We start from the raw sequence: 142,939 nt of genomic DNA on the forward strand, positions 1-142,939 counted from the left end.
ATGAACAACCCAAAGGGCGGCGGCGGCGGCGGCGGCGGCGAAACAACAATGAATTTCGCGGAGCAAGTAGTAAAGGGAAGATGGTTCACAGTATTCGCATCCCTTTTGATAATGGCAGGAGCAGGTGCTACATATCTATTTGGTGTATACTCAAAAGAGATTAAATCATCCTTAGGATATGATCAATCAACCCTTAATCTTTTGGGGTTTTTCAAAGATTTGGGTGCAAATGTAGGTGTATTTTCCGGCCTAATTGCCGAAGTAATTCCTACTTGGGCCGTCCTATTAATCGGATCATCCATGAATTTTGTGGGTTATTTCATGATTTGGCTTGCGGTTACCTATAAAATCGCACGGCCTAAAGTTTGGCATATGTGTTTGTACATTATGATTGGTGCAAATTCTCAAAACTTTGCTAACACTGGTGCGTTGGTTACTTGTGTTAAGAATTTTCCCGAAAGTAGGGGGATTATGCTCGGACTATTGAAGGGTTATGTTGGGTTAAGTGGTGCGATTATGACCCAAATTTACTTAGCCATTTATGGGAACGACTCGAAGTCATTGATTCTGTTGATCGGGTGGTTACCGGCCGCGATTTCGGTTGTATTTGTGTATACCATTAGAACCATGAAAGTAAACCGCCAACCTAACAATGAGGTAAAGGTTTTTTACCATTTCTTGTATGTTTCGATTGGGTTAGCATTGTTTCTTATGGCTATGACTATTTTGCAAAAATTGGTTACTTTTAGTAGGGCTGCTTATGCTGGTAGTGTTAGTGTTGTTTGTGTTATGTTGTTTTTGCCCCTTTTGATTGCGGTTAGGGAGGAGTTTTATATTCGAACTCGAGCCGAGTCTCGGACTTGTGGTGGTGGTGGTGGTGGTGGTGATGGTTCATGTCCTTTGCCTTCCAATAATAGTAATGTTGGTGGTTTTGTTGTGCCAAAATATATTGATGATAATGAGAAGGAGCTTTTGGAGTTTGTTGATGGTAAAAAGAAGGAAAGGTCTTGTTTTCTTACTATATGTAACAAGCCTGAAAGAGGGGAGGATTATACAATTTTACAAGCACTTTTGAGTTTGGATATGGGTATTTTGTTCCTAGCTACATTGTTTGGGTTAGGTTCTAGTTTGACGGCTGTGGATAATTTGGGTCAAATTGGTGAATCATTGGGCTACCCGACTAAGACGATTAGCACATTCGTGTCTTTGGTGAGCATATGGAACTACTTTGGGAGAGTATTCGCCGGGTTTGTGTCCGAAGCACTATTAGCCAAGTGGAAGATCCCACGGCCGCTAATGTTGACACTTGTCCTACTACTCGCGTGTGTGGGCCATCTACTCATCGCGTTCCCCATCCCAGGATCCGTCTACATTGCATCAGTAATCATCGGGTTCTCCTTTGGGGCGCAACTGCCCTTATTATTTGCCATCATATCAGAGTTGTTCGGGCTCAAGTACTACTCCACATTGTTCAATTGTGGGCAATTGGCTAGCCCACTCGGGTCGTACCTACTCAACGTTAAGGTGACCGGGATGTTATATGATAAGCAAGCTATAAAAGAGTTGGCTAAGAAAGGTCTATCAAGGAAAGATGTTAAGGAATTAACATGTCTAGGGTCACGTTGTTATAGACTATCTTTTCTTATTTTGGCAGGCGTTACATTTTTTGGTGCATTGGTTTCATTTATATTGGTGTTAAGAACTAGGGAATTTTATAAAGGAGACATCTATGAGAAGTTTAGGGAGCAAGCAGAGAATGCGGACAAAGAGAAGGGTTTGGTGCTGAGCAAGCCTGCTGCACAAAAAGAAGCTGAATAATTAGTAGTAATTAGTGTTTGTTTTCAAGTATTAACAAATGGTACAAGTGGTTGATTCACTAAATTGTTCCTCAGCTACACTATTATTGCAATACAGTTGAGATTCAATCACGGTTGTAAATTGATTAATTCGGTTGCTATATTACAAAGTAGTATATTTTATATCTAGTGGAAAATATGACTGCATTATGCATGGATTGGTAAAAAAATAAGAATTGTGACTAGTTAACTGCATATGTACTTGTTTTGTTTCTTTTTAATTGACAAGTTTTATTTTAGCCTTATTGCTTGTCGTGTTAGAATTGTTTGGTTATAGAGTTCATGATATCACATGTTGATGATTTATACTTACTCGTACTAGTCATTAAAAATGTTAATAGTCGAATTTGTACATTAATAAATATAATTTAAATTCGTGTTGAACTAAATGAAAATGGAGGAAACATCACCAAAAGATATTGAACAACAACCATAATTGGCGATTTGAATTTGAATTACAAAATTTTAACTAAAATACATTATTAGGATAAAATCATTATATTAAGTCTAATATAGTAATCGTGATTTTAGGACGTTAGGTAGGTAGGGAACGTGGTGGTCAAATCTAATGTAAGCTCATGCATTTGCATATACAATTTCAATTGGTTGTTGGTCCCACGATTAATAATAAATTTAGTGGAGAAAGATATTCAATTCTAAGTTTGTTGACTTGAAAGAATTTCTAATGGATCAGTATAGTATAGTAGGCCGGTTGAGTACAGAGTAGTTAGTCGTGGTAGACCCAAAACTAAAGTAGTCTGGCTTTCTCTTTACGAAATGTACATTTCAAGCTACATTATAAATTGGAGTATTTGTTCAATGTTTTAGTACAGTCCTTTTATTATTTCTCTGTTGCTGCCATAAACAATTCCTAGAGTCACGGCTTCACGGGTGGATTGATTTGTTTTTGGTATCCAAAGAGCCAAAGAGGACAATTATCCCGTACCGGTGTCTCATACAGGTATAAAGTATATCTATTTTGGATGTCTTGTAAATGGTAAAAGACGCAAGTCATACTATACTGATTTCACTCTCAAATATGAAGTATGTTATTTTGGCCTCACTAATTTTGTCTTTCATCAACTTATCTGATTCAATCGATATGAGGAACTGCTTATCTATCAATTAATGAGTACTACGTAAATTACATTGACTTCTTAATTCACAGTAAACGCGCCTCACGCGAGACAACAAACCCCCAAAACCTTGCAGCTTGTGCCCTTAAAGTCCGGGATTTCGAACAAATTAAGAAGCTCTACTCGTTAGTCATTATGCTTGATGGTAACTGTTTAGGGTAAAAATACCCCAACAAGTGGTCCAATCCCATAGTGACACGTGGCCCAACCAAAGGACGACACGTGTCAAAAACGTAAAAGCACCTGAAAGCCGCAAAACGGAGCCCCAATTGGACACGTGCCTTCTCCTGATTGCGTCGCCAATCAGAGCACGAAATTCTAGGGTATTAACCCTAAAGGGGTACACTTTCCCACCCTTATAAATACCCCAATCATTTATGATGGGATGGGGGAAAAAAGACATAATTCTAAGAGTATTGACAACTCCAACTTCTCTCTACTTTCTCTCTCTACATTTATCTCACTTTCCAGTCACTAACTTGATTGTCGGAGGCGAATATTCCGTTAATCGAAATATTCTTTATTTTGCAGGCGTCAAAGACCGTCCGGCTATATTCACGACTAGTATCTCGAGGGTATCTAAAAAACCTCGAACCTCTTAGCGTCGTCTGTGAGGATACTCGTCTGAAATGGCTAAAAATGGTCAGACACCCGATCCTGAATCCCTCGAGATACTGGTCGTGAATATAGTCGGATGATTTCTCAAACCATACCTTCTCTAAGCATACCAGCTCGCCCAGGATCAGCAGAAGTCAAACTCACCGTACTCCAACTCCAGTTCCTTTAACTCAACCATTTCAATACCAAATGCCCCAAAATTATGGCACAATTCTGCCGCCTGCTCCCCCAGTCTTTGGACAGTACGGGCAGTATGGCCACCGTACGACCAGACAGCTTACCTGGGCGGACCGGCCGCATAACCTCAGCCCATTGATTGGCAAAGGCGCTTGTTGAACCTTGGTGACAAGTTGCATTCGTTTTCTCAAGAAATTCTCAACTCTCTCCAACCAGCAAAAGTGAAGAGTGTACTTGTGGGTGCCTATGATGGTACGGGCAACCCAGAAGAGCACGTCACCTCGTACAGAAACCTGATGTACCTACAAAGTGTGGATGATGCCACATGGTGTAAATGCTTCCCGGTCACCGTAAAGGGTGTGGCACAAGGCTGGCTCAATAGTATGCCGGCAGGGTGCATCACTTGTTTTATAACTCTCAGTTTGTTATTTGTTGGAAACTTCTCCTATAATATTCCACCCCGCAAAACTAGTCTTAACTTGGCGACCATTGTCCTAGGAAAGAAAGAGGGGTTGCGCTCGTACGTCCAGAGTTTCAATCAGGAGAAAGCTCAAATTCAGAATCTGCCGGATGAGATGGCCTACTCAGAGTTCCTTCGAGGTTTAAGGCATAATGGTTTCAAGTTTTATTTGGTCAGGAAAAAGATTCAGACATGCACAGTTGATTTGCGGGAGGCCGAATCATATATAGAGGCAGCTGATTTTTGTTCACTTACGAAATCAGAAGAGCCATCCAAGGGGGCCAAGAAGAAACAACCTTCTCGACAAAACTCAACCGGCAAAAAGAAGGAAGGAAGCAACAAAAGAAAAGAAGTGTGGGTGGCCGGCTGCCAACAGACGAAATCAAAGAAAGCCAAGACGTAAGAGCCCCAGTATGAGTACAACAAGGATTGCTATTCAATCTTGATGGAGATCAAAGACAAGTTTGAGTTCGAGAAGCCTCAGCCCTTGAGAGGGCCGGCCCAGTACAGAAACAAGAACAAGTACTGTCATTACCACAAAGACGTAGGGCATGACATGAACGACTGTAACCATTTGAAGAGATTGCTGGATAAGTTGGTCAAGAAGGGCATGCTCAACTCGTACTTTCTAAAGTCTAAGTTCACCTACTCTCGGACGGACAACAAATCCGAGAAGATGAAAAACAAAGAAAAAGAAGATGATGGAAACAACACTGACTCAGGATTCGTGGTCGTTATATCAGGCGGCTTTGCTGCAGGTGGCCTGACCATGAAAGGAATTAAGCAAGATGCTTGGAATTTGAAAATGTAATGCACACTAAAGGAATTAAGCAAGTTTCTAGATGGAAAAAGAATGCAATTAGTTGGCCGTGAAGCCAACAACTCGTGGACGAGGAAAAGCATCCAAGCAAAATTCTGAAGAAGGGTCACTCCAAGCATATTAGGTTGGCCAGAAGCGCAAGTCGATTAAGAAAGAGCAAGCATAGCAGCTAATGACCGTCGGTCGGCCAGAAGAGTTAAGGCCACAGCCTGCCGACGATCATACGGACATAGTGCTCGACCCAGACCAGCTTGATCGGATGGTCAAGGTGGTCACTATGGCCATGAGCTTGCTTGGGGATGACTTGGTGAATTCAAAGAATTCAGAGATGTGTTTGCTTTCGAAGCTCATGATATGCCGGGTATCAGCCCAGACTTGGCTGTTCACAAGCTGGCTATGAATCTAGCTGTGAAGCCTATTTGACAGAAAAAGAGAAACCATGGTGAAGAAAGGAATAAGGCGGCCGCAACTGAAGTCAAAAGCTATTGGACGTCGGCTTCATTCGGCAATGTCACTATCCTGATTGGGTAGCAAATGTAGTTCTTGTGAAGAAGCTGAATGGAACTTGGAGAATGTGCATAGACTACACCGACCTCAACAAGACATGCCCTAAGGATAGTTTTCCCTTGCCTAAAATTGACCATCTGGTTGATTCAACGGCCGGGCATGCCCTGATGAGTTTTATGGACACATACTCCGGATTTCACCAGATTCCTTTGTGGGAAGAAGATCAAGAGAAAACAACATTTGTGACCGAGCAGGGGCTATATTGCTACATGGTTATGCCATTCGGCCTGAAGAATGCCCCTGCCACATTTCAAAGACTTGTGAATACGGTCTTCAGAGATCAGATCGGCCGGAACATGGAAGCTTATATTAATGATATGATTATTAAATCAAGGAGGTCAGCGGACCATTTGAAGGACCTTCGAGAAACGTTTACCGAACTCAGGCGACATAAGATGATGTTAAATCCTTGGTGTTGAGTCCGGAAAATTTCTTGGATTTTTAATTGATTAGCATGACATTGAGGCTAACCCTGAGAAGATCCAAGCGATCTTAGACATGAAATCGCCCAAAACCATAAAAGAAGTTCAAAGGCTGACCGGCTGTTTAGTTGCGCTCGGATGATTTCTCTCAAGATTAGGGGATAAGTGCCGTTATTTTTTCCAGATTATCAAGAAGAAAGCAATGTTTGAGTGGATAGAGGAGGCCGAGGAAGCCTTTGTACAGGTGAAAAATCATTTGCATACCCTTCCTCGGCTCGTCAGTCCACTAAGATGAGAAGCTATATATGTATCTTGCAATTTCAGATCATTCCTTAAGTGTCGTCCTGCTTGCTGAAAGGGACAACCATCAGATCCTTGTGTATTTCATCAGCTATGTTCTGCATAATGCCGAGCTTAGGTATCCACCCATTGGAAAATTTGGCTTAGTATTGTTCATGGCATCAAAGAAGCTAAGGCCCTATTTTCTTGCTCACTCGATTGTGGTCTACACGGACCAACAGTTGAAGAAGTCGTTCACAACATTGGAGGCTAGTGGCCGAATGCTTAAATGGACCTTAGAATTGAGAGGTGATATCACATTCAAACCCAGAAAAGCAATCAAGGGCCAAGATTTTGCAGATTTCTTGGCCGAAATGACAAGACCGGACTTACAGCCGGCAGGGGATCAGATTTGGAAAGTTTTTGTGGTGGAAGTGCAACAACGACCGGATGTGGCGCTGGTATCATATGTCAATCTCCAAAAGGAGACAATTTTGAATATGCGTTGAGATTCTAGTTTCAAGCCTCTAATAACGAGGCTGAGTATGAAGCCCTCTTCGCCGGCCTTAGAATAAGTAAGGTGGTCGGAGCAACAAAAATTGATGCAAGCTTAGACTCTCAGCTGATAGTCAGCTAAGTGAATGGTGACTATGAGGCCAGGGAGCCAACCATGATGAAGTATCTTCAGATGGTGAGGGATGAGGCCAAGAGCCTAGAGCACTTCACGTTGCAACAAGTTTTTCGGTCCGAGAATCATCAGGTGGACGCCCTCTCCAAGCTAGCTTCCTCGGCATCATGTGATACTCCAAGATCTGTGTTCTAGGAATTCAAGGAAAAGAGGAGTATCAATGCCGAGCCTGTGCAAATCATCGACAAAAGCTCCACATGGATGAACGGGATTATCTCCTATCTCAAGGATGGAGTTCTTCCGGACGACCCTAAAGAGAGCTGGCTGATGAAAAAGAAGGTGACATGGTTTGAGATGAAGGGGGAGGACTTGTTCAAAAAAGCCTTGGATGGCCGTCCTATTCCTCGTACGTGGAATACGGACAATCTGAAAAAATATTATGTATAAATTTTTGTACTTAGCCAAAAGTTGTATATACAACTAGGCCTAAACGGCCGAGCAATGTAATTAAAGCCATACAGCCAAAAACAATGTAATTTTGACAATATTAATGAAAAGGTCAAACATTGTTATATTTGTTATTTACTTTGTATGTTTACTTGTTGTTAAGCACAAATGCCGACTAAAAACAAAAACAAGAGTGGCTTGCAAGATAGCAGCTCGGCCCTTGAAAAGAGCAGAGCTGAATAAGTAATATTGCACAATGTAAGCCGCCCAAAAAGAGAATCGAAGCTACTTGCAACATAGCAGCTCGGCTACTGAAGGGGCATGCTCAGATGGCTGAGTAAAATGCCTAGCAAAGGGCATCCCACAGTTAGGATACTCGGCCATAAAAGCCAAAATGGCTAATCACTCCATCCGGCCCTAGAACTGTCGGACGGATGAAACATAAGATAACCTGAAAATTGCCTAAGGTATTTTTACCCAAAAGGCAAGGGCATACGTAGGCGTCTGAGCCCAATAAATACTTAAAAATAATCAATTTCAAAAAAATACTTGAGACATCATGAGTGCGTCCGAGAGATAGCATCAAAGGACGACTATAAAATTGATTCGGTATTCACCTAGTCCAAGCGCAATCATTATTATGATTTGATTAACTTACAAGTTGGCATACCATTTAAGGTATAAAATCTACAAAGTTAATCAAACCTTCTTGAGTATGGACTAGGAAAAATGCCGAATAAAGGGGCATACCCCCAGTAAAGCATTCGTACGCAAAATCATGAAAAATTTCCCAAAAATGCTAAGTATGAATGAAAGAAGAAAGCTTCATAAATTAAAGCCGTTCAAAATAGACGGCAAAAATAAAAAGAGAGTATATTACAAGACCGCTCAAAATAGGCGGCCAAAGATGAGATTGCTCAAAGACAAGGAAATAAAATTAAAGTACAAAAAGCTTTAAAATAGCTGTTGGAGGACCTGAGCTCTTCACTCAGCCGACTTATCATCTTTGGCAGGCTCCTCCTCGACCGCCTTCCCATTGCCAGACGCAGCGTCAGTGGGCTTCCCTTTGGCCGGCTCCTCCTCACCAGTCGGCTCCTGCTCCTCCTCATCATCGTCTACCTCGACTTCAAAGTTAGAGGAAGTCTCATCAAGAACGGGAGGAGGTTGCCCGACAACCTCGGCCTACTCCTTGAGGCAGACATAGTTGAGGCGCTTAGTGAAGCGCTCCTCATAACAGGCCGTCGTGCCCTTTTCGACTATCAAGGAGAAGGCCTCGTAGAAGCGGCTTTTCATCTTTTCCTCGGCCCTATGCTCTATACGGATGACCTCCATGGGATCTATCGGCCCAGGGGCCTTCAACTACTCGGACAAGTCCGCAATGGACTTGTTCAAGTTCTTAACCTCAAATTTGAGGGAGTCCACTTGATCTAGGGCCGTCTGAAGAGCTTCCTGGGACAAGGCCAACTCATTTTTCAGTTTCTCGGAGGCTTCAAAGCCTTCTTCCCACTGAGAGGCATTAGCAACCGCCTCGTCCCGCTCCAGCTGAAGCGCTTGCCTAGCCAGCTGCTCTTTTCGGAGTGCATCGTCAATCTTGACGATGTCCTCAGTTTGCCGAGCCGACTTCTCGGAGAGAGCCTTAAGGGTCGTTTCATAATGGATCTTCTTTAGGGCTAGGTTTCTAGTGTTCTCGTCTTGTAGCCGGTTGATGGTGGCCCAGGCCGCCTTGATCTTCTCATTATCCTTATCCTTCCACTCTAGGAAGGTGCTAAGCCTGAGGAAGATCTGCATTCGGACGGAAACGCATCAACAAAAACAAACTAGGAAAACAATGTAAGTATGAAAGGAAAATAAGCCATGGGAAGTTAGGAAATGCTACCTCGGCACTGCAGTTGATCATTGGGCCAAGGAAGCCCTCATTATTCAGCAGAATTTTCCCGCTGCTCCTTAGGGACGGCCCGTTGGATGGCCTCCCTAATAGCTTTCCGTCAGCGCCTATGAGCGACTGGCCGGGTAGCTTCATCTGCATCTCCTCGGCAATGTCTGCACAAAACCAAGAAAATTGTTAGAATGAACAAGCAAGTTTTTGAAAACACAAGTCAACATCTGTACGAAGATTCAGCTTACCGTCCGAGAAAGATGGAGGAGATGGAAGGTTGAATGAAGGAGGGGGTATTCGCTCATCCCTTACCACTTGTGTGCGGCCGCGTTGTCCTTCGGCCGACCGAGAAGCAGCTTTCTGCCACTCATATTTATCTACTACCACGACATGCGAAGTCAAGGCCGAGTTGCCGATCGTTTTTGCCGGGGACGACTTACCCCCATCATCCGCATGGATGGACTCATAGTGGACCGCCTTAGTTTGCGGATCCACAGGATTGGAGATCCCAGTAGGTGACAACTGGGGTGGCTCTCCTTCAGACTGCTTCGAATCAGTCTGCGCCGTGACCTTGGACGCTTTGGTGGAAGACTTGGCCCTTGAGGCCGTTGTCTTCTTGGCTTTGGACGACTGGTCGTCCTTGGAAGCAGAAGCCGGCTGCTTTCTCTTCGACCGGGGAGTAGGAGTGGCTGCCTGAAGAAACAAGATATAGTCAGATGAAATGAACAAGTGTTCGAGTAAAGTTAAGAAGGAACATCTTCCCAACCAATCAACTCGGCAAACATAGGCAAAAGACAGCGTCCGAGTAAAACCTGATAGGATATCTTTCCTAACATATCAGCTCGGCACCAAAACAAGTTGAATTGCGTTCGAGTAAAATGGGGAAGGACTCTTCCTCTCGGCACACAAAAAAAAAAAAAAAAAAAAAGAGGTAGAGAGAAAAGAGAACAAATTGTGTCAACCTCCCCCTTCTACTCCAGATTCAGCATTTCGAGAGCTACGACTGAGGAAGAAAAAAGAGGAAAAAGTGTTAGAATATTTCTATGTTGTAAATAGCATTTGAATGGCTAAGTCACAAGGTTCCACCTTGAGGGTAGTTCTGGTATAGGCCACAGGTTGACATGAAAATTGGGTTCCAAAGCCACACGGCCAGAGGAATCCAATTGAGCGCATCGTCACCGTCCTCCATCCCTGACTACCTTTTTGACTCCGAAGTAGTCCAGTTGGTGCATGTAGTCAGGGTGTATGGGCGTCTTGCTAGGTCTATGCTGCCCGCGGCCGAGCTGAATTGGATCACCATTAAACCGATTCATCCGCAAGTTAAACCGTTCATCCTTTGTCTTAATGTGGTAGAATCGGTGCTTCCAGTTTTGCACTTGGACGGCCTATCCATCACCACCATATAATCTCTCTAGGTGCTCAAAATAAACCACCCGTCCGTGCCAGCATCCAGGTGGACCATGGAATGCATATCACAAAAAACTGGGACGTCTGGCTTGAAGCCTTGCTGAAGACACGTCACCAGATAGCTTAAAAATATTTAACCAGCTGTTCGGCACCAGCTGGAAGATAACAATGTTGTATTCGTCCAGAAGCTCCTCGACGAACGGAAGAAGAGGGAAACGAAGGCCCACTTCCAAAGCAGCGCGGTAGACGCTGAAGCATTTCTTCCGCTGTCGCTTGCTCTCCCAGGCGGCCACCGAGTAAGAGCAAGTGGGCGCTACGATTTCGTAGCCTTCTCCCAGGTGGAGGAACTTCTTGAACTCTTCAAACTTCAAGTGCAAAAAGGTCAAGGCAGTGTTGCCAATCGTACAAGCGTACAGGTCCTTGAAGTTATCAGCATTTGGTTCTTCGACCGCCTGATCGGCATCCAGGTTCTCAGCCTCTCCTTCAGCAACTTGAGGAGCGGCCCCAAATTCAGAGGACAACACTATGTCCAGCTCAGCAGCTTTGGCCGAGCTCCCTCCCCTGGAGCCCTTGCCGCCTCTAGAAACAATGATGCCTTTAGGCACCAAGGGCCTCTTGCCCTTATCTTTCCTTCCCCCAGCGTCCGCCTAGTTTCTAGAAGGAGGGGCGCTGCGAGGGGGCATGTCGGCCGGTTCAACAATATGGATGCCAGTTCTAGGCCTGGCCGACCTAGTAGTTTGGATTGGGGGTTGTTCGGGGATTTTGGACGGACGCCCTAGTGTCCACCCGAAAATAGGAAGGATTCCTTCCAGAAGATGGCAGCTCGGACGGCATCATGACCGAGCTTACGAATTGAGGGCAGCGTAGTTTCGGAATTTGCCCGGACGCATCCATGGTAGAAGAAGTGCCTGGCTGATTTTGGCGCTCTTCAAGGGACGTGGTCACTTCGACCATGGAGCATTCACTACCGTTAACAGCGGTTGTATTTGTGGTCTCCCCGTTCATGTTACTTGGATTGTAGGGGACTAAGGGGTCCACCATACTCCCATCAGGGTTTCTGGGGACGTCTCGTTCGTACGTTTGCCTCGTACGCGTCATGTTCGACTGCACGGACAGAAAAGAATAGGTGGGGGTGAGTTGGTACGCACTGGAAGTGGACCTACTCCATAGAGAGGAGGACTCGTCCCCGTTTACTATAGACTCCTCAGTCCCAAGCGAACGGCCAGCCTCATGAGGAGAAACGAATGAAGCCGAGTGTTGAGCCAGTTCGTATTAAAAAAAAAAAAACAAGTAAAAGATAAAGGGAAGAAGTAAGAAGAGCAAGTGGTTACCTCCGTACGTGTAGAAAACATTGAAAGTCTTTTAAAGTCTTGAAGGTTGATCGGAAAACTCAAAAATCTAACCGGAAACCTCAAACGCACGGTTGTGCTCTCGAAGATTTGAAGGAAAACTACTTTCTCTCTCTAAAAAGCTCTGACTTCTCTCTAAAATTCTCAAATTTCCAAAGTGCCAAAATGAAGTTAAACACCTTCTATTTATAAGCCGAATTTATGAGGGAAAAATGGTAAAACTATCTTTTCCGCCTAAGAATTCGAACGGTAATTTTTCGAAAAAGTTTAACCTAGAAGTTGAACGGATAAAAAACCGCTCCGTCATCTAAGACGGGAAGAGACATGGAAACTCTAACAACGCGTCAAACACTCCGAAAGATACGGATGACTGGTGTTCCCTCTCAAGCTAGTTGGCACAACCCGTCCGCTCAATTTTAAGACTTAAAAGTCCTCTAAGGAAATCAGGCGGACCAAACAAGGCGTCCAGCCCAAAGGAGAGATCCCTCTAATAGACGGACGTAACTGTCCGCCCTCTATAAATGAAGAATGCTAAACCCTAAGTACTTAGACGTATTAGGACAAGTAGAAGATCAGAGGAGGCGGCCCGTATGGTACAGGTCACCCCCTCTGAGGGGCAAATGTTTAAGGTAAAAATACCCCAACAGGTGGTCCAATCCCATAGTGACATGTGGCCCAATTAAAGGGCGACACTTGTCCCTATAGGAAGATGACATGTGTCAAAAATGTAAAGAGAACCTGAAATGATAGCAAAGAGTCTCCTTACATCAGGAGGCCCAAATCCCGAGAAAGCCGCAAAACGGTGCCCCCATTGGACACGTGCCTTCTCCTGATTGCGCCGCCAATCAGAGCACGAAATTCTGGGGTATTAACCGTAAAGGGGCACACTTTCCCACCCTTATAAATACCCCAATCATTTATGATGGGAAGGGGGAAAAAAGACATCATTCTAAGAGCATTGAAAGCTCCAACTTCTCTCTACTTTCCCTCTCTACATTTATTTCGCTTTCCGGTCAGTAATTTGATCGTCGGAGGCGAATATTCCTTTAACCTGAATATTCGTTATTTTGCAGGCATCGAAGACCATCCGGCTATATTCACGACCAGTATCCCGAGGGATTCCAAAAAACCCTGAAACAGTAACAATACTAAAGCCCTTTACAAAAGGGCTTTAGCCGAAATCAAGCTTTATCAACTTGAAGAGACCCATGAAGACCTTGACAAACCAGCTAAGGGTGAGACCAATAACCTGAACATCCTTTGTGAGATGAAGAAGTTGGAGGGGTTGAGAAGCAAAGCTAGCAAGATCAAGGGCAAGAGGGGCACTAAGGATCTCGACTTGTCCCACTCCATCTTCAACAAAAAGGGGAAGATCAGTGACCCCTCTGTCAGTTTAGATTCTAACAGGTTGCCTTGTAGGGGACGATGATGCTACTAGCCCTTCAAACAACCAGAATCCTAGATAGGTTAAGGACAAGGGACCGAGGACATTTCATATGTTCCTCAATGGTGTGAGAAGTAATCAGTCCCTTAAGATTTCCGAATTGTCTTATTCAGATTTTATTAGTCAACGGAAAACCTTGAGTTTCTTCAAACATTCTGCTGTTTCATGGATGACTGTACGAGTGAAGGAAAAGACCGCCTATGATGGGCTTTCTGATTCTCACAAAGCAAAGGAATCCAAAATTCCTGAAACCTTGTTCAAGCCCACTATGATGGTGGATCCAAAAAAGAAGAGGCACGACAGAAAGGGCCAAAAGAAAAAGGTCAAGCGACCCCTAGATGTCGTCGTAGTCAACCACGTTGTTGGGCTTTCCAAACCTAACACTGCTGCCGATGAGAAATTGGATGATCATACTACTACTAGCCTAACTTCTAGCAGCAATGAGGGTTCAAACTTCGAGGGGGGGAGCGAGATACCCGAGAGAGATTTAACTACCACTGACACCAACAAAGTGGAATCCATAGGTTCTAATGACGAATACCCCATGACAGTTGAACTCGACCATGTGCAGTCATCTCTACCACTTTCTACCTATACGTTCTCTGCCACACCAAGAAAACATGGAAGTCCTATCAGGCCAAGGGTGAAGAACAAGAAAGCTAAAAGGTATTCCAGTTTTGGTTTTTGCAGGAACAAAAAACGCAAGGGAACAAGTTTGGATCAGCTTATGTTCACCCCCGACGATGGATCTCCTTAACCCCCTTATTTGCATTGTCAAGCATTTCACAGCGTTTGTAACCCCAATCCCCTTTTTAGCTCTTGTATTAGTTTGATTAAGAGAGTCAAATTTTCTTGTTGGAATCTTGAGTTAGTTGGGAGCTAGCCTCCTTTTAGACCGTTGTAAGGAAAAAAAAAAAAACAACGTTGATTAGATTGGAATATAAGAGGTGATTATTGTGCTACTCAGCGTTCGAGGCAGGGTAGGTTGGGGAATCAAATTGAAATGCCCCTTTTGTTCGGTATAATCCTATTCTATTATATATATATATATCATGTGAGAACCAAGCCCTATAATTGGAACTAGGAACTCATCGTGACTGTTGATCGCTCTTAATCCAACGGCTCATGCTTCACCAACCTTTTTCAATTTCATTAAGGGTATTTTCGTAATTTTGGCAGTTTAATGACCTCCCTTGTTTTTCTAGGCGCCGCTTCATTTTCTCTCTCTCTTCTTCCGCATTTTCTCTCTCTACCTTCGAATTCTCTTAAAGGCGATTTTTCGAGATCTGCACTCTTCGCTTGCGCTAATTGATTTGTCAAATTCTTCGATTTTGATCTTCAATTACTTCGTATTCTTCTATGTTTGTCATTCATTGAGGTAATTTTCTTGTGTTTTTGATTTTATTTTTATTTTCGTTGTTTATTTTGATTTAATTGTTTATTTCATTACGATTTTCGTGATTTAGGGTTTTTTATTGTAATTTTTATCAATTAGTTTATTTTTACTTATTAATTGTTCTCTAATTTATTCTCTACGATTTAGTGTTTGATTTAGGGCTTTAATTTTACGACTTTGGGTTTTTTTTATTTCTGATTTAGGGCTTTTACACTTACTTACCCAATTCATGGTAGTGGTTATGTATAGAGTTGCTATATGGCTGGCTGGTCTTAATCAAGTAGTAGAACTTGTTGTGATTTTAAATTTACTTTTAGCATTGAGTCATTTACTTTTCATTATTAAATTTTCTTTATCCTTATAACTTCATTTTTTTAGTTTGTTTAACTTTTTGAGCTTTTTTATTTACTTTTTTGTTTTTAGTCATTTACTTTTTGGTATACCTCTAATAGTTTTTATTAGTATACTTTTTTTTTTGAATGGTTTACTTTTTGTTATTGTTTATTTACTTTTTTCTTTGATTCATTTACTTTTCAGGAAGATGATTGAAAGTGTAGAGCATTGTTCTGTTGTTGTCACTGATGAAGATATGAATGTAAGAATTTTCAAAACACCTACTCAGCCTATGCTTCCTAGGATATATTATAATTCTAGAGGTGATAAAGAGTATATCCCAGGTTGTTCTTTGGAAAACAAACCTATTCTTGGAATGAAATTTGTTAGCCTTGGAGATGGTATTGCCTTTTATTACAAATATGCTAATGAGTGTGGATTTAAAGTTCGTTCTAGTACTACTAAAGTAGATAAGAATAAGGTTGGTTCTAGTAATGGTAAAGGAGTTGATTAGGGGATTTTGCTCCCACCAATCGGAATGCGCCACGTGGGCTAATCAAGTCCTGCCAAGTGTCCCCCAGTTGGAACTGTCAGGGCTTACCACGTGGCACACGCCTATTCGTCCACCCTGGACCTATTATGTCAGGACACGTGGCATACTCCATGCCTAATGGAGAAACCGGCCACCTAAGCCCAATCAGCCCAAGGTTAACCTAAACCTAGGATTGGCACGTTTACCAAGGTTATAAATACCTCCCTTAAACCTCATTAAGGGGGATTACGCACATTAAACACTCTCACCTAGGGAGACCCAATCACTTTAATTTCCGCATTAATTACTCCTTAATCAAGTACTAACTTGACCGTCGGAGGCGGATCTCCAATCATCCGGAGCATCCGTTTGTTTTGCAGGTACAGGCGTCCGGTTCCAGTCTCGGAATTGTAACTCTCCCGCAGGACATCAGAAAACCCCGAAACAGGAGTTACTGTAATTAAATACTTATTATGTTAGCAAAGAAGGGTGTGTGACAAATAACAAGAAAGATGGTAAACAAGTTGAAGGTGCATGTTTAAGGAAAAAGACTGTGAAGAGAGTTTGATGTCCTGCTAATATTAAATTTAGGTTTTGTAATGGTGGGCAGTATATGGTTTACTCTTTTTATGAGTCTCATTCTCACTCTTTTTCTACACTTATTATTAGGAAGGTTACTTAATATGAAGTTGGTTTAAATTATGCTCATAAGAATTATATTTTTGACAACTCAAAGTTAAATATAGGGGCTATTATGCCTAATAGGATCATGTAAGAACTTTGTGGTGGATTTAAAATGTCAGGGGCAGTAAAAATGACTTCAAAAAATTTTCTAGGGACTTGAAAGTTTATATCTCTAATGCTGATGGTGCAATGTTTGTTCAGAACCTTGAACAAAAAGTGAAAAGCAATAAAGGGGGTTATTATTTTGATAACTGTGTTGATGAAAGCAGGCACTTGACACGTGTTTTTGGGGCTGATGCTATTGGTAGAAGAGATTAACAATTGTTTGGCTACTCTTTATCTTTTGATTCTACCTATGATACAAATAAATAGTCATTGGTTTTCTGCCCTTTTCTTGGAGTTGATAATTATAAGAGATGTGTTACATTTTGTGCTGCTTTATTATCTAAAGAAGATGTAGAATGTTTTGTGTGGCTATTTCAAACTTTTTTGAAGTGTATGGGAAGAGAACCCTCTTGCATAATCACTGATCAAGACCCTGTAATGGGTATTTCCATACAAAAGGTTTTTACCAAGACTAAACACATGTTATGTATGTGGCACATAATGAGGAAGGTACCTGAAAAGGTTGGAACTCAGTTTTGTAATGAAACTGAGTTCTTGAAAAAGCTAAGTGCAGTAGTTTGGGATAGAGAAATTGATCTCCATGTATTTGTTGAATGCTGGAACAGTGTTATGGAGGAATTTGACCTTGTAGATCATGAGTGGTTTGCATACATGTTCAAGACTAGGCATCTTTGTATCCCTACATATTTCTGGGACTTGTTTATTGGTGGGTTACTGTGTTATACTTCTAGGTCTAAAGGTGAAAACAGTTTCTTTTGTAATTTTATAAACCCCCATGTGACCTGTGTTGAATTCTTTGTCCGTTATGAAACTGCTCTTGATGCTCAAAGGCATGAACAGGATGAGTTGAACATGCTTAATAAATCTGAGCCTCAATTGCTTACTTATTTACACTTGGAAAAGCACGCTGCTGTTGTTTACAGTCGTGCCATCTTTTATGATTTTCATGAAGAATGCCAGGCAGCCTGTTTGTCATGCGGTGTTGAAAGTTGTAGTTCTCTGTATGGAGATGGTGTGGAGTTTTCTGTGATTGTTGATCATGATAAAAGGAAAAACTTTAATGTAAATTTTGACTTGGCCACATATGAGTGCAGTTGTACTTGTAAAATGTTTGAGAGTCAAGGCATCTTATGTAGACACATTCTGTTTATTATGAAAGACAAGTCTATACGTGAAATTCCTGATCTTTATATCATGAATCATTGGAGAAAAGACATTCTCAAGAAAGCTTTAGCCATAAATGTTGTTCTGGATGATGCTTCTAAGTATGATAAGAAGAAGCAATTGGTGAGTGATGTGTGGTCCAAGATTTTTAGTTGTGTGAGTTTATCTGAGCAATCTGAGGATGATTTATCTGAGCTTATTAGGACATTATCTTCATTTGAGGAGCAGATGCTGACAAAGAATAATCCTGAAAATGAAACTAGTTCAAAAGAGGTGAAAGATGCTGATATTCAGGTTTTATTTGGGTCAAATGTAGTAGATGTAAACATCTTGCCTCCAAATCGGTGTCTTAATAATGGTTCTGCCAGAAGTTCAAAGCGGTTGAAGAGTGCAAAAGAAATAGCTTCTGAAGAAAAATCCAAAAAGGGGCAGAACCTGTAGAGCTTGTGGGCAATCTGGTGTTTCACATGACAGTAGAAACTGTCCAAACAAGTAGTTCTTCAGGTATTTTACTTTTACATGTGTTCCATTTACTTTAATCTGTTATTTATTTACTTTAACATTTAACTTGATTTACTTTTTATTTTTGTGCAGGTGTTATTATACTTGTACTTTCTTTTTAAGTATTTTACCTTTCTACTTTTCTCATTTACTTTAAGTTGAAATTTATTTACTTTACATTGTAATTTATTTATTTTAATTTTTCACTGATTTTCTGATGTTTATTTTTGTGCAGCTATTATAATACTTGGAAATTTAAAGATGTTTTGGAAGATCGAGATCAAGATATACTGAAGAAATATTAATGTGTTTTTTTTTATTGTAATATTTTTACATTTACTCTAAGTAATTGTACTGCGGAAATAAAGTTCAGTTTATTCACTTTTACCTATTATACTTTAACTTTATGAAATATTTCATTTACTTTATGATATTGTTTTTTCCTGCCTTTCACAATGAATTATATATCATATGAGTTGTATTATCATGTAATGTCCTTCTTATTTACAAAATTGAAGATAATATCCTATATTACTCCCCTTGTCCTAGAATACTTGGCACGATTTCCATTTTCATCCGTCCCAAAATACTTGACACATTTCTAAAAATAGCATGGGACCACATTTATAACATTATTTTTTAATACTCCCCCATGGTCCCATGGTAACAAAACTTGTTAATATACGGGGCTCTTTTATAACCAAAACATTCTTTTTTCTCTCCCTTATCTCCATTGCACAACCACCTACACCACCTTCTACCACCGCACAACCATCGTTTGGCCACTAACACTATCACACGGCCAATAGTTTCAATAATATGGTGCACGACCTTCCAACCAACAATCTTTCGGAAAATTTGTACTTTTTTTTAGTGTGAATAAGCATTGAACTACCACCACTACAACCACCTCCACCTCCACAACCACCTCATAAAGACTTTTTTTTTTTGAACTTTTTTCATTTACTTTTAACTTCATGTCTTTTACTTTAACACTAATTCCCTTTACTTTTAAATCGAACATCATATTTTTGACTATTTTTTGAACTTTTTTTCTCTTAAATTTGTTCCTTATACTTTAATGATAATTTCATTTACTTTCGGAATAATTTCTTTTACTTTAACAGTATTTTTCTTAACTTTTAAAAATCGAACACCATATTTTAGAAAGACTACATTTTCTAAACTTTTTTCTTTTAATTTTTACTGAATTCCTGTTACTTTAACATTATTTTCATTTACCTTTTGATTTATTTCTTCTACTTTTATATCTAGCACCATTTTTCACACAGAATAACTCTACTACTTCAACTCAGAGATATAATATGTATTCTTCATACAAACATACTACTTAAACCTTCAAACTAATGTTTTGGATTAATACTATACAACTTAAAATACTCTAATGCCTATGATATATTCAAATCTATTAAAAACATTTACAATTCTTCACATGCTTTTTGTACTTTCTTCTCTTCCCAATCCTTAACATTTGTCAGCAGTTTCTCTTGCATTTGATTGGTATAATTGAGAAGTAGGTCAAATACTGTTTTTATATGATGGTGTGTCAATCTTTGAAATTCCTGTAAAAACCAAAAGATTAACCTTAGTTTTAATAAATTATGCTCTAAGTAATTCATATAACTTAAAGAATTTAAGGACTTAAGAAATAAGTATGGTAACTTAACTCTTATATGGTTCCCAATCCTATCCCAATAACACCATCATACACCTTCATGTGCATCATTAGATAGCTTCCTGATTAATTTTCTTGTCTTTCTTTTTGGAATGGAAGTTCAATTATTCTCAGCTTGTAGGACAACATATCATTTGCCTTTGGATACTTTCTTTTTTTAAACAACTTTTGCATTTGTATGGTCTGCAATGGAATGAATATAAATGTAATATGATACATTGAAAAATGAATTTAATGACACTTTGTTAATCTATTTATGCTTTACCGTATCTAAGATAAAACTCTGTATAGGCTCATATTCATCAGTGCTCTCGTATAAAGTGCTGCCCAAATGATCAATTGTTTCATTTTTTAAGTTTATGACAGCAAGAAAATAATGATCTTCCTGCTTCAGAGGTATAAATACCTGCACATAAAAAAATATTTACACACTTTTTTATTACTTTAAACATATATTTTTCTACTTTTAATATTAATTCTATATCTTACATATTCAGCTGCATTCAAGTCCAATGATTGTGATTTTGTCCAATCAATCCATAGTTTTTGTAGACTTGTTACTCCCTTTTTCTCATGTACATTCAAACACATAGTTAAAGAATCCTGCGAAAAAATTCGCAAGTTTATTTCACATATGTATACAATGCATAGTTTTATATTATAAAAGTAATACCATGAAGTCAAGTCCAAAGAAGAATTTGACCAAGTCATTTCATACCTCTCTTTTTGCCTTTTATTGTTATTGAGGTGGTTTGAACAAGCAGTGATCAGATTAGTTGAAGCTTTCTATTCATTGAGCAAAGTGTTACAATCTTCCCTTATTATTTCAATTAATTCTCCAAACCAACCTACTACTTCGCTGTAATGTTAAATTAAATTTTAAATTAAATTTATGCCAAACAATTTAATATATAATGCAACAGGAGTATTAGTTTATTTGCAAGTATAACACATACCTCTTGTTTGTAAAGTTTTCATCATCATTGATTGCTAAGTAGTCATTCACTTGGTTACATTTTCAAGCTCATGTTTTCCATTACTTCCTTGTGTGTTTTTAAGAAATCAGAAACATATATCATATCTTTCACCTCTTTCTCCTGCTCAAGTTTTCTAACTACTCTGAACCTTGAAACTTTTTCCACAAGACTTTTTCTTTTAGTGTTTATCTCTGCCAAAGCAAGTGCAGCACGGATTTCTGCACGATACACCTTTCTCCTATTTGCTAAATCAAGGTCAGAATCAAAGGGTCTCCAGTAAAACACAACATATGCATCATTGTAAAAACACCACAATCAAGAGTATATTTTGGTGTTTTCCACTTGAACTGAACTTCATCAAACTCATAATCTAGTATTTCATCAGCTTTTTCATGATTAATTCTCTTCAGCAAGTTTGACATTTCCTCCACCTATAACATTTGTAAAGCAATATATAAGCAAAACAAATTTACAATACAATTTACTTTAAATAACATATGTACTACTTTAATGAGAACATCATTTACTTTATATTTTATCTTATTCTTTTTACAGGCATAATAATGTATACTTTTAATACAAACTTATTTACTTTAATAGTAATGTCATTTACTTTGTATTGATAATAATTTACTTTTGAGAAATTAAAAAATCTTACCACAAGAGATGCAAGAATTTTGTAGAAAGGCCTATGTCTGTCTTCATACTCCTTGTTATCCAAGTATTGAATGGTCTCTTTCAACAAGTTAACCACTACCAAACTATAGTGGTTACTCAGACAGATTGGAACAAAGATCTGTCATTAAAATTACACTTATTAGTCTACAAATTCAAAATCATAATGCCCTACAATGTAGTTTAATTGACATGAATAATATAACATACCAACTGAGCTGTCATAATTTTCTCCTTTGCATCACAGAGGCACATCCAATAATACCATGCTTGATTCAATTCTGTCGCGTGTGTTGAAGGAGATGGTTTTTCTTTTTCAGCTGTTTTTGGAGTTAGCTGGAAAGGATCTTGTGACATGAGAGACAGCTCTAGAGGTCTCTGTGTATTAATGAGGACATAAAACATGTTACTTAATTAGATCATATACATTTAATTATGTATTTAGCTAAACATTTAATTTAACGCTTACATTATGGTCAATGCCAAAGAAAAAGCATGATGGATCTTCTTTCAATCGTGAATCATTCATAAGAAATGACCAACATTGAACTATATTGGATTTTATCATTTGAGGGGGGGCAGTTGGAGCTAGGGATACTGTGTCATCTCTTGTTATCATGAGAGGAGCTTCATATTTCACAAGCTCTTCACTGTGCACATTTAAGTGTTTATAAAGTAAATAAAATATTATTTAAAGTAAATTAAATATTAACTAAGTAGATAGAATATTTTTAAAATTAAAAAAATTTCATAACTTACTGTTTGAATGCACTGTACTTGACAAAGCAGTAATCAACCACTACTTGATACAACTCTGGCATTTCATTCATTCTTGATCTGTTGCTTCTCATCGACTTTGAAATGAAATTAACTTCAACATCTTTTTCTCCAAATCTACATTGATGTTTATCTTTGAAGCTATCTCTTGGTGAATGTTCTTAAGCACAATGGTTTCTTCTACAACAGGTTGTTTATCACCATCACCTGAAATAAAACAGCAGATGTAGTTTCAAATAAATCATACACTATCTACTTTGAATTGATTTGTATTTACTTTTAGACAATATTTACTTTCTTTGTTAATAACTTATTTTCAATTGTTTTTTCTGTTGCTTTCTTTGTAACATTTGGCTGCTTCTCTTGAACAACAATATCCTTTAGGATACTCTCAGTGACCGAGCTTACTATATTATTGAGGTCTTCATTTGGTTCTTCATCAATATCATCACCATCAACTGGCTGGTTTGCAGTATTTGCTTCAACTCCTACACTAACTTCAGCTTCCTTCTCTTGTTGCTTTTCATCCTTCTCTTTCTCCTTCTCATCTTCCTCTTTCTCCTCTTTGTTTTCTTCCTTCTCTTCTTTGTTTTCATCCTTCTCCTCTTCATTTTTTTCCTCTTCCTTTTCCTCCTCTTTTTCAGATTCTTCATTTTCATCATCCAGATTAATATCGTCATGTATAAAATTTGAAGTAGCATCTGCACCATCTTGATTATCTCCATCATAATCTGGATTAGTTTCAGGATTTTTATGCTGCTCCTCCTATGTTGATAGAAACACATTAGATACATCTCTCAAATCATCGTAAATCTTCACTATTTCACCAATAGCCCTTTGCACTTTAGGGTCTTCTATCAGCTTTTGTGTTTCAGAAAATAGTTGAGAATCCGATGCAGACAAATTCGCTTTTTGCTTTTTATTCCTGTCTTTTATGCAGTTTATACGCTCGGCATCTAACATTGAAAAGAGTGTTGAATCTCTAGCCAAAAAAAAGCAGATCTTCTTCAACTTCCTTCAGATAAATAACAAAAAAATATTATTACAATACTCTTGATAAATAATATTGTTTACTTTTAAAGTTCATTTATTTACTTTGCAGTGTATTTTATTTACTTTTTGTTTAGCATTTACTAAACATTATTACTACTAGAAGCAGAACAAATAAATACAACACATGAAATTGTGACCAATCTCCATGGTAAATTTGGGTTTATCATTAACTAATTCTAATTCCTACAAGCAAGCTACTAGTTATACTATTCTTTTTAAGGTTATCACTTAAACAATCTTATAAGCTATTTTACTTAAAGCCTTACAAACACATAGCAAGCAGCAATGTTCTAGCAAAATAGCATAGTAGCAGCAGGAGGCAGAGCAGAAGCAGCCAAAGAAAAGCAAAATACATACCAAAGTTAATACAGAAAAACCTAACAAGTCAATATACAAGAAATCTTTGCAAGCTAGAATAATACAAGTTGGAGCTAGAAAAAATACTCACGTCATGTGCAGCCTCATGTATCTCATTGTCTGTTATAACACCATCTGGAAGGTTGAAAGAGACTAATCTTCTCTCTTAGTCAGCAAAATTCCTATATGCAGTCTCAATAACATCACCTAAGTATGATTGTTGACCTTCTTTTCTACAAATTGGATACACATCTTTCTGGATTTCTCCTTGACCAAATGATGCTTTTGCTTCACTTGCAATTCTTTTTTTTACTTTCTCATCTGTCCAATGTTTGATCAAGGGCAATGTTGTTGGTTCAAGCTGCCCTCTAAATGAAAGGTGATGAAAGTATACAATCTGAAGAATCAGGACACACCCACTGATTCCTGTTCTTGATTCCTTATGCTTGTTTTTCTTGAAGCTCCCCACTGCTTTGAACAAGTTATTGAGTACATAACCACACCAATCCAGGTTACATATTTCTTTTACATTGTCTGCATAGTTGATTATCTTGTAATCTATCACTCTATTTGCAACAGGGGCCGAGAATATGCTACAAACATACATCACAAAGAACCTTTTAAATCATCCTCTCCTTCATTTAGACTCTTTATTTTTTTCTCCAAATTATTCACAAAGATGTCCTCGTTATTTGGAATTTCTAGCTTCTTCTTCCATTCCTTTTGAATCACCATGTTTGCTATAGGTTGCTTCCTTAACTAATAAGTCAACTTGTTCTCTATTACATTTGGAAGCATGAAAACATCTTGAACATCATAGGAACTTATAGAGAACTCCTTCATCATGTCAATCTTGAGCATACAACTGTTTTCATTGAAATGATGACAAAGCCATGGAAGCATCTTTGTTGAAACTTTTATCAGTTTTAGTTCAAGCAAGCCTCCAAATCCAACACTTATGACATCTAATCTCTGTCTCTCACTGAAATCCTTGATCATATCAAATACTGCATTTGGTCTGCAATGTGTTTTCTTGATGTCCAGATTACCATCATCATCGTCACTTCCTTCTTTAACCTCTATAACTTCTTGTATGAACTGTTAAACTTCATTTTCTTCTTTAAATGAGCTTTTGTATTTTTTGTCTTCTTTTGATGATCCATCAGATTCTTCATTCTTATCTTCTTCTGGTTCATAATTGCTATTTTTAACTTCAGCTTTTGTTCTTTTTTTGGTTCCTATAATTTATTAAACTAGAAGATATTAAAACATTTACTTTTAAAATTAAAATATACAAGAACAAACAACCTAGCTAATTCACAACATATCAATTTAACTTTAGATCCTAATACAATAAACTTTTATAAACCTTCTGAAGGTTCTAGTTCCTCAAGCCTTCTCTTTAGCAGTATTTGCTTTTTTGAAATCCTTTGAAGTGTAGCACCTACTACAGTTAAGTTTAACAATGAGTTTATGTTAATACAAGGAGTATATACATATAAAACATGTTAAATAACTTTAAAAACATATATATTTACTTTGTAAGCATTTTTATTTACTTTATTAAACTTTTCATTTACTTTTATGATCAATCATGTAGTAGTATGCATCATAATATTTATATTGATATCATAGACTTATAAAGGCAAATGGTTTACTTTATAACTGTTTCTATATAGTTTATAAAATGAATCTTTTACTTCAAGATAATATACCTTTATTTGGAGATTGCTTTGAATTTGTAGGTTTCTTTGGAGTTATCTTCAGTGCTGCAGGAGCAGCTTTTTTCCCTGCAGGAGCTTTCTTTGCTGCAAGAGATTCCTTTTGAGGTTTTTTTGCAACATTTTTCTTTGTAGTTTTCGTCATTCTAATCTGCATGCAATTCAAAACAAAAATGAATCATCCTTTCTCGATTTATACTTGATGGTTTTACACTGCCTGATATATATACTTTCAAATCAACTCTTGTTACTATATTAACAACAACAAATGATTTCTATACATGCAACATTTCGAAAAAAAAAAACCAATCCTCATTTGAACCACATCAATTCCTTGATTTTTACACAAGCCATAATAGCTACATATCATATAATAATTCATTAACTTTTAATAAATTTAAACTTACTTTTAGCCAATTTCTATCTACTTGTAAAAATAAACCACTAAAATTACTCAAAGGAAACTACTCTAAATTCATGATTTTATTTTGTTGACTTTTAATTATTTTATATCAACTTTTATTTGATTTCTTTTAACTATTAGCAACAATTACTCAAAAATTAACTAAAATTACTCGAAATTAGTACCAATAGAACCAAATTTACTCAAATTTTCACCTGTATACATTAAAAAAAAAAATCTGATATAAATTTATACCGAATTTTTTTTTAAAAAAAACAGATCTAAATTTATGGCAAAATTCGTAAAAAAATAATAAATAAACCTTTGATCCGACTTCTAATTATCTTCTAATCAATTTTAAAATAAATTACAACAAATTTAACCAGAAATTAAAAGTAAATCAAACGAAATTGGAACAAAAGCAAACAAAATTCTAAAAAAAATACCTAATATTGAACTTCAAAACACCGAAATTGAACATCGAACTACTCCAATTCAACTTCTGTTTCTTCAAATTCAACAAATTCAAGCAAAAAACACACAAATAAGTTTCGAAGAGTATGAGATTCAAAGATTCGAAATAATATCTAATTTTCGCCAATTTTTGCTAATTTTTGCGATTTTTGTTTCGAAGCTGAAGAAATGTAGATTATAGAACTTGAATTATGCTTATATAGAGTAATTAAACACTTGAAAATTGCGGTTATGGTGGTTTTTTTTGAAGATTTTGAGCAGTTGAAAATGGCGGAGGAGAGATAAAGAGAGAATAGAGAGAAAATGGCGCCTAGAATTTTCTGCCTCATTCAATTTGTCTGAATTAATTTGGTCCATTAGATTGCGCGCCTCTTCTCTTAGATTAGTTCCTATACATATATATATATATATATATATATATATATATATATATATATGTAAAGTGAAAGGGATTTTTGGGTGATAAATTTCACTTTCCCAAAATACCCTTCTCATTTTTTTCTTTCTTTTTTTTTAAAAAAAAAACCCTACCATCTTGGTTAAAAAAAAAAAAAAAAAAAAAACTTCCAACATTTCTTTTAAATTTTTTTTGACAAGTTTTAATATTTTTTTTTAGGGAAGTCAAATTTTATTATTTAGCGTTCATGACATCATTAACATATATTTTATTGTTATTTATCAACAATTTTTAAATCCACTAATATTTTTTAATTAGAATAAGGAGATAATATTTTGAAAAAAAAAAAGAGAATCGAGCTTGATAGATTACTTATACGCACATGCACGAATTGCATGCGTCTCTTAGCTTGTAATAATTAAAAAAGAAAATGATAAAAATACTCTGAGATCTATATTATATATAATAATTTTAAAAAGGGAAATATAAATAATAAATCAACATTAATTTTACCGATATACATGTTATAAGTTTTAATATTTATACCATTTTAGGAAATTCATTTGACACTTATATGTAACCATTAAGGCCCTGTTCACTTCACCTTAAAAAAATAATATTAAGTAAAAATAATTTCAGTTCAGTAAAATTAATTTCAGTTTAGTTAAAATAAGTTCAGTTTAGCAAAAATAATTTCAGTTCAGTAAAAATCAGTAAACTTAAAGAAAATATAATAGCAATTCAGTAAAAATAATTCAGTTCAGTAAAATTAATTTCAGTTTAGTAAAAATAATTTCAGTTCAGCAAAAATAATTTTAGTTTAGTAAAAATAATTTCAGTTCAGCAAAAATTAAATATGGTGAAGTGAACGGGACCTAAGTCTGCATATATCAATTACCCAATTAAAAATGATTCAATTTGACAACCCAAATCAAGTATTTGTTGCAATCAAAGTAAGCAAAAAGAAAAAAGACAAAAAAAGTAAAGTAAAACATTTCCTAGACATTAGGTCTCGCACTCTCGCAACTTTAATTATTATTAGCAAAAAAAAAAAAAAAAAAATTACAATTCAGCTAATTAAGTTGCTATTTTTTTTAAAGCCTTGTTTGACCAATATCGTAGCTTTATAGAGAACTTTTAGCTTATTGAGGCTTTTTGAAGGTTTGGTCAAGTGAAAAAACTAAGTTGAGTGTTCGGTAAACTACTAAATCATCTATTGGAACGGTTTTTTTGGCTCATAAAACTCTTTTTATCCTATAGCATTTATCTTTTTAACTATTACATACACTATAACAAGTAATAATTAACGACTATTTACAAACCATTTTTGCACACCAGCTATTTATAATCAAATAGTCATGCAAATAAGTTAATACAACCAGTTAGTTAAAATAATTATAATCAGTTACAGCTAATTACCAAACAGAGCCTTTTTCCTCAAAAAGGAAAAAAAAAAAAAAAAAAAAAAGCCAGACAAAGCCTTAATCTTTTACGGACTACTTTTTTTTTTCACCAAATGTTTGCCAACTCTTAATTAATATGAATACTTCTCCCATCACTAGTACATAACTAACCTCAAGTAACACCCAAAAAGTGTTACATAAAGTGGTAAAAATGTTATTATAGACAATAGGTAATACTTTAGTGGGTGATACATCTGCCCGTGTTACCTAAGGTCTTATGTAACACTTTAGATAGCGTATGGTAACACTTTTAAAAGTGTTACTATATAACCTCTTATGTAACACTTTTTTATATCTTTAGTATCATTTTTAAAGTGTTACTTTTTATTTCTTATGTAACACTTACTTATCTTTAGTAACATTTTTCAATCATATAGTATCACTTTATCCGACATTATGTATCACTTTTTCGAACTAATGTAACACTTTGTTGATTATTAGGTAACATTTTTCAATCATGTTTTGACATATAGTAGCACTTTATTCAACATTATGTATCACTTTTTGCAAGCTAATGTAACACTTTAATCATTAATAGGTAACATTTATCATCATCATCATTATTATTATTATTATTATTATTATTATTATTATTATTATTATAATAATAATAATAATAACATTAACTATTTTTTTTAAATATAAAAAAAAATTATATGTACAACAACTATATGAATAAGAAATCAACACATATGATAGAAAACAATTTGGATTAAATATTTTCATAATTCTTATTAAAAAAAATCCATAAACACCCATTTTAATGTTTAGCCAAACAATATAATAATCCAAACACAAAGAAAATTAAGTTCGATGTGCAGAATGGCAGAAGTAGTAACATAAGCTGCTAGCAGCAGTCTTTAGCAGCAACCAGCAGTAGCACACATGAGTGGCAGCTTCCAACAGTAGCAGACAACTGTGGCAGAGAGTAGTGGCAACAACAGACAACAGTAGCAGTGGAAAAACAGCAGTAACAGCAAAAAATAGCAGCAAAACAGCGGTAGCAGCAACAAAACAGCGGTAAAAGAAAGTTCTTGTAGCATCATCAATTGTTATCCTATTCTTCATCTTGATCCAATTGATCCTATGTGTAAAAGCATCAAATATCAAACAACTAGAACAAAAATGGAATAATGCAATAATAAGAGTTAGTGCTTTTTAAAAGATAATATATTAACCATTACCTCATTTCGTTGTTGTTCATTAGAGTGTACAATGGGAATATGATCTGTAAGTTCTGGATTGGATGACACATTTTCAAGTGATCGAGTCAAAGTTTCCAACACTTCAGGATTAATTTGCTTGAGCGTCTTCATTAATTCTGCTACAATTTCTTTCACAATTTGGTCTTTATAGGGCTTTAAGAACTCATTGGGAATTATTAGTTTGTTGCTCTTTCCCCTTAGTGAACATATTCCCGGTTGCTTTTTTCTATGGCCAAAGTTATTTGGTTTATTCATTACTTCATAGTATGCAACATCTCCATCAATTTCACTTTGAATTTGTACCTCATCCATCTTGTCCTATAATGGAAATATAACAAATAAACAACTAATTTGAGACAAATAATCATATTCTCAAAAATATGGAGACAGTAGGACTTACAATGTTACTTTGGGTGGGCTCATAAGATGTTTTGTATTTTTTGTCTGCTTTCCTTTTACGACTTTCTTTGTACATGAGTGCTAAGGATGGTGGCTTGTTTTCAACATCTAGTTGTTGCTTGAATAAAAAACACATCCAAATAAGAATTGAAATAAGATTGTTTACATGATCGTAGTGAGAACGAAAAAGAAGGAAGAACGGTATAAAAACATACCAATTTATGTTGTTTCCTCGCATAAGTCATAGGACCCATAGTGTGCCTATCGTTTTGATCTATACTTATTTCCCTTTTCTTTTTGTTGTCTTCCTGCATGCATGCATAACACACGATTCATAGCCTAACACATTTCATTTTGAGAGGAAAATAAGCAATTGTAATATAATGGAAACAAACAACATAACTTTACCTGGACTTGTTCCAAATTCCAAAATTCTAGCAACTCTTTGAAATGCGCTTCCGGAATTGTATTAGGAGGATTTGCCAACCTATCACCATCATTGTCGTACGGAGTAAAGTGCGCTGCCTTTACACTACATTTATATCTACGCCAAAGCCTTCCCACGGATGACAAAACACAGTTTTTACCTTCATCCGCGATAATGTATTTCTTCTGTATTAAGTAAAATATTAAACAAGAAAATTAGGGAGCAATCAATTACGTCAGCCACTTGACATAATAGCACATAAACTAATCAAATCAAACCATTAAAAAAACACTTCCTGCTCATATCCTAAATGTTGCCAGCTTTTGAATACGTAAATAAAAGGTGCATACCTTCACGTAACTCCAAATTTGTTCCTTGTCTGGAACATAATGCCAATTAATCTTGTTCAACGGCGCTAGAGAAGAATTACGAGCTAAAGTCCCTAAGAATCTTGTAAATGTATTTACAGTCTTATCATCAGGACCAATAGGCTTTCCCATTTCATTAAGAACAATAGGCTTACGCTCCTCTAATGTCCATTCATGGACATCTTTACACATAGTTGGTCCTCTGGTTCGCTTCCTTTTTGGAAGTGCTACATGAACATTAACTCAACAAAGTCATTGAAATCATATATGGCTCTTAACATATCTATCTTAAAATATTTAAATTGGAATGATAGTGATCATTACCTATTTTTTCACTTTCGTGCTCTTGATTCATTAGTGGTTCATCTTGCATTCCTAGCTCCTCGGGGGTAAGAGTACTCAAATCATCACTGAACTCATCTTCTTCATCTACATATTGTTCCAAATTACGTTCATTTGCACCCATATGATTCTCGTAATATTCCTGTAAGTCATGTCTAAATCTTTGTGGTTGTGAAAAACTTTGTGCTTGTGAACTCCCTAAATGCACTAGTGAACTAGCCATGTTAATAGGTCGTAGTTTTCGTCGTAGTAATAAATCACTTTGTTTTGCTCTCCTCTTTTTTTCTAGCAACTGTGTTTGCATTTGCCTATAAGCACTGAGTGAACTAGGAGCAACCACTGTCTTACTCTGACCCGTCTTAGTTTGGACACTATTCCCAATCTCAACCTCTTTCTCTTGCTGATTATGGACTTCTGATTTTTTCTGTGCAGTAGACTTGCCCAATTGGATTTTTCTTTGCGTTGGTACTGAAGAGACACCTGCCGTGTCCTTAGTTAGATTAGCCATTGGTACTGAAGAGACATCTGTCGTGTCCTTAATGTTTGTGGTTATCTTCCCTCTCAATGCCACAACCTGAAATTAAGTATTCATGAACATCATTAAACAAATATTACATGATTTTCTAACAATTGTGATTCACAAAATTAAGTTGTCACAAAAAAAGAACAAAAAAAAAAAAGAACCACCTTCTTTGAACGAGACCTCAAGTTTACACCGGTTTTCCTTATCTCATTTTCATCCTCTTCACTTGATTGGTTCAGTTCACCCTCTTCATCAGGTGTATACTTTTAGTCACCTTCTTCCTTTTTTTCGTTTGTTTCGATCCCTTCAGCAACTGTTTCATTTCATAAGCCATGGATGTAACCCCTAAATTCTTCATCCTGATTCTATTTTGTTCTATAGTTTTTTGTCTAAGTTTCTCATATTCTGCCATCTAGATCTTGCTTCCTACAAAGAACACACAAGACAGTCAGAGAGTGGCCAGAACAAAACATGAATGCACAGGATCATGATATTCACAAGTAAAGCAAAGAAATAGCTCATAAGCTTTGTGTTAAAACACATTACAAGCAATATACACAGCCACACAAAGTGAGTGTATAAAGACATTACAAGAAATATACACAGCCACGCAAAGAAGATTCCCTTAAGTTATATTCCCATGTATAAGAAAAATTTTCAGTATCTGAAAGTGAGTGTTGCGGAGCAAAACTATTTACTTGAGTCGATTCATTAAAATGCTATTGGATTCATATATAAAGACCTTCAGCAACTAATAGGCATAATGAAAATTAGTGTGGTTTATACTTTGTGTGACCAACTTGCTTTATACAAAGTGTGTTAAAACTGATTCCAGATTTCCAGCCATCGGGGCAATGGGGGAGAGTTTAAACTGCAAGGGCGAGGCAGCTAGGCCATGTGTTCTAACTTCAAATAGAGTTTGCAAAGTGCAACTGAGTATGTATGGAGTAATTTAATGATGCGATGAAATAAAAACAACAGATTAAGCTCTTTAGTATTCATATGTTTCCTGAATCTGATTCAAATCATTCAATGTGAGCAGTTTTAAACAAATATAAGCGGAATTACACTGAAGTTCAACTTTATCAAATTTTGTTGCAGAACACAATGTATTACAATTGCTTAACTTCTTACCTATATTCGTTGTATTGTCCAAATTCATCTCTTACAAAATTCATTTTCTTTTAGAAATTTTCATTTTAGAACAAAACTCTGTCCTGATTTTCAGAGTAGAATTACACTCAAAGACGGTTTCAGCAGGCCTCATCAAATACATATAGAATCTAGTATGGATTGCTCAAATACTAATTCTGTAAATTTTTTGTGGATGCAAATTCTAGTCCATATATTTTATCAAGAGGCACCATACATCACACTAAATCATGTTCAAATGACCTAATCAGTCATTCAAGTACAATAGCACAGTTATAGAGATGCAATGTAGCAAGCAATCAAGCAATACGGATAGTATGAATATCTAACAAATTGTCTAAATATCTAACCAATTAATCGTTCCCTTCCTAATAAAATTCCCATCCAGGAATAGCAGAGTATGGTTTTCTAAATGAGTGCTGCCAATCATTCAGTTGATTTTTAAGAAACCCCAAAATATATTAATAGGACAAAGATGCCTTCAGAATATATTACCAGATGACCTGCTACATAGGTAATTTAAACTCTTGATTTAGCATTATTGAATTATTTGGAGCTAGCTTAACCTTGTATAATTGTTGCTTATCTTAACTAATAATACGAGCTACATACGTATCTATGCAGCTGGTCAACTTTGTGTCAACCATAATATGGGTTGCTTCGGGGCACCATGCAGCTGTCAACTTTGGGCAATATGCCTACGCAGGTTACTTCCCAAACAGGCCTACTATTACTAGGACAAAGATGCCTTCAGAATATATTAATACAGATCCAGACAATTGGAACAAGTTTATTGCAAGTCCTGAGACTACGCTCCTCGAATGCTTCCCATTAATGCAACAGGCAGCTAAAGTTATGGCACTTTTGGATGTACTTTCAAGACACTCAAGCGAAGAGGAATATATAGGCCAAAATAAAGAGCCATCTTGGGAGGCAGAAGAAGTGATAAAAATAGCTTATAGAGAATTTCAAGCTGGTTTAGATACACTCGAACATGATATTACAGACAGGAATGAAGATAAAAATCTAAAGCATCTATATGGAGCTGGTGTTGTACCTTATGATTTGTTGAGGCCTAAATCCGATGTTGGGGTCACTGGTAGGGGAGTTCCAAACACCATCTCCATCTGAGTTCAATTGGATTCGTATTTTATTTTTGTTAATATCTAACACTCGGGTGGACCTTATGGAGAAAATATTGCCGCAGGTAGTAGTGCATCCTTGACTGTTACGGCTGCAGTACAACTATGGGTGAATGAGAAGGTTAATTATGACTACTACTCCAATAATTGTGCTCCTAACAAGATGTGTGGACATTATACTCAAGTTGTTTGGAGTAATTCGGTTCAACTTGGATGTATATTCATTTTGTCTGAGATCATGGATGCAATCTAAGTATAAGAACTTTGCAATGAAGAGTAAAACCAGGCTCTAGAGCAACTAATTATAACTGGCTGTCTAGAAGCCCTTCTATTTCTTGGGACTGGGTTTGTAAATCCAAAGAGGTGGGTGGTCTTAGTATCAGAAATTGTAGTCTTTGGAACAAGGCAGCTCTGGGGAAGTATGTCTGGAAGATTGCAAAAAAGGAAGATTCCTTGTGGGTTAGGTGGGTTCACTCGGTCTATTTGAAGGACCAGAATTGGTGGACTTATAAGCCTAAAGCTACTGCAGGTTGGGCTTGGAAAAAGCTCTGCAAGATTAAGGATGAGATGCATTCTGGTTTTGTGGAGAAGGATTGGTTACAGAATCCCTATAGCATTTCTGAAGTTTATGACTGGTTGCAAGGTTCTAGCCCAAGAGTTGATTGGAATACCTGGATCTGGAATAAGTTCAATTCTCCCATGCATGCTTTCATCTCTTGGCTTGCAGTCCATAATAGACTCAAAACAAGAGATAAACTTGAGAGGTTTGGCATTTGTGTTGACAACAGGTGCTTGCTGTGTGGAAGTGCTACTGAGAATAGAAGCTGTTTGTTCTTTGACTGTCCTTATAGTAGGAGGTGTATTGATAAGATTGCAGATTGGCTGGGGATCAGGAATACGTATTACAGCATAGACGAGGTTTGGAAGCAGTGGAGCAGGCAGTTGAAAGACCCCATTTGCAGGAAAGTTGGACTGGCTGCTTTGACCTCTGTTGTGTACCACCTATGGTTTTCTAGGAACCATACTTTTTGGCAGAAAGCTGTTTTTCATCCAAGAATTTTATGTAAAGGGATTTGTATAGAAACAGTTGATAGATGTAGACAGCTCATCACTTGTAAATGGACTAGGAAGCATTGTAAATGGTTTTTTAGCCTTAGTGCTCTTATACATTGAGGGGGTTGTATAGTTTGGTGAGAGGGCTTGCCCTCTGGTGTTGTAGTTGTGTGGATTTGGGAGTTGTACAACTGTTTTGTAAGTTGTTTCTCTATTTGGTAATAAAATTTCTTACTTACCAAAAAAAAAAAAAAAAATTATAACTGTCTGAGGTGGGGCTGGTAGCCTGGTTTGTGAGCCCGATGAGTAGCAATAAGTGAATTGTCATGAAATGTTGAGGACTTGGGAATCTCAGACATTTAATTTCTGAACATCACTATAATGAAAACATGCAAGTAACCTTTCACTAACAGCATACCCGCAACAGAGAAACATTGACATGAAAAGAAAGGGGAAGGGAAATGCAATACAGTAGAGAAACAATTGCTTCCTCACATCCTCTACTGCCAGTCTATTCAGCCATACGCGAAGGATTATCAGCCAAGGGAACTGATATTGGAGCTCAAATAAACAAGAATCAATCCTCAAAAAACTTAAGTGAATTGGTTATTCCTGAATTAAAATCAACATTCATACCAATCAAATAAACATAGGATAAGAAATCAAATCATGATACCCCCACTTGGCTATTCCTGAATTAAAATCAACATTCATACCTATCATGGAATGCATATCCCCAAATTTTAGAATTGAAATTAATATGCAGATTACCCATTTCAAATACAGTTATAGCTCAATCACAGTTTGGGGCTTAGTATAACAGTTGTTGCACATGAAGTTGCCTTCAAAGATATAGGTTTGGGTTTGGAGCACAGGACTTTCAGCTCTAACTTCATATTCACCTGACTGACCCAAGCCAGACTGAGTCAAAAGGTAATACATATAGCACACTTGCATCAGGCAGTCCATATAACGATTAATAAAAGCACCTGAGCACAGAAAGAGCACAAAAAGAGTATGCATATCACCTGAGCACAGGATCAGCTTATACTCAACTCTGACCAGCTAATAGTCTGAGGTAGATATTAATCTTGCTAATACTCAGACTCAGACTGTTAGCAAGATTAATTTACCTCACACGCAGCTTTATAAATATTGCAAAAAGTCTGAGGCAAATTAATCTTGCTAGAGCTAAAGTCTGATCAGCTATATTCATGCAATGCAAAGACAAAAGTTCATTGAAATTATGTCAATAGTAGAAACTACCTCAGTGAAGCCGACACAACTCGCCTACTGCCTGAGCACAAAGATACCACACAACTCAAAACTGCCAAATGTAAACACTGTCACTATAATATCAGACCTCAAATAAATTTAACAATTAAAATAAAGGTTAGAGTAAATTCTGTAGCACAACACTAAATCTAACCACTAATTTATTTATTTGATTAGAAAACAAGTTCAAATAGAAAAATAGAACACTTCAATAATAGTTTGTCAAATCCAAATAATAAGTTCAAATGAAGGATAATTATTCTACAAAAACGGTCTAAACATCTCACTTTGATGGTTCCATCCAATCCCAATCTGTGTCATCTATATCGGAACTATCTTCGTGATTATGATTTCTCATTTCACTGTTGACAGGCACCTCAACTCTGTCATAAGCATCTTCTCTGCAGCAACTTTGGTGTTCATCATGATCTATAGACAGAATTACAGCCTCCGCGGGTTCACGAACTTCATTCATATATGTGTGTTCAGATTGCCCCTCGGCATAAAAAAAATCTCTTGGCAAATTTCCGTGCACATAATGCCAATCTTCTTCAAGGCCATCTTGAGTGTAGAACACTTGATGCACTTGTGATGCCAAGACAAAAGGGTCATCTTTAGAACACAATTTCTTAAAGTTAACGCGAGTAAGTCCATAATCATCTACTTCCACATGGAACCAATCACACTCGAACAACACAACACTAAATTCACTCCAATAATTGACCTCAATTATCAATTTTATAGCCCCATAATATGTGACATTACCAAGAACGAGATTGTGATCCTGGCTACTCGCAAAGCTTGGAGTCAAAGCAGTTAAAGAGACTCCACTATTTTGAGTTTTACACCTTTCATCATGAACTCTAGTGTAGAACTTATATCCATTACAAGAATATCCAGTGTACCTCCTTGCAATATTAAAAGGACCTTTTGATAGCCACTTAATATGATCTGGGACATTATCCACCACAACCTTTTCTCTAAACAAAACCATGAATTCATTGCTATGCTCTTGCGCCTCTTTCCACCTTCTTTTTCGTTTGTCTCTGGACTTCTTCTTCACAAACTCTTCATGTTCCCTTTATAGTATTAACCATATAAGTAAGATAATAAAACAATATAAATTTAACCACAATAGACAAGATATTAAAAAAGTTACTCACTTGATGTAATTCTCAACTTGGTCATCTTGACAATTAAACAACACATTACGATGTGCTAGAGCCATTGTGTCTGAATCAAGAGTGTATGCCCTCCCTTTCTTCTTCCCTTTCTTTTTCCTCCCAATAGGATAACCTGCCTTAGGGAATAAAGGTGATTCTTCATCAATTTCATCAGTTTTCTCTTGACTTTTGTTAAACCACTTAGATCGCTTCTTTACACTAGCATTCAAATACCTAGAGCAAAATACCAAGCACTCTTCAGCCAAATAACCTTCTGCTATAGAAGCCTCAGGGCGACATCAATTTTTCACTTATGATTTTAACTTTCCGAGGTACCTTTCTATAGGGTACATCCACCAATCACACACTGGTCCACCACGCTTGATTTCATCAACCAAATGAATCGGTAAGTGGATCATTATGTCAAAAAAAATGGTGGAAATATTCTTTCTAGTCCATAAAGAGTCTCAACAATTCCTGCTTGAAGGCGATCCAAATCTTTCGGATTGATGACTCTCTTGCATATTTCTCTAAAAAAGCCACTCAATCTCATAAGAGGTAAAGCAACATGCTTTGGTAAAGTTTTCCTAGTTGCTGACGGAAGCAATTGTTGCATTATTATATGAGCATCATGACTCTTATACCCTGATATTTTCCCCTCATTGACTTGCACACACCTTGCAATATTTTATGCACAACCTTGGGGCAGCTTTGCCTTCTTCAAAACACTACAAAATATGCTTTTCTCTTCTTTCGTCATTGAGAATGATGCTTTGGGCAACAAAACATATTGCTTGTCACCTGCATCTACAGGATGTAGTTCTTGCCTTATACCCAATTCTTGCAAATCTAATCGAGCCTTATGATGATCTTTTGACTTTCTAGGTATGTCTAACAAAGTTCCGAGCACATTATCACAAACGTTCTTTTCGATGTGCATGACATCCAAATGATGACGACAACCACAATCTTTCCAATAAGGCAAAGTGTAGAAGACGGAGGACTTTCTCCATGGACAATCTACATATTTCTTCTTTGGTTGTAATTTTTCAAACTTGTTTTCCCAGTTTTCCAACAAGCTTGAAATTTGATCCCCTGTTAAAGGATCTGGAGATGTCCTCTCTTCCTTTTCCCCATTAAAAGACTTCATATCATGCCGCCAAGGATGATTTTCATCTAACCATCGACGATGAGCCCAGTAACAGGATTTGTTACTATTACTCAAGTGATGATGATCAGTCTCGTAGTGACAATAAGGGCATGCATACTTCCCTTTGGTGATCCAACCAGATAACATAGCATAACCTGGAAAGTCGCTGGTCGTTGATTGTAAAGCTGCATGCATCTTAAATGTTTGACGCTTCTCCGCATCATAGGTGTCCAACCCATACTCCCACAGATCTTTAAGTTCTTGAATCAATGGTTGAAGGAAGACATCAATGTCATTTCCAGGAGAGGTGGGCCCGGGAATAAGGAGAGATAACATTAAGAATTCTGGCTTCATACACAGCCATGGTGGTAAGTTGTAATTAATTAGAACAACAGGCCATGTACTATGTTGTGTGCTCATAGTTCGAAATGGATTGAATCCGTCACTTGCAAGCCCTAAATGAACATTACGTGTTTCATTAGCAAACTCTGGATACTTTTGGTCAAACTCTTTCCACGCCTCACCGTCAGCAGGATGCCTCAATAACTCATCTTTCTTTCTTTCTTCATCATGCCACCTCATTAGCTCTGCTGTTTCTGAACACATGTACAACCTTTGAAGCCTTGGTTTAAGAGGAAAATGCCAAAGAACTTTTGCGGGGACTTGATGCACTTTCTTAGATGGTTGATTGCTAATATCTTCTTGGTTTTCGGTCTGTGTTTCTTTCCACCTTGGAGCATGACAAACATGGCAAGACGTGGCAGCTTCGTGCTCCTTCCAATATAGCATATAATCATTACGACATGCATCAATCTTGTCATAATGAAGACCTAGATCTTTTATCAATCTCCTTGCCTCATTAAAAGAGTTAGGCAAATTGGACGCATCTGGTAACACTTCTCGAAAAAGCTCCAAAAAATCTGAAATTTCTATATTAGTTAAGCCATGAGTACACTTCAAAAGGTAAAAGCGAATAAGAAATGATAGCTTTGAATTTTTTTTGCACCCGGGATATAGCTCTTGTTTTCCATCTTCAACTAACTTATAAAACTTCTTAGCCTCATCATTGGGCTCATCTCCAACCCCTTCATACCTTTCTGCCACATCTCTATGAACATCATATATAAGACGTTCAATATCATCATGCATGTCTTCAACATCCCTCTCGGTATTTGATGTTGATGACAAGCCCTTTTCATAACAATGCCATCCTTCAGTGCCAGGCTTGATCCCGTTTGCAATCAAATGATTGAAAACTGTCTCTCTACGATGCCAAAAGCGGTGATAGCACACCTTACACGGGCAAAAATTTGATCTCCAATTGCTTGTGTAGAAAACGCTTTATCTAAATAATCCTCTACACCTTTCTCGTACTCATGACTAGATTGTAAGAAGTTGGTCCAACTACTCATTTTGTCTCCTTTATCAAAATTTAATAAGTAAATTTAAAGATTTAAAATATTGGCATGTAATTTTACATGTCTAAAAGGAATGACAATATCCATAGAAACAAACACCCATATATTCAACTTTGTATAATAATAATAGAAATGAAACAAGTATAAAAATAAATAAATAAATAAATAAATAAATAAATAAAATAAAAAAAAAAACATATTATGTTCATTCCATTTGGTTTAACTTATTATGACTTATTTAGACAAATTCAGTTCAAATGAAAGTCTTTGCTTGAGTTGAACTTTTCACTGTTACAATGTACTTGTAGTCTGATAATGGTCATAAACACTTGCATCTATTTGTAATAAACTTACTACATCTTGAAATACTTGATCACATGCAATTGTACTTGACTCGTTTGATCACAAATATTCTGATAATAGCCTGCAGCAAAGTTGATAACCTTCGGTTTAGTTTAGTTCTGTTAATGCAGAGAAACTTATCATTATAGCTAGAGATTATGACCTCCTTCAGTTTGGATGGACTATTCTGTCCATTAATTGGCTCGATATACCTAATATATGATATTATTTCACTGGCAATTAAAATTGAATGCTCCATCAACTTAATAAGAGTTCTAATCAGTAAAACCCAAGATCAATAATACGAAGTATACAACATCATTTCAATAAGAAAATCCATTAATATACAAAAAAAAATTGCATGAAACTATGAATAACAACAGGTCCAAATTTCAAATGAAATAATATAGAATCCAATCAAAACAAACCCTATAAACTAGACTGTGATGATAATTCACATTAAATTTAATGATTACATAACCCATAACCAAAAACATTAAAAATCCACCAAAAAAATAACTAATACCTGATTGTAGGCGCGAATTGATGGAATCCCAGATGACGATCGAGTCGACGACTGGTTTTGAGATGAAATTCACGCGAATTGAACTTGAATTGCTTCTCTTCACCCCTGTAGGTCACCACTATCACTGGCTCCTCGTCTTCACCAGAATCGACTAATTTTGATTGGGTTTTTGGTGATAACAGAAGAACTGAATGTCGTTCTGATGAATGAGGAAATTAAACCTAGAATTGAGAGATTGTTTTTTCTATAAAATTTTTCCTTAATTCTGGCGGTTAAAGCAAATTGAAGCCCAAATTATTTTTTTTAATTGCTTTGGCGGTAATCTGAGAACCAATAATTAATTTTTAACACTAACTTTTACTTTATTATAAATGTTTAATCACCTTAAAATAACGTAACACCTCTTAGTGTTACCAAAAAATGTTACTTTTTTTAAAAGTGTTACTATGGAGTGTTACCTATGTTAAAAGTGTTACATTGAGTGTTACATTGTAATAAAGTGTTACCAAAGTGTTACTTATTAATCTAATATTTTGCATTTCAAGTAGTGTTACCGATTACATGTTACATAAAGTCAATAATGTACTAGTGCTTCCTACTTCTGCTTCACAATAAATGCAACAATTTGACTTTTTCATTATTTGTTTTCTAACTTTGACTATACTTTTTACCAATATACAAGTATAAAATTAAAAAAAAATATATATGTAAAATATTGTTGGATTGGTGTGCAATGTACAAATTTTAATTTTTTTATTAGTTAATGTTTACAAAAGAAACACTCTCCTATTAAATATTTGCCACCTTATGTGTGCAACATAAAAATGAAACAATTGATCATCTTTTTCTCAAGTACAATACACCAAAATTAGAGAAGCATGTAACCTCCTTTCAACTAAAAACTTGTTGGATTGTACAACCTTGTTTTAAAATTTAGCCGAAACATTATTGTACATAAGAAAACACCAAAAACTTTAAGGAAATTTATTCTCCTCATTTGGAATACCTGGAAAGGGCGAAATGTTATTATCTAATGCAATGAAACCTTTAACATTTTTAGGACTTCTCATAGAGCGCAATATGCATAATGAATGGAACCAAAGAATTGAAGTCTCATAGATACCTTTTCTTCCACGGGGATCTCCCATTCCAAGATCCCCTAACCGTTCACCTCTTAATCATTCTCCATCGTCCAATCTTATATCATGTAATACGTCTCTGTTGTTTCAATGAATACTATAAGAAGGGGGGGTTGAATTGTAGTATGACAGATTTGTTAATCTTTTCGCGGAATTAAAAACTAGTAAGCTTAAGGAACTGAAAGTGCAAGAGAGATATTACGTGGAAAACTCCTTGGCCCTAAACAAGAAGAAAAACCACGATCACAAGGGATTTTAAGGAAAGAATCTTCACTAGAATAGGGCAAATACCTATTACAAACTAAAGACTCTAACTTCAAGTTACTCAACGAACTCAAAGCCCCAAGCAGCAAGTTCCTCAACCTGCTACTCTTCTCTTCTCTTTGTCTTTTCTCTTTCTCTTCTCTTTCTCCTAGCTCCACTCAAAGCTAAACATAAGTTCACACACACTTCCCAATTCCCCAAAATACAACTCGAAAAATATACTCTAGTATAAGAATATAAGAACACTCTATTTCACTAATGTGGAATTGGACTCTTGACTCAATTAAAGAAAGCAAAAGATGAAATCTATTTGAGCAAGGGTGTATTTTTCCAACTGAAATCAACTGACTATTTATAGACCAAAATTGCTTTGAGAAAACTCCTTTGTGTTGCTTAACCATGTCGCCACTACTCAATCCCCACTAAGTAGAACATGCCCTAAAATTAAGGACACGAACTCCTTAATGTGCAAGACCGATATTGAAACAATCATGACTAGTCCGCAAGTTTTGGAAAACAGAAATTAGAGTTTATTTATTTAAATGATATTTCGAAAATTAGAGAAAAATTAAATCCTTTTTATAAATTAAAAAGATAAGAATTAAAAGCAAACTGTTTTCCTAAAAATAAGCATTGCACAATTCTATCCTTTAGACCAATTCCACACAGCTACTTTAATTTAAAGCGTAATCTGTTCCTTATACTTACATAAATCCTAAAACATAATAATATTTTATTCTTCCTGTTCCTTTGATGAAGCTTCTACTCCGAGGCTTCTATTCCTTGTAAGGAACTTCTCTTCTCTGGTGAAACTTCTACTCCGAAGCTTCTGTTCCATGAGGGGAACTTCTCTTCTCAAGTCTTCATTTCTGAAGCACCAGTTCCTGTGAGGGAACTCTTCTCTTTTGGATTACTTTGCCCCTGGCTATCTTGTTCCTCATGGAATCTTTCACAAGACATTCAATTATCCTAGTCATTGTATCTGATCACACACTTAAACAATCAAGCTCTTATTAGTTTGCAAATAAGTTGGGTTGTGTCATCATCAAAATCATAAGGTCAACAGTCTCCTAACAATTTCTTCAACGTCAAATTCAACGGTTTGGTTCACGACAACTTAGCTGTTTCAAGAGTCATCATTAAAGATGCCCTCATCAAGACATTTACATTCAACCTCGACAACACCAAAGTATTCATGTAAAATCTACAACTCCTTTTACAGGAGTCCATCTAGTTTTTCATTGTGATTCAAAACATTCAAATAAATAATTGAAGTTGATACCTATTATTCATCAACCCAATAAAAGGCATTTGAGTAGTCCTGTAACACCCTGACCCCAAATCGGGGTGGGGTCTATTGTCATGTAATGCGTAACTGGAAAAGCTTCCTAGGAGGTCACCCATTATAAGATTATTACTCACAGAGTCCCAGCCAAGCACGATTAACAAAGAAGTATCTTAGCATATGAGTTCTCTAAAAGAAAGATGCATCTTGTTGGTTTGAGTTGTATATTAAGTTCTTTTTAAAGCAATTATGAGGAGTATTTTAAGTCCCTTGGTAGATCGAGTATATTATTAAAGACACTCGTTTGCCGCTCACCCAATTTCACAATTGAAGTATCCAACACATCCATCAAGACTCAAGAGACAAGTCGTGCAACAAATTGGATCGCTAATGTAAAACACATAGTTTGTGATAGTATGGACACTAATGTTTGTAATTACTCTAGCTTATTTATTACACTTTGACACTCCATATAATTTTTTTCCATGATACATTAGGAAATCCCCTCGCAAGACACTTCTCTATTATTATTTTTCTTGCCTTTTCAAAAAAAATAAAAATAATAATAATTAAATAAGAAATATAACATATAATCACTAAAAATAATTTCACTTCCGTAAAATTAATTTTAGTTTAGTAAAATCAACTCTTTTATGGGATGGTCAGTCACGCAATTGACACACACTAAAACTAACCGGATAACCCCTAATTGACCGAGTAACCTCGGCTATGCCAAGTAGGGATGGCAATCCAGTCCGGATCCGACCCTACTTCGCCCTGATCTGAGAATTTTTTTTTTACTCCGAGTCCAAGAAAAAAGTAATCTGAGTCCAAAATCACTCCGAGTCCAAGAAAAAAGTAATCTGAGTCTGATTCCGTTAAAATAATCCAAAATCGAGTTGGAGGAGGTTTGGAGTCGGATCCAAAAAATAATTCGAGAAAAAAATTCGACTCCGACAAATGACTGACTTTGACGGATTATCCGACTCCGATGGATCGTGGATTCGGGTGTGGGTCGTGGTGGGCCCGGTGGCAGTGGGTGTAATACCCCGTATTTAAACAATTTGAAATGAATTATTTAAAGTATTATTTTATGGCGTATTTAAACAATTTTTAAAGTATTATTTTATGGCGTATTTAAACAATTTGAAATGAATTATTTATGGAATTTTAATAATTTAATTAAAAGGTTTATTTTTAATTAAAAACTCATTTCTATTTATTTATTTGGTTTTCGAAATATTTTATTTCAACTTTCAAAAAAAAATAAATTATTTCATCAATTTAGAAGCTTTGGGGCACTTTGAATTTATGAAGGAGTTTTAAAGTCAAATAGATTTAATTAAAATCAAAACAACAAGTTAAAGGGGAATGGGAATCATTAAGAGTAAAAAGAGAAATTTAGTTAGGAGGGTTTTGAGAGAGAGTATAAATATCTACCTTATGATCAAATTAAACTTAATTTGCCCAAGGTGGAGAATACCCAAAGGTAAACTATCTTTCTCTTTCCTCTTATTTTTCTTTCCCTTAATTTTCCCCTCTTCCTCCCCTCACACACACACCTCACGGCACACACTCACGCCACTCGGTGGTCGGCTACCACCACCACCATAGCCGGCCACCGCCAGCACGGAGTAGCAGCAGCCGCGGGAGGTGGCGCACCGATCACCCTCCCCTCTCGCGATTTGTGGTTTAAAAAAAAAAACTCTTCTTTTGTTTTAAATCAATCTAGCTTTGATTAATTATTTTTTTGGGTGTGTGTGATGATTTTATGATGTTTTAATGATGATTAATATGTATATAATTTTTAGATTTAGTTTTTGAATTAAAAAGCCCCAAATTGATAAACCCTAGGTTTCTAAATTGATGTTTATTGATGTAATTTAATTGTGGTTGATTGAAACTATTTAAATTAATGTTTTTAAACTAAATTATAGCAAGTTTAAGAGTTTTTATAATGCTGGAATTTTTATGTAGAGGCTAGAATTAAGTGTTCTTGAAAGGATTTTAATTACCCACTAATTGAGAATAAAAGTAGATGGTTTTAATTAATTTTCATCATGTTTTAGAAGATTTAAAAGTGTTTAAAAGAGTGTATATATTGCTGGAAATTTATTATGAATGGGTGATAATGCTCTTTGTAATTTTGGGTTGTAGGAGACTTCCAAGTGAGTGATTTTGTGTAGTCGTGGTGATTTGGAGATCATATTCGACGTACGTTCGCGTACTCGGTAATTATTATTTAAGTGTGTAGAAGCATGCTAGGACTTGTTTAATTAATTCCAAGTTAGTATCATGATAAGTATTGGTTGAATTATTGGTTGGATTGATTTTAGTGATTGATTTGCGAAGCATTAATTATTTGAGGTGAATTATTGATTGGAATTAATTATGATGACATGTTGAATATGGACCACACTTTTAATATTGGCATGATCAAGAGCATGTTCGATTAAACTAAATGTTTAATTTGGTTTGGATTATGAAAAGGGAATTTTATTATGATTCATATAATTTTTATTGATATTATAAGCATGAAAAATGAGCTATTGAAGTGTCTATGTACACGAGGACTATATTATATTTTGGTGCCTAAGTGCACTTAAGGTGTTCTAAACACCGAGGGATAGGATTTTTGGTGCATTATGCGCTTAAGATGTTATTTAACGCCGAGATAGTTTAAAAAAGGGTTCAACATTAAATTAAATGTTGTCGCTAATTATTCAAGAATTAAATTGGTATGTTTGATTTCTTAAATGTTTTATGATAATTGATTGTGCTGTGGATTGAGAATTATCACCAAGTCTAAAATATGTAAACAACGTAAAGTGAAAGAGATTACGCACCAAAACTCTTGGAACGTATATACCTCGAGTATGAACATATGAGGGAAGTTGTGGGGTTTTATATTTAACCATAGCTTCTACTAGGAGTACAAGATGCTGTATTTTCCTTTTATTTATTATGCGTAGGAATTCTGCCACTTACGAGTGGTTCTTTTATACTGGCACGGTTAGCTCCCGTGTTAGTACCCCTCTATTGGGGCAGGTTAGGGGGAAACTCATTCGATGCGTAATCAAATTGAATAATAAGCAATGGAAATGTTTATTAAATGAAACGTGTATTGTATGCTTGTAAACAGGTGTAATAAGGTAAGTTGTGTCATGCTAGGATGTATGCATGTTAGTGTGAATCGTTTACGCTTATGTACTCAGCATTGCTAATTGTGTGTATTGTATGTTTGTTTGACCTTGTCTTTATCTTGGTCCTACGACGACCCATTTCTAATGGCAGGGGTGGTTCTGAGTATGTGTAGGGTGGTCGATCACACAGGACCCCTAAGTGAAACAATTATAAGAGGACCCCATTTTTTAAAATTTACTTATACAAAGTAAAGAGATAACTTGTTAACAGGGCCGTCTCAAACAATTTGGGGGCCCTGTGCCATTTACAATACTGTGCAATTTATTTTTTATTTGCTAATTTTTCAAGTCCAAAATATTATCTAATAAATATACTAAAGTAAAAAGAAAGATGTAATAATTAAGGAAATTAAAAACAAAATTAGCCAAATAAAAAAAAATCAAGTAAAGAACAGAAAAGGTAAAAGCAAAGAAATAAAATAGAAACCTATAAGAAACTAATAAAGAGAAAAAAAAAAATTTAATACTACATAAAAGGAAAAAAAAAATAGAAACCCATAAAAAAAAATAAAAATAAAAACCATAAAAATGAAAGCAATAAGATTCGAACCCAGCACATCATGTGTGATAAAAAAGCCTCCCACGGTCCCACCAACTATGCCAAATAGCAGTTATACTTATTTATTATTCTCATATTTTTGGGCCCCTAGAGTTGTGAGGCCCTGTGCTATTGGGCTGTTTGCACAGCCTAATAGCCAGTCCTGCTTGTTAATTAATAATCTATTCTTCAATTTTAAAATTTATAATTAAGTAAAATATTTTTCCTTCAATAAATGATTTTAAGGCCCAATTTAACAAAATCGCATTGGGCCATTTCCGGTGTTAGCATTTATAGCTCCGCCTCTGGACTAATGGCGAGTAGTGGGGACAAAGTAAAGAGGAGCTTTTCAAGTGATGGCATAATCATGATGGGCATGAGTAAAGAGCGAGTCTTGTTTAGTTTCCATAAGAATATGATGTGTTTTATTTGTTTTGATTATTATATAATTGCTTGTGAGACTAACGCAATGATTTTTAAATGCTCGTTTTGGGTTTTGAAAAGGGCCTATAACGGTTCCAAGTTGTAGGTTGACTTTATTTGACTTTAGTTTGACTTTATTTTCGTTTGATTTGACTTTTAAAAGTTGACTTGTTTTGAATGGTTTTAAAGTAAGTCTTTAGCTGTGTGTCTTTGATAATTGCCTTAGCCGTTATCACGGTGGCGGTAATGTCTTAGAATTTCCTAACTCGTATTTTTAAAAAGGGCAAAACATGTATTTTAAAGGAAAAAAATAATTCTAGGGTGTTATAGTGGGTGTGGATTGCAAAGGCCCAAATAGCCCAATTTCTCAAAGTATATTGAATAACCGGAAAAAAACACAGAGTCGGAGGCCGGATATTATTGTCGAATCGGAGTTGGAGTCTCAAAGTTGAATGTCGTACTCGGATTTAGCCTCCGACTTCCTATAAAATTGGAGTCGAATTTAGCATAATATGCTTTAAGTTTGATCCGTTGGGCCGTTGCCATCCCTAATACCATGTGACTATCCATATATGAAAATTTGAGACTTAAAATAAATTCAGTTTATTAAAAATATTTTTACTACGTAATTAAGTATAATTAATTGGTGAAGAGAACAGGGTTTTATACGAATTACAAAGCTTTCAAAACACACTAGTGTAAAGTTGGCGCTCACATCCCCTACTCTTCGCGCTTTCTGAAACCCCCTAATTTTTGCCAGTTGCTCTCTGCGACACTCCGAACACAGCAAAGAGAGAGAAAGAGAACAATAACGAGCCTCTAAAGTTGAAGATGGCCACCAAATTCGACGATCTGCTGACTTCCGAATTCGATGATGTACCCTTATTTACCGCTAAAAAAAGGTTTTTATTTCGATTTTCCATTTTTTTTTTATAGTTTCATTTTATCTCACTGATTGCAAACACTTACTACTCATTATTATTTATTATTTCTCTTAAATTTCGCCGAAATTAGGTTGAATTGTCAAATTTCTGCGTATGTTTTGCAGATACTAGGGTTTTAATTTCACTGTTCAATTTTTGATTTCCCGGGGTCTAAAATAGAAATGTGACGTATTATTTAGGAACGGGTTGTATTAATTTATTATGGTAAGGAAGGCGTTATAAACACCGGAGTTTAGATTTTTCAGGCTTTATGTTACAAATTTTAGTTAATTTTTTATAAGTTGAAAGTTCTGTTAAGCAATAAAGTATTACTCGTATTTGGGAAGTGTTGGGTTCTATAAGTGCTATTGTAATGGTGCTTTTGTTATCATATGTTACAAGGACAATGTCGGTTTTGCTTTAAGTTTGTTGTCTGATAAATGGATTGAATGTTCAGAAATGCCCCCATTCGACGCCTAGATATGAGCTTCATGTTGTTGTTCAGTTTATGTCATGGATGTTAGTATGTTTAAGGAGTAGTAGCTTGAGTAGTATGTATTGTTAATCTGATTTTGTATGTGTTTGGTCGTTAACATGTATTGTTGTATCATTTTATCTGTTTTTGATTATGAGGTGCATGTGAAATTTGACTGTTACTATGCCTTGAATTATTTTTTTTTGTTGATTTCATAAATAACAATGTGTTACTACGTACACAAGCTTTGTTACTGTTGCTGCAATAAATATGGTTTACGGTTATTTAGTCATGGCATTAGCTTGTACCTTAGCAAGGTTTTTTTGTGTGATAATTGTTTAACCTTACAACTCCAACAGGCTTAGGTGAAATCGTTTTGTGTTTTATGTGTCTTTGGAATTTTTCAGGAAAAAGGGAATTATTGGCTTGGATGATCTTTTCAATGATCACAAGAAGGAGCAAGCGCAAAAAAGGAAGGGAAAGCTTAAGACTTCGAAGACTAGGAAATTTTGTGTCTCAGATGATGATGATGATGCTGTTGCTGCTGCTAATGAGACTGAAAATAAACTTACTGAAGCTCTTCATGATTTTAAGAAGACGGTATGTTGAGCTGTTTTGTTTTGTTTTGTTTTCGTTTTCTTCCTACAAGTAAACTGACCTGTATTTAAACTGGCTTGTTTAGATATGTGAAGTTGACGGGCATGATGGTGCTTTAAACGATATTGGGCAGGAAGACACTACCTCAAGTTGGGGGCTGCAAGTTTTTGGAACTCAGGTTTTCCAATATTTTACTGAACTCTGTCATGCTACGGGCCTAAGATTGGTTTTATGTCTGACAAGTAAACTAATACTTTCCTGCAGAAAACTCCATCACCCTTGGTTGTTCCTCACTTAGAAGGTTGCTTGCTGCTACAGAGCTCTGTGAACAATGTACTCGATGAGTTGTTGGATAGTTCACAGATGGGTACTAATTTGTTACACTCTTCACTGCTACTTTGTAAAGTTGCATTGGATCTGCTTCCAATGTGTTCTTATTAATTTAAGATGTACTTTACAGGAGCGGCATTTCTTGAAGGATTACTCCTAAATGGCTGGCTTTCAAAATTGATTATAACCCGTGGCTATCTGGAAGAATCAATAGCAAAATGGACCATTAATTTATGTTAGTACACATTTCTGGATTTCTGGTTATGTGTGCCTATTGATTTCAATTTTTCCAGGGATGACATGCTCTTGCTCGTTTATATTTTCTTTGTCTCCAGTGTTATACTCTTCGGATGAATCACTATTGGCTTCTGCTTGTGACTTTTGGTGTACAATTTTTTGCAACAAGGTTAGCTGGTAATATAGTAGAAACTGAACAAAGAATGCTCAATTCTGTCCCATTAAGATACAATCCATTGCTTCGGTTTTAAGATTACTAGTTCTTATGTTTCCATTTTAGGCTGATGCACCTGTGGTTAAGGTTGAATGGCTCCCTGGCTTTGTGGAACTCAACAGAGCTCTTGAAACCTTTGGATTTCAGCTGCATTCATCAACAGAAGTCTTGTCTCCTGTAGATTCAACTGTTGACAGTAAGTAATCTAACTCCGAGTATATTTGTTAATGCTGAAGCAACCCTACTGGCAACCCTACTTTTTTCTGCTTCTGATACCATATAATTTGGTTATAATGTATGCGTGCTTTGTACAATTTGTTATGCTCCACAAAATGTTACTTTGTCATCCTTTGTTGGATGCTATTTTATACAGTATATATGTATGAAACTACCTATTGTGGGCTTATTATTTTATTGAGCTTGGCTCATAACACCACTAGTTTATTATGAATGTTTCCTCTGAGAGTATTATATAACTGGATGTAAACACTCCTAAAGCCTAGATGGTGCAATTGTTTGCTTATTACAGGGATCTTTCAATACTATACTATATTCTTTGCCTTATTTGATGGCTTATTAGGCCTTGTAACATCTATACGCTGTATGTTTTTGTCATGTAGCTCCATTAACTTCTTATTCTCTTTAGTTGTTGACTTCTATTTAGCATTATTCATTTGCTGAATACTATGAACCCTTTTCTCATGGTGAGGATGAAACCCTTTTCTCATGCCTTCCCCTATATATATGTGTGTGGGGCATGCGCGCTTTTTTTCCCACTATTCCCTTTGTTTTGTAATAATCTCAACTCTTTCCTTTTACATTTGTTTCATAATAATTGCAACACTTCATTATTTGGTAATGATCTTACCCCCCCCCCCTTAGGCCCCACCTTATAACTCTCCTATAACTGTGTAATGCTTAGTGTTGCAATTATTACGAAACAGAGGGAGTTAATTTAGTCTCAGCTCTTATTCACACTTTGGTCAACACCCCTGTGTTATGATCCTTTCCTCCTCTTGTTTGCCAAGAGTCTGACTTCATCTCTTTGTCTACAGGGATGAAACTTGGTTGTAGTTGTCTCTGTGTGGGCATGGGATGCATTTTAAGATTTTATTACCTACTGATAATTTTAGAGTCTTATGATTTCTATCATGTCAGGGACTTGAGCATTGAGCTCCCAAAAATTTGTTACAAATAATCAGCACAGACTTGCTTCTAGAAAGAGTAGAATTACTTAGTTTATGATATGGTGATCTTTTTTCTAACAAGATTGCTTTTTTAGCAGGTTCTAAAAAAAGAGGGCCACCAACTAACATCAGAACATGGATCAAATTTGCAGATGCTTGCTTTCAAGTAAGGTATGCTATTGTATGAATTTCAGAGGTTATTGACTTGTGATATGGACGGTGCTTAATTATCAGCATTAAGAACTTGGATAATTTTGTTATTGGTTTTTGCTTGCATATTAGTTCGATACATAGGCAGAATTATAGGAAAAGGGGATCTAGTAAGGGTTCTTATTATTTGAGTAGACAAAGGTAGAAATTAGAAGACAGAGTTATTAGAGAGGGTGAAAAAGCCATGTTATTCAAGAGAAATTACAGAGGAATAGACTTATTAGAAGATGAATACTATGTTAGAGGAGAGTTGAAGGATAGAAATTGATGAAAATACTCCCAACAGATTTGTTTTCAAACCAAGGCAGCATAGCTTTATTGTCTGAAAACGGCTGTCTTTGACTTGGAATTTTACATTATTAAATGTACATTTAGTGTGAAGTAGAGGGATGATCCATGTTGTGTAGAATAAATTGTCAATAATTTTAAGAGTATGATTGGGTGTAAGCAACTCCTCATTATTTGCTACAGTTAGAAGCCTTATTCTGTATGCTATGGTAAATTCCTAGAAGAAAAAGACAATAGATAGAAATTAAAAAAAAAAAAAAAAAAGTAGAATACCTTTGATTTTCCAAATTATATGTAGGTGTTTATGGGGAGGAGGGGCGGGGGGTTACCAGTTAGTCAAATTTTCATTTTAGGCTTACTCAGTAGGTCTTGTATTAATAGTGTCCTGTGTTTTCTGCTGGATAAAAAGTGCTGTTTCCAATTATCCTACCAGTCAAACTGGGGAGGGGTATTTTGGCACTCCCTTGTGAGAAGTGAGGATTAGGAAATGGTGCTCTTACAGAGAGAATTGTATTATGAATATGAGACTACAGAATTCAATTGTCACTATTTGGTGTTTTGGTATTGTTATGCTCACCAATCACTAGTTGATTTTTTCTTAATTAAAATTTCTAGTCTGCTGAAAACAAAAAAGTGCCCTGTGAAATAAAACTGATTAGATGATACCTTTTGATTATCTGTGTATTAACTATATCCGAACCTTTAACCTGCAGAAGTAGATATTTGGTATTGTCAAGACGAGAAGCAGAAGAACTCACAGGAATACTTATCTGTCTGTTTCTGGAAAGGCAATTACTAGGCTTAAGTAGAGTCTTACATGATTGCTTGCTATCAGCTATTAACTTTTTTGGGGAGAACGAATGGGATAGCAGCTGTGAGAAAGTAGCAAAATCAATTGCAGACAGGTAGTGTTATAATCTCTTCATAAAAAAAAAAAAAAAAATAAAAAAAAAAATCTTAAATTGAGTTTTGAGTTACATTCATCCCAACCATAGATTATTTAGTAGTTTTCTCTTGTTGATATTGCATAGTTACAGAGCTGTACTTTCTCTTTTTAGGGAGTAATATTTTTAGTGCTGTGTAGAATGCATTTTCTGTAAACTGGGGCGTATAAATGTTTGTATCTTTTTTTGTTTTGTGTAAATCGATAGCACTGCGCAACTAAATTAATCATCTATGAGAGGATAGTTTGGATCTCTGTACTTCATCTATGTTGCAAAATTATGTTTTTGCCTTTTGATTTTTTTTTTGTTTGGTCTGACTTTTTAATATGTTTTTTTGTTGGCGGGGTCAAGAAATTTCATCTATGAACACATATTTCGCTTGAGAAGAAAAATACTGGATACATGTCTAGATGAATATAAAATTGAAAAGAAAACAAGCTGTAAAGGCAAAATTAGAAAGTTCTGGTGAGAGTAAGAAAAGAGAGATGAATTTTGGCTTGAAGATTATAGTTTTGGACTTGAGGCCTTGTGGGCAAGGCCCTCCTGTGACGGGCTAGGTCTTTGTGTTAAATTTTCTTCCTAGAGTCTTTTGAAGCAACCCTTGTAAGTTAGTTTCTTACTTTCTTTGTTGTTTGAATGCTTTATTGAAATGTCTTGTACTCATCTTATAGTGAATAATATCAGTCTCTATTGTTAAATCTGTATGCAGAATGCCTAGAGATTTAAACTGCTTGAGGGCAGTGGATAGTATTTCAGGAGTTGATACTCGCAGCAGGCAACTCAGAAGTGTTGTAGCTTTTCAATTCCTCACAACTTGTTATGCTGAGGTAGGTGATTTGTCATCTGAGGATCAAAATCTTCTTGTGTGGATGGATATTAGTAGGATATATTCTTATGCTTCATTGTATTTGTTTAGTTGTCAAAAAACTCAAAAACTCTGTCAAGTTTATATTTTCTGCCTCAATAACTTTCTCCCATGATGAGTGAACAATCATGAACATTATTTTCAAAAATATTAGGAAATCAATGTAGAATAAAAAGTATTTTAAAGGAGGTTATGGTTTGCTTCTAGAATATAAGACAAAGCTGAAACATCTATTTCATCGAAATATCTAATTTATCAGTCATCGCCTGTGTAAAAAGTACAAGGGACCCTTTTGTGTGTGTGTGTTTGTGTGAAGCTTTGACTACGCATATGTGTGTGTGTGTCCGCTCGCTTAGCTTTCACTTGCGTAGTTAATGTGGTATAATTTCACTTGCCTGTTGTTCTGTTACAGCTGACAGATGCAAAGGGTCTCCTGAAATTTCTGCTGTCAAGTAATTTGAAAGACAAGAGCTGTAATCTTTTCAAGATATATCTGTGTTTAGTTCTTACTGAAAATTGGCTCCTTTTTGGCACTGTATCTGAAACTCGGGTCAATGAGCTGTGGAGCAGCTTCATCCGCAAGTGTTCTATCCAAATTTCCAACATCAATTTTAGGCCTTTTGCTCAAGAGGTTTGTGATTCAGATCTGCAATTCTTACTCTGTCTTTTCTTGGACTAACTCAATACATCTCTCTTTGGGCAGATTCGTAACAGAGCTTCTTATCTTCAGTATAGCACAATCAGAGACTGATGGTTTTTGGATTTTATGAAGATAGTTAAAGCTTATACATATTGCACATATTAATATCCGGTAATGGAAGCTCCAATCTAACTGCTTTTTCAGCCTTTTCTGCTATCCTTGTTTAAGTATTTATAAGATTTTAAATGATGCTATCTTAGGTATTTGCAACTCTTAATAAAGTGCAATTGCTCATCTACCTAGTTAAATCTCAACTCTTATGACTAATGTCTTTTACTAAGTGGCTGTGTTTACATAATACATTTCTTCCTGTACACCACAGGTCGTTCATTCTAGTTTCTTTCCTACCATGTTAGCTGCCTTTTTTCGTTTGGGAGATGGGAGATGTTTTGGTCCACTATGTGTTGTCTGTGTGCTCCATTCCCACCCCCTCCTGGGCAATGCCCAATGCTTCATTTTAATTTTTTTTTTTGAGGAAATGCCCAATGCTTCATTTGGTGGTGCTTAACTTCTGTTGCAATTATTTACTTTATCGTGTGAATAATTAGTTAGTAGTGGTAATTGGTAGTAAAATTTAGTCTGATTATAATATTCTTTTACGCAAAATTTACAGTTTGGACGACGTCTGGACCAATGGCAGGCGAAGCTGATGCAAGATATTGAGTCAAGCTATAGCTCATCAGTGCCTTCAAAGTTTTCTTCTTTTATTTTATCTGTTGAAAAGCACTCGAGCTAAATTTTTTGTAGGACAGTTTAGCACCAGGCCTCTCTTTAACAACTTCGTGATTTTGAATCCTCTCGTGTACAAATGAATTGAATGCTCTACATAATTTGCTTATTAAGTTATCATTATCATCAACTATCCAAATTTTTATTTGGTTTTCTAGGTAATGTTCTTCATTTAACGAATTTTAAGTTGTACTTTTAATTGTAAAACATATTCTCTCTTAAAATGAAGTCATTTAACTAAAAATTTAAGAAATGTACCCAACCCCAAATTATCTATTTATCAAGGAAGGCTTGACTCAATTGGTAACATCTTTACCTTAGACCCAAGAGGTTTGATGTTTGAGGTCTGAATTTTGTCAAATGAAAGTGCTTCAAGTGAAGAGCTCAGTATGACCAAAAAATATTAACTATTTACATTATTTAGCAATAATTCAGGGACAAATTGTATACACTAAATGTCAAAGTCAAATTTAAAAAAATAAAAACTGTGTAAATAATTATCAATGTATGATGTTTGAGTCTTATCAAATAAAGATGTTTCAACTTTCAAGTGAGGATTTTGTTATAATGTTATGACAAAAAATCATGAATGTCCCTCTAAATTACGTTATTTAGCAACAATTCATAGAGTTGAGTGAGGAAATATATATATATATATATATATATATATATATTTCTAGAAAGTATTTACAAGCTTGAGTTTGAAGAGACTCTACCAAATAAAATCAATAATCAAATATGAATTCAAGGATAATATTGAACACACTAAATATAGGGTCAAATAATGACCAATAGAAAACATAAATTAACAATGGATTTATTTTATAAAAAAACAATGGATTAAACATGTAACAATATAACCAAAAAAAAAAAAATTGATTAACTTATCTTTATTACGGAGTACCAAATTTTAATTTCTTGACATGACAAGATTTTTGATATAAAGATGAAAGTCGAAACTTGAATAAAACAAAAGGAAAGATACACTTTAATAATTCCAACTATGGGCGATTTATATTTAATAATCTCAAGTAAGGTTTATTATCTGATAATCTCAACTATGCTATCAGTTTGCCTCCAATGGGCCCAATAACCGGTAACCTGTTGGAAGAGTTTTTTTTGGTTTTAATAGCCACGTGTCAACACGTGATTGGTCTAATTTTTTTAAAAAAATAAAAATAAATAAAAACATAAAAAAAAAAAAATCCCAAAATTCCCAGCCACCCTTTCCCCACCATCAAACCCTAACCCCCACCCCTAACCTCGTCGGAAACCGGCCGGCCACCCCCCTTAACCACCTAAACCGCCCGATCGACCCCTTTTAACTCACCCCCGACCCCCGAAACCACCTCCCAGCCAACCCCGACCCCCTTTAACCCACCCTCAACCCCCGAATTTGAAGCAGCGTTTTAACAAGGTGTGACTACAGGTGGTGGCGGTGACTACTTCGAAGCCATCGCCAAAGAACACGCCTGTCGTCATACCATCTCCGTGGACCAAAAAATCGCTGCAAAGGTGTGACTATAGGTGGTGGCGGTGACTGCAGATGGTTTTTGGGGATCGAGGTTGGCTGGACCGGTGGTTTTGGGGGTCGAGGTTTATTGGGGGTTGGGGTTGGCCGGCCGGTTGGTTTCGGTGGCTACAAGGAGGTGGCTGGCCGGCCCGGCGAGGTTAGGGGGTGGGGGGTTAGGGTTTCATGCTGGGAAAGGCTGGCTGGGATTTTTGTTTGCTTTTGTTTTCATTTTTTTTTATATTTTATTTTTTAAAATTTTGGATAATCACGTGTTGACACATGTCAAGGTTACCTGTTATAACAGGTCATTGACTTGGTGTTGACCAATTGGGACGGCAAACACATAGCATAGTTGGAATTGTTAGATAATAATCCTTAGTTGAGATTATTAGAAGTAAATCGCCCATCGTTAAAATTATTAAATTGTATTTTTCCTAAAAAAACATAAGTAGATCGCATATGTTAATACTACGTATATGACTTGAGTTAGTTGAGTATGACTATAGTCAGTAGTCATTAGTTTTCTTTGTTAGTAAAGAGAAACTATAAACCCTAAACCCTAACATGAATAATCATTAGTTCATTACAATTTTTTTGCTCAATGTTGAGTGATTAAAAGGTTATTAAAGCTTTTATCACGTTCACCCCTCCTTCCCTTTCTCTACTCTCAATCCTCCATTGAAGCGCCTTGTGACTTGTGAGCTATTTCTCCTCCATTGAAGCAGCTTCTCTTCTGAGGTAAGATGTGTTTTTTTTTTGTTTTTAATCATCGAATACAATTTCACAATTTAATGTCAATCGTTAATTTTATTCAATTTAGGGTTCTTCTAAGGTGAATTTTGCAATTAAACTACTGAAAAATTATACCTTGATTTTCGTCGCTAGAATTTTGCTACTCAAATTCTCAAGCGAGTTTAGTTTGATGATTGAGTCAAATTTGATTGCTAAAGTGTTCAACAGGTATGGCAGAGGTAGAAGAATTGGGGGTTCAAAACCCAGAAATCGATGTAATTAAAGTTGCAGGAAAAAAATCATTTAAAGATGAGGAGAGAGAGAGGAGGAAGAAAGAGAAAAGGAGGAAGAGATTGTTGAAGGAAACTGAGAAGGCTGATAAAAGGGGAGTGTGTTATTTGAGCAGAATTCCCCCAAAAATGGACCCTTTAAAACTCCGTCAAATTCTCTCCGCTTATGGTGAAATTCAACGCATTTATTTGGCTCCCGAAAGTTCGTATTCCTTTTCTTGTTCTTTGTTTTGCTTATCTATGTTAAATTGTTGAGTTTGTTGTTATTTGTTTGATGGGTTGTTTGTTGATTTTGGTTAATACTGAGTGTTGGAATTGTGTTGTTGATGAAGTTGATAGCGAGATTATTCGGGACCTTTTAAAGGAATGAAATTGATTTCAATTCATGAAGGGGAAAATTAAAGGTGTCATAAAATGAATATAGAAAATGGAAGAAAAGAAATGGAAAGGATCATGATTCCCTCTATACACTGTTTTTACTCTGTATAAGATAGATAGGCATCCGTAGGCTGTAGGTATCGTAATTGAACTTTTATAGAAATATAAGTTGCCAGAAGAAGCTGTTATTCATGTAGGGTTAGGTACATTTAGTATCAGGGAGGCTGAATTCATCAGTGAACATTGTAGTAAAATCATCTTCTGCTTTTATTTAGTCCCCCTTTTCTACAGTAGTAAGTAGCCTGTTACATTGAAGGAGTCCTATAATCAAGTGCCAAATTCCTGCTTTCTCCAGATGAAAACATTGTTTGCAAGGCAAGTGCCAAATTTCCTAATATGATTGGCTTGTATTTACTGTATTATCCGATTATCATCATGTATTAAGACTTTTATGACATAGGAAGTGCCTAATTAAAGCTATGTGGTGTGCTGATGAAAGTGAATGGGTTTAGTAAAGGCTTAATTGTAGCCACTGTGCTTCAAATATCTCACTGCATTAGGGATTTTAGGGGTGGGGGGGTGGGGTGGGGTGGGTGGGGGGGGGGGGTGGTGGGAGAGAAGTAGCAGCTTGTGAGAAGCAACAAAAAGGAGCTTTTAGCTTGAGTCACAGCAAACAACCTTAATTGAAGTATGGAGAGCTGTTTGAAAATTCGGATTGTTAGGTGCTTTGGAGTTTAGGACTCTTTGGTGCTTTATTCCTACTTAATTGTCAATTGCTTAGGAAGATAGAATACTAATATCCTATTTCTTGTTGTATTCATCCTAATCCTTGTCGTTTTCTAAATCTTGTTAAGAGGCTAGAATTGTTTCCTAAGTCGAATACGAGTCTAAGGTTTCCATCATATATGTAAAGAGGGCTTAGGGGTCATTGTTTTGGGTGCTCACTTAAAAAGATACAAAAGTACCCCGAAATCTGAATAAATTGCAAACTCCTCGTGTGCTAGAGAGGGATTTGGATTTGTTTGGATTTGTAATACAGAATCTAGAGAGATTGTGTGGGTGAATCAAGAGATCACTAAAGGGAGTTGTTGGTCAAAGTATTTTGATGATAAGTTTCTGGTTTATTCCTCTTTTTTGTCAAGGTCGTGAATTGTGATTGGGTAAAGCATGAGTCTTTGTGGTACAGGTTTGCCTCTTTGCTTAGTTGTGGTACTGCTCTATGGTGTGAGTTTGATGTATGAGATTAATTTATAAAAAAAAAAAGAAAGAAAGAAAGAAAGACAACTATCATACACCAAATTTCCCATCCATACACCGTTATGACCCCCCCCCTTCCTTTTCATTATTCGGAATTATTCAATCTTCTGATACTGATACATCTGCTCAAAGATGTTCTCTAACCTGTATCATTTTTTAAAAAAGAAAAAAAAAAAAAAAGTATTCACAAACCTAACAAATATTCAGTGGGCATTTCCTTTTCCTTACCTCACTTCCATATATGTTCTCTTGTATCCATGATGGTTTTCGCTTTGAGTCTTGTGCTTTTTTTTTTTTTTTTTTTTTGGGTATGTCATCTTTCTTCCTGTTCTTGTACATTTAAACAGGCTTCTACATGATGATGTTCATTTGCTTCTCCCTATCTGGAATTTCATATGCATTTTATACGACTTTTGTTCACTAAGTTAATTAAAGACTAAATTAAATGTTATTTGCAGATCCTGAAGCTCAAATGCGACGTAAACGGTCTGGAGGTTTTCGTGGGCTAGAATTTTCTGAAGGGTGCGTGTGATCATAATATTTTCATTTGATGTTCAAACTAATTACAGACCTTGAATAAATATTCAGCAACGCCATTTTTGCTATCTCTTTAGAAAAGGCCCTCATCTCCTTAATTTGACATGATTATGGTTTGCGTAGGTGGGTAGAATTTGCAGACAAGCACATTGCAAAAAAAGTTGCAAATATGTTAAATGGTGAACAAATGGGTATGTTCTGTTGCTCCCATTTTTTTTCCTTGATAATGTTTTATTTTTAATGCTTTGCTGTCTTTGAATTGAAAATGGTCGAGAGAGAGAGAGAGAGTGAGAGAGTTTTGGGGGTGGGATTTGGGGGGGGGGGATGAGTTATGAGCATTTGTATAAGTCTGTGAGCATGGCTGTATGGAAGAACATTGATGTTTATGAATCTAGGGCAATTGTTAGAGACATAATTTCTACCTTCCCACAAATCTTGCATGCTAGAAGATTAAGTACCTGCAACAAATTTCACCTAGATCTGAGGTCACTGGTGGCAGCTCAAGTATATTTGGTGGAATAGAGAGAGTCAGGTGAAGCTGTGAAGGAGAGAGATTGCTGGTGACGGGCAACAGGAGATGGATCTAGTGGAGGTTGTGCCAGGGGAGGGGGGGTTTGGGTGGGAGAGAGAGAACCTGAAGAGAGAGGGGGTGGAAAAGATGGGCTGGTGCCAACTGTTCATCAAGGGAGAAGGGACTTAGAATTGAGTAGAGTGGAGGAGGGAGAAATATTACACTGGTGACAGGGTGGGTGATATGTGAGGTAATGGTTTACTCCCCACTCAAAAAAGCTTAGAGCATCGGAACAATATACCCCCTTTATTTTCCCCCTATTATTCTATCTATTCTGCACCCTTATGTTTATTTTTTACGAGTATATGTTTTGGTTTAAGTCAATTGTTGGAAGGTGGAGGGCGAGAGAGAACCAAAGTTTTATTTTTTTTATTTATAAATTATGATTTTTGATACTGTATCTGGATCTCTGAATCGATGCTAATGGGATTGATCATATTTAAGAAAATAAATTGTCAGACATATGAGCTTTTTTCTAGGATGTACTACTACTGATTAGCTGCCCTTCCCAAATAATTGCAATTTTCTTGTCATTATGACCTTGTTCACTTCTTGACATCTGTTTATCAATAGGAGGAAAAAAGAGATCACAATTCTTCTATGATATTTGGAACATCAAGTATTTAAGCAAGTTTAAGTGGGATGATCTTACTGAAGAGACTAGTAAGGATTCATATATGCATATTTCTATAAATATGGTCATATATTTTGGGGATCTTGGTGTTAATAGTTTAGTTATATGTCAATACAGCATACAACAATGCAATTCGAGACCAGAAGTTGCGTATGGAAATATCTGCTGGAAACAAAGAACGTGACTTTTATCTAAATAAAGTGGATCAGTCTCGTGCTTTGAGTGAGATAGAAAAGCGTATGGTCAAGGTATGTGGACTTTATACTATTTGTTAAATTGCATCATGTCAAAACTTGTAGCTTGTATCAAGTATTTGTTATGTATGGTCTGGTGGGATTGTTTGGTATGAGTGCATTTAGAACTAGAGTGATGTTGGTCGAGCTTAAAAAAACTCTGTAGCTACCTATTCTTCACTATCCATTTATATTGTGTCCAACGCATAACTAAAAATTTTATACAAATACACACTCCACACTTGAATGCGATGAAGTTAAAAACACTTGTAACTGAATAAGCTTGACCTATGTAATCAGGTATATGATACAAATTCGCTTCTGAAGAGTTTGAGTACCAAAGATGAGCACCATATGACTTTGGTTGGTTGTTGCCGTCAGTTTCATGATACCATGACATCCTATACTGCAGAAAAAATTATCCCCATAGAAGCTAGGATGATTTCCTTTTTGTTTTAGTTTTATAATGAGAAAATTTGTATAATGCAGTGTAATTATTGGACAAGTATTTTAATGAATAATGCTGTTACATCTATGTTCATATATGGTAGAGTCTCCCCAAATGTCATTTACTTTGAATCAAGTTCGCATTATTTGGGTAAGTAGCCGAAGGGTGTGGTATCATGTTCATTTATTCATTTTGTCAATGTTAATCTCAACACTTATTCAGTCTTTGAGTTTTGGAAAATGTCTGCCTTTCCGTTTAAGGAGACCATAATTTGACCATTCTAGTTCACATCCTCATCCAAAACATAGGTCACCTTGAAATACAAGAGACAATTTGTTGTCCACTGCTATGTGTTTGTGTAACACAACTTTTACCACTTACTCCAGTTGATTAATTAGTACTTCCTCTGTTTTATAGTTGCACCATATTGGTTTTTACACTATTCACACAGTCCCCTTTGACCATTTTTTGTTATTTATTTGCAAGAAAAAATAGTGATGTGGAATCTTATTATATTCGTCATGATCTATACTTCTATAAAATACTTCGTATTAAATTTTTAATGATTTTAAACTAAAAGATAATCAAAGATATTAATGGCCAAAGTTGTGCGTTGACAAGCGTGAAACTACAAATGGTGCAATAATAATATATAGGAGAAAGTATAATATTGTAGCCCATCCATTTTGATTTTACTTCTCTCCTAGAGTTATTATCATTAGCCAAAGAAAGGTAGGGCTTAAAATGTGGTGCAAAAAAGTTAGTGGGAAGATCTACTCCCATTTTTATCTCTTGGGTTTTGTTTCAGCCTTAAACTAATCTATTGGATTGGTAAGGCTTAAGAGTTTATTGAGCGCTCAGAGCTTGTTCACCATGTGGATCAAGCTGCTCCATTTATCATGTTAGAATCTGTGACAGAACCAACCTGTCAGGGCTTTCTTCAGCATTGTAATTTGAGCTTGTACATTGCTTATAAAGAAGGATTTTTTTTTTTCTTTTTCTTTTTGGAGAGCTGTATTTTGAAGGACTTTTAGTACACCAGTGCATGCCATATAAGAATCTTGTACTTCCATTTTTATGGCTTTGTACTAGAGGTCATGCCTCAAGTTGTTGATTGACATGGTTTAGTTGACAAGTGGTTGTAGGAAAATTTTCCATTTTATTAGCATTTGTTTCAGTAGCTAATTGAACCAATACTTAAAAAAAATCTGTCTTCAGAAGCGGAAACTCCAAAATAGTCTGGATTCAGAAGGCCCAAAGGAGCAGCAAAAGCCCAAAGTTATACGCCCGTTCCCCCAGAAGAAACCTCTTGCAGAGACTGCTTTCAAAAACAGGCCTACGCTCTCTAAAGCTGTAATGGCTGAGGCAAGTGTTGTTCAATTTTACTTGCATTGCTTTATACAATTCTCTTTTTTCTCTTCATTTAACATTTACTTATGATAAATATCATTTTCCAGATCTTTAACTCAGGTAATGATGAATCCTGAGCATTCTAACAGCCGTTGTGATGCAAGGTCAAGTCTGCCTTGTTAAGGAATGAAGGTTTCGTTGTTTACTGTAACATTTGTCAGCCATACCACCTGGATCTTCATTGTATATCAGAGGGTATACATGGAAGGAGGAAGAGATTAATCTTCATATTTTTCCAGGTCCAAAGTTTTGAATAGTGTAGTTTCTTCATTTTACTTTATTCTATTTATTTTGCCTTTTTATATTGTCAGTGTAGCCACTTACAACTGTAATTTATATGCATGAGAACGTGCATGCCTGATGGATAGTTCTCTAGGGCGGCACACTCTCCACTGAACAAAAACTCATGAAGATGATTTACACATCAATTTTACTGCATCAGGAGATGGAAGTTTTTTTAGAGTGTTTGTATTACTTTCTTTAGACGTCATTTACTTAAGTATGCACAAGAAAGAAGGCTAATGCAGTTGACTTAGCTCTTTGACTTCCAAGCTTGAGATCAGCTATCGTATGTCACTTAGCTCATTTTAGAAGGGATTTTCTCAAATCTCCCTTCCTATGATAGGCCTTCACCTCCCTTCTCCCAAGTCCCAACACTCCCAACAGTTTGGACAGCTTTTCAAGTTTTTCATCAGCTTGTTGCTGCTGATGCTGCTACAGAAAATGCTTATGCCTCCTCGTCCTTCTGAGGTCTGACTACTGGTAATACGTCGATATTATTAGTACAAAGTATCTGGCTGCGAAATTTTGTGGAGTTACCAAACACTTGAAAGGCAGATCTATTAGGATTCTCTACATAAAAGCCTATTTTCTTGTACTTGAATAATTTTGTCGTTCAATATTTATTTTATGTTCTACTGGTCACAAATTTTTTTGCTCTTAGGCCTTGTTTAGTTTAACTTATTTATACTTTAGAAAAAATAAGCTTAAACCAGATCAATAAAAATAAGTTCAGATCAGATTACCATTTTATGTGTGGTTTTTTATTGTTAAATATCTTTAAATATGTAATGAAAAAAATTGTAAAAATTTCATATTAATAAAACATATTAATAGATCTCACTTGATATATTTCTTCTTTGTAGATTATAGTACAAATAAAATTAGACAATTGTATCATACCATATTATATTACATCAGACTAGATTAGATTAGATAAGCTAAAATAAGGTGGAATAAATAAACCCTTATTCATCTAATGCTAGCTTCTCCCTTGTACTTATATTTCCGATTTACCTCTTTCAAACTTTTCTATATTCTTTTTAAAAATTATTTCTAATTTTCATGCCAATTCAAAAGGGCTAAATACAAGTGAGAAACGTTGTATGTTCCTCAAGAGGGTATTTTCGTCTGTTGGTCATATAATCAAGGCTATTTTTGTTAGTTTGAAAAAACGGTGGTTAACTCCGTTACCTATATTCCCACCGTTCTCTCTTCGAAAATGGAGGTCGAGAAATTCTTCAATAATGGAAGAAAGCTCACAAACAATAACAAACACCTACCATTTGGGGTTAACCATGTCCTAAAATTATATTACCTCCGTTTTTTTAGGTGACATCTTTCTATTATCACGTTTGCGCATTATTTTAATGATTAATATATATATAATTATTGATATCGTATAATAAAAAAAAATTGGATTTTAATAAAATAAACATTGAGACGATTCAAATAAAATCTCACATGAATATATTTTATTGTAGCTATAAATCACAAACGCTAGTCAAAGTATATTTTGTGAATAGTGTAAAAGTCAAATGGTGTCAACTAAAAAAACGGAAGAAGTATATTCCTTTTAGGGTTTTTCGTTAAATTTTGCCGTGTGAAAACGGTGGTGTTGAGTATAGTGTTTATTATGGAGTTGAGGTTCGTCCACCATTGATGATGAGAAAGGTTGAAGATGATGAATAAGGTTGAAGAAGGGATGATGAAGAAAGTTGAAGTAATGGAAGGAGACAGAAGGGGACGGAGGAAGAGGCCACTAGAGGGTGAGTCAGCCAACAAAAAATAAAATATTAATAAAGTTGCTAATATTTACCACTTTTGCCATTTGAGAATCATCCCATATTTCTGAATTGAGAAAATGGGGCTCCCTAATTCAAAAGTGAAATACTCTTTTAATAAAAATGAAACTAATAGTCACACACTGTGACTTGATCGAAGTTGGCTCAGCCCAACACCGTGCAATGATTATGATTACAAATATGTGCCGCCAATGCGCAAGATAGTTTACCACAATTTACCTGATTAAAGCCTTGTTCACTTCACTTTAAAATATTATTCATTAAAAATAATTTCAATTCGGTAAAAGTAATTTCAATTCAGTAAAAAATAAGTTTAGTTCTGTAAAAATAATTTCAACTTTTTTTTTTTTAAAAAAAAAAGCAAAATAATTTCAGTTCAATAAAATAAGTTCATTTTAGTAAAAATTCAATAAATGTAAACATAATAACATGATGAAGGATTAGCAAAAATAATTTTAATTTAATAAAATTAATTTCAATTAAGTAAAAAAACAAGGTGAAATGAACGGGCCTAAAATAATGATTTTACCTTGTCCACATTCTCCACAATCACCTGACCCAAGCCCAACCAAACCCGGCTATTTGTTGTGGTTGCTGAAAACCATGATTAGATCCCGAACCATGCTAGCAAATTCAAACGTGGCTCGGGCGCCAATGAAATTTCAAAATGTGGGTTGGTACCTCAGCTTCGGATCACCGTTGTAACACCAAACCTCTTTAAGCTTCTTCCTCTTCCTTCTCCCCACCACACTTCTTTGAATCTCCTTTGTTTTTCCTTCGATTCTCAAACTTTATTCTCATTGTCCCTCAAAAACCCATTTCTTAAAATCACAGAATTTTCCCTCTTTTGCTCGATTTTTGGTCAATCAATCTTCACTGATTTTGCGTTCTTTAATTTGAACTCCAGATTCTGGGTATTTTTCTTCTTTACCCTACTCAATTTCTTGCCGCTTTACTTTGTTTTAATTTCACTATAAATTTCTTCATTTTAATAAACTTTTTTTGCAGCAAAAAAACCCTTGATTTTCATTTTCTGAACTATAATTTCAAACAGCTTCAATCTAATTTGCCGAAGTTGTTGTTATCGATGAAGGGTGATAAGTCAATTAAGAGCTCAACATTTAGTAAAATGAGGAAAAGATTGTCTGATATTAGCAATTTGCATTCTCAACACAAATCGCCTTTCAAGAATCAGGAGAATGTTTTACCTGCTCCGGATAATTCTTCCAGTAAAATTTACATGGAAAAAATTCTTCAGGTGAACCCCTTTTTCTTCTATTCTCTTACAGTTTTTGAGGTTTCGTCGCTTCGGTTTTTTTGTCTTTGTTGTGAATTTTGCCTCTTTTTTTGGTTGATTTGAGTTCTGTTTGCAATTTTGAATTGTATGTTTTGATTTTGTGACTTAGGGAATTGGATTTAGTTTATAATTTGATGAATTTTGCAAAATTTGTGAATTTGGGAAATGGGTTTAGTATACAATTTGATGGAGTTTTTATGTTTTGAATTTGTGACTTAGGGAATTAGGTTTACTGTACAGTTTGTGGTTTTTTAGGAATTGGGTTTAGTTTATAGTTTGATGAACATTGTAAAATTTGTGATTTTGGAATATGGACTTTGATTACAATTTTATGGGACAATCTATGTTTTGAAATTTTGATTTAGGGAATTAAGTTTAGTTTACAATTTGTGATTTTTTAGAGTTTGAAAATTTGATGAACATTATAGAGTTTGAATTTTTAATTTGGAGAAATGGGTTTTGTTTATTATCTAAGAAAACATTATGATTTAGGGCAGTGGGATTGGTTTATACAACCTAATGACCATTCGTTTTGAATTTGTGGTTCAGGAAAATGCTGTGATGAAGAAACTTATAGAAGAAAAAGAGTATCCTTCATTTTCAATTCTGTTTGGATTTCGGCTATGCTTGGTTTATGGACTATGTTATGTTGTTGTTACTTAATAAATAATGTAGAAGGATAATGTTAAGAGTACATTATACTTGGAATGTCGAGTCGGACATTAAACTGTCTTCAGAATTTCCTTAATGAATGTTGTAAAGTAAAATTATTGAATCGAATGGAGTCGAGCTGCAGAAGCTGAGAGTTAATCTTCAGAAAACACAGCTGCAGAATTGGCATCTTGCTCAAAGCAATTCTCAGATGTTAGCGGTTGGTGCATCCCTTTCATGCAGACAGTGGTTGTTGTTTAGAGTTGGTTTTTTTAGCTGATTGGATTGTTGATTTTCTTTTATTTATGTGTGCAGGAACTTAACATGGCTAAAGATAGGGTAAGTAAGAACATGTAACTGCTTATATACAGATTGGTGAATGAAATCCCATCTCCTTTACATTTTAGAGTGAATTTTGAATAAATCGATTAATCTGATTGGTATTCAGTTGAAAAACCTACAACATGAGCTTCTCAGCAAGAATGCCTTGTCTAAAGCAATGACTCTTGAACTGAAGGTACGTAGTTTCTCCTGTTAGTCTTAGCGAATAGATTGCATGAAAACCTAAAGAGAAAACTTATCCTCACACATTTAGTATAATAATTCTTTGATTCAAACTTTTGCTTATGGTTGAAATGCACTGGTAAAATAAATTGTTTGTGCTTTGAGACTTTAAAGTTAATTTTGCTGAGTTTTAATTTTGAGACTTTAAAGTTAATTTTGCTGAGCTTCTACAAACTTTAGAAATACCAGGTAGCTGATGGTCCTCTTTCTGTTTGCTTTAAATCGCAGGAAAAAGCAAAGGTGCACTGTAAAACAAATGGCTTTCAGGTATCTTGGAAATTGGCAGTGAGCTTGTGTGCAAGTAGCCGATATTGTGAATGTGTGAGCCTTTTTGCGATCTGTGATCTTTTTCTAATTGATAACGGTTTGTTGGTGAAGGAGGGAGAGCCTAAACCAGAAGAAGCAGCTATGGAGCAACCACTGAAGGACAATGAGAACAAAGTATCCAAAACAAAAAGAGAACGCCCTGCAAGAAGTCAATGTAATTTGCTGCTTCTGATTTATATGCGTGTGAATTTTTTATCCTGAGCACCGATACATGTTTTCTGTGTGTTAACACATTCATATCTCACTCTTGCAGCCATGGGACCTACAACGTCTCAGCAAGCTGTTGATAAGGAGACGGTGGAAAACAAAAGGTCAGATGTGTAATCTGGTTGATTTTAGTATGCTCTGTAGTTTAGATTCCATTTTCTTCTCTTCATATTATAAAAGAGTGAGTATGAGATAAATTATGTTGGAGGATATATGCTGTCTTGATCCCCTTTTTCTTATCCTTTTTGTTAAGTGGCCAGGCAATATTACTTGCATAACCGTGTCTCATCCTTTTCCTAGAAATGAGTTAGATTGGTTCTTGATTATGTAGAGAAAAAATGAATAAATTACAAGAAACAATTTTTATGCATAAATAATCCTGAAATCATGCTTGCTAGCACGTCTTAAAGTAGTATATGTGATGGAGTTATTGGAAAATTCTGATATTAGATGTCTGAGGACCTGAGATCTTGTATATTATATGTTCAGGCGTTGTTTGAGGAGGCAATCGGTGAGGTTGAAGCCCCCGGGGAAACAAGATGACTTGTTTGAGATAGAAGTGGGAAAAGATGCTGCCAACCAGACTATACATTTCTCACGTCGTAAATCAACCTCTGATAAAGCAGATGATGAAGAGTATCTCTCAGAGTCATCAAATAGTACAAGAGCACAACGATCATCAATTGGAAGGCCACAGCGCAGGGTTACAGAAAAAGTTCAGTCATACAAGGATCCTCCACTTAATAAAAAGATGAGGAGACCGGCTTAGTTACCCTGCATCTATATCAGCCCGTGTGGATTCGATTGGAAGGCCAACTAGGCATTTCTCACGTTGTAAATCAACCTATGATAATGGCTTGTTGTCCCCATGGCTTTGGAAATTATGGCTGCTTGTAGATTTGTGATAGCTATCCTTTCTAATACTGAAGTAGTTAGGATATTTTTGTCTGATCTTATTGTAACATATTTGAGCTTCTGACTTGACTATGCAGGGTTTATGCAATATCGGCTTCTGAACTCTTGCAACCATTATTACAGTGTAGAATTGTTAATTGCAGTAGGTCAGTACTTAGCTTCCAATCTGGAAACCCGACCTTGAGCATCAACGTGATTTGGGTTTGATTGAAATTGTGAAATTCCTACTTGAGAAATGAGAATCAATTGAATACTAAAAAGGATCTAAGCTATGCCTTAAAATAATTGATTCTAGTTAAATTAAAGTGCAATACTAACCTAAATTTAACTACTCCAAGTTAGTTACTTCTCTTTCATTTGTTTTAATTGATTATTGTAATAGTCATTGTCTGTAGATTTGATCCTAATTATATATTGCAGTGAGGATTTTGTTTGGATGCATTTGGGAGGATTATGTTATATTCTCAACGACTAATAACATTACTTAGATCTTATATTAAGAGGCAAAATTTGAACCGTTAACTTTAATATGCGAGATTGCGAACTAATAATTTGCCCCTAATAAATAAAAAAATGAAAAATTTGTCAAGAATAAGTAAAGTTTTGCTCGATCTTCCCAAAATAAGCAAATCTTTCGATTAACTCACAATAAGTTTACCTTTATGAGGTATTTTTTCAAAATAAGTCATGACCTGTTAGTTTTAAGGGTAACTGGTTGTTTGGGTTGCTTATGCCACATGTCATAATGTGGTTGGTCCTTTTTTCAAATTTTAATTAAAATTTAATATTTTAATTAATTATTAAAAAAATCTTTTTTAAGATAAAAAAAAATTATATTTTAGAAACCCCCACTACAGCTGCCCTCTCCTCGCCCTTGGCCTGCCGACCACCATCCCTCGCCTTTCCCACCACCAAAACTACCATTAAATCGCATACCCACCACCAAAACCACCACTCCATCACATCCCCACGACCCCACAACCGAATCCTCTACCGTCCTTCCCCCCATCCCGACCCTATCCTTTCCCCCTTCCAAAACGCCCACACTCGCAAACAGCATAACAATAACAATGAGGTGGGTGTTGGGTTTCGAGGTGGGTATGGTTGGGTTTCGAGGTGGATATGGTAATATTTTGGTGGTTAGGGTGGGGATTCGAGGTGTGTGGTGGTTTTGGGGAGGGTTTCTGTAGAATGGAGTTTCAGGTAAGTTTCGGGACTTCTCGCGGGTTAGGGTTGGTCATGGCCGGCGTTTAGGGAGGGGAAGAAAGGGGTCTGGGACCACTGAAGCGGGAGCTTAGTGCGGTGGCTGGCGGGGGGTCAGGGGGATGGGGGTGGAGCGCTGGTATTTGGTGGGTGTGGTTTTTATTTTTTTTTTTTTATTTTTTATTTTCTATCAATACTGTTTAATTAATTATTAATTATAATAAGAAAAAATTTAATTAAAATTAGGAAAATAGTGACTTGTTTGGTAGGTTGTAGGTCATTTAACTTATTTAAAGATAATACCTCATAAAGGTCAACTTATTTTGAGTTAATCAACAAGTTTGTTTATTTTTGAAAGAACGAGAAAAGATTTGCTTATTTTTTACAAATTTTCCTAAAAAAAAAGGAGTAGTAATTCTTAGAAAATTCACATATACCTCTAAGGTTATCTATAACTTACAGTAAATAATTGAGCATATTATTTGTGTTTAAAACTTGTTCTCTTCACTTTTAATAATTCAAGACAAGGGTTATAACAATTACTCTTAATATTATTTATTCTACGCCTATTGGCCTATTGCATGTCCATACATGTATAACTATAATTTGACAATATTTTTACACTGACATGCGGAAAAAAAAACACTATCAATTTTGTAATATTCATAATTGATGTTTACTCACAAATAAAGATATTTAGTAATAGATAATGGAAAATTACCAAGTTTTGATCTTATTCGATTTTGACAACATACAATAAGTTTATAAAATAAGTTCATGTTATCAATTAAAAGAATCGTTGAATACACTCCTCCTAAATAGACCATTACAGACTTTGGATGACTAGACCCAAAAAGAAGCAACACAGCTCACAATCCAAGACTCCAAGCAAGAGTGGAAGACATACTAGAATGATGTTAGTTTACTCCGTAAAACGCAAGTTCGGCTACAGCTACTCAAGTCTTTGATTGACGGTTGACACCACTGTTAATACATCTATATTTATACTCCATCCGTCCCTAAAAGATTGCTTCAAATTCCAATTCCACTTTTAGAAACAAAGCGAAATTTGTGTAGTTGAACATGTACAATTATTGACGAAAAAAGAGATAGAGAGAGCAATTGAGGTTGCATATAGAAAATACCAAATAGATAGGGACAATTTTTTAAGAACATCCATCTTTTATAAAGTATTGAATTCGGAATATGAGATAATCTTTTAAGGACGAAGGAAGTAACTCTCTGTCTTCCAAACATATAGTGTATGGAATATAGGACTACCCCTTATTTTTCCAGCTATATTTTGGCTTCTTTTGGCTTTGTCTAAACCAACTCCACCTTACTCTTTTTACAATTTTCTTCCTCCCACTTTATACTGCAGAAAAAATTAAAATAAACTGCCCCATTTTCTACCTACAAACAGTACCTAAACTACCATTTTGTCACCCTTATAAGAGGTAGGTACCACTAAAACTACTCTTAACCCCCACACTTAATTCCATTTTCTTCTCATTTGCAGGAAAATATGGAAACACAGAGAACTCCACTTCTCAATTGGCCTTACTACTACTATCAAGGCAAGGTAATGCCCTATTACTACGAATCCTGCTTTGTCCAAATTTAGTTGTTGCATTACTAGTTCAAATTACAGTCAGAACGAGCTTTGACAATATTCATCTATTTTGTTGTTGTACTAAACTCTTTAGGTGAATTCTTGTATGCAGAGTATAGAAGAGCTAAATCATTCATTGGTGTGCACAACACTAGAGCTAGAAACAACAAAATTAGCAGCTCAGGAAGAGATTAGAAAGAGGGAAGAACAATTAACCCATCTTCAAGAATTGCTTAATAAAGCAATTACTGAAAAAAATGAAGCTCAAGAAAATTGCAAGACCCTTCTCCTTGAAAAACTCTACATCCAACAACAACAGCAACAACAGCAACAGCAACAACAACAGCAACAACAACAACAAATGGTTCCGCCTCAAGTACACTCAGGATCATCTTCAAGCATTGAAGATGAGCCAACAACAACAACAAAAAGAGCATTTTCCAACAGCAACAATGGAGGTAATTTATCGACTTCTGACGGTGAAGAGAGCATTATCTCATCACCATCATCGCCATTGCCACTGCAACCTTCACCATCCGGTTTACCGGAAACTGCCCTGCGCCTGTTAACACTCAAGAAGCCGTTACCCGAAAAGGGGAAACTATTACAGGCTGTGATAAAAGCAGGGCCATTACTTCAGACTCTGCTCTTAGCAGGACCACTTCCTCAGTGGAGACACCCGCCACCGCCTTTGGAGAATTTCGACATCCCTCCTGTATCGATACCGGCTGCTGCAGTCACTCAGACAGTGGCTGTTCATCAAGAAGAGTTTCTTCCTAATGTTTGTGGCAATGTTAACAGAAAAAGAGGGTTTTCTGATGGTTTTTCTTCTGAGGCTAGTAAGTACCAAAGGGTACTTCTTCATTAGTACTATCTACTAATTATGATTTTTATGATAGTAATTTTTTAGCTAGAAATGCAGCTACTAAGAGCTGGATTTGAGGGGCTTTTTAGTTTTTTTTTTTTTTGCCAATTATTTGGTAAAGGAAGAAGTGGTTTATCACACTCCTTAATTTATTAAACTATTAGAAACACACTTGTTTACTAAGAATAGTTTCAGTGCTAAGTTAGATCAGTATTTCTTGAAGCTTGTTAGAGATATGAGATATAAATATAATCAATATTGGAACGTATGATAATATCTTTAGTATGTTTCAAAGATTTCAGTTAAATTTGGTCCCTTATTGCAGAGCTATAGTATGAACAGTTAAAGCTGTAAATGATGAGCAAATTAGGGGTTTAGCCTTTAGCTTTCTTTAAGATTTGCTACTGGTGAAGTCAGAAATGCAATGGTAGGGAGTATTATTTTGTCAATGGAATTCTTGGACTACTTTTTTGGTTGTGATTTTTCATAAAGGATAAAGTTCTTTAAGAAAGTGCCCTAAAGTAATTTATAAATTTAAAAATTAACAAACTGGATATCTGGTCAAAAATTTAGTAATTAGACTCGAAATTGTTTGGGATCGATTCCTAAAACACAAGGAGTACTTCCCCCCGTGTTATTTAAGTGCCCCATTTTGACTTTGGCATTATTTACATGCACCTGTTTAATCAATAAGTATTTGTTAGAATTGTCTCAAAGCATAGATTCCAAATATCCTTTTTATAGTTTATACTTATCGATTATGCATTGGTAAGTGTGCCAGTCATAATGAGGCACTGAAAAAAATAAAAACAGAGAGAGTATATTAATATTTGTTGAGTAACCAAGTATCTAACCGTTTTCGATTCCGAAAAATTGGGATTTGCGCAGGTGTGAAACTTGAAATTATTGGAGCCACTAAGTCCAATTTAAATTTCAATCCCGCCGATTTCGGATATTTGAAATTTTTGTTCACCCCTAACTACGAGTACTATATAAACATACAGTAAAACTTTCACTAAACAATCAATTAGTCCTATTCACCTTTTAATTTCATGTTGATTTCAAGTTGTAATCCTGCGAAATATATCAAAATCATAAAGACAAATGATAGTTATATAATACATTATCTATATGAAAAGTTACTTACGAAGTACTATAATAAACAGATGAAATCGTGTTATAGTCACGTCTTTCGTGTACAAATTGAGTTGTATTCACATTGTAGTAAGCAACGTTATTTCTGATTCGAGTCATGTCCACAAAACTCAACCTCGGTCTGTTTAACTTTCATCTAATCAAATCAAATGCTCAAAAAAATCCAAACTTAATTTTGTCTTTTATATTTTTTGAAATAGGAAAAAAGAAAAGTTGGGGTAAATGGGTTGAAAAAAGAAAATAGGAAAGAGAGAGAAAGATGAGGCTACAATAGAAATGGTGAAGTTTTAGGTGTGGACTGAAAAGAAAAGATTGGAAATAAATTTGTTTGGATTCACTATTGGCTACCAACTAGGGAGGCTAACGGGCTAGTCTGTCGGGTAAAGTGGGTTCCATGGATCACCACCGAAATCTGTAGCCCAACTATAACAGTACTCTATTTCTAAACTATAAACCTAATTATCTTATTAATCTTGGCAACATGAATCTTAACTTTTAATTTTTAAAGTTTGTATGGAATATTTTTTATTTGTAACAATATATTGCTGGGTTGATTCTATCTGCTCCCACTATCACACTCACTTAGGCTTGTTCACTTCACCTTATAAAAATACTCTCTTCGTTTTTTTTTTTAGGTTAGAGATAAATGTTAGTGAGGTAGATAAGGTTATTATTTTATTGAAAAATAAAGTGGTGTGGGAGGGAGTAGGGACCACTGGAGGAGAGAGAAATGATAAAGTAAGAAAGAGTTGTGACATTAATGGGTAAATATATATTATTAAATTGTAAGAGATTTTCAAAAATGGAACTCTAGCTAATAAAAAGAACGGATGAAAATAAGTAACACTACCTTATAAAAAAAACAGAGAGAGTAATATTCAGTAAAAATAATTTCAGTTCAGTATAATAAGTTCAGTTCAGCAAAAATAATTTCAGTTAGTAAAAATCAGTACACTTAAAGAATAAATATAATAGAAAATCAGTAAAAAAACAATTTTAGTTCAGCAAAAATAACTTTAATTCAGTAAAATTAATTTAAGTTCAGTAAAAATAATAATTTAAGTTCAGCAAAAATAATTTCAATTCAGTAAAAATAATTTCAGCTGAGGATAAATAAGGTGAAGTGAACGGAGCCTTAGTCACTTGGGGAATTAAAAACGTTTATATTCCAATGTCATTATTAATTAAAAATAAAATTAAAAAATCTCAAGTTTTGGACACTAAATCTCATTAATATGATCACGTTTATTACCATTTTAACCAATAGTTATTTAAGTCATCTACCTACACGTAAATATATCATTACATCTTTAAGTAAGCACAAAAAAAGGATTAAAAATAATTATGTAGCCTGGAAAAAATGAATAAAGCGGGATAGCCTCAACAATTCCAAGACAGTGGAGAATTATTCTCTTTAAATCCTTTTTTTTTACTAATATTGTTTCAAAGTAATAACTCGGTGCAACACCCGACCCACACACGAGTTATAAAATAAACCGAAATAAATTAACACCATTATTTTTATCAATTGTAAATTATTTCAACTAATTTGCTCGTTTACCTAATTTACTATCTTTCTTAAAATGCGTGTCAAAGTAGTGTGTTAAAAATAAATAAAAATTAAGATAAGGGAATTCTCTCATACGAGTTCCATGAAATTTGATCACTATACCTTAGGGATATGAAGTAGGGAGCAATGCCACTACTCCACCACCTCAACCTTAAAGTGATATACCCCTATAAAAAGTTGTGTCAAACAACATAAAATAATGGGTCGTGTACTCGTGTTATGTAATTATTTTGACTTGTAATGTAAATGCCATATACTCATATGACATCAAGTTGATGAGTTAATATTAGTCTAAAATATAGAGTTACTATTTTATTTGGAAGGAGGAGGAGGAAAAAAAAAAAAAAAAATTTGATAGAAAGATAAAGATTTTCCTAAATTGTTATTCGTTTAGACATTATCGTAAATTTTCAAATAAGTTCATATTTAGATATGTTGAGAAAAAATAATAAGTTTAAAAAGTTTTATTAATTTCTGTTATGAGTTAAAACAAGCGAAACTAAGATAAAAAAAAAATTTAAAAATTTACCTTAATTTCCTAAATCCTCAAAAACTTGCAAAGATTGAAGAGAAGTCACTGAATGTCACCCTAAAAAAAAAAGAAAAAAAAACAGCCGAAAAGGCACGTCGATGTCAATTAGTTATGGTGCATTTTCAACACCCTTTTTTTCTTTGTCTCGATCCTTTTATTTTATTTTATTTTATTTTATTTTATTTATTTATTTTTTATTGTTTTGGTTTGGCCTTTTCCACCGCTATAAGGGCTGTGTGACAATGTGAAATATGCCTTTGTGTTCCAAAGTCTAAAAGAATGGAATGCAACGAGGAGCAAACAGATTTTCAAGAAATTGACCATGTCCCTAGTTATTCAACAACGGTTTACCATAAAGTTGTACGGCAATCCATTTTTGAAGATTAGTTTTGTTCTTTACAACTTCCATTTATAGGTCTTTGGGTCTTTGTATCATTGTTACATTTTGCAAGGCCCAAGTTCGGAAGATGGCACTTCACCTTGCGTTATGCCACATTTTCTCTTTTAAACGTATAAAACTTGGGAGATATATTGGCGCATAGACCCTATGTATTTAGCATGTAAATAGGATGACATTTTTGTAAATGATGAGAACTTGAGGGTGAAAAATACGATGGCAAAAAGTACCTCTACATGCATAATAGTACACAAAAAGTACTACTCAGATAATTTATACTTTAATGGTACATTATGCATGTATAGTAGTACATAAAATGTACCACTGTACTATTAAGAGAGAGAAAATATACCACTGAACCCCATATTACCCTCTTATGTGCATGCTAAATATATAAGCCTTATGCGCCTAGATACACTCTAAATTTTGAGGTTTGATAACTTTATTACTCGTATTAAGTAGCTACTAGACAAGTTTATGAGATTTTGAGAAGTCTCTTCAAAATGTGACACAAAACTTTTACACTGCTATAGTGGCTTAGTGGACACGGCTAAGTTGGTTTATACAATTGATGATAAACGTCGATTTGAATGGGTTAAAACTCCATCATTATTTACTTTCTTAAAAGTAACACGTAAAAAAATTGATTGGATCAATAGAAATGAATTGAGTGTTTAGCTCACTCTCTTTGTGAACTAGTGCTCAACCTAAGTCGGATCGAATAGATAAACCCAATCGGCAGATGGGTCATAGCTTAACTTGGGCATGGCATTAGACATGGAACGATAATGGGTCGACATGCCATGGACTCATCACTACAAGTCTTGGCACAGTGGCATGCTAGTGAACCATAGATTGTGCGTGGACATTATTTCCATAAATGGACACATGCGTGGCAAGAATATAGTGGGCCGACTGACTTATTTTTTTACCAATATACAAAACATACTTTGTATTATATTTATTATGGGAGTATATTGGCACAGCAGACACAAAACGTGATTCAAGCTGTGTATGGGTTTCTATCCTGAAATATTGGCATAAGTTTGGCAGGACATGACTTTTTCTTAACTCTGTTGAAGCTTAAGTAGTTTTGATGATGATGAGTGAAAGCAAACTTCAACTAATGCGTTTTCTCTAAGTATTTAATTAGGACAGGTGAAGTTGACTTTGGAAGTGGAAGAGTAGCCTGCCTATGAAAATCCAATCCAAGGAGAAGTTAAGGGGAGATAAAGATAATAGAAGAAGAGTACCTCATTGGAACTAGAAGTGATCCCTATCAGGAACACGAAGAAGAAGTTCCTTAACAGGAACTTGATAGCAAGCTAAGAAGACTAGCTTGGACTGCATTGAAGACAACAAGTTCCACAAGAACTTGGTCTGCGTGTTCCAGTAAGGAGCTGGAGAGTTGAAGACAACAGGGACTCATTCCTAGTCTACGTAGAGCCCAAGTATCCTTATAATACAACGATTAAGGAAACAATCCAGCAATAGACTAAAAGTCTTATTAAGGTTTTTGTTAAGTTTATTTTTACTAGGATTGTTGTAATTATGTTAGGTAAGTTTATGCATGAAATTTATTAGAAGTGTGGCAAAGCTTGGCAAACGTTTAGATATGGAAACTTCTATAAAAGATAAGTTTTAATTTAAGAAAAGATCTTTGAGAGATTTTATCTTATAAAATCTGGTTTTGCAAAATAATAATCTTTTCTAAATTATATCTTTGTTAAGTTTTCCAAAAGATTTTCTTCAAAAGATTTATTTTACGAAGGGTTTTAATAAACGGCAGTTTTACAGTTTCTATCTTTTGAAAACCTTACTTTACAATACTTCTTGTATATAAAGAAGAGATCTTAATTGAAACAACTTGTGAGTTTATGCGTGAAAAATATGAAGAGTGCTTAAGAGTAAGTTTGCCAAGTACAAAGCTTTGTCATATTAGTTTCGGATTTCATGTGTAGCTTTCCAATCACATATTAGAGTCAAGAGTTTGTATTGTTTTGGTATTGGGTGAGTGATTAGTATTTTGCATACAGTTTATAGGCTTCGAGGTTGAAGCTGAGTTGTGAGTACTCTGGGAGTGCTGAGTGGAATCTAAGTCCGGGACTTAGGTTGGGTAGAATAGGGTTCTACTGTGTAGCAAGTTCAGTCTGGAACTTGTGAAAAAGGTCTGATTGTAATAGGTTGTAATTAGAAGTGTTTGGCCTATTATAGTGGATTGGTTTGAAGTTTGAAATCCCTTGGAGGGTTGAGGTTTTACTTCCAATTAGGCCCTGGAAGGTGTCCTTGTAAAATCCTATGTGCATTGCAAGTTCCTTTAATATTCTGTTTTATAATTCCGCGAAAAAGTACCATAAGGAACTCCATACAATTCACCCCCCCTCTCTTGTATAAGTTCGTCTCAACTAATTTAACAAACTCGTTTCAAATGTAGCTGGTTTGACCTTATAACTCGTTGGCACAAGACATGAACTTATATGCATAACCCATTAACGCCACTCGTGCCCAGTTCTAGTTAAAGTTGGGGTCATCAACCTAACTCAATGGCTAGATTGGCCACATCTATTTGCATTGTATTTTTGTAGGTTATGTTTTAGAGGCAAGCTCGTTTTTAAAATGATTATATTGTCCTAAACAATCTTTTTATAAATGGTGTTGTTCTTAAAATTAACTTTTGTAATTTGTTTAAGTAACTACCTTTATAGATCCTAAAGTTTGTATTTTATTACCACCCATTAATGAAATTCATTCACTTTACATATCAATAAAGAAGTGTACTGACACTAAGTTTATACAAGTACTTCGTATTTCACAATCCACTAACAAAGTCCATTCACTTTTAGTATCACTAATGAAATCCAATTCACTTTCCTTGCATATTACATACTCTAGTACGAGAGAATGAGGGATAGCTCAAGTGGTTAGAGCTCTCCTTCCGATTTCAAGAGATATTGAGATTGATTTACATCAACCGCCCTTGTAGCTTTTTAAAGATCCAAAAAAAAAAAAAAACTCTAGTACGGCATATTGTTCTTTCTATTATTGTCTACCAAACGCATAATCATATATTTCCGTATTGGATCTATGGGGGAAGACATATCAAGGTTAATTGACATATAATATGACAAATCATATACATACACTGGACAATAAAATCAAAGATTCCACAATAATGGTATAGAAGAATTAAAGCTAAGGATAAGTAGTGCCTAATTAACAAAGTGGATGATAGTATGTGTGATGTACAAGGATGTCCAAGTCTATACGGAATCAAGCAAAAGTGACATTGGAGTAGAAAAGTATTACCTTGCTCTACGGCTGCTCAATACTCCTTATTAGGTTACTTACGACTAGACTTCATTACTTCAATGCGGCAATTATGACATATGACTTTAGTAAGGGCACCATGCCACTTTCTCCAAGCATGCATGTTACTATTTTGAAAGCTCCACCTCCCTCCAAATTCTGTTTAGAAAATTTTACATCACTATTAATGTACCTTGGGTCTTAGCAAATCAATCCGTCAAACAATCCATTAGGTTCGGTTTCAAGTCTATGTGTCGCACATAGAATGTTTAAATCAGATGTAATTTCAATTAGAATATTTAAATAAGAATTTATTTCAATTGGATGATGAGTCAATTGGTTTGGTTTCAAATATTTGTGTGCCGATCATAATGTTTGGATCGATCAAGTTTTATTTAAATTAATGTACTTTATAGAATAGTTGGATGGTGAGTCATTTGATTCAGTTTCAATTTAAAGTGTGGCAATTAAAATTATATTAGTTATATTATATTTGGGTGATGAGTCATTTGGTTTAGTTTTGAGTCGAGAGATATTTGGATCTATTGTCAATTGTCTTATATCTAGCTTTAATAATTTAAAGGTAAAGATATAAATAAAGAACGGGGCTTTTACGTATATTGGATACAAAAAGAAATATGAGTCAATGGATTTGGAGAGCTTTCCCATTGCTATAGCTATTTATGGAAGTCTTCCAAAATCCACATCACACCTTCTCCTTTGAGTCATTAAGTCTTCATATAACTGCCTACTACAATGTTCCCATTAGTAGAACATGAGTTTGTCATTTAAGTCTCATCCCCTTTACTAGGGAGTTACTTTTAAGGGAACAAACAATTAACAATTAAATATGTCTTTAGCAATTATTACTTGCATATAAAATATCTTTAATCTAACCACTAGCTTATCTTTACTAATGCTGTGAGAAATTGACAAAAATGCCAAGCAATCCCACATTATATTTACTAATTCTTGTTACTCAGCTTGAGTAACGGGAATTTCCTCATTTGTTAGTTGTTACAAAACCATTTTGTTTATTAGATTCCAAAGATTATTAGTTCTACAGTTCTAAGTAAGAAGTGATAAGTGTCCTTACCACAAAATAAAAAAAATGCTAAGTGTGACTAAAACTATTGCAAAGTAATTATAAAATCACGTCCCCAACTAAAAACAATAATCTAAATTACCCTAACCTAGCTTATTTTCAATTAAAAGTCACGTAGCAAATTTCAGAATCGTTGATCAAAGTATTTACATAACAATCTTACACTATTAAATCATTTCAACAATACCCTCCAATATATATTTAGGTGTTCCCCTCGTGAAGAGGATCTCATAATGTTCCATTTTCATTACACTTAAAAAAAAAGCTCTCTTTGATCATATTTATTGTTTTTTACCTAAACGAAAACATTTCCTCATCCGATATTATTCTTCTCTTGATATTTCATATTTTTAAAATATTATTTTTAATTTTTACATATACGTATGAAGTTTAATATCGGAAATAATGCCAATTATTTTCATTAGTTTGCCAAATATTCCCAAACCTCTCCCAGTGACAGATCTAAATTTTTTGATTAGAGGTAGCACCAAGCCAACAAGGCAACAACTAATACTGTAATAACAACAATACTCCATAGACCATAATACAGTACAAGACAAGTCATTTAACCTGTGACTTTGAGGCTTGGTGGAGTTGTCGGGAAACTAACTTTATGACTTTGAGGTCACGAGTTCGAGCCCCACCAACTACATTTATTTGGGAATAGGGGATTCCCTTAGTTCCCCTCTCTCAAACATTGATCTGGAGAGCTGGACTTTACAAACTTGAATACTGAATACGAAGTACAAAGTATATCATCTAACATAACCACAATATGACAAAAACAACATAAAACTTAAGTTGCTCACACCTTCATTCAACGTACCTTTTGAACGATGGGTCAGGTATAATATGTGAACACCAGGGATTGTTAAACAATAACAGAAAGTAATTAAAAATAAACAATTTAGTCCAATTTGACAAAAATGGAGACGCAAATTAAGGGATTTATAAAAAAAAAGGGGCCAAAAAAGTGGTTTATATAAAAACAAACGAGAAAAGAAGATATAAACAAAAAATGACATTAATGTAAAGAAAAAGGGGATGAATAAACAAAATTGAAGTTGTTTAACTATTCATCAATGGGTGTTTAGTCAACAAAATTACTCTCATTAGTCATTAACGGCCTTGACAATACAACTGGTAGATTTCTAACAAGCAGGCACACGGTACACCCGTGTACAGCATCCTAAAGTTATTCCCGAAAAACTTCATTACAGGTAAAAAATACAGCAATAACCAAGTACACTTTCATAATCACTCCAATTCAGAAACACTGTATGTACATTCCGTCGTAGATTACAAATCATATGTATGCCAAAAGCAGAAAGGGTTGGTGATACCAAAGTAAACATGGTTGCTATAACTACAAAAATCCAAGAACCCCATTGTATTTTCAGATTCATAACTTTGGTAATGAATTCCAGACATTGTTAAAATCTGATCAAATGGTAGTCCAATCTACTGCTGTGGATTGGACTAGTGGGTGCACTTTGTGTCTTCTATGTATCGTAACTCAGTAAAGCCTCGGCATCTTGATATATTGAACAAGTATGCCTCGGCCTTTGAACCGTACATGAGCAGAGTTTCTGCTTGATTTTGAAGGGATTTTCTTTCAACCAGTATGAGTCCTCAACGAGATGCTCATGAAGCAGCATGTGAATGCATGTGCATTTCAAACAGAAGACTAGCACCAATTTAGGGAAAAAGGAACAGAGTATCAGTCCTCTTCTTCCAAATCATCTTTCATTTTGCGGTGTGGAGTGTTTGCTTGAGATCTGTACATTTCTGCCACCTGAAAGAATGTCAGAAACATCTATCAGTGAAATACTAGGGGCCATTATTATTACTTTCAAAATTCACACCATATGTATCCTAGGAACAGAAAACTGATGTAGAACAGATTCATAAAGATCAATTACTTCACCTGATCAGATGATGTGGCGTCCTCTGGAGCTTTGTCTTCTCTAAGACGAACCAAACGTGGAAATCGGAGTGAAATTCCCTGACAACAAGACAAAGGATGGGGATCAACACGAGGTAGTAGTATAAATCAGAGCATGTGGTAAACTAGAGCTTATGGACTGAACAAACGACACACATATAAAAACAAAGTGGAAGTGATACAAATGCAAACCTTGTCAGAATCTACAATACCAACTGCAGCACGGTGGACAGGACTAATAGTCAAGTCAGCTGCTTTGACCTCCCATACCTGCAAAGAGCAAGCAATGCTCAATAACAGCCAGCTATTATTTAGAACTCAGCTTGCATAAACCGATGACTTGTATCTAGCATTGCACATGGATATTTATATAAACAATTAGAGGGGGCACACTGGTTGGATCAAGAAATGGTGGTCATTACAGACTAAAAGCTCTTACGTAGGGACTAGGGAGAACCTACCCCTGTAATAGCCTACGGGATTTCAGTTCGTCGCATTACTTCAATCATCTTTAATTAAAAGATAAAGGATATCGCATTACAGGATATAAAGGCTACTAGAAAACAGATCTTCATTTTAGGAAAGGAGAGATATGAAGGGAAAAAGTATGACATCCCATATCCAGAAAATTGAATCAAGCAACCAAGCATATAAAGTGATGTTTCCATTCAAAACCAAAAAGAGAATGCCTATTAAGTGCATCCTCTACAGTTTGGAGAGAGCAAACATATTTGGCATTTATAATAGGTGCTCAATCAATAACAGGTATGACAGATTGTTTGGAAATTTACCTCAGAGGGCTCAAACCAGACATCCGGTTTCAGGTTATCTCCATACCGAAAGTATGTCTGTATACATCAAAGACATGAAATTAACACATGAAGTGTTTCAAGTCCCTAAACCAAGTAAAGAATTACGCAAAAAGGGGAGAAATGAGGACCTTAGGAATCGAAATCACTTTAGATCGAAGACTGGAAGAACGTTCCTCAAGCACTGCCTCAGAAAAACCAGTACCTGTGACAGATGAATGTCCAGCAAACACAAACATTAAGACAATGCAAATGAAATGCATATAAACAACTTACAGTAGCCACAAATTAACATTAACACATTACCAATCTTGCATATGCTCTGGAACTCTTCATTGTTACTGTCATAGCAAGCAAGAAGAAAAGCACCATAAACACCTGCAAATTTAAGTTATATCAGACGACCCAGGCCTTGGTAGAAAAGGAAAAAAAAGCATCGGTTTGCAAGGATTTTCAAAGATGTAACAAACTATGCGAAAAGGCATCTCATTTCAAGATATAACCCTACAGATAAGAGAATAACAAAGAGAACGGAAGCAGAAACAAATGAAAGAGCATGTATATTTAATTTACTGCCTTTTTACTGAAAAGACTAATTAAATAAACAGGATTATTAGTGTAGTCATGTGTCTAAGATTCATATCCACTATCCAGACACAGATGTTCAGCAAAATGGGTGAATTAAATTGACTCAAACCTGAAGGAAAAATTATATGAGGCGGAGCATATTTCATATGTATAGCAGATATGGCAAAAAGAAGAATAAGTAGATGAATGTAATCTCGACCTGTTCGTTTCCCACGGCCATGGAATGCTCCAATAGGCACCAGATCCAGAGAGTCTCCAACACTGCTGAATGAATAATATAAGCAAATTAAAAAGAGGACAAACTGGAAGGGGGAAGGGGGGGGGGGTGAATAAATTCAGGTTCAACCAGGTTCACTAGCTAGCTAAATCACACTCCAATTCTTTCAAGGCCTTTGTTTGCAAAAACTAGCTGAAAAAACTGAGAGCTCCTGAGCTGAATGAATTAGAAGTGTTAGTAAAATTAACTGTTGATTTAGCTGAGTGAAATGACAAAAGGATATGTTTCGTTTTTTAAAATATAACATTCACATTTAGTATATTTTAAGAAATCTTGGGAGTACAACCTATTTTGCACTTCTTTTGGAAATAACTAACTAATTATATTAAATTTTAAAAAAAATTAAAAACAAATAAATAAATAAAAATAATACCTTTTATTAACTTTTTTTTAGTTTGGTAACGCTACCGGTTGACGGAATCCACCCATTATTCCATCGGTCAATCCATGGGTAGATTAGTAAGTTAGGATGTTAGTGCATGTGGAAAAGCTTAGAAGTGGGGCACTCGGGCAAAATCATCGGTGGTTTATGTCAATTAAGACTTTAAGAGTGATACCAAAACCAAAAAAATGATAATAGGTTGTTTTTTTTAAAAAAGAAGAAGCACTTTTACATACTCCGACATCCATAGCCCCTCCTACTTCCTCTACCAACACTTACCAATGAATTGAGAAGAGAGTGGAAGTCAGTCCTTTTTTGTTTTTTAAATAGGAGGGAGAACGTGGTTGTGAGAGTGTAGAATTAAGTGGGTCCCACAAGTGGTGCAAGAGAGGATAAGAAGGGAAAAAACAATTAGCAAAAAGGAATAAAGCAAGAGTGGGAAGAGCTTATAGGAGCCCAAAACGGAAAGTGGGAAGAGTGATAGAGGAATTGTTTAAAAATAAATGATACAAAATAGGTAGTTTCTCACAAATTTTCCTAGATTTAGAACCAAATTTTATATACTACCTCCGTTAATTATTATGTGTAACTTTGGGTTATTATTTGTGAGATATAAAAATTCCAAAATTGCACACAATAATTAACGGAGGTAGTATATAAGTAAGCTTTGTTTAGCCAAACTTCTGAAATGAAGTTCCTGCTTCTTCATAGCACTTTTCTAGGAACTGTTAATAGAGAAACATCGAATGTGTCCATAAAAATTATTTCTAACAAACAGATATCACCTAAAGATATAAGATATCTCTTGAAGCTCCACTTTAGCTTTCAGGTAACTGCAACGTGCTAGCAAAGCACAATTAAATCTACTGTAGTATAATAGTTTCAGTATATGTGGCAAATCATCCAAAATTTCCATCTGTAGTTCTTGTAGAATGTCAATGAGGATGAAATGATAGATACTGATCAAGAAAATTATGTTCTTACCTGTCCATGTAATCCTTTTTCAATTTAAGCCAGTTATTAGATCTCTTTGAAGGCTCATAGGTGGCCTCTTTTTCCAATGTTTTGATAATCAACCCCTCACAACTGTAAAACAGGGAAGAAAAAAGAAAAAAAGAGGTTAGACCAAAAAAAAAAAAAGATAAATGTCGAAGGTAGGAACAAAACGAATAGAATACAGAACTGCATATACTTCTACAACCACTTCGAAGTTTAAAGCACAATAAACACATCTAGAGGCTCAAAATGCAGCATGAAGAAAAAGACAGTTAAAATCTGAATAGCCATTAGGAGTCATCTTGTATTGATGACTACCAAAGGCTTACCGTTGTTAATCGAAAGGCACATGAGCAACAATGAAATCACACTCTGGACCAACTCATAGTAGCCTTGGAACAAAGTTAAGGATAGACCTGGGGTCGAGTATGGATCGGGTCAAGTTCGGGTCGGATAGTTATCGGGTCAAGTTCGGGTCGACTGATAATTGGGTCGGGTCGGGTATCGGGTCAACAATTCGGGTCGAGTCAGTTCAGGTCGGGTCAATTTTCGGGTGCAAATTTCGGGTCAACTTTGGGTCGGGTAAACTTCGGTTCGGGTCGATGCATTGGGTTAGATTCAACTCTGTACATATATTTATTTATTTTTTGACGAGAAACTCACTATATATATTAAGGCTACTTTTTTCATGGAATATACTCATATAGTAATTGTTAGAATTTTATTGACCTTGTTTTTTTTTTTTTTGGTGTTTAGATTGAGAATCAATTTCAGGATCTCCGGAAACAAAGAGGGATGCTCTAACTAATTGAGTTATACCTCACTCTCTTATTGACCTTAGTTTTAATACTCTTATTATCATTGTCACTGTTCAATGTTGTAATAATTTCTTTGTATTATTCTTATAATAATCTATAATATAACCTATGTTTTTTAAGTGCTCCATAAATTTTAATCTATAATATAATCTTTGTATGCAGGCATGCCGTGAAGGAAATTGATCAATAATAGATTTCCTATTATAATTATCAGTAATTTACATTATAGAATTTTACCAATTGAATATTCTTAAAATATTTATTGTGGTGGCGATTTCAACAAGTACACACAATGACACAAGAGTGACAAGACTATATTTTTTTTTCTAATAAAGACTTAAAGAGTAGTAGCGTGGATGGACGCCAAGTCGCCAAGTACACTTACTCGAACTGTGAACTTTTCTTAACCGATTCGATCAGATATATGTTATGACATGCTTTGTTTGAAATTAAATTTACTGATAAATTGTAAATTAGGAGGTCAAACCAGCCAACATATACTCAATTTTATTTTTGTGATCGATTCAATCAAAAATAGATTATAACATGCTTCGTTTGATAAAAATTCATTGTTAATTAGGAATTCAAACAAGTCAACTTAAACTCGCTTGTAATTAGTTCTTAAAATTACATGCTTTAATGTATAATAACATATGTGATCAAGTACTTAAACATAAGGGTGGAAAACGACACACAATGTTATTATAAAGTTGATTAACAACATTATTGTAAACCTATCCGATTCCAATTAATTTTTTTCAAACGAAACTCATAACAAGGTTTTTCCTATTCAAGGTAATTTGATCTCAAATTCAAACTTGATAAGATAGATTAAACCATTTTCGGGCTACTTAATAGCTCAGTCTCCGACTCTCCGCGTCTAAATTACTTCATAAGTTCATAGGGCGTCTCATCACTATTAGAGTATTAGTATATTATGAACTAATGAATTATGAAGTATTGCAGTTATGCAAATATGCTTGTATCTATCTACTACTCAATTAAACAACTAAACTAATGTAATAAATGAATGTTAATTTTTGATTGAATATAAGATCATTATCGTGCATTATATATTGATATTTATATTTATAAAAACAAAAATTTATTCAGTTATAAACTTATAATAACGGTAATTGGTGCACAACACAATATGATACTTCCTCCGTTTCTTTTTAGTTGACACGTTTCTTTAGTCACGTTTGCTAATGCTTAACTTCAGCCATTCATATCCTTAATCACCGATAATAAAAAGTTATGAAAAGTTGATATTTTGAAAATAAATACCGTGACGAATGTTACAAGATCCTACATGACTATATTTTTCACTACATATAAAACACAAAATACGGTTAAAGAGAAGTGTGTGAATAAAGTCAAAATGTGTCAACTTAAAAAAACGGAGGTATTATTAATTAAGTGAAATATTCTCATATTCAGATATAAGATGAAATTTTAACAAAGTTACAACTTAAAAGTGAAAATTTAAGAGGAAAACAAAAATAAAACATTTAACTTGGTTAAAAAATTGTGGGAAATTCTTCCCCCCAAATGGCTAAAACTCCAAAATTGTTAGCGGGAATACTCCCTCCAAATTTCCAAGAGTAAAAGTAAAGAATTCTAAAATACAAAAAACAAAAATAAAAGTAAAACAATAGGAAAAAAAAAAACCTAATTACGAATTTACACTCCCTAAAAAAAAACAAGGAAAAAAAAAACCTACAACCGTTTTCACTCTCTCTTTTGTCTTCACTATTCTGACTTCTCTAATCTTATGCTACTCATCTGATCTCAAGTGCTCCAGCAAGGCAAGGTTTCCCTCTTTCTATCTTCCTCTTCTTTATTGCGGTTTTTTGTTTCAAATTTTATGATTTTCAATTCAAGTTTTGTGATTGATTGATGTTAATTTGATACTTTGAGATTAGGTTTTGATTTTGCAATTTTTTTCACTAATAGGAAGCCAATTCACGAGCTTCATGTACTTGAGGTGCGCTTAATTTGGCTTGCATGTGGTTCTCCATTCCCTCAGCGCCTTCTAAGCTTTCTCTCCTCCATTGAAGCCAGCCTTTGAAGTAAAGATTTTCTTTTTAGATTATTGAATATCAATCAATGTCTCAATTTAGAGCTTAATTTCAGATTATCAGATTTAAGCTTTTTGAAAAGATAGCCAATTTAGGGTTCTTGAGTATAATATTTATCCCATTTTTCTTGAATAAGAGACTGTTAAGGTTTTTTCATAGCTCAAAAACTTTGTATATGTATGCCCAGATAAAGTAGCTTGAATTGGGATTGTGAAAGCTTCCTTTCTTGCATCGTATGACTAAACTGCTTCTCAACTAGTCATAATTGTTTAGCTCTGAACTACTTATGTGGTTCTCAGTTCTCACTGCATTGTCTGTCGAAATATGAACCTATTTCAGTGTTAGAATTTCATATCCTAATGATTGGCAATCAATTCTGCCATATTTTCATCATGATCAGAAGTTATTCCAAACTCTTTTAGGTTTCTCTATGACCATCAAGACCCCTTTGTTTTTGCTGTTTCCCTTTTTTTTCATGGAATAATTGATTACATCTTCATCTTTAAAAACAGAAGGTTGCTTTTCCCACTGCACACCTTATCTTAATCTGACAATAACTAATGATATTATTCTTGCTTTTTTTGCAGCAATGGATGATCATATTATTTACGACGAGCCTATTATTTCACCAGAGGGAACAGAGGATGGTGTACAGAAGCCGGTGATCCTGAACTTACAGTTGAAATCAACAATGTGAGCACTATGGAATCTGGATTTCAAGCTGTAGAAAAGAAACGGAGTCTAGTTTGGCGGGAATTCCTCATATTTGACAAGATAGAATCTAGTGATGGGAAACAGAGGTCAATTTGCAAACATTGCCAAAAAGCATCCTTCATAACCGACCCCCATTATGGAACCCAAAATATGCAAAGACATCTACGAAAATGCAGTGCATATGAGAAATATTTGAAAAACCGAGGAAACAATTCAAACAAAGGTAAAATCTTTAACCAAATTGTGTACAGAAATCTGGTAGCTAAAGCCATAATAAAACATGGGTATGCTTTCTCTTGGGGTGAGCATGATGGTAATAGAGAAATTCATGCATATTTAAGTGATGATGTAAAATTCATTTGTAGGAACACTGCTAAAGCTGATTGTTTAAAAATGCATAAAACTTTGAAGGCTCTCTTGTCAAACTGAGGGATATTTGTCTCTAACAGCTCACTATGTAGATGATAATTGGAAATTAATTAGTACAATGCTTGACTTTAGTCTTATTGATTCACCACACACCGGAAAGACCATGTATGCTGCTCTGTTGCCCATGCTTCAAGATTGGAGAATTGATGATAAGATTTTTGCTTCACATTAGACAATGCATCCAGTAATGATAGAATGCAAGATTATTTGAAGGAAACTCTACTTGCACGAAATGCTTTGTTGTATAATGATGAGTTTTTTCATGTACGATGTGTTGCACATGTATTAAATCTCATTGTTAAAGATGGACTTAAGATCATTGAACATATAGTTGAGAAAGTAAGACATTGTGTGAAGAAGATAAAATATTCTGAAACAAGAAAAAACACTTTTCGATCTTGTGTAAGTCTAGCTAAGAAAAAAAAAAACAAAATCATTGTGGCTTGATATTCCTACGAGGTGGAACTCCACGTACATGATGCTTGATAGGGCTATCTTATATCGTGAGGCTTTTAGGGAGATGTCTGAAGTTCAAAAATGGTGTCCTACCTTTGAAGAGTGGGATGTTCTTGAGAAGATTCGAGATGTTTTAGAACCCTTCTATGAGATAACTAAGATGTTCTCGGGAAGTGAGTATCCTACCTCAAATCTTTATTTTGGGAATGTTTGGAAGATTCTCATGCTTTTAATAGAGTTGGAGCACGATGATGATGATGTTTTGAGGACAATGGCAATAGAAATGAAGAGCAAGTTTGATAAGTATTGGTTTACCTCAGAACAAGATGATTATGGCATGTTATTTGCATTTGCTATGATTCTTGATCCTCGTTGCAAATTATCAGTGCTAAAGTTTGTTATGAAAACATATTTGGAGATGTTGAGGCTACCATAAGAGTTAGTGATCTCCATCTTAAGTTGGAGAAATTTTATAAGCTATATGCCCAAACCGGAACATCATCATCGAGATTGAACAACAACACTGATATGGCACATGCCTCACATTCCAGAGCCTCCATAAGCAGCACTTCAGCTGGAAACCGCAAGCGAAAATTCTACTATTTTGCGGTAATTGTTCTTCTGTTATTTTATTTTGACATCTGTGCATGTCTTTTAGCCGTTCTCAGGAACTTGAAACAATTTAAGCATAATTTGCCTCCTTTTTAAACATCAGCTTTTGACAAACCCTTCAAATCCTTATTAGGATTAAAGCCTATCATAATTACTTATGCTTGGATCTTTTAGCATGTTGGCTAGTAAATGGAGAGAGTTATTCTGTATTTGTATGCCTATATTAAAGCTTTTGTAGAAAAGATCTATTGACCCTGAAAACTTGGGCAAGTTGATGCGTCTACTCTTTTTTACTTTATTAGAATTAGAAGTTATATACTAGCTTGTTGTGAAGAGGTATTCTGAGCTTTTTGACGTTGTAGCTGGGATTAATTAAAGATACTTGAAAAGTACTCCGTACTTTTTTTTAATTGCCAAGCCTTTATGTTTTGTACTCTGTTGTGACGACCTCAACTCTTTTTCTTGGAACTTCATTAGAAAATTACTTTATTTCTTCTCGATTCCATGTGATGGGAGATTGCCTTCCCAATTGCTTTTGCCTGTTTTTTCTATTTGTTATAGATTTTGTCACTCATCCTATTACATGATGTTCTACTCTACTTCAACACTTTTTCTTCTCTCTGCTTTTTTTTTGGGAAAGTCAAAAAGTTGGACCCTTGTGACTTTCTCATATTAAAGTTGAGGAAAAACTAAGAAGCACTTATGTAACCACACCACCTGAGTTTAAATAATTTTAGTAGGTCATTATGTGAAATTACTAGTTATAATACCCGGCTATTTGGCAGTTAACTTATATTTGCCTTCTGTTTTTCTTGTGTTTACTTTATTTTTTCTGTCAATTATAATCCTTTTGATTATCCTTCATTCTTAATCTATTGATTAGACTGATTTTTACATATTTGCCTTCAATTTTTCTTGTGTTTACTTTATTTTTTCTATCAATTACTGTTTTTTTTTATGATTATAAGTAGTTGTTATTAAGATTATAAGTTAAGTTTATGTTATAAGTTAAGTAGTTGTTATTAAGATTACAAGTTAAGTTTATGTTGTTTTGTTTGGTGATGTGTTTTATGGTTTGTCGTTGACTTGTTGTGTTGAATTCAAGAATATGACGATAAAGAGGCCTCATCTTCTTTTGATGAGAGGTCAATATTGGATGGATGTTTACCTTGAGGACCCTAAACTAGATCGGAAAGCGGAGCTTGACATATTAGCTTTTAGGAAAGAAAATGAGCATCGATATAAAGGCCTTTCTCATTTGGCTGGAGATATTTTGGCCGTGCCATTGACAACCGTCGCTTCCGAATCAACTTTGAGTCAAGTATTGAATAAATGGAAAAGTTCATCAATTCCTGAAAATGTGGAGGCTTTAATAACAACTCGTAGTTGGATGTACTCTTTTGAAAGTAAGTATTATTCATATTCCTGCATTCTTGTTTAGAGTTGTACATTCTTGTTTCTTTATCTTATCATTTATAGTGTATTTGCTTATATTATTGTTTTTATATTTATGTAGCAAATAAGGATGATGGATTTTTTGGTTCTTATGTGGATTGGGCGGCGGCTCCAAGTGTTAATTGTCAACAACAATTTTAAGAGTCGAATATTGGAGTATAATTATTTAGAATATTTTGTAATTTCATTTGGTATTGAACATTATGTACTCATTATTATTGTACTATTTTTTTTTTCTAGACTTGTGAGAATTGTGACTTTTATTTCAAGCTTTAGTAAATTTTTTCTCATCTTATGGACAAACTCCATAGAATAGTCGTTAAATTTCAATCTTTTTACGAATTTTTAATAATTTATAAAGAGAAAAGGCCGAAGAAATTGAGAAAAGTAATGCTCAAAATATGAAAATTACTTACACTGTTACACATTACAAGTTAAAAAAAAAAAAATTAAGTCAGTTTGATTGCGGTTATTTTCTATTTCGATTTGCTTAGGTCAAATCGTTAGCTTAAATAGATTCTGGTCATTTCAAATATAAGGTAATCTTAGTTTGGGTCACTTTGGGTTTCGAGTCTATTTGGGTCAATTAATTCAAGTTAAAGGTCTGGTCACTTTGGGTATCGAGTCAACTTCGGGTCGGGTCAAGTTCGGGTCTCGGGTCTCGGGTCACTTTGGGTCACAGATCAACTTTGGGTCGGGTCATTTCGGGTCTCGGGTCAACTTCTGGTCGGGTTATTTCGGGACGGGTCGTTTCGGGTCAAGGTCGGGTCAATTCCACTTCGGATCGGGTATGGGTCGGGTCGGGTTGATTTCGGGTCATCGGGTCTGGGTCAAGATTGCCAGGTCTAGTCAAGGACATTTCTTTACTCTAATACTGAAACATCAGCTGCAAAAAGATGTAACATAAATTTCAACTACAAAGAGAGCCATGGCTAAGGTCACAGGAGAGATTTTCTCATAATATGTGTGTAAATAAAACTTATTCTCTTCTGCTAAATGGAAATAGAGGTCATATCTTTAATTCTTTCACATTTAAGAGCTTTGTCTACAGACAGTCTACAAAAGTTGCATGAAGGAGATTACCTCGCATTGACAGATGCTTCAAGAAACTTCTGTATTTCCTCGATATCATTAGATGTGAGTATTGTCGCAAACTGAAAATATCCACAATCTTCCTCAAATGAATCATAAAGATGCTGCAGTATACACAACAGGCTAAGTTAAATATATAGAACCAAAACACAAAGAGTATCGGAGCATCCACATCCATTAGGCTCCCCATAATTTCTCTCTCCTCACCTTATTAGTCCACATCACTTTCCACTAACTTTATCACATACCCTTCCCATTTCACAATTCCATACATACATTCATTAACCTTCCCATTTACTTTCTCTCTCCTATTTTTCCATACCCCACCACCTTTTCTCCCTCCTACTTTCCTACCCCAGTAATATTAACAAAATAATTTATAGTGTAAAATGGGACCACTTTACTTTTGGGAGGGTTCCAATATTATTAACCTCCCCAAATTAAAGAGATGGATGGGGAGCTAGTACCAATGGTGGGAAGGTCCCCACTTTTACTTTTTGTCAAATGGGGAGCTAAATTTCTAACCAATGTAGATGCTCTCAGAACAGAAAAACACATTAATTCAAGAAATTTTTCCAATAATTATAAAGCCTTAAGTACATTTTACGTTTCTACTTATCAGACATTTATAAAATTTGTAAACTTTGCTTGGGAATACTGTTGTGGTATGTCCTCACAAGAAAGTGTCTACATTTAACCCTCCCAGAACACCCCCAACTCCAGGGTGACCATATATCCCCATAGAGAAATCAAACACAGTAGGATAATTCAGCATTCTTGGGATTTTTAAAGAACTCGTAACCAAAAATATTTAATCTGGCCTTTTCTTACTTGGTTTTCCCTTGCCCTTTTTGAGTGCAATCTTTATGAGATTGACAACCCTTACCTCTTGCTCATACATATATTCAATTATTCATGCTGGTTGCAGACAGAAGGGCTTCTTATAAGCTTAGTTACAATAAAATAACCAATGAAGATCGCACCAAGAGGACGTATGAGAAGATCAAGATCTAGAAGTGTTAGTTTCAAAGCCAAGAGTCATCTAGAAGCGTTATAGTACCAAAAGGCAAGAGTCATTTAATAAACTTTTTATGCTACACCTGTCTTCTATTTGAGGTGCTCTAATATTGTTCTTTAAGTTATTGCTACAAAATCTTGCTTTGGGCACCCCAAGAGAAATATTGGAACAAAAAAATTGGGCAAAGAGAGTAAGTGTTAGTATATTGATGCTGGGTTATTCAATTCAAAACCCTATAGCAAACCAATATTCTTGACATACTCTAAGTTTATTTGCTGGATTAAACTTACAGCTATGTGAGTATTAGGTAGCTAACTTTTTATTTTTCAAATTACTAAAATCTATGATGCAACCATTTCAGAATATAATGGCCTTAAAGAATTTTAACGAAGCAGCTTGCAGCATAATATTATTACAATCTTTGTTACTCAATGTAAATAAAGAATGCACAAATTAATAAAGAATAGAGGAAGAAAGATTGATGTACTGAAGACAGTAAGCATACAACATGAGAATACCTTTCTACGAACATTAAGCTGTTCCTGGAGAAGTGGCATTCCATTCAAATACAATATGTCAAAAGCGAAGACACAAACATCAACCTTTATCTCACTCATTTTGACATTTTTGCGAGCTCGGGTGCTAAGTATCTAGAACCACCACCAAAATAGTATTAGGATAAAAATTATACAGAATCCATAACTTAACAGAGGGAAACAATTGATAAAAAGATTTATGATAGCAACCTTAAGCATTATCAACAGTTATTATAAATTGAGTCAGAGTACAGCTAAAACATAAAGGTTGTTTGTGATTGTATTCTCAAATAAGTTACTTCGGAATTGATATAATCATATAAAAGTGAGGAAAAAGGAAAAGTCCAATAATGATGATAGGAATGCCAATAAGATCAGGAATTCATTTTCGAACATTGTTATTATTCTGCTTCATCATTTTAAGCCTTGCATAGTAAATTAAAAATTCAAATTAATGAGTGCCATCTGAAGGGTTCATTTTATAAAAGAGCATGAGCTGTAAAGAATGAATGATATGCAATAACAAAACCATTGATGTAGCCATCCATAATACAGCAGCTACTCTATGCCTCATTTTATAGCTTATTATCTGAGGAACAAAGGCTGCCATACACCGCCCATACTACAAAGAATGCAAATAAATTCTTCCAAATGATCCAATACCTGAAAAGGAAGAATCTTCTGCTTCTCACGATCATAAGCAACAATTTCACAGTCCAAAATAAAAGACTTTACTGATGGCTTCTTGAATCTGGAAAACAACAGTAAAGCACAGTAACAACCAATGATTTTGTAAGCATAAATGTAGATTAAAGCATCTTTAATCTTAAGAAAAATTATAAAGAAGATAATATACAACATGTCTGCAAGTCATCAAGATAAATCAAAATCAAAATACTAAAAGGCTTGATATTATTAGAAATCAGTTAAAAGATGAAACCATGAACCATAAGTGTCAATAATATGAATTTTGATGCCAAGAAGCCAAGAGAAAAAAGAAATGCCACTTTACAACCCCATAATGTAGGCATAGCAAGCTCAACAGTGAAACATTCATATAAAACATGGAATTCCAAGTAACAACGTTACAAGAAGGCTCAGCCTATGAAGCTACGCAAGGTAACTCCTAAAAGATCACAGAAGTAAGGATACACAATAAGCTTTTGAGCACCAAATGATGCAACAACCACATAGAGCATAGGATCCATTCCCCTCAGCTTATTTTATTAAGTTTCAGCATGAATAAGTTTAGTCAAGTAAAAATATATTTAGTAAAACAGGTTTAAAGTTAGAGTTCAGCCAAAAAAAAAAAAAAACAAAATAAAGTTCAGTAATACAAGTAAAGTTCAGCTAAAATAAGTTCAGAAAATAGGTTGACTTCTGCAAAAGCAAACAATTAAGCAAATATAAGGTCTTTTATTTCAGCCAATCAAGTTTTTTCCTGCAAAAAAAATAAGGTAAAAAGAAAGCTGAGGAGAGCCAGCCATAGTTACAATCATCGGAAATAATAAAAAGAAAGGGTTTTTAATCAGAAAAAAGCATCCTGTCAAAAAAAAAAAAAAAAAATCAGAAAAAAGCAGTAATGACTGATAGAGGCTACAAGTAAATCTAGAATTTTGTAAAAATGCTCTAACATCAGCTAATGATTGTAGCCTCTTGATAAGGTGCCAATCCTTAAAACCTGAATTTATTCAACTTTTAATTTTTTATTTTTTTGAGAGAACCTGAATTTCTTCAACTACGTTGATATTTGCCTGTTATTGTTTCTAATAATTCCTAACAATTAAATGTACCCGTTTCCGTACTCTTTCTTCGGTTCTCCCCTTCCACTCTCTTGAGTATTCAAACAAGAGAAGAACTACATCGCAGATAAGTACCTTGGAAGAGCAGTAACGACATCAGGGAATTTCTCCGTGTTCCTTTCAGCATTTCGGCTGTATATCTCAACAGAACCATCTTCCATGAAATGAATCTGCATTTAATTAGCAGACAATATAAGTTCAAAACATCATTTGCAGAGGACTCATTCTTTCAGACCCTTGGCACCGAGAAAGGATATGGCAACTAACATACTATACCTAAGTAATTACAATAATCGGAGAAATTGAGAAAAGGCACACAGAAATTACTTGAGCACGTTCTCCATCATACTTGTATTCACAAGTAAATACCATATCTTGAAACTTATCTATAATTTCTGAAACTCCATTTGTTGGCTTCGCTAACATAGGTCCTATAGGAACACCTGGTGTAAAGTTACAGGTCTTTGATAGATTCCATACACCATCACTGAGAAGGGCAGGGATAATTTTATCATACACAGGAACCACAGAGTATACTTGTTTGACAATCTTTCCAGCCTGATACAGATAAATTCGAAATTGTCAAGAGGAATTCATGAGGATAGATCAAAAACATTAAGACATAAAAGTAATCAGTTTGCATAAAAAGAATCTATGAAACTTGTGCAAAAGGCAGCATTAAGCTCCATGAAGAAATCATAATGTAGCAAACAAGTTTATTACAAAAGCAAAACATATAAGCAATGTAGAAATATTCAAAACCAAAACTGCTCATATCTAAGAGCTTCAGAGTTTCCATGAAAAATTCAACAGTCCAAACCACATTCTCAATGAACCAGAGTTCAAGACAGAGTTAATGGAGACTAGATATGCAGCCATCCATTTTTAGTAAGATGATATGTCAAATAAATTTATGAAGAGGAAATGCACCAGAAATAGGTGTATGTAAAAAAATAATCCTCCTGTTTTTTTTTTTTCTTTTTTCTTTTTTTTTTTTTTTTTTTTTGTGTTTCCTATTTCGGTATATCAGCCACTGAGTAGAAAAATGTGGGTATTCACTATTACTGACAAATACCATGACCTTTGGAAAGTAGCATACATTTCCTATAATTCAGTAGAAAGTAAAATTTGTTCACAAACATCTAATAGCAGCTAAATATCTCAGTGGGTCAACAAAGAACACAACAGCAAAACAATAATCAACAAAGTCAAAATACCATCTTGATGCCATACAAAGTGCTGATATAAGATCTCATCTAGACACCACTTACTTCTTCTAGTGGAGATTGAATATCTGACGGGGGCTTTGAATGCTCTTCGGAATACACAGCAGCTTGTCCCAGGGCAACAAGAAGAGTTTTCTCTGCCAAACTAATCCGCAATTTTGCCTGAAAACAACATAATTATGAAAATTGGAAATACATATTTAAACATAAATTAATTGCACTTGAATCCACATGTAAACCTGAAGTAGCCGCATCAAGTAAACAGGTTCACAATCTTTGGCAGCCACAATAAGTGACTTGATATAATTCTTTTTCCTTTCTTGACTATCCTTCCCGGATGCCTATAGAAATGACAAACAAATGCAATTAAGATGACTATAGAGGTGAGGTAAAAATCATCAATCACCAATAGATCTCCACTTTAATTCTAATCAAAAGATCAAACCTTATTATTTCAGAGCCACAAGGAAGAAAATGAGGATATTAGACAATAGAAAAACCATCAAAATTCATTTTCCCACTTAAACTATTATGCAATGAAAAGATCATATGAAATGTAGCTAAAACATAAGAATTACACTCCACCTTGGCAATGAGCTGGAATGTATTAAATACTTTGGTAATGGTCAGTGGTGGAGGTTGCCGCATCATACTTTGCTTAGAACGGATTTCTTTGGCGACATCCCCGAGATCACCTAAATCCTGTCAATGCAATACAATAACAAATACAATCAAGGATGGATAAAGACACAGAATGCAACTTAACAAACCCTTAGAAATGTTTTAACAACCAAGAACCACCATAGTTCTACATTCTAAACCATCATAGGAGTTCTTTCTTCCCAGTTATTTTTGCACAACTTTCATGCATACAGACCTAGTTCTATCATCATAAAGTCACACATATACACATAGTAATCAAAAGTCAAAACTATCTCTAAAACATGCATAATTTGCCATACAAGATACAACAAAATGCATCTACATTACAAGAATAAACCAGCAGATATATCACAAGCCATTACCTTGTACAACTTCTTAACATTTGCTTCAGTAGCTCCACAAGCCTCGGCAAGCGCCTTAATAAGCGTAGCATCACCGATTCCGAGCTCCAAACCTTGATGAGCAGGAGCAATCTTGTTGGCCAAAAGATAAACAACCTCCAAAAGATCATCAGGAGTCTTTGCAATGACAGTCCTCAACACATTACAAGTAATATCAGTAATCACAATCCTACCGGATTCGCCTTTAATCATATCAAATGCCCTAGCAAGAAAAAGAAAAGGAACTTTATCACCATCCCCCCACCACGCCGCCAAATTGGGTTCGAATTTCGCCGGTTTAATCTTCAAATTAGCAACAAATTCATCCACATTAAGATCAACCTTAGGTTTCTTGGCAAAAGGGTTTTTCAATTCAGGCTTTTGGGTACCCATTTCTACCACTGAATTGGATTCTTGGGGTTTCTCAACAGAAATCGAAGTGGGGTTAGGGTTTTCTGGAATTGGGGGAGATGGGTCTAGGGTTTTTCGTTTCTTTGGGGAAGAAGAAGAAGTTTTGGGGTTTTTTTTATTAGGGGATGGGGTTTTCTTCTTAGAAGATTCTCGAGCTTTGTCCATCATAGCTGCCAAAACGGAAGAAGAAGAAGGAGGAGTAGAAGAGGGTGGAGTAGAAGAAGGAGGAGTAGAAGACATGGCTCGAAGCTTGAAATTTATAGGGAAATTGAGGAGAGAGAAAGTGGAGGAGAAAATGGTGGTGTTGAGTGGGCGAAGAGTGAGAAAGCAAGAGGAAGAAAGAGGAGAGATTTTCAACATTCGACAATGTCGAAGGATTTTTGAGGATGAAGGTGGGAAAAAATGGCGGGAACTAGGCCGTACGACTATGAACATGTGTCTGTCGCCGGCTACGGATGAAATGAATTATTGCACTAAAACACTCTATTTATGTTTAAAAGTGCCAATTCGATTACGTGGGTCGGGTTTGCTAGAAGACAACAAAACTTCTCAGAGAAGTTAAAGTAATACGAAATCTCTTCTTATGAAATTTAAAACTTTTTAAAGAAGTTAAAACAATAACTTATCTAAGAAGATAAACCAAGACAGCAAACTGAACACCCAAGCCATAAGGAGGTGGTGGCCGACTGGTTGCCGATGTTGCGAGCAACTAATTCCAGTGGTGGTGAAGCTTCAAATAGTGACCTCAACTTTTAAAGTTTTAAATGACAATGGCAAGCCGAAAAACGACGATGAATACAATTTAACCGCAAATTGACCACAAGTCCACAACAAATAAATAAAGGATGAGGAGATTAATGTATATGTAAAACTCAAACCCCTCTGCATACCAACACAAACGTGCCACTTTTGGCGCGAGCGTGCAGCGTGCTTACATCAGCCCATAACTTATGCTTTAATCAAAACAACTTCATTTTGGACTATAATTACTTTTTCGTTACTCATAAATTAAAAAAAAAAAAAAAAAAAAAAAAAAAAAAAAAAAAAAAAGCATGTGACCAAACGTTAGAAACCTCTTGAGATGAAATTTGATTTCCAATTTGAATCAACTCATAATATTGATTAGGAAAAAAAAAAGATATGGCCATTAATAATAATAATAATAATAATACCGATGTGTGTTGTGCTACCGGTTGGGTGTTCCACTATTCTCTATCATGACACCATGCTCTGCTTGTTCAAGGGTTTTTACTGGGGATATTTTCGGTGATCATGCGGTGTCTTGTTCTGATATTGTGGGCGTTAAATATCGGCATAATGTTGTTCGGGATACCCTTGTTGATATTTGCTATCGGTCAGGGATTTCAGCTAGAAAGGAGGTGGACATTGGGTTGTCCGGAGGGAACGATGGGGCCCTCAGACCTACAGATGTGTTACTTTATTCATGGGATCGTGGTCGCGATGTTTGTGTTAACTTGGCAGGGTCTTCTCCTTTGACACAGTATACGAGTTGTGGCTGATGCGGCCCATCGGAAGCGAGTCAAGTACGAATCCAGTTGTCGAGCAATTGGATATAGCTTCCTTCCTTTCTCTTTCTCTTCACTTGGGGAATTAGAAAGGGAGGTTGTTGCATTACTGAAGCGGATCCAGAAGTTCTCGAAGACTCAGGACATTGGGGCACGTGCTGCTGCTCATATCTTCACTAAGATAGGTTTTGCTATAGCTAGAGGAGTGAGGGCCCAAATTATATCTCAGCTTCTCACTAATTTTTTGTAGGATGTATGACTTTGTCTATTTTTGAGATACCAACTATTAGAAGAGTAACAAAAATACACATAAAAAAGAGACTTGATCTAGATGAAGAGAAAAATACCATCCCCTTATTATTACAAATTAGTGAGTAGCCCGAGCATTGCCCCAGGTTGCTATCGTCACAAATTTTCTAAAAAGGCGGGTGTATGTTAATTTATTGCAAAACGGATTGAAGTTATGTTAAAAGTATTTAAAGTTACCCTTTATACTATAAAAGTTATTATTTTTCTAATAGTAAATTTTAGCTTACAAAACACTTATAATGTATTAGATTAATCATATTAGCCTTTACAGTATGTAATCATGAATCTATAAGAAATTACACATTAGAATAAAATTCAAATCAACAACAAATTAAAAATTACTCTTTAAGGGGTTCAAGTTACCATAAAAATAGTTAAAGTTACTCTCAAACTGACGGTCTTACAGTAAAATTAACATAAACCCACCTTATACAAGACTTATTGTAGTACTATTGTAGATGTGCAATTGATAAATTTTTTAAAAGGCTTTTCAAAATTGTAATTGTCATTGTCATTGTCAAACCAAAACTGAGTTATTCTTTAAGTATTTTTTTTTTAATTGAACCTTGTGGTTTACACTTATATAATTTTTTTTTTTTTACATTTTAATAACATAGTTGATAGTTGGCTTATATGGTTAAATAGTCATCTTTGTTATAAAAGATTGAGGATTCTGGAAAAATCTTGCGTGGACCTGGTCCATAATAACTGACATTATATTGTACATAGTAACTCTAATTTTAATATAGTAACCTTATTTATAACATAGTACCCCCCCTGTATTTTAGTAAATGTTACATTTCTTTTTTTTTGGCAAAAAATTACATTTAAATATTATATCCCTTTCATTTCATGGTCCCCACCTAAACCCACTACTATTTTTCTTTTATTATATCTTTCCTCTCACATTCATTACTTTTCAATAAACTATTAACCTCATTATCTTTCTTTTATGATTTTTTAATACTCCAACTACCGCACTTACCTCTTAGTTTATTTACGTCAATTAAACTGCCTAAAACTATGTGGCGGTCAAAATGTAACACTTATTAAAACACGGAGGGAATAACCTTTATTAAAACTTGTGTGACCTTTAATATTATTGTGAATCTGAAGTACGACCTTACGTTGAATATAGTGACCTTAATTTTAATGTATTGACTTTAATTATTCATATTGACCAATATATATATATATATATATATATATATATATATATATATATATAAAAAAAAACCACTCTTATAGCCTTTAATAATGCCAAAATGACTTTTATTTCAACATAATAATCTTTATTAATAAAACAATTATAGTGTCTCTAATGTTAGTGGTCCATAATAAATTAATGTGAACCGGGTCCATTTAAGAGTTTGTAAAGGTGTTCGAACCTTCTTATCCTTATGTTTTTAAAATATGGAGTAATGTTTGTTGCTTGGGTGATGTATTTAAGCTAAAAAAAGGGAAATCAAATTGTGTGGTAGAACTAAAGGGAGGTATGAAAGTTTGGATATGTTCATTGCATCTCAAAAAATTATTACTGCATTTATATATATTGCTCCATATTAAACAAATGTCATTATGGGGTTTTAATGTCTTAGAGCAGGGCATGACAAAGGACAATTCTGGAAGAAGGTTGCTTGCATGCCTTGACTATGATGTAGAAATAGGAAGAAGGGGTTGCAAGTTCTTTAGATGGGTCGATACAAAAGCCATACTGGTTGAGAGATCAATTGAGGTGATTTTGGGGCTATTGCAAACTGAAGCATGAAGTAATGAGTATGAGGAAAGAGTTGAAGCAATCTAATTAGTATGCAAGTAACATTAAAAGTGATTACTTGATGCTAAAGATGAGAAGGGTTGCTATGATGAATTTGGGGTTCAAGTGTGAACTATAAAAGGTTATTTTGGTTGCGTTTGTAAGTGTAATGTGGTATACTATTAAGAAATGATTGTAACGAATATGGATTCAAAAAATGATAAAAGAACCTTCATCATAATATGAATAACATAATCTTTAACCTTAAAAAATAAAACATAGGAAAAAAAGATTAAAAAAAAAAAAATCAACAAGTGTTGTATGGACCCGGTCTACATTAAATTATTGTAGACCCAATATTTGACACGCACAAATAATATAGTCACATTCTAGATGATATAACTAATCACTTTTTTAGATGATATAATTTTCTTGTTGTGAGTCATATTTTGAATTATATAGTCGTATTTTAAACAATTTAGTAAGAAGATATAATTATCTTTTGGATGATATAACTATCTTTCGAATGATATAATTATTGTTTGATACTTTTTTTAATGATAAATTCATTTTTTGAATAATACATTTACATAATCAGTTTTCTGGATGAAATAATTATTTTTCAAATGATACAATCACATTTCGTATGATATAACCACATTTCAAATGATATATATACTAGATGGTTTGGTGCATAATATTTTTTTTTTTTTGACAAAAGCAAATGAAACCAAACAGCATTACTCCAGATTAGAAAGGGTAAGCCGACATTTCCTTGCAATGTCATTAGCCCTTTGAACCTGATCTCTATGAACCTTTAAAATCGTGCATCTTTGGAATGAAGCCCCCACTTCCCTTAACTCCTGCAGTAGCCAGATTATCGATATCTCCATATCAGGGTTGTCCTGTAAATTGTCTAGAAGGGACAAAGATTCAGACAAAAGTAGGATTCCTTGCCTTCCCCTAGCTCTCACCCATTTCATTGCTTCAAGGTTGTTATACACCGGGTCTATTCTCCATGTGGTTTGGTGCATAATAAGTTATTATACACCGGGGTCTATTATAGAATTTCTAAAAAAAAAATATGAAAACCTTTCTCTCAACAAGGAATTCGTCAATTACATCTTTCTATTAAATGATTCATTATTGGAACGATAAAATCAACTTCGTAATTGCGCATTAAATTACTTTAAAATTCAAAATTTACCATTGTTTCTCTCTTTATGTAAAATCAATTCCTCGTTTTTATATGAAAAAAATGAAATTATATTCACTAAAAATATTCTATTAATAAATAGTAAATCAAATCCTCAAATCAAAGAATATAAATGACAAATCAGTTCCTTAAATCAAGGAGAGAATCGTTTTGAATTTTTTTTTGCTCGTGTATTTTAGATTTGTATACAATGTTCTTTCGGTGTCATTTATAAGCATAGAATTTTGTATTTTGTTATGATTTTTGTTTAAGGATTAATGTTTGATATATATTTATCAATCAAAGCTTTAATCCTAAAAGTGGGGTCGGTATATGAATCAAAAATGAGAATTTTGTATAATCATCCACAAAAATCTTCCTCCACCAATCCTTACGATATATATATAATGTATTTGAAGCTATCTAAAAAATGTGGTTTGCTTTATGAAAATAAGGAAAAAGGAGAATATTAGAGAGAGATGTAGATGGTAATGTGTTCAGCTATCATTTCATTAGACCATGGATAAGGGAAAAAGAGAGATTTAATGCGCTTATATTCTGCCTCATTAAAAACCTTTCCAGGAAAAACCCTGTGGGAAAAAACCATGGATAAGGGTAAAAGAGTGCAGCGCGCAATTACTTCCCCTCATTATAATATCACTGAATATCTTTGAGACGATACAATCCAATACGATGAACTAACTTTTTAAATGTTGCAGTTGGAAGAGCCTTAGTAAATATGTCTGCTAAGTTCTCACTTTAACGAATCTGCATAACATTTACATCTCTATTCTTCTGAAGATCATGAGTGAAGAAAAATTTGGGTGAGATGTGCTTTGTTCTGTCACCTTTGATGTATCCTTCCTTAAGTTGAGCAATACAAGCTGCATTATCCTCATATAGAGTCGTTGGTGCTTCTTTTCCAGATGATAAACCACAAACTTCTTTTATATGTTGATGCTGAATTACTGACTTTAACCATACACATTCATGACTAGCCTCGTAAATTGCTAAAATCTCAGAATGATTGGAAGAAGTAGCTGCAATGGTTTGTTTCATGGAACACCAAGAAATGGTTGTACCACCATATGTGAACACATATCCAATTTGTGATAGAGCATTATGTAGATCAGATAAATAACCTGCATCTGCAAAACCAATCAAATTTTCTTTAGACAATTTAGGAAAGAATAAACCCATATCCTTCATACCTTGGAGGTTACGAAGTATATGTTTAATTCCATTCTAATGCCTTTGGGTGGGACATGAACTAAACCTTACTAATAAATTGACTGAAAATGATATGTCAAGTCGTGTATGACTTGCAAGGTACATTAGTGCTCCTATTGCACTTAGATATGGAACTTCAAGGCCAAGAATTTCTTCATCATTTTCCCGAGATCGGAAAGGATCCTTCCCTACATTAAGCGACTTACAACCATAGGGTTGCTCAATGGATGTGTTGTATCCATAGAAAATCTTTTAAGGACTTTTTCTGTGTATGTTTATTGATGCGCAAGGATTCCATAGTAACTTCAAGCAAAATTTTGTCTTTCCAAGATCTTTCATTTCAAACTCTTTTTTTAAACAATCGACAGTCACTGAAATCTCTTCAATAGTTCCAATGATATTCAAATCATCAACATACACTGCAAAAATTATTATAAATCCTGATCCAAATTTCTTTATAAAAATACATGGGCCGATAAGATCATTCTTATAACCTTCTTTTAACAAATACTCACTCAGACGATTATACCACATACGCCCAGACTACTTCAATCCATAAAGAGATTTATTCAATTTAATACAGAAATGTTCTCGAGAACTAGATTTTGCTGCTTCTGGCAGCTTAAATCCTTCTGGGAGCTTCATATAAATTTCATTATCCAGTGGGCCATATAAATAAGCTGTGACTACATCCATCAAACGTAAGTCAAGTCCTTCTATTATTGCTAGACTAATCAAAAATCTAAAAGTAGTTACATCCACCACGGGAGAGTATGTCTCCTCATAATCAATACCGGGTCTTTGTGAGAATCCTTGTGCAACTAATCGTGCCTTATATCTTATAACTTCACCATTTTCATTTCTATTTCGCACACCCCATTTATATCCCACTAGCTTTACACCTTTAGGTGTATGGACTATAGGTCCGAATACTTCTCTTTTTTTTCAAGAGATTTTAATTCTGCTTCAATTGCTTCTTTCCATTTTGGCCAATCATTTCTTTGTCTACATTCTTCAATGGATTTTGGTTCATGATCCTATAACATCTAATGCCACATTTCATGCAAAAACATTGTCGACGTCGATTTGACTTCAGTTCCATGTAATTCTAGATTTCCAAACACGATATAATTTGTTGAAATTTTTTTCACTATCAGGTACTCGAATTTCTTCTTGTATCATGTCTAAAGTCTCTTCCAGAGACCTTTCGGAAACTGTTTCTTCAACTTGACCATCATCAATCATTGCTCCTTTTCTTTTCCGAGGATTCTTATCTATGGAACCTATTGGTCTTCCACGTTTCTGATGTGGTTAAGACTCATTAGCAAATTTATTTTATCCTTCCAGAACATCTATTTTAAATGTAGCATTTACAGCTAGAATATGTGACTTAGTCACTCTTTTTGGGTCGGCAAACGAGTCTGGCAATTGATTTGCTAAACTTTGTAAATGAATTATCTTTTGAAATTCCAGTTCACATTGTTTAGTTCGAGGATCAAGATAGGATAATGATAATTTATTCCATTTAATTTCCTTTTCCAGCTCTCTTTTTTCTCCCCCTAATGTTGGGAAAAGTGACTCGTTAAAATGATAATCTGCAAAAACAGCCGTAAATAAATCCCATGTTGTTAGCTCAAGATATTTAATTATTGATGGGGATTCAAATCCAACATATATTCCCAACCTCCTTTGAGGATCCATCTTAGAGCGTTGTGGTGGAGCTATTGGGACATAAACTGCACATCCAAAAATTCTTAGATGGGAAATATTTGGTTTGTTGTCCATAAACCAATTGTAATTGGGAGAACTTGTGATAACTTGTTGTTCTGATGCGAATTAGTGTTGTTGCATGTAACACAATATGTCCCCAAGCAGAAATTGGGAGGTTGGATTTCATAAGCAATGGTTTGGCAATTAACTGAAGACGTTTAATTAATGACTTTGCCAGACCGTTTTGTGTATGAACATGTGCTACAAGATTTTCAACATTTATCCCAATGGACATGTAATAATCATTCGAAGTTTGAGAAGTAAATTCACCATCATTATCAAGACGAATAGTCTTAATAGGAGTATCTGGAAAATGTGCCCGTAACTTAATTAATTGGGCAATTAATCTCGCAAACGCCAGGTTGCGAGTTGATAACAAGGATACATGTTACCACCTAGTCGATGCATCGATTAAAGCCATAAAATATCTAAATGGTCCACATGGGGAATGTATGGGTCCACAAATATCTCCTTGTATACGTTCCAGAAAACTAATTGAATCAAAATTTATCTTAGCTGGTGATGGGCGAATTATCAACTTACCTTCTGAGCAAGCAGCACATGGAAAATTATTATGAAGAATCTGCGTGTTGGCTCTTCAAAGAATGTCCACATGAATTCTCAATCATTTGTTGCATCATCATTGAACCGGGATGGCCTAACCGGTCATGCCAAACAACAAAGTTATCAGTATACTTCTTGTTTACTATAGCATGAGTTTCAATAGCGTTGATTTTTGTGTAGTACAAAACAGTGGTGAATGTAGGGAATTTCTCCAAAACATGCTTTGTGCCTCGAGTAATATTCGTGATTTGAAGGAATTCGTTAGTTTCATCATTGATTGTCTCAATATTATAACCATTGTTGAGAATATCCTTAAAACTTAATAAATTTCTTTAAGACAGTGGGGAGTATAATGCATCAATTATTTTAATTTCAGTTCCCCAAGATAATTTTATGCTGTCTCTTCCGGAGCCTTCAATGATATTTGTACTACTTGATATGGTACTCACATTAATTCTTTTCATCATCAAATGAGAGAAATATTTTTTTAATTTTAAGTATTGTATGAGTAGTTGCACTGTCAGTAAGACATAATTCTTCACCATTCATAGCAAACTGAACTTGAGTGGTATTCATATTCTTCATGAAATAAAATACATGTCAAAATATTAAGCATAAAATTAATGATGATAAATAAATAAATCAATAAAAAAAACATCCAAATAGTTCATAAATTCATAAAGCATATAAAGTCTTTATTACAACCATTAAAATTAACATAAGTAAATCACTAGATTAAGTCTAATACTTAAAGATGACACAAATTAATATAAATTTAATAATTCCCTTCCGGGGAAGTGAAGAAATCAACACCTTCTAGATGAGTTGCGTTGCCAAAATCAAAATTATTCCCTTATGCGGAAGTGAAGAAATCAGCAACTTCTAAATGATTTGCATTGCCAAAATCAAAACCACCTTCACCATCTTCAAGAACAAGGTTTGCCTCAACTTTCTTTCCTTTCTTCAATGATTCTTGGTGAAGTTCAACAAGATGCTTTGGAGTTCTACACACCCGAGATCAATGACCTTTTACTCCACAACGGTAACATATATTGGTCTCACTTTTCTCTTTCTCAACTTTATCATCCTTACGTTCCCACTTCTGGTGGGAATGTGAGTTTGTGAAATGACCTCTACGACCTCTACCATATCCACTAAATCCACGCCCATGACCGCGATCGCACCATTGGCCACGACCGCGATCGGGACCTCTACCTCAACCATTACTGCTGGAATGGTCTTTGTTTTTAGTTTCTTTCCCGTTATGGGTTGTCACATTCGCTTCGGGGAATGAAGTAGAGCCAGTAGGACGTGATTCATGATTTTTCATTAATAGCTCGTTATTTTTCTTAGCCATAAGTAGACAAGATGTCAATTCAGAATATTTTTGAAAACCTTTTTCTCTATATTGTGTCTGCAGGACAATATTATTTGCATGGAAAGTGGAGTATGTCTTTTCAAGAATTTCTGCATCAGTAATATTTTCTCAACATAATTTCAATTGAGAAGTTATTTTGAACATAGCTGAGTTATATTCACTAACAGATTTAAAATCTTGTAACCTCAAATTCAACAAATCATAACGAGCTCTAGAGAGTATCACTGTTTTTTGGTGGTCATACCTTTCCTTTAGATTACTCCAAAGGATTTGTGGGTCTTTCACAGTTAAATATTCATTTTTAAGCCCTTCATGGAAGTGATGGCAAAGAAAAATCATGGCTTTAGCCTTATGTTGAGGTGTTGCCTCATTACCCTTCTTGATAGTTTCACCAAGCCCTTTAGCATCTAGGTGTATTTCAACATCTAACACCCATGATAAATAATTCTTTCCAGTAATATCAAGGGCCTCAAATTCAAGTTTGGCAAGATTCGACATTTTTCACTATACAAAATATTGTTCAAAATTAGATCTCATAAAATATCAAATATATACATGTCAAAACATAATAGATGATAATAAAAAGTGTTAATATGTATCGGCAAAATAAATAAAATTAAGCAGTACTATTATAACCAAATAATGCATAATATCAAGGCTTGCTAATATTTTAAGATCCTATATTATTGTTAATTTAACTATGTATGATAATCATATATACTTAAATTTAACAAGCAAACTTTAATTAGAGACCGAAACACTAATCAAGAGTAATGCATGGATCAACATAAAAATGTTGCAGCACTAAAACAAAGTCATGATAATAAATTAAATCAGTAGCAACCATGATAAAATATAGTAGAAATTACTAGTGCACTCACAAAGTCTAACATTCTCCTAATAAATGAAGTCAAATACAAAGGAAATATGAATGCTATTACTTTCGGGAAAAGTGACATTAAACTAAGTTGGGAAATCTCAAATATAAGTCTGACATAACAATATGTATGGTATGGTATGGTATGGTATTGGCTAGACCATCGACTCTTTAACAGCTACAAAAACTGATCCTGGGGGGTCTTTTGGAATTGCCTCTTCGACCTTTCTTGTTACTTCTCAGCAAGGGAAGAAGGCACCAGATATTCTCTTGTACGCTTTGACTTTCTTTCTGCTGTTGTCAAAAAAAAAAAAAATGTAAGAGTTTAATAATCAATCAAAGAGACTTATAATACTTATCGATTAACATTATATCAAATGATATCAAAATTAGGGAAGATATTATGTACCAATATACATATGCATGATCTTATATTACAAAAATCTAAAAATATAATTATGTAATTATGAACCAGTATGTGTACGTGAATGTCCATAACAATTCAATAAAGTTAACCCCTATATTTGATTCATGATATTCGTAACCCCCTTATGCATAATTTTCGTAATATATAACAAGTATATGCGGCATGATTCATCAAAATTTGTAAGAATCTATATATATATATATATATATATATATAACTTACATAGATGATTATGATCCTCTGTTATTTGACTATGGTTTCCTCCGCTTTTTGGTGCTCGTAACGTTTTATGAAAATAAGGGAAAAGGAGAATATTAGAGAGAGATGTAGATGGTAATGTGTTCATCTATCATTTCATTAGACCGTCCCATATATATACATGATGAGAATATGTAACCTATATGAACAATAAAGAGTCCATTCATGTCATCATGTGGGAGTTACAATGTGGAGTAAAGGTATATGGGGGTTACAAGGAGAGTCATAATATTAGGAGTTACAAGCCATAATGGGCATACACAATTTTTATATTTTGTAACAGTTTGATCATTTTTATTTACAACCTTAAAAGTTTTTAGGTAGATATTTACCAAAAAATATAATAATGAAGGATGCTTAAGGAGCTTCCACTTGTCACTATATCAAGTGTGTCTTTTGGTATATATGTACTTTATGAACGTCAAAAGTAATAGTTTATCTCAATCAAATGTCACAGAAACATTATTTTTTTATGTATACTTACAAAAAATTAATTTATTTAGTTACGTATTTTTTAAAAATTTGATTGAAATTTTACATTTAATTTCTTTAGAATTAAACGTGTTATTACAATTGTCAAACATAATATTATTATAGTCACATCTAATACTCCGTGTGTTCTAAATTTGTGATAATATATACAAAGTGAATTGTCATTTTTATGCATAAAACTTGAATATATAGTGAATATAAAATTTGTGTAGAGGCATTTGAAATAATTAACAAGTGATATTTTAAATTAGTTAATAGCTTGAATATTAAATCATTATTATTATTATTATTATTATTATTATTATTATATTCTTGGCAAATATAAAAAAAATTATTGAAGATTTAAAATAATATTTTTTGGTGAATATATAGAAAAAAAAATTGAACAAATAAAAAGGAATTTATTAATCCTAAAATGTTTGGAATATTTTATAATATACTAATATTCTCAAATAAAGATTCTGGTAATAAAATAGGGAGTTTTGGAGGGAAATTTTTTAGATAATTAGATATGGCAATTACAAAAATTGGAAAATAAGGTATTTGGAGGATATATTTTTTTCAAAATATATTTCTTACTTTTTCAAGGTCGAAAAGAAAAGAATAATTTGAATTTCAAGTTGTTTTTTTAAAATCTAAGGTCATTAGCCTTGAGCATATGTCCTAGAGGCTTGATGTTGAAGAGGAGGAATTCAATGGCCGCATACATCGTGACGAAATCCGTAAGCTTGATCGGTGATCCATTGGTTTAACAATATTATAAAATTCATGAGCGAATTACCTCCAGTAACCATATGAACAATATCACTGCCTGCTTGAACCATAAATTGTTGTGGAAAAATTAGCTATAGCCCAAGCTTCTCTTCGAATGCATATTGGCCTAATTCATCATAAAGATCAAATCGCTTTCCGGGCACTACCTCATGCAATCCGATCATTTTCCGTAATGTATATTTATAATGTTATAGCCCATGATATTAACAATAATGTCACATCCTGTAACACCCTAGAAATTCCTTTCTTTTAAAATACCTGTTTTGCTTTTTTAACATACGAAATAGGAAAATCTAAGACATTACATCCATCGTGAAAACGGCTAAGGCAAATATCAAAGACACACAACAAAAGACTTTCTTTAAAACCATTCAAAACAAGTCAACTTAAAAGTCAAACCAAACGAAAGTAAAGTCAAACAAAGTCAACCTACAACTTGGAACCATTGTAGGCCCTTAAAACCAAACAATAATGAAAACCGTTAAGTTAGTCTCATGAGCATAATAAAATAAATAATATTCAAAGCAAATAAATCACATCATATTCTTATGGAAACTAAGCATGATTCGCTCCTCACTCATGCCATCATGAAATGCTTCATCACCTGAAAAACTTCTCTCTACTTGTCCCCATTACTCGCCATTAGAAATGGGTTGTCGTAGGGCCAAGGTAAAGACAAGGCCAAACAAACATACAACACACAATCAGCAATGCTGAGTACATAAGCGTAATAAAACACACTATCATGCTTTCATCCTATCATCACACAACTTACCTTGTTGCACCTGTAAACAAGCATACAAGATATTCAACACTTAACTAGATAAATACCAGTGTCCATTTAATTTGATTACGCATTACATGGGTTTCCCCCTAACCTGCCCCATTAAAAGGATACTAACACGGGAGCTAACCGTGACAGTATAAAAGAACAACTCGTAAGTGACGGAATTCTTGCGTATAATAAAAAGGAATATACAGTGTCCTGTACTCCCAGTAGAAGTTATGGTCAAATATAAAGTCGCATAACTCCCCCCATATGTTCATACTCAAGGTATATACGTTCCAAGAGTTTTGGTGCGTAATTTCCTTCACTTTACGTTACGTTACATATTATTATACTTGGTGATGACTCTCAAACCATAATACAATCAAACATTATAATTCATTCAAGCAATCAAACATACCAATTTAATTCTTGAATAATTAGTGACCACATAAACTTTAATAGTTGAACCCTTTTTAATCTACCTCGGTGTCAAAGACACCTTAAGCGCATAAAGCACCACAAATCCTATCCCTCGGTGTTTAGAACACCTTAAGTGCACTTAAGCCCCAAAATATAATTTAATCCTCGTGTACATAGACACTTAAATAGCTTCTTCCTCATGTTTATAGCATCAATAAAAATTATATGAACCATAATAAAATTTCCTTTTCATATTCCAAATCAAATTAAACATTTAGTTTAATTAAACATGCTCTCTATCATGCCAACAATAAAAGTGTGGTTCATATTCAACATTCCAACATAATTAATTCCAATCACCAATTCATCATAAATAATTCATACATCACAAATCATTTACCAACATCAATCCAATCAACAAATTCCAACCAACACCTATCATGATACTACTTAGAATTAATTTATCAAAACCTAGCACGCTTCTACCTATTCAAATAATTACCAAGTACGCGAATGTACCTTGAATATGATCTCAAAATCGCAACGACTAACTAAAATCACTCACTTGGAAACCTCTTACAAACCAAAATTACGAAGAGGCATTAATACCTATTCCACACAAATTTCCAGCAATATATACACTCTTTAAATCACTCATAAACCCTCTAAAACAAGCTAAAATTTAATTAAACACCCTTAATTTTATTCCCAATTAATGGGTAATTAAAATTCCTTTCGAGAAACATAATTATAGCTTATATAAAAATTTCAGCTTTATTATATCATTTAAAATTGCTGTAAATGTATTTTAAAACACTTATTTCAATAATTTAAATCACCCATAAACAATTTTCATCAATATACATAAACTTAGAAACCTAGAATTTATAATTTGAGGCTTTTTAATTCAAAACCAAATCTAAAAATTTATATACAAGATACTTATTATCAAACATCATAAAAATCATCACAAAACCCAAAAACAATAATTAGATAAGGGTAGATTTAATTAAAAATCAAAAAGAAAGAATTTTTTTTTGAAGGTGTGCGCACAGCACCACCGCGGCAAGGCTGCCGCCGCGCCTGCCGGTCAGTACTGCTGCTGCCGGCGCTCGCTGGTGGTGGCCGGCTGGTGGTGGTGTGTGTGTGAGTGGTGATTGAAACAAAAATAAAAATAAAGGGAAAGGGGAAAAATAAGAGAAAAAGAGAGAAAATAAGAAGAGAGAGAAAGACAGTGCTACCTAGGGTATTCTCCACCTTGGACAAAGTTTAATTTGTCCATGTGATGGGCATTTATACTCCCTTTCTAAAACTCTCCTTGACTTAAATTTCCTTTTTACCCTTAATGATCTCTTTCCTATTCAAACTAGTATTTTGACTTTCCTTAAATACCATGGACTTTAAAATTTCCTTTTTTTATAAAATTATATGCCCCAAAGTTTCCAAATCATGAAATAAAATATTTTCAAGATTGTTAAATAATTAAAAATAAACTTTTAATTAAAATAATTCTTTTTAAATTAATGAAACACCATACATAATTCATTTTGAATTATTTAAATACTTTAAGAACTACTTATTTAAGTTAAAATACGTATAAAAATACGGGGTATTACACACCCGGACACCTGAAATAGATTAAAACTAATGTGGGACCCGAGCGTTGCCCCGAATGTTACTTTGAGTATTATTTTTTTCAAAAGTATTTAAATTTTTTAATATTAATAATTTGGAATATAATGTCGAATATCGAAGATAATATAAAGAGTAATATAAGTTTTTTTTTGTTTGGATGTTATTTTTTATTCTACATTTAAATACATTTATGTGGATGAATAGACCATAAATTATTGCTACTTAAGATGGCAAGACGTGTGGTATTCATTCCATGAGATTAGGGTTCAAACCTCTTTCTATGCCATGAATTATGAACGGTGACGTGACACACGTGGCACACATAGTTTTCTGAATGATCTCACTATGTAGATCTTTATCACACTTTTTATTTCAATAAATAATTTATTAATAATCATATGTTACATTTTATAGTAAAAAAGAGAAGACATTTTAGAAACGAAAAAATACTAATAGAAAATCATTGAGAAAAATAATAGACCAATTTAGACTATGAATAGCTAAAATAAATATCTTATTACTTATTTCAGATCAGATCAGAAAAATAAGTTCAAATGAGATTAGATCAGAAAAATAAGTTTAAATCAGATCACATCATAAAAAATAAGTTTTGATCATAAATTTTTGTGTGACTTTTTAATCAGTAAATATCTTTGATTTCGTAATGAAAAAAAATAATGAAAAAAATTATAAAAATTAAAAAAATCCACATTAATTTAAATCTAATAAGACCCCATTTAATGTATTTTTTATCCCTATGGATTAGCGCATATATAACGTCAAACTTTAATCAGATTAGGCCGTCAGATTAGATCACAAAAAAATAATGTAAGATTATATTAGATAACATAAGTTTAATCAAATCACATAATTAAAAATAAGGAGAATAAAACATAGCTTTAAAGGCATAGAATCGGCCTGAGAGAGTACGTTACTCCCTAGACCAATTCAAGGGGAACGAGATACACAACAAAAACTTGTCATGTCCGAGCAAACACTAAAGAATTGATGATCACCTTTTATTAGTGACCATGTGCCGTAGTCCTAAGACCATAGTACAAATTTTCGAAATTAGTACAAATTTTCGAAATTAGTTGGGTGATTAATAGTATAAATTAATAACTCGTAAATTATTTCATAAAATATGAGGATCCAAGGAAAAATTGAAAAATAAAAGAAACACTTTGTAGTTGTGTTAGTTATAATTGAGTTGACACAATTATTTAAACCCACGTTGAATTAGAAGCACTAAATACTGGTATAGCTTGTTTTGTTTTTTTGAAAGGAGATACTGGTATAGCTTCAGGCCTCACTCTTCTCCATAAAATTTCTTGGTGGACTTTATTCCAAAAAAAAGTCTAAAAAGGATTAGAGTGTGATGTTTACCAAAAGTAAACATTGTAGGTAGCTTTAAGAAAATGGAACTTAAAGCAATAAATTAGTTAATTAAAAAAAAAAAAAACATAATGTACTGTACAAGAAACCAAAAAGACAAAAGAACCAAATGATGTAAACTTATTCCTTCCCCTCAAACAATGAATTAAAAAAGGAAAGGGACCCAATCAACTAAACTTGGTCCAAGGCAGTGGACAAGGTCATGTACTCATATAGTGACTTCATTCTCTAGTCAAAATTCATCCCTACATCCATGGAGTATTAATTTATTATGGGTAATTGTTATTTCCAGATCACACTAGTTTTCAGGAATTGGTTTTTTTTTTCCTTTTCTGATTTGATTCAACTTCATAATGGTTGGATTTATATTGCAACCTAGGTTAAACACAACTGTTAATAAATACAATTTGCATGTGAAAATTAAATATAAAATTTGTATTAATAATTCAATCAGGGATTGTGATAAATTTCTACAGATACCTACCAATTAAAAGGTGTATTTGTCTTGTAAATTGCAATTCAACTTATGTTAGAGTATATATGATATTAAGTTGATTTAGTTACCCGTAATTTCGATTCAGATTTTTGAAACATTAATAAAGTTGATACTAAACGTAATACAAATTATTTTGATATAAATAATCATATTTTTTGTTGAGATTTTTTTTTCTTTTTATTTTACAGATCAATTTAAATTTTTTGGATTTTGCACAACTCTACCGCTAGAGAGGAAAAGGATGGAGTAGGGTGAAATTTCATTGTATTGTATTTATAAAATACACTCCATCCATGATTAATACTATATCCATAACTCTTCGTAAATGAGCTAAAATAGTACTAATACATTTGTATTACATTAAAAGAAATTATAAATTCAATAATTTTGTCATCATTGTCTTTGAAATTTTACACAATTGTATGCAATCCAAAACCATTCCTTTGTACGAATTTTAACATGTGAAAATCACTTTATTTAGAAAAGTGAAATTATTTTTTTCTAAAGATATGCAATGAAACAATAAAGATCATTTGAGCCAAAAGAACTATAAAAAAACATTTAAAGTTTACCAATTTAAAAATGATACAGAGTAAGTAGAATTTTTTTTTTTTTTTTATTTTTTGATATTTTTTTAAAGAAAGTGAGTAGAATTTTTTTTTTTTTGAAGACGTGAGTAGAAATTAAAAAACCAGATTTTGAATCAAAAGTGAATAAATAAAATTTCAAAAGAACAAAGAAGCATATAGAGATCTACTTATTTTTAATTATTCTTTAAATAAATTTATATTAATAGCTACATTGATTTAATAATTATCGCGCAAAAATGTGACCTATCATTGAAAGAGTGGTAGACGGGGCATAAAAATAACAAAAAAAACTCGAATTAAAAGCAATTGGATTGGAAGAATCCCTCATTCTCCGGTTGGTCCATTTCTTTCTCTCACTCTCAAAATTCACTCTCTCTGTATTGAACCTTTCAGACACACCTTTGCTGTGCTGTACTGCTACTGTTCAGTGCTCAGTTCCCTCTGCTTCTTTCCCGCATTTACTGTCAAACCCCATTTTTTGTACTCATGACCACCATTTCCAACCACCTCCTTTCTCCCTCATCTTTCCTCTGCGCTCTTCAGGTTCATTCTCTTTCTTCTCTCTCTTCCTTTTCATTTCCATCTTTCAATTTCTGCAGTTTTTCATTCTTCTGTTACCTCTCTTTATATACTTTTGTTTTTATTTTTTTTAGTTAATTTCTTCATTTTATGCTGATTTTGTTTCTAAATTTGCCTTGAAATTGGTGAAATAATTGATTCGAGGTATAAATTTTGAAAACTTTGATGTTTGTTTTGATAATTATTTGTTTGATTTTGAATACGTTAATTTGGCTAATATTTGTGTACGAATTAGCTTAAATTTGGTGAAAAAAAGGAGATTCGACCTATAAATTTCGAAGAATTTGATGTTAGTTTGGCAATTATCTATGTTCGATTTTGAAATTTAGTTCCGCGTTGAGTGAGATTTGCATTACTTTGGCCAGCATTTGTGTATGAATTAGCTTGTAATTAGCGAAAATGTTGATTCGAGTTCGAAATATTGAAGAATTTGATGTTAATATAGCTAATTTTTGTGTTTGATTTTTGATTAATAGCTCATCTGTGACTGAGATTTGCGCACTTAATTGGTTGGAATTTGGAAACAAAGTGTTGTTAGGGATTTGAGATTATAGAGGGAGAAAGAGGAGAGAGAGAGAGGTGAAAATGGAGGGAAGGATGAAGAAGTACAGGCAAGTTAGTCCAGAGAGAGCAAAAGTGTGGAAGGAGAGGTCGCCGAAGTACGTGCAGAATCGTAAAGTACCGGTTGTTTATTATCTGTGTCGAAATCGACAGCTCGAACATCCTCATTTTATTGAGGTTCCTATATCCTCTCCTGAGGGTCTCTATCTAAGAGGTATTGTTGTTAAATTAAGAGAGTGAAAATCGATGTTATCGAAACATGATGCTGATACAAGTATGTGTTTTTGTTTGCAGATGTGATTGAGAGGCTAAACAATCTGAGAGGAAGAGGCATGGCTTCAATGTATTCATGGTCTTCTAAAAGGTAGTCATACATTATCACTTTTGCACATGTTGCTTGTCTGGAAATCTAATAAAAGAAAAAAGGGTTAAAAGGATACTTAGATGTTTTGCGTCGATTTAACTAAAGCCAATGTCTTTGTGACTTTTAATTGCAGAATCATGTGTTCTGAAGCTTAGATGAGTTTATTGATACCGTCGACTTTAGCTTGATTTTTCTAGCTTTATTAATACTTTAGTCTAATTATGGTATTTGCATACACAATTGAATAGTGAACAAACAACATGCTCACACAGTCACACTTAATTTCTGTAGCTTCTATAGGAAAAATGTGTTCTGATTTTTCTAAAGCTTAGATGAGTTTATTGGCACTATCGACTTTAGACCAGTTTTGCTAGTTTTAGTAATACTTTTTAGTCTACTTATGGTATTTGCATACATGAATGAATAGTGAACTTATTCAAGGACAAGATGCTCACATTTAGCTTTTAATCTCAAATTGACGATACTTTAGCCCATAGAATTTATGGTAATAGTCATTCAAGTGAAGTGAACACTAAGATCTTAGCGTTACTGTAAGTCTTGCTTAAAGTTATTTTGAGCAGAGAATTTGTTTGTAAAAGAATGCCTTCTCTCCTAATATTGATCATTGTCAATTTGTCATTACCTTTTGCTAGTAAAAAAATTTAAAGTTTACTCGTCACCAAAAAGAATTTATTCATGGCTTATTGCTTATTGCATGTGACTTTTGAACCTCATCTTGAGCATGTGTTACCGGTATGGATTTTTCAACTCATTCTGCTTCTTTAAACCACCACAGAAGCTACAAGAGTGGGTTTGTTTGGCATGATCTCTGTGAAGATGATCTCATACTTCCGGCACATGGAGATGAGTATATTCTCAAGGGTTCCGAGATCATTGAAGATTCCAACTCAGGTAAAAAATTTCACTAACAGTAGCTTATTTAAAGATGTAAAGCTATGAAACTAGAGTCCATGGTTGACAGGTTAGACTAGTTGGAAAAATAAAAAAGTTCTTATCTTTAACTTTTTTTTTTTATTGCAGATCGTTTCAGCCCGGTAGCTGTTTACAGGATGCACAACTTAAAACAATTACCTGAACCACCTACTTGCAGAAGTCACGAGGATACATCCCCTTCCATGAGCACGGATGACAAGAGCACAGATGACAAAGAAACAAAGCATCCTCATGAAGATGAGACATCCCCTCCATCTCAACGTTCAGGTTCCTCAGCTGTTTCTCCTGACTCAAGAGCAGGGAGCCACTCTCCATGGGGTGCTTCCTTAAGTCTGACAGAATACAAGTTACCCAAGAGTGAAGGTGCAGCCGATGCTTCTACTCAGACTGAGGAAAATCCGAGACAAGTTAATCAGAAAGAAACCTGTACTCGAGGTGTTTCTACAGATGATGGGACATTAGGTGGTGAACAACATGAGGACACCCAGAATCATGCTGATAGCTCAAAACAGAATCCAGAGATCAGTGGAAATTCTGTTTCGCCACCAACTTCCTCAAGTGCATCTTCATCTGGTGGAAAAGCTGAAACATTGGAATCTTTAATTAGGTCTGATTTAAGTAAGATTAACAGCTTCAGAAGACTTGAAGTGGAAGATATGCAGATGCCATCCAGCAGCAAAATGAAAGCGTCAAACATGTTGATGCAGCTGATTTCTTGTGGGTCAATATCAGTGAAAGATCATAGTTTTGGGCTGATACCTCTCTACAGGCCGAGATTTTCTGATTCAAAATTTCCTTCCCCTCTATATTCTACTTCGGTAATGTTAGGGGAGCTTGATTGCTTGTCAGACAACTCAAGGTTAATGGGTCTCAGATTGGAAGATAAGGAGTACTTTAGTGGAAGCTTGGTTGAGACTAAAATGCCAAAGGAACAAGGGGACGGGCGTACTCTTAAACGGTCTTCTTCATATAATGCTGACAGGTAATAAGCCTATATCTCAATTTGCACTTCTTTAAACCTAGCATATATAATGCTGTGTACTAACATACTTCAAATTTCTCATCCTCAAGCTTATTGGCTTTGTGTGATTAGTTCTTCAGCTAAATCTACCTTCTAGTTTGTAATTTCTCGGTTCATTAGTACATCATGCTGAGAGGGGAAACCCAGAAAACATCTTTTGGCTCGTAAAATGGGTTATTCTGGGCTTGGAGATGAGTTAATCGTGCAAATTAAGTAAATATGTCTGATGGTGAAACAGAACCTCTGGTCCTTAGAAGACCATGAATATTAATGAAATAAAAAAACAAATTTCTCAAATGCCTTTATAAATCTTCTTGTCATATGGTAGATTTTGAAGAAGCATGCTAAAGGAAAAGAGGTCTACAAAACACACTATTCCTGTAGAACAAAGATCATACTGTACATCTAGACATGATCGGTTGGTTTGCACCAAAACAAGATATGATAGGCTAGTCAAATCTGAAACGGGAACAGGCACGTTGTCGGCTGTAATATCAATTTAGCATTTGCAATATTTTTTAATTGTAATTGATATTTGTATCTTATACCCAATTATACCCCTATATCTGCTGAAGTTGTGAAGAAGCTATAAGATCATGTTACTAAGGAGTTGTGCTAAAGTGATAACAATCAATTGGTTTCATTCAGATCTTCTAAAAAATTTGATTCGGTTGATAACAATGGAGAGGCAACCTCAACAAAGACTAAATGCATTCCAAGGTCCATCAAAACCTCTTTAAGCAAGCCAAGAAGCGAGTCATTGAGATCACCCATATCAGATAAACCTAGGGTGTCTTCTGATGGAAGCCGTGAATCACGGGTCATATCTCATGATATGGCAAATGGTGGCAGTAAAAGGATGTCAGAGCCTTCCTCAGGGAAGAATCCGTCAACAAGAGTAAATTCCTTCAGAGAAGAGGAGATTCAGGAGAAGATCATTAAAATCGAAGAAAGTTAAGTTTCAACTCCTACCCATTTTTTCGCAACTAGTTCTTGATCGCATCTTTTTGTTGCCTGAATTTCACTTCGTACTATCCTAACAGGCTGGCTTCAGGAGCCCGGATTATTATTCAATCCAAAGAGAACTAACATTGCCTGCTGTAAAACTGTAAGTCCTCGCCTTCTCGGACAATCAAGATACTCTTTACACAGGTCTGAATGGCAGCCATTAGATTGTTGGCGGGACAATTCGACGAATCTGTAAAAATGAGAAAAAGGGAGGGAAATTTAAGATGAAAAAAATCCTTTGGGAGATTGGGGGTTGAGGGTGTGGTAAAGTACAGCTGAGGTGGTCCTACTGCTTTGATATACATAACTGTTTTCCAAATGTTAGGTGCCCTGAAGATGTAGAGTACTGTAGTTGTGCAGTGAAAGTATCATTCCAAATTTTCTGCTACTGCTGTCCTGCATGTTGTCTCACAAATAGCTTAGCTTGTAACAGTAAAAAAGGTAGGGCAACCAGCATCTTGTCTCTTTGTTAAATTCTTGTCTAAAAAAGAAAGTTTTGTTTTATTCTTCTGAAATGTTTCTCCTGGAATTTATGAGCATATGTAGGTGTGTCCAAATCAATGTACCATAAATATGAATGAATTAATTAAATGTTGTAATGTTGGCTTAGATTCGGCGCAAAATCTTGTATGAAATGAACTTATAGTAATTTTATTGTGAGGTCGTTGTAATTTTTCTATTTGTAAATGTGACTCCAAAGTCCTTGTTCTTCTTAGGAATAACCCTATTGACTCATAAAAAGATAAGTAAGCTTGCCTCTCCTAAAACTTGTTGAATTTTCTGTTGAATTGCATGTCAATGTCCAAACTTCCATATTCTAGTGATGTACTTGGAGAGAGTAGGGGAAAAAAAGGAAGAGTTAAATGGTGACATTATATTGTTGAGAGAATGCAAGAAATACTAATAAGAAGTTGAGAACGACAAAGAACATTCACAAATAATATTTGTGGCTCACTAACAATGTGTTGACTAGGGCTGAGCAAAAATTATGGTAACCATGAATCGGAATCGAAACCTGTTAGGAACTGCAGGTTCCGAAACCGGAACCTGTACAAGAGGTTCCGGTTGTGGGTAGTAAAATAGAGAACATGTTGCAACAGGTTATGGTTCAGGTTCTCGATTTTTTGGAAACGGAACCTATAGGGTATCCTGTAACCTAATAAAAGTGGTACTTAAGCTCAAATTATATATCAATTTAAGCCTAATTTTTACTTAATATAAATAAAAATAATTGTTATAACTATATGTATTAAATTTGCTAAAAAACTATTTTTGGTTTGTTATATTTGCGAACTGTAAATTTATGACCCTACAATTTTTTAAAAATAAAAATTGCAAAAAATTACGAAATATTGTAAAAGACAAGAGTACCTTGAATTGGAGGTTCTGGTTTCGGTTCCCCATTTTCAGGAACCTGTTCAACAGGTTCCGGTTTCGGTTCTCATTGTTAGGAAATCGGAATTTGTTGCAACAGATTTTGGTTCTGGTTCCAAGAAATTTAACAGGGTACCCTGTTATGCTCACCCCTAGTGTTGACTATATGAGTGAGAGAGTTTTATTAATTTCGAAAAAATATTAATTATGGGATTAGAATTGGTTAAAACCTACTTAAATTTATATACTACTAAAACAGAAACGAAGCAGGCTTCAAAAAAATAAATCTATATAGAAAATTATAATCAACATATATTGTATTGGATCATTCGTAAGGAACTGACCGATTCAATGCATATTTTAACATACTCTATATTGTTGCATGGAGGAATGCAGCCAAGGTAGCGCTAGCCCAATATCTGATCAAGAACCTGGAGGTCAACGTTGCGATGTAACAGAACGATTCACATGTTTACTTCAGTAGTTCAGTGGTCCTCAAGTAATTACGTAATTTGTCCAGTTTGTCCTCTTAATCCAGTCCACCTCGGCATCCTCAATGGTCCAATGCCTATAAACTATGGCCCGTTTGTAAATGTTTCACTTTTTTTTTTTTAAAAAAAATAATAAAAAATGCTTAGTGCATCTATAAAAAGATAAACTTTTGTGTGACAAAAAAAGTTCCCTCTAGATTTCCCTTGGGAGGGTAGTTGTAGGGTTTTCAAGGGATTCCTTCTTTGGAAGGTGTTTTGTCGTTTTTCCCTTTCGTTTCTGTCCAATTTCGTGCTTTCTCTAATCATGAAACCCAATCATAGGGTCAATGATGACGATGACGGTAAGATAATCAGCCAAAAAGATGAGCAACAACAAATAATCACTAAGAATTCGAATAAAAATAGCCCATCTCATAGCCAGGAGGATGAAAGTAAAGAAGATGAAGAGGCGGTGGAATGTGGGTGGAAGAGGGAGAAGAGGAAGATGATGGGCGAGTTGAATTAGGGCTTGTTGGTAGAATCTGGACGGAGAGGCAAATCAATGCGAACGCTTTCATGGCAACTATAAAGAACGTCTGGCAACCTAGGCATGGATTAGAGATTAGCAACACGGGAAGAATGTGTTTGTGTTCCAGTTTTTTCATTGGAAAGACAAACAAAGAGTTGTTGAAGGACAGTCGTGGCACTTTGATAGGCATGCTATTTTGCTTGCAGATATGGATGAAGCCGAAAAGCCATTGGATGTGAAACTTGAAGAATTACCTATGTGGGCTAGGGTCACAATCTCCCTTTCAAAGGTAGGCTAAATGATGTTAATATTGCTGCAATTGGAAACAAAATCGGTACCTTTGTCAAATTGGAGAGTAGTGGAATTACAGGTATTGATAAGTCGACCAGCTTAAGGGTGAGGGTTAATGTCACAAAACCCTTATTAAAGAAAATAAAAGTGAAGATGAGGGGTGGAGTTGAAGAGTTTTTTGATGTCAAGTATGAGAAGCCGCCACTGTACTGCTATTTTTGTGGTAAAATTGGTCATGGGTTGAAAGATTGTGACGATTATAACGAAGAGAGTAACCAAACCCTCCCCTTTGGAGGATGGTTAAAAGCTTCCCGTGGAAGCACATGAAGAATTAAGAAGTTGAAGGGGAATGCAAGAAGAAGAGCTCGTGTGCTAGAGGCCTTTTTGTCACAAAGCCAAAAGCTGGATTGAAGACCGTTGCTAAAGAACATTTGAGTGATGTTCTAGATAAACTAGATAAATGTGCTATATCAAAAGATCCCGATGGTGGCTTAAATATACAGGAGGTTGAGAATAACAACAATGGCCTGGTCAGGAATGCCGGTCAGAGTGAGCTCATTACGAGTGAAGACAACAACATCAATTGTAGCAAGGCTTTGAGTGCTCCACTTGGTGTGTTGGTGGACACAAGAAATGAATCATCCGATAGCGAAACAAATGAGACAAAAAGGGGTAGGAAAAAGAAATGGAAAGCTATGGCGAGAGACAAAAAAGGTGAACCTATTTCTTCTGAGCCTTTGAGTGGAAAATCCAGAAAAAAAAAGAGATTGTGGAAGAGATGATGGTGATCCAATGGAGATGGACGAATCTTTGAGCCTAAAAATTAGAGCTATTGATTACAAGTCCCTGAGTTCGAATGCAAGCGTCATTTCGGCCCCGATGGTATGTGTGCCCTTTTCTATCAAAAATTTTGGAGCATTGTTGGTTGTGATGTGATTGAAAAAGTTTTGAATATTTTGAATAATTGTGGTGATATGGTTCTATAAATCAGACTCATATTGTGCTAATTCCGAAAAAGAAAATTTGTGAGTCTCCTATTGATTTTAGACCAATCAGTTTGTGTAATGTTTTATATAAAATTGTTGCGAAAGTGCTTGCTAATAGACTGGAAAAATTCCTCTCGGATATTATCGTGAATCTCAGAGTGGCTTTGTTCCGGGGCGCCTTATCACCGATAATATCCTTGTAGCGTATGAAAGTGTTCATTTTTTGAGGAAGAAGAAAAAAGGAAAAACGGGTTTTCTTGGATTGAAATTAGGTATGATCAAAGCTTATGATAGAGTCGAATGAGACTTTCTTGAGCAAATGATGAGGAAATTGGGGTTCCCCGGAAGTTTTGTCTGCCTTGTCATGGCTTGTGTGAGGTCGGCTTCTTTTTCTATCTTGGTTAATGGTCAACCCTCTAGGGGCTTTCTTCCTTCCAAGGGGCTTCGATAGGGTGACCCGCTCTCCCCTTTTCTCTTTATTATTTGTGCCGAGGGTTTATCTTCTTTACTTAGGGATGCGGAGAATAGGAGTTTGATTCATGGTATAAAAATCGGGAAGCATGTGGATCAAATTTCTCATCTCTTCTTTGCAGATGATAGTTTGCTTTTTGTGAGAGAAAATGAGGAGGAAGTGGATAATGTGCTTGATATTCTTTCCACTTACGAGATTGCTTCAGGCCAAAAGTTGAATATGGAGAAGTCCGAGGTTTCCTTTAGCCGAAATGTTGAGCTCGAAATAAATCAAAGAGGTCGGCCGATCATCTGAATGACCTCCGAGAAACATTTACCGAACTCAGGCGGCATAAGATGATGTTAAATCCAAAGAAATGTGTCTTTGGTGTTAAGTCCGGAAAATTTATAAGATTTCTATTTGATCAACACGACATTGAGGCCAACCCTGAGAAGATCCAGGCGGTCCTAGACATGAAATCGCCCAGAACCATAAAAGAAGTTCAAAGGCTGACCGGCTGCTTAGCTGCACTCGGACGATTTCTGTCAAGATCAGGGGATAAGTGCCAATATTTTTTCCAGACTATCAAGAAGAAAACAATGTCCGAGTGGAAAGAGGAGGCCGAAAAAGCCTTCGTACAGTTAAAAAATTGTTTGCATACCTTTCCTCGGCTTGTTAGTCTACTCAAAGATGAGAAGCTATACATGTATCTTGCAATTTCAGATAATTCCTTAAGTGTTGTCCTGCTTGCTAAAAGGGACGGCCATCAGATCCCTGTGTATTCATCAGCCACGTCCTGCACAATGCCGAGCTTAGGTATCCACCCATTGAAAAGTTCGGCTTGGCATTGTTCATGGAATCAAAGAAACTAATGCCATATTTTCTTGCTCACTCAATTGTGGTCTACACGGACCAACAGTTGAAGAAGTCGTTCACGACATTGGAGGCTAGTGGCTGAATGCTTAAATGGGCCATAGAGTTGAGAGGATTTGATATCACATTTAAACGGCCACTTAAGATTGGAGACTTGGTCTTAAGGAAGATGGAGGCGGTAGGCCGAGCTAAAGAGGATGGCAAACTAACCCCAAATTGGGAAGGGCCTTACCGAATTAAAGAAGAAGTTCGAGATGGTACCTACCGTCTTGAAGCCTTAGATGGACATCCTATTCCCCGTATGTGGAATACAGACAATCTGAAAAAATATTGTGTATAATTTTTTTGTATTTAGCTAAAAATTGTATATACAACTAGGTCTAAACGGCCAAGAAATGTAATTAAAGCCATACGACCAAAAACAATGTAATTTTGACAATATTAATGAAAAAGTCAAACATTATTTTTTCCCTTTACTTTGTACGATTACTTATTGCTGAGCAGAAATGCCACCTAAAATCAGAAACAAGGGTGGCTTGCAGCATAGCAGCTCGGACCTTGACAAGCGCATAAATGAAAAAGCAATGCCGCCTAAAAAGAGAAGCAAAGCTGCTTGCCAAACAACAGCCCGTCCTCTAAAAGAAGCATGGTCAGGTAGGCGAGTAAACGCCTAGCAAGGGCATCCCCCATCCAGGCAACTCGGCTATATAGGTCAGGATGTTAAACACTCCATCCGGCCCTAGAACGGTCAGAGGGATAAAACATTAGGTAACACCAAAAATTGCCTAAGGTATTTTTATCCAAAGGGCAAGCGCATACCTAGGCGTCCGAGCCTAATAAACACTTAGAAATAATCAAGTTGAGATAATACTTGAAATTTCATGAGTGCGTCCGAGAGATAGTATCAAAGGACAGCTCAGCACAAGCCAATAAAGCGGCCGTCTAACTGAAATTGATGGAGGTATAAAAACTTACTAGTCTAAGGGCAATCATTATTATGATTTGATTAACTTACTAGTCGTCATTACCCTTTAAGGTATAAAAACTACTAAGTTAATCAAACCTTCTTGAGTATGGACTAGGAGAAATACCGAAGAAAGGGGCATACGCCTAGTAAAAGCATTCGTACGCAAAAGCTGAAAAATAAGGCATGAAAAATTGTTCAAAAATTCTTAGTATAAATGAAAGAAGAGAGCTTCATAAATTAAAGCCGTACAAAATACACAGTGAAATAAAAAGTATATTACAAAACCGCTCAAAACAGGCGGCCAGAGATAAGATTGTTTAAAAACAAAGAAATAAAACTAAAGTACAAAAATCTTTAAAACAGCAGATGGAGGAGCTGAGCTCTTCATTCATCCGGCTTATCATCTTTGGCAAGATCCTCCTCGGCCGGCTTCCCATCACTGATCGCAGCTTCGGCAGGCACCTCCTCGGCTGGCTTCTCCTCGCCGATCGGCTTCAACTCCTCTCCATTATCATCTTCCTTGACTTCAAAGTTAGAGGAAGTCTCATCAAGCTTGAGAAAGGGCTTGCCGACAGCCTTGGCCTCCTCCTTGAGGCAGACGTAGTTGAGGCGCTTAGTGAAGCGCTCCTCGTAGTAGGTCGTTGCGCCCTCCTCGGCCATTAGGGAGAAGGCCTCATAGAAGCGTCTCTTTAGCTTTTCCTTGGCCCTATGCTCTATACGGATGACCTCCATGGGATATATCGGCCGAGGGGCCTTGAACCCTCGAATAAGTCCGCAATGGACTTGTTCAATTGCTCAACCTCAAGTTTGAGGAAGTCTACTTAATCCAAGGCCGTCTGAAGAGCTTCCTGGGACGAGATCAACTCATTCTTAAGTTTCTCGGAGGCTTCAAAGCCCTCCTTCCACTGAAAGGCACTTGCAACCAGTTCGTCCCGCTCCAGCTGAAGCGCCTGCCTAGCTAGCTGCTCTCGTTGGAGTGCATCGCCAATCTTGACGATGTCCTCATTTTGCCCAGCCAACTTCTCAGAGAGAGCCTTGAGGGTCGTTTCATAATGGATCTTCTGCAAGGCTAGGGTGCCGGTGTTCTTGTCTTGTAGTCGATTGATGGTGGCCCAGGCCGCCTTGATCATCTCATTCTCCGTATCCTTCCAATCTAGGAAGGCAATGAACCTGAGGAAGATCTGCATTCGGACGGAAACAAGTAAGCAAAAGCAAACTAAGAAAATAATCTAAGTATGAAAGCAAAAATAAGCCAAGTGCTGTTAAGAGACGCTACCTCGGCCCTGCAGTTGATCATTAGGCCAAGGAAGCCCTCATTAATACCGCGAAATTTGTCCCGCTACTCCTTAGGGACGGCTCGTTGCATGGCCTCCCTAATAGCTTTCTGGTCAGCGCCTGTGAGCGATTGGCCGGGTAGCTTCATGTGCATCTCCTCGGCAATGTCTGCACAAAGTAAGGAAAAGTGTTAGAGTGAACAAGCAAGTTCATAAAAACACAAGTAAAAGTCGTACGAATGTTCGACATACCGTTTGAGAAAGATGGAGGAGATGGAAGGTTGAATGAAGGGGGGGCATTGGATCATCCCCTTCCTCTTGTGTGCAGCCGCGTTGTTTTCCGGTCGACTGAGAAGCAACTTTCTGCCACTCAGATTTATCTACTACCTCTACATGCGGAGTCGAGGCTGAGTTGCCAGTTGTTTTTGTCGGGGACGACTTACCCCCATCGTCCGCATTGACAGACTCATCGTGGATCGCCTTAGTTTTCGAATCCACGGGCTTGGAGACCCCACTAGGTGACATATTGGGTGGCTCTCCTTAAGATTGCTTTGAAGCAGTCTGCAGCGTGACCTTGGCCGCCTTGGTGGAAGACTTAACATTTGTGGCTGTTGTCTTCCTGGATTTTGACGACTAGTCGTCCTTAGAAGTAGAAGTCGACTGCTTTCTCTTCGACTGAGGAGTAGGAGTGGCTGCCTGAAAGAAACGAGTTAAGGTCAAATAAAATGAAGCAAGCGTCCGAGCAAGGTTGAGAAAGAACACCTTCCCAACCTATCAACTCGACAAACATAGATAAAAGTGGTGTCCAAGTAAAATCAGATAGGGTATTCTTCCCAACATATCAACTCAGCGTGAAGGCAAATCGAATTGCGTCCGAGACACCAGCTCAGCACAACAACAACAACAACAACAACAACAACAACAACAACAACAAAAAAAAAAAAAAAGAGAAGAGCAGATTATCGGTACCTCTTTAACCTGGTCGTGTTGCTATTGGCGGAGTTTGTACCGCAGTAAGTCCAGCTCTAACATGTCAACCTTCCCTTTCCGTTCAGGATCCAGCATTCCAAGAGCTACGTCTGAGGAAATAAAAAGAAGAGAAAAAGTGTTAGAATATTTTCATGTTACAAATAACTTACGAACGGCTAAGTCACAAGGTTCCACCTTGAGGGTAGTTCTTGTATAGGCCACAGGCCGACATGAATACAGGTTCCTAAGCCACGCGGCCAACAAGATCCAATTGAGCGGCACAACCACCGTCTTTCCATCCCTGACAACCTTCATGACTCTAAAGTAGTCCAGTTGGTGCATGTAATCAGGATGGACAGGCGGCTTACTAGGTCTGTGTTGCTCGCTGCCTAGCTGAATCGGGTTGGCATTGAACCGATTCATCCGCAAATTAAACTCTTTGTCACTTTTCTATTGATATATTTGCATTTTTTTCACTTAAATTGATATAGAAACACTAACATATATATAAAGTTACGTATTTAACTTATATATAGACGACTGTTGAAAATTGAAATGTCTAAACACCAATAAATGTATACTCCATAACAAATGTAAAATAATGTACACCCTGAAACAATAAAGCATAGAACCTAGCTATTAACAATAATGTTCCCACTATCATAAACATGAATTATAATATATCATCAAATAATTGCTTAGGATTTGATGCTGTAGGAATCATCTATGCTGTCAGGCAATTAAAGAGAAGCTCTACCTGTTTTCTTCAGCTGTAGAAGTAGCTCACCTGTCTCAGAATTGTTTTCTTTCTCTAGGACAAAGTTTTCTGACAAAAGAAAAGATGATGAATGTTTACGGTTGTTATTATCATAAAGTAAACGTGAGAGCCGGGAAATTTGGTGAATCGCTTATGAGGTCATTGGCATTCTTCACTCTTCGGAGTTCCCAGTGTTTTAGCCATTGCTCTATTTTGGTCTTCAAATTGATGCTGCATGTGTTGTTTTTGTTGCATTTTTCTTTGTGTTGCAGCTCAGCTACTTTTATGTCTGCATGTTGTCAAGGCTAACTCTCTCTACCAAAAGTTGTGCCTCAAGTTCCTTCAGCTGAATCGTAAGACCTTTATTGATATTTCGTTCTTCCTTCAGCTAAAACTTTAAAATTCACCATGAGATCTATTAATACTTGGTGCTTCCTTCAGTCGTTCACCTTGAGCTTTAGTCTTGTTTAACTTGCTTCTAGTGCATTTTCTGTTCAACAACTTTTTTCCTTTTACCATTACATATACGTCTATGAAGCTACACTAAGCTGAGTTCCTGATTTCTAGAGCTAACAAGTCTGTTATTTGCTAACTGTAAACCTCCAATACACTCGCACATATTTGGGATACTTTCACAATTAATCATTTCCACAAACTAAAATACTATGTAAACTTGGGGCATGATGCCATTGTGGTAGCTTGAGATTCAAAGAAGGTTATAGGCTCTATTTAAACAAGAGTGTTCGCGCAAAAACATAAAGCATGGTTCCTATGAGTATTTAATGTTAAGGCGAGGTTGCATCTTTAGTTAATAGGCTGTCAGTAATGGGGTGCAGTAAAACAAGACCAAAAAGGGAAAATATTCAAGTCAGGAGACTCAAGACACAGCTAACTCGAGATAAATTTTCGGAATAATAAACCTGACCATGTAATAGCAACAGGAAAGAGCAATAAAGTACTGCAAAGAATACCTCTGATAGCAAGATTTTTAGTTCCTTCATATTCTTTGGCCAATTTACTAAGCACTTCTAGGTCAAGTTCCATGCCCTGTTCCAAAATTTCAAGCTATTAAGACACAATCAGCAGCAAAATTGCTTTCACAGATCCAAATTAAAAAGGCTCAGGGTACATCAGACGTGTGTATGTATCAACAAATAATTCACCAAACAATTTTGTGAGAAAGTTCAAAAGATGGCAGAAAAAAGAAGCAAAGAAGAGAGAGAATTCCTCAGAGTAAGTAATTACATTCTTTAGTAAAAGCTATTCTATAATCTAACAAGTTTGCTTGGTAGAGTGGAAGTAGAAATAGAATCAGATTTTGTAAGATTATAGCCAAAAAAAATTACTGATGACCTCAAGGTGGTTCGTACATGATTCAAAATAAACAACTTTAAGGATTAAGCCAATTACTTCACCAAGTAAGAAAATAGAAAACATAATTGAATAAGAAAGAGGGGAAAGAGAAGAAGGCACACCAGAGGCCTAGACATATCTAGGTCTCATAGTGATAGCTTAAAATGTGTGTGTGTGTGTGTCAATGTGTGTGTTTTGATCAATATGCCTTGGCATCAAATTATATGACAGTGATAGATTATAAAATCACTTCAACATGCTCAACCCCAACATTCCCACAATTCAATATGTTAAAAACATCAAAATATACAGAACACATACAAATTCCAACTTATCAACATCAATAAAGCAATAAAAATCCAACAAAATTAAGAATTCTCCCCAAAATACCCTCAACATACATGAGAAAATGCAGCATCAAGGTAGGAAACATTGATCTCAACAGAAACACCATTAGACAAAGCTCCAACAGTGAAAACAACAGTCGAACCCACCAAATCCACCAAAGACGCAATTGCTCATTGATCTCAACAACAAAACTGATCAAATTAACATCAATAACACTAAACGAACACACAAACTCAAGAATAAAGAGAACAACGAGAACCTGAAAGAGCAAAAGCTAACACTGTAAAAGAAGCAATAGAAAGGAAAGAAAACCCAACCCACTTTTTACAATGGAACACTAACTCAGGAAAACTCAACAAAAGAAGATGAAGCCAACGATTTTAGTCTTCAACAAATTGTGCAAATTGAAACTGAGTTAGTCTTCCTTCCGCTGCCGCAAAATCTGCCGCCACCACCGCCAAACAAAACCCTAAAAAAAACCTCAAGTTTAAAAACAAACAAAACCCTAAGATCAAATGCAACTGAAAAAGAAGAAAGAGGAAAACCTTGATTGATGGAGCACAACTGAAGAACTCCACAATGAAACCGGGGAAGGGTGCATAGGTCGCAACAAGGCTCGCAAGAAGGTGCCGCCACCATCAACAGACGAAACCCTTAAAAAACCCAAACAAAAACCCTAAAATCTTGTGACATTAATAACCCTAAAAATAATAAATAAAGTTCTTAAAAATCGAAAGCAAAATCGAATAAATAAAACCCCTATATTGAACGTAAATCGAACAATAAGGTTTTGAGGAAAGTACTCAGAATTTAGCGAGCTGATCTCGGGTGATTGTGGAAGCTGTTGAATTGGGTCGAATTGAAGCCCCTTCAATGGAGAATGTCGAGTACGCTGTAATAGAGGAGAAAGAGAGGAGAGAGAGGCAGATGAGAGAGGAGGAAAGATTGAGGAATTGAGAAAAAAAGAAGATTATAACCGGGTTTTTTTTTTAATTTTACAACAGCTTTCGCACCGGTTCGAATTGAACCGGTGCGATTTACTCAATTTTCGCACCGGTTTTGTTAGAACTGGTGTGATTAACTCATTTTTCGCACCAGTTTGGTTAGAACTGGTGCGAAATCTCTTTCCCTCAATCCCACCTATTTTTTTTTGCATCAATTTTTTAAAATCGGTGCGCATTTGGCGATGCCCATTTAAGTTTTTCTACTAGTTGCATCTCACAAAAAACTGGGACGTTGACAGGATCTAGTCGTATCACCTAATCAAAAGAATTACCTAAGTCCTCTAACTAAAGCAGATAGGGAAGTAAGGTCGAATCCACAGGGAAACAATGTTCTTTTATTCCTAATAAATTATTATAATCTAAATTATCAAGTAACAAGTAAGATTTGTGAGAATTAAACTAAGAGAGCTAATTAAACTAAGCAAATAAAACTAAGAGAATATCAATAAAATAAAAGCATAGGGCATAGGTTCACCAATAAATAATATTCCGAGATGAAAGACAACAATCAACTATCAATGCATAAATTAACCAGATTATAAAGGGCTTTCGCTACGTATTATAATCACATAATTAATCTAGCGGTATTAAATCGCTTCTCTCGAATCTTGACTTAACCATTTATAAATTAATCTGCTTATTGAAACTAAGCCTTAATATCAACTCTCATCTCTCGAATCTCGAATCAATATTGCATAACTCATACAATTAAACCAGCGCTAATCTAATTGCGTAGCATTAAATCAATCAATAGGAAATTAATTTCAAACATTAACAATCAACAATAAATCATCCCTTCATATTATTCATGGATCCCCGCAACCCTAAAATTAAACTACTTGCACATAATTAAATCTAAACTAATCAAAGCATACAAAGAAAACATGATTAAAAACAATATGCATTTATCTTAAACGATTAATAAAGCATAATAGAAACAATAATAATAAAGCAAACATGAAAACAAAAACTAAACAAAATTATTTTAATACAAAAACAATAAACGTACAACTAAACTAATGCATGAAAAACTAAACTAATGAAAAACTAGACTAAAACTACCTAATCTCTCGTAAAACTAGTATTCCTCCTTTTATAAGAAAAACTTATCTTATTAAAAAGCCTAGGAAAAACTAATCCCAACCAAACTAAAACTCCTACACAAAACCCAGTGAAGCTAAATAAAAAGATGCGGTAAATCCCATCTAAAGGTTGCCAATATAATTGGGCCTTTATGTTAGAGATAACAACCTACTATACAAACCGACTTCGCAAACATCAAACACTCAAGAAGCCTACTCGCGCGATCGGGCCTGACGAGCTGGCAGCGAGCTGAGCTCCTTCCTTTCGCGTGAAATGGGTTTTGGACTTGAACTTGTTGACTTAAGCCCCAATTCTCAATTAATTAGTCCGTGTTTCTTGCGGAAACTTCGTACCTCTTTCACAAACCCTTAATTATCGAACTAAATTTCATTAACTCGGTTTTGGGTTTAAAAAATACGATCATAAAATATGTTTCGACTCTAATATCTTTGTAGTGGCTAAATAAGCTCTGAAATTATCGTAATTCTGCAAATTCCTACAAAATAATACCAACTCTACAAAAATACTAGAAAACGTATATTAGCAATAAAAATAGCTTTGCAAAGCTCAAATAAGCACAAATATGACCGTGGGACGAGGAATAAAAATATATATAAAATGGACTCATAAGACGTCCGGCTTGAAGCCTTGCTGAAGGCACGTCACCAGATAACCAAAAATGTTTAACCAGCTGTTCGCCACCAGCTGGAAAATTGCAATACAGTACTCGTCCAGGAGCTCCTGGACGAACGGATGAAGAGGGAAGCGAAGGCCCACTTCCAAGGCAGTGCGGTAGACATTGAAGCATTTTTTTCGCTGCCTCTTGCTCTCCTAGGCGGCCACTGAGTAAGAACAAGTGGGCGCCATGATTTCTTAGCCTTCTCACAGGTAGAGGAGCTTCGTGAACTCCTCAAACTTTAAGTGCAGAAAGGTCAAGGCAATGTCCCCAATCGTATAGGCGTACGGGTCCTTGAAATTATCAGCATTAAGCTCCTCGGCCGCCTGATCGGCGTCCGGGTTCTCAGCCTCTCCTTCAGAAGCTTGGGGATGGGCCCCAAATTCAGAGGACAACACTGTGTCCAGTTCAGCAGCCTCGACCGAGCTCCTTCTCCTAGTGCCCTAGCTGCCTTTAGTTACAATGGTGCTTTCAGGCACCAAAGGCTTTTTGCCCTTATCTTTCCTTCCCCCAGCGCCCGCCTGGGTTTCAAAAGGAGGAGCGCTGCGAGGGGGCAGGTTGGTCGGCTTAGCAATATGAATGTCAGTCCTAGGCCTGGCCGACCTGGTAGTTTGGATAGAGGGTTGTTGCAGATTTTGGACAGACGCCCCAGCGTCCACCTGAAAAGAGGAAGGATGCCTTCCAGAAGATGGCAGCTTGGACGACATCAAGACCGAGCTGGTAAATTGTGAAAGGGGTGGTTCCGGATTCTGCCCGGACGCCTCCCTTAAGGAAGAAGTGCCTGGCTAATTTTAGCGTTCTTCAAAGGAGGCCGTCACCTCAACTACGGAGCATCCACTAACAGTGGTTGTGTTCGTGGTCTCCCCGTCCGTATTTCTCGGATCATAGGGGACTAGGGGGTCCACTATACTCCCATCAAGGTTTCTAGGGACGTCTTGTTCGTACGTTTTCCTCGTACGCGCCATGTTCGACTGCAGGGACATAGAAGAATAGTTGGGGGTGAGTTGGTACGCACTAGAAATGGACCCAATCCATAGAGAGGAGGACTCGTCCCTGTCCACTCTAGACTCCTCAGTCCCAGGCGAACGACTGGCCTCATGAGGAGAAACGGATGAAGCCGAGTGTTGTGCCAGTTCGTATTTATAAAAATAAAACAAGTAGAGAAAAAAGGAAGAAGTGAGGAACAAGTAGACCCGAAAACTCAAAAACTTGACCTGCAAACTCAAGGAACAAGGCGGAGCTTTCGAAGATTTGGGAAGAAAGTTACTTTCTCTCTCTAGAAAGCTTTAACTTCTCTCTAGAATAAGCAAATTTCCAAAGTAACAAAATGAAGTCAAACAAATCCTATTTATAGGCCAAATTTAGGAGGGCAAAATGCACTACTACAATTTTCTTATGAATCCTACACTTTTTTCCTGACATTATCAAGAGTGTCGCCATTAAAATTGATTTCCTTGCAATCTTGACACTTTAATAGGTTACAAAATTAATCCTGCCTTTATTTCACAATGTATTCCACGCAGAATCTTTTTTTACTTTAGCGGTGATAAATAAAAAAAAAAAGCAGCTTATTAAAAAATTAAAAAGACTAATAGTGGGAATTTAGGAAAACCGCATAATCTCATCAAAATCTCTTAGCTTTCAACCCTAGCTACGCATTAAGAAACTACTTGAATTCCGAATTTCGAGCCCCTCAAGAATCAAGATTTCTTTCAGCGAAGAATCTTGAAACTTGCAACACCATTATCAGCCACTTGAATCAAGAGGTAGGATTTATTTATAGTTTCAATTTCCAATTAATTATCTCTTAACCCTAATATTATATAGAAATTCGGTTTTGTTAGATTGTGTATACAATAGTTTAATCTCTAATTTATACAGTTTAATAGCTAAATTAATTGTATTATTAGTAGAATATAGTTTTGAATTTATACTTACTGATAACAATTCTACAGTAGTCAACCTTAAAATGACTATTGTAACTTCCTGACGTGACATGTGTTTATTGGTCGAATTTAAGGAAATTGATTTTTTTTTAACTCCATAAAAAGTATTTTTCAAAAATTTGAAATACATTTATTAATTTTGAAAATCTATTTTTAAAAGAACAACCAAAAATTCAACATTGCAAACACCAAACAATCATTTATAAGCAGTTGAAACATGAATAAACTTATAAATTCTTTAAAAAATTATAAATTCTCAAACTACATTCATAATTTCGAATACAAAAATACCCAAACATAAGTAGATTTAGATTTTTAATTTTTTTTTTTTAAAAAAAGAACTTATAGTAACTGGAGGAAGGGTTGTCACGCGCCACTAGAGTAGTTGTCGCGCGCCGGCCGGTGAGTGTATGGTTGTCGCATGGCTAATGGGAATGAGTGACCTCGTAAGTCGTGAGGCTGAGGGAGCGAGGGGGCCTACGTCTTAGGGAGTCGCTGACTCGCTGGTGGCTGTCTGACCGGTGGACAGTGGTCCGCGTGGCTGAGAGGAGGGAGTGGCGGCATGAGGCTGAGGGGAGGGGAGTGACCTAGTGAGTGAGGGAGTTAGGGTTTTGCAATTGAAAACTGATTTGAGTTTTGAATAAAAGCTATTGTTAAAAAATAGTAATAAAATACATCTTTTACCAGGTTTCCGGTCCGACTTGGAATATTTCATGTTTTATCCGGACCGGATCGAAACCTGGAATCATGGTTTTTTAAGGACCGGACCTGAATCCACCGGTCCGATTTCGGTCGGTTTTCAAGTCCAGTCGAGATTGTGTACACCCCTACATCTACGTGTTTTACCATGATCAGTTTTCAAGAGTACTGGATTGTTGAAAAACTAATGATTTTACGGCTGCAAATTAAGGCTCTGGAAAATTAACTGCAATGAGAGTGGAGATGAACGTGCAGGTTTTGAGAGGTTTAGAAAACTAAATATGACTAAACCCTATTAGGAAAATACCATAATTACACATAATAATTGAAATTCACTAAGAATTTAAACTTATCTTTTAGAATAAAAAGATAAGGTTCAACTAATGTTTTTGTGACATGTTTAGCATAAAATAGTAAAGCAAAATAGTTAAAACTTTGGCAATGTCCAAAATTACATTTGGTCGTACGCAATAAAATAATAACTCCATTTTTTAGTTAGATAATGCCCAAAACACGTATAGGTTAATGCCATACACACAAACATGTCATATAAATTGCTCTAATGTTTTATGGGTCAAACAAAATAATTGCTCTCCTCTGTTATCATTAGCCCTTGTTAGCTCACAAAATTAATTTATCAGATTTTTTTATCAGCATATTTAACGAACCCAACCCTATTATCAATCATACTAATAAGCACCAAACACCACACACGTGAAAATAATTGTAGGATTTTCGAACCCTATTATCAAAAAAATCATACGAATTATCCATGAAGAAATTGGATCAACCCAATCCATGATAGATTTTATGAACGAATTGTTGGTTGGTTTTGTGAACATACAAATTAGAGAAGAGTTTGATGATATAGGCGCTTATTTAGATTAATGGATGAAGAACAATGAAGAAAATATTTTTAATTTTAATTTTCTAATTTTAATTTTTAATTTCAATAATATTAAAAATAGAATTTCTGTTTCAAAAATAAAAAATAGAATTTCAAAAAGAAAATATGAATATTTACAAAATTAGAAAAATAGTTTTTAATTTATTTGAAGTTTAAAAATAAATAAAAAAATGGATCAATAAAAACATGTCACGCGTGCATGTTATGGTAGTCATAATGAGGACGACTGTCATAGAATCATCCATTTGTAGGAGCCTTCTTGGGTCATCAATTAATTTGTGTACGTAATTTGATCAACATGTTGATATGCATGGTTTATTCAGAGAATTACTCTTATCAAGCCAAGCTCCAGAAAAAAATTTTAAGTTTGAGGCAAGCTTGTGTAGTTGTGTTATAGTTCAAATACAATAAATAACCAAGCTAAGTAACCCTTAATTAGTCCATCCCTTGGCAGATGTTCTTCCTCGTATTTGATCTTTATGCCAATGCGGTATTCTGAATCATTGCTCAAATAGCGATTCTCCTTCGTTACAAATTCTTTTCTCACTTATATGAAAAATTCTCCTCACTACTCCCTCCGTGCTTTTTTAAGTGTTACAGTTTGGCTTTAATCGCTATTCATATAATGGTTTTGACTTGTTTTATTTTACTAATTTAAAAAAAAAAAAATGCTATTACATAATACATTCTTGAATTCGTCTTTAAAAAAAAACAAATGCTATTGTATAATACATTGCTGGATTCGTCATAATGTATACTTTCATAATATCAAATTTCCAAAAATTTAACTAACATATAATTAGATAAATTAATGGTACAGTCGTGTCTCGATATGCGTATTTTATCAAACTGTTACAGTTTTTTTACCAAACACTTATTAAAACATACAGGAAGTAAAAAAAAGCTTTTGTTCTTTTGTGCATGGTATTACATTTTGCAAATCCAGGAACACAGTCTAAAAATGCAAGAAGTTGATAAAGATGATTTTTCAAATAATGAATTTTCAGATTTGGAACCTCCCCCTCCTTTAGATGACAATGAATTGATTTTTGACGATCTTGGTTGGACCTGTTAGTATTTATTTACTCCGTATTTGTTACATTTCTTTGGACAAGGTTGTTGGAAGTTTCATTACTTCGAAATTGTACATTGTTTGGTATTGCTAGATTGCTAGCTGTGTTACGCTCATTATCTTCTTCGTTTTCTAGGGCTCTTTTACGAGTCGCTACGCCATAATTTATTATGGTCTCGAAATTATTGTAGTATTGATTTTTAGGTCTTGAAGTTGTATCCTTGCTTGTGCTATAAAGTATAATGGCCTGGTATTTGTCGGCGTATTTGGGAAAGGAAAGAACCAGTTTCCTTGGTGCTATTAGGCATAACATTAGATAGTTTTTGGCCCTTAGTAACTTACTTTGGTTATAATGCATGATGGAAATCATGATATTCTTGTTTAAGCTGTGTTTTGTGATAAAGTATTCTTAACCCACTTATTGCTATCCTCTACAGACTGCTAAGTTTTGTCCAATGTTGATTGAGTCATTATTTTCCCACATCAAATATTTTGTGTTGCTTAACTACATGTATTGCCTTTACTTTTTTCTTCAACAATTTTAATTTGCTAAGTACATATGATATTTGAAAAGGCTTTTAAAAATATTTCAAGAGAATTGTATTTATAAAACTATAGTGATTAATTATGCTATGTAATTATAACTAACAAAATAATTGAAAAGTACAGCTTTTTTCATGTCCGTTAAAACTATGAGGTTGATTATCAACAAATTTTCAGTGTAATCACAACCTACAGGTTGTACCAATTCTCAAAATTGACAAGAAATATCGATTTTTGATTAATATATCACATAAACTCATAATTAAAAATCCTAATCTAAATGTACCAATATAATGTATTACATTTGGGTTTCTTTAAACTAAAATTTTATTTTCTCATATACAGTGAATTTTAATTATTTGTAATAATGTTTTGTAGTCGTTGTATAGTCTTTCACTTGATTGTAATTCACCTAATTTTATCCGAAATTATAAAATGAAAAGGTTAATGTTCCTTGATCATGTTATTATTTTTTGACGATATGATTACTTATCAAATTGTATAAATTACAATGCAACAAACTTATGCTTGTTAGTTGCCACTATATAGTGTTCCCAGTTTAAAAATGATCTTCTCACTTGGAATCTTTTATGTGAATTAAGATAAAGAAAATTTTTAAAATAAAATATATTTGAACATTCAAATACAATGGGACCATTCTTTTTTTTTTTTTCTTTGGAATAAAGTATAATGAGACCACTTATTATTTTGGAATAAAGTAGATTCGGATCTATTTTTTTAAATAAGGGTCATTAAAATTAGGGTAATATGAGAAAATAACGAGCAATCAATCAAGTGATAAAAATGCATCATGCATGTGTGATAGTATGCATGTGATTATTATATTTATTGTCGTACTTCGTGAATATAGTATCGGGTTAAATATACTACATTGTAGAATTTAGTTGATGTATAATAATTAATAATTCACTGCTATTTTTTTTTATAAATTCTTATTATTTAGGAATACTTTATATTTCGTGTAAGACTATATTTATTTTCCTCAAATGAAAAAAATAACTCTTTTTTTTTATTAAGGAAGGAAAAAAAAAGTATTATACGAAATCATAAATTATAAAAAATACTAACTATATATAATTCGAGTTATTCAATAATTAATACTTGTATGTAGGAGATGAACCATATAGTATGTGTTATCGTGCTTTCTAGGAATATAAGTTATTATTTGGAAAATTAGCCAATTGCAACCATTTAAAATTTGTATTTTGTAAACTGTAGCCATTTAAAAAAAAATTGCAAATTGCAGCCCAAAAGTACTAATAAATTGTGAATTGCAACCTAATTCAATTTTTCATCGATTTGCGTGCCGAAATATGTTCCGTTAAGGTTTTAGGTGACATTTTAGCCCTTAAGGATCTAAATTGAACTCGAAATCGGACAAAAAAAAAAACGTAAGTGCCTCGTTTTGCGTATAAAAAATGTATCGATTTTTGTGCAACTAATTTTTGCCGTGAAAATGAGGTCCTTACGCTAATTTTTTGCCAATTTTTGAGCTTAATTTGGACCCTTTAGGGCTAAAATGGCCCCTAAAACCTTAACAGAATATTTTTCTGCACGCAAATCAATGAAAAATTAAATTGGATTGCAGTTTACAATTTATTAAAACTTTTGGGCTGCAATTTGAATTTTTTTTTTTAAATAGCTGCAATTTGCAAAATATAAGCTTTAAATGGCTGCAATAGGCAAATTTTCCTTATTATATAATCATTAAACTAAAAATTTATTTTAAAAAAAAATAATTAGGAGGGAAAATTCCGCTCCACCTTCCCTTTCTTCATACGACAATATTTCATTAAAATCCCATACACTTAGGTTATATGTGCAACACTAATTAAAATGGAGCTACAACTGGTAAGTTATTGAAACTGATAAGGTAGCAAATTAAATAAATTGTTTGTCGGGACTAAAATAATGTATTTTCTTAAATATTAATAGATAAAGAAGATAAAGATAGAACAAATAGAAAATTTTTAGATCATCATAAATTGAGATAGAAAAGCGCGATACAAAGACTTGCTTTGCTAGATTACGAGCACCAACCACGATATTTCTTGGTACCTAGCTCGTACTTGATTCTTATATCACATATGTTGGAATAATGTCTTAGCATTTATCGTTTGTCCTAGCCTCGAAATAGGGATCACCCGAAACTAAGCCGAGTTGTGTTCTTCCTGCTGTGACTTCCACAAACCTAACTGGCAAGGAGATAAAAAAATATGTGGATTCTGCAGATATAGTAATCTTTGTAAAATATATATCTACCA

General features: G+C 35.0%; 13 protein-coding genes across 20 annotated transcripts in view; 9 read left to right on the forward strand and 4 right to left on the reverse strand.

Annotated features, from left to right (window-relative positions):
* Window positions 1–1,979, forward strand: part of LOC110691747 — a 2,406-nt gene extending 427 nt beyond the window's left edge. Inside the window, exon 1 of the mRNA XM_021868686.1 lies at window positions 1–1,979. This exon is cut by the window's left edge and continues 427 nt beyond it. Coding sequence (XP_021724378.1) covers window positions 1–1,818 — 1,818 coding nt within the window. The 3' untranslated portion in view covers window positions 1,819–1,979.
* Window positions 1,980–17,037: 15,058 nt separating this feature from the next.
* On the forward strand, window positions 17,038–18,162 carry LOC110691687 (protein FAR1-RELATED SEQUENCE 5-like). Its single transcript, XM_021868625.1, has one exon. The coding sequence runs from the start codon at window positions 17,038–17,040 to the stop codon at window positions 18,160–18,162; it is 1,125 nt and encodes a 374-aa protein (XP_021724317.1).
* A 4,255-nt stretch (window positions 18,163–22,417) lies between these two features.
* LOC110691688 (glutamic acid-rich protein-like) lies at window positions 22,418–23,310 on the reverse strand. The gene is made up of 3 exons (XM_021868626.1): window positions 23,167–23,310; window positions 22,737–23,112; window positions 22,418–22,554 (listed from the first exon to the last, which is right to left on the reverse strand). The coding sequence occupies exons 1-3, from the start codon at window positions 23,308–23,310 to the stop codon at window positions 22,418–22,420; spliced, it is 657 nt and encodes a 218-aa protein (XP_021724318.1).
* A 5,638-nt stretch (window positions 23,311–28,948) lies between these two features.
* On the reverse strand, window positions 28,949–36,168 carry LOC110691748. 3 transcript variants are annotated; one of them, XM_021868689.1, is made up of 8 exons: window positions 36,093–36,168; window positions 31,644–31,905; window positions 30,939–31,530; window positions 30,597–30,841; window positions 30,035–30,431; window positions 29,821–29,937; window positions 29,400–29,738; window positions 28,949–29,299 (listed from the first exon to the last, which is right to left on the reverse strand). In XM_021868689.1, the coding sequence occupies exons 3-5, from the start codon at window positions 31,462–31,464 to the stop codon at window positions 30,159–30,161; spliced, it is 1,044 nt and encodes a 347-aa protein (XP_021724381.1). In that variant the 5' UTR covers window positions 31,465–31,530; window positions 31,644–31,905; window positions 36,093–36,168; the 3' UTR covers window positions 28,949–29,299; window positions 29,400–29,738; window positions 29,821–29,937; window positions 30,035–30,158. The 3 variants fall into 3 exon arrangements, with proteins under 3 accessions (XP_021724381.1, XP_021724379.1, XP_021724382.1); XM_021868687.1 differs by lacking the exon at window positions 36,093–36,168 and adding an exon at window positions 33,689–33,775; XM_021868690.1 differs by lacking the exons at window positions 31,644–31,905; window positions 36,093–36,168 and having other exon boundaries at window positions 30,939–31,632.
* On the forward strand, window positions 33,250–33,829 carry LOC110691689 (linoleate 13S-lipoxygenase 2-1, chloroplastic-like). The gene has a single exon (XM_021868627.1). The coding sequence runs from the start codon at window positions 33,250–33,252 to the stop codon at window positions 33,760–33,762; it is 513 nt and encodes a 170-aa protein (XP_021724319.1). The 3' UTR covers window positions 33,763–33,829.
* Window positions 33,879–34,946, forward strand: LOC110691690. The gene is made up of 2 exons (XM_021868628.1): window positions 33,879–33,882; window positions 34,060–34,946. The coding sequence occupies exons 1-2, from the start codon at window positions 33,879–33,881 to the stop codon at window positions 34,944–34,946; spliced, it is 891 nt and encodes a 296-aa protein (XP_021724320.1).
* A 1,784-nt stretch (window positions 36,169–37,952) lies between the features above and the next one.
* On the reverse strand, window positions 37,953–41,848 carry LOC110691691. Its single transcript, XM_021868629.1, has 3 exons — window positions 41,707–41,848; window positions 40,701–40,899; window positions 37,953–39,678 (listed from the first exon to the last, which is right to left on the reverse strand). The coding sequence occupies exons 1-3, from the start codon at window positions 41,846–41,848 to the stop codon at window positions 37,953–37,955; spliced, it is 2,067 nt and encodes a 688-aa protein (XP_021724321.1).
* A 6,418-nt stretch (window positions 41,849–48,266) lies between these two features.
* LOC110691749 lies at window positions 48,267–55,381 on the forward strand. Of its 2 annotated transcripts, none has more exons than XM_021868691.1 (13): window positions 48,267–48,454; window positions 49,358–49,550; window positions 49,633–49,725; window positions 49,812–49,914; window positions 50,008–50,112; window positions 50,213–50,283; window positions 50,395–50,524; window positions 51,611–51,686; window positions 52,727–52,918; window positions 53,667–53,784; window positions 54,235–54,453; window positions 54,526–54,633; window positions 55,136–55,381. In XM_021868691.1, exons 1-12 carry the CDS (start codon window positions 48,384–48,386, stop codon window positions 54,571–54,573), a joined length of 1,419 nt encoding a protein of 472 aa, XP_021724383.1. In that variant the 5' UTR covers window positions 48,267–48,383; the 3' UTR covers window positions 54,574–54,633; window positions 55,136–55,381. The 2 variants fall into 2 exon arrangements, with proteins under 2 accessions (XP_021724383.1, XP_021724384.1); XM_021868692.1 differs by having other exon boundaries at window positions 51,614–51,686.
* Window positions 55,382–56,549: 1,168 nt separating this feature from the next.
* On the forward strand, window positions 56,550–64,196 carry LOC110691750 (pre-rRNA-processing protein ESF2-like). 3 transcript variants are annotated; one of them, XM_021868694.1, is made up of 8 exons: window positions 56,557–57,502; window positions 57,715–57,988; window positions 59,880–59,943; window positions 60,082–60,149; window positions 61,103–61,192; window positions 61,281–61,411; window positions 63,063–63,209; window positions 63,302–64,196. In XM_021868694.1, the coding sequence occupies exons 2-8, from the start codon at window positions 57,727–57,729 to the stop codon at window positions 63,329–63,331; spliced, it is 792 nt and encodes a 263-aa protein (XP_021724386.1). In that variant the 5' UTR covers window positions 56,557–57,502; window positions 57,715–57,726; the 3' UTR covers window positions 63,332–64,196. The 3 variants fall into 3 exon arrangements, with proteins under 3 accessions (XP_021724387.1, XP_021724386.1, XP_021724385.1); XM_021868693.1 differs by having other exon boundaries at window positions 57,725–57,988; XM_021868695.1 differs by lacking the exons at window positions 63,063–63,209; window positions 63,302–64,196 and adding an exon at window positions 61,697–61,931 and having other exon boundaries at window positions 56,550–57,502; window positions 57,725–57,988.
* Window positions 64,197–65,975: 1,779 nt separating this feature from the next.
* LOC110691751 (SHUGOSHIN 2-like) lies at window positions 65,976–69,533 on the forward strand. The gene is made up of 10 exons (XM_021868696.1): window positions 65,976–66,252; window positions 66,393–66,596; window positions 67,185–67,222; window positions 67,398–67,506; window positions 67,602–67,625; window positions 67,735–67,803; window positions 68,079–68,117; window positions 68,229–68,331; window positions 68,431–68,488; window positions 68,874–69,533. Exons 2-10 carry the CDS (start codon window positions 66,426–66,428, stop codon window positions 69,151–69,153), a joined length of 891 nt encoding a protein of 296 aa, XP_021724388.1. The 5' UTR covers window positions 65,976–66,252; window positions 66,393–66,425; the 3' UTR covers window positions 69,154–69,533.
* A 2,179-nt stretch (window positions 69,534–71,712) lies between these two features.
* On the forward strand, window positions 71,713–73,518 carry LOC110691752 (putative uncharacterized protein DDB_G0294196). The gene is made up of 2 exons (XM_021868697.1): window positions 71,713–72,084; window positions 72,227–73,518. Exons 1-2 carry the CDS (start codon window positions 72,028–72,030, stop codon window positions 72,980–72,982), a joined length of 813 nt encoding a protein of 270 aa, XP_021724389.1. The 5' UTR covers window positions 71,713–72,027; the 3' UTR covers window positions 72,983–73,518.
* An 8,575-nt stretch (window positions 73,519–82,093) lies between these two features.
* Window positions 82,094–100,203, reverse strand: LOC110691755 (DNA ligase 1-like). 2 transcript variants are annotated; one of them, XM_021868699.1, is made up of 17 exons: window positions 99,306–100,203; window positions 98,866–98,982; window positions 98,520–98,621; window positions 98,326–98,442; window positions 97,382–97,612; window positions 97,130–97,224; window positions 95,916–96,003; window positions 95,235–95,366; window positions 93,690–93,802; window positions 86,030–86,131; window positions 84,586–84,647; window positions 84,105–84,176; window positions 83,930–84,003; window positions 83,781–83,837; window positions 83,182–83,259; window positions 82,972–83,049; window positions 82,094–82,839 (listed from the first exon to the last, which is right to left on the reverse strand). In XM_021868699.1, the coding sequence occupies exons 1-17, from the start codon at window positions 100,167–100,169 to the stop codon at window positions 82,765–82,767; spliced, it is 2,457 nt and encodes an 818-aa protein (XP_021724391.1). In that variant the 5' UTR covers window positions 100,170–100,203; the 3' UTR covers window positions 82,094–82,764. The 2 variants fall into 2 exon arrangements, with proteins under 2 accessions (XP_021724391.1, XP_021724390.1); XM_021868698.1 differs by having other exon boundaries at window positions 84,586–84,650.
* A 17,562-nt stretch (window positions 100,204–117,765) lies between these two features.
* On the forward strand, window positions 117,766–122,753 carry LOC110691756 (protein UPSTREAM OF FLC-like). 2 transcript variants are annotated; one of them, XM_021868700.1, is made up of 7 exons: window positions 117,766–118,138; window positions 118,651–118,949; window positions 119,030–119,099; window positions 119,896–120,011; window positions 120,141–121,035; window positions 121,723–122,028; window positions 122,118–122,753. In XM_021868700.1, the coding sequence occupies exons 2-7, from the start codon at window positions 118,760–118,762 to the stop codon at window positions 122,161–122,163; spliced, it is 1,623 nt and encodes a 540-aa protein (XP_021724392.1). In that variant the 5' UTR covers window positions 117,766–118,138; window positions 118,651–118,759; the 3' UTR covers window positions 122,164–122,753. The 2 variants fall into 2 exon arrangements, with proteins under 2 accessions (XP_021724392.1, XP_021724394.1); XM_021868702.1 differs by lacking the exon at window positions 117,766–118,138 and adding an exon at window positions 118,176–118,318.
* Window positions 122,754–142,939: the final 20,186 nt, after the last annotated feature.

This window comes from Chenopodium quinoa, unplaced genomic scaffold (genome assembly GCF_001683475.1).
Source record: "Chenopodium quinoa cultivar QQ74 unplaced genomic scaffold, ASM168347v1, whole genome shotgun sequence".
NCBI lineage: Eukaryota > Viridiplantae > Streptophyta > Magnoliopsida > Caryophyllales > Amaranthaceae > Chenopodium > Chenopodium quinoa.

Bases quoted from the DNA above. Each gene is read 5' to 3' on its own strand.
- LOC110691689 (XM_021868627.1), top strand. From the start codon at position 33,250: ATGCAGCTGGTCAACTTTGTGTCAACCATAATATGGGTTGCTTCGGGG.
- LOC110691691 (XM_021868629.1), bottom strand. From the start codon at position 41,848: ATGGGAGATCCCCGTGGAAGAAAAGGTATCTATGAGACTTCAATTCTT. The intron at 40,900-41,706 runs GTATTCCAAATG...CTCATTCATCAG, and splicing joins TAACATTTCGCCCTTTCCAG to AACGACATTCAGTTCTTCTG. The intron at 39,679-40,700 runs GTATTAGTTATT...TTGGCATCGTAG, and splicing joins CAATTCGCGCCTACAATCAG to AGAGACAGTTTTCAATCATT.
- LOC110691687 (XM_021868625.1), top strand. From the start codon at position 17,038: ATGAGGAAGGTACCTGAAAAGGTTGGAACTCAGTTTTGTAATGAAACT.
- LOC110691748 (XM_021868689.1), bottom strand. From the start codon at position 31,464: ATGGCTAATCTAACTAAGGACACGGCAGGTGTCTCTTCAGTACCAACG. The intron at 30,842-30,938 runs GTAATGATCACT...ATGTTCATGTAG, and splicing joins GCACGAAAGTGAAAAAATAG to CACTTCCAAAAAGGAAGCGA. The intron at 30,432-30,596 runs GTATGCACCTTT...TACTTAATACAG, and splicing joins AAATTTGGAGTTACGTGAAG to AAGAAATACATTATCGCGGA.
- LOC110691749 (XM_021868691.1), top strand. From the start codon at position 48,384: ATGGCCACCAAATTCGACGATCTGCTGACTTCCGAATTCGATGATGTA. The intron at 50,525-51,610 runs GTAAGTAATCTA...TTGCTTTTTTAG, and splicing joins TGTAGATTCAACTGTTGACA to CAGGTTCTAAAAAAAGAGGG. The intron at 53,785-54,234 runs GTAGGTGATTTG...GTTCTGTTACAG, and splicing joins TCACAACTTGTTATGCTGAG to CTGACAGATGCAAAGGGTCT.
- LOC110691755 (XM_021868698.1), bottom strand. From the start codon at position 100,169: ATGTTCATAGTCGTACGGCCTAGTTCCCGCCATTTTTTCCCACCTTCA. The intron at 98,983-99,305 runs GTAATGGCTTGT...TTGCATTGACAG, and splicing joins ATGTTAAGAAGTTGTACAAG to GATTTAGGTGATCTCGGGGA. The intron at 84,004-84,104 runs GTAATGTGTTAA...CATCTGTCACAG, and splicing joins CCAGAGCATATGCAAGATTG to GTACTGGTTTTTCTGAGGCA.
- LOC110691750 (XM_021868694.1), top strand. From the start codon at position 57,727: ATGGCAGAGGTAGAAGAATTGGGGGTTCAAAACCCAGAAATCGATGTA. The intron at 61,193-61,280 runs GTAAGGATTCAT...ATGTCAATACAG, and splicing joins TGATCTTACTGAAGAGACTA to CATACAACAATGCAATTCGA. The intron at 63,210-63,301 runs GCAAGTGTTGTT...ATCATTTTCCAG, and splicing joins CTAAAGCTGTAATGGCTGAG to ATCTTTAACTCAGGTAATGA.
- LOC110691688 (XM_021868626.1), bottom strand. From the start codon at position 23,310: ATGTTAGATGCCGAGCGTATAAACTGCATAAAAGACAGGAATAAAAAG. The intron at 23,113-23,166 runs GTGAAGATTTAC...CTATCAACATAG, and splicing joins AAAGGGCTATTGGTGAAATA to GAGGAGCAGCATAAAAATCC. The intron at 22,555-22,736 runs GTATCCTAAAGG...GTTTTATTTCAG, and splicing joins AGTAAGCTCGGTCACTGAGA to GTGATGGTGATAAACAACCT.
- LOC110691752 (XM_021868697.1), top strand. From the start codon at position 72,028: ATGGAAACACAGAGAACTCCACTTCTCAATTGGCCTTACTACTACTAT. The intron at 72,085-72,226 runs GTAATGCCCTAT...TCTTGTATGCAG, and splicing joins ACTACTACTATCAAGGCAAG to AGTATAGAAGAGCTAAATCA.
- LOC110691751 (XM_021868696.1), top strand. From the start codon at position 66,426: ATGAAGGGTGATAAGTCAATTAAGAGCTCAACATTTAGTAAAATGAGG. The intron at 67,507-67,601 runs GTTGGTGCATCC...TTATGTGTGCAG, and splicing joins GCAATTCTCAGATGTTAGCG to GAACTTAACATGGCTAAAGA. The intron at 67,804-68,078 runs GTACGTAGTTTC...TTTAAATCGCAG, and splicing joins CAATGACTCTTGAACTGAAG to GAAAAAGCAAAGGTGCACTG.
- LOC110691756 (XM_021868700.1), top strand. From the start codon at position 118,760: ATGGAGGGAAGGATGAAGAAGTACAGGCAAGTTAGTCCAGAGAGAGCA. The intron at 121,036-121,722 runs GTAATAAGCCTA...GGTTTCATTCAG, and splicing joins TCTTCATATAATGCTGACAG to ATCTTCTAAAAAATTTGATT. The intron at 122,029-122,117 runs TTAAGTTTCAAC...CTATCCTAACAG, and splicing joins ATCATTAAAATCGAAGAAAG to GCTGGCTTCAGGAGCCCGGA.